This window comes from Myotis myotis, unplaced genomic scaffold (assembly GCF_014108235.1).
Source record: "Myotis myotis isolate mMyoMyo1 unplaced genomic scaffold, mMyoMyo1.p scaffold_m19_p_14, whole genome shotgun sequence".
NCBI lineage: Eukaryota > Metazoa > Chordata > Mammalia > Chiroptera > Vespertilionidae > Myotis > Myotis myotis.
Window position 1 is genome coordinate 14,698,715 of NW_023416318.1, and position 126,328 is coordinate 14,825,042.

The window sequence follows — 126,328 nt, forward strand, 5'->3', positions numbered from 1 at the left end:
CATTCAGTGTCTATGGCTGAGGGTGAACATCAGAGAATGCCAAGGGGCCCCAGGAGAAGGTGAGAAGATTCATTCCTGGTAAAGGGTGAAGATGCGGTACCAGCTGGTTCATCCTGTCTTTCCTTATAATGTTCTCCACCTCCCACTCCCAAACTCACCACCCAACAGGCCTCACAGGGTTATCTTGGAAAGATTTAAAACACAAAGAAAACCATTACAAATCTGTGTTGCTCTTTTAATATATACATTTTTAGGTTCTTATAGAATAGAAAATATTAGTTTAACAAGGACACTTGGTTTAGTGATTTATTATTTCCAATACATATACCCAACTATTATTAAAGATGCTACACTGTATTTCAAAAATTCTAAGTCACTAGAGATGAGATTATTACTGGGCTTAAAGCAGTTTGGGAACAGAGATACAGAGACATAGTTCATGACACTGGAGAACAAATAAAAGGCCAGATAGCTTGCCACCTTCATCTGAGGATGAAAGAACTAAGGTCCTTTGAGAAAATTATGGTCAAAAATCATTTCTATATTCTTAATGTAAAAACAGTACATTGAAAGTTAAAATAATCAGGCAGGATTTTCATTTGAAAAAGAAAGAAACTCAAATTCTTTGAGTTTTTCCACCTTTAAACTCAGACACACAGTAAATTACAGATGTGGGGCACTAAGTAACATTCCCTGCATGGTGAACATTTCTATAGTCTTATGGAGTCTATTTTCAGTATCCATTTGGTACTAATGTCCCCAAGTTTCAAAGAATAAAATAGTTGATGAAATGCAAAACTTGCATCTAGGATACTAGAAAAATGCTAGCTATTATATGATGGCTGTCAAATGTTAAAGCCTGGTTCTGCTTGAAGAGTTACTTCAATAGCAATGAAAAGAGGCATGCTTTTCCAATCATGATGTAATTTGCCGGGTTATACCTGCACAGTATTCTATAAAGACAGAATCTTTGGAAAATAGGAAAAAAGACCAAAGTTTTGTGCAACCTATGGTTTTTTACTTTTTATAACCAGCAGACAAAGCACGTGAAAAATATCAATTACTTGTCTTTAATTCTGTCTACTTTCCACTTCTAGATGCTTTAAATAGAATAAAAAAAGCAAAGCAAAAAAAAAAAAAATTCCATAGACTACACTGAAGGTTGACATTTCAATGTTTCATTGGCAGAGTCAGTAGTCAATAGTAAAGTCATAACTATAGAAAGGAAAACAATTATTGCTTAAGTGCCTCCTTAGTTTCTGAATATTTTTCCATAAAGAAATAGGAAATGTGAGCCATGTATTATTGCATAACCAAGTTACTTTTTTCTTTTCATAAATGTTTTTGCTTCTTTCAAAAGCTCTTCCATATCTTCCTTCTCTTCGTCCTCCTTTCCAGGTTCCCAGTCAGAATCTTCATCCGTGGGCTCATACTCTTCTTCTTCGTCATCTAGAAAGCTGTCATTCAGGTCGTACTCATTGGGTTGCCCTTCGTCGTCATCCACAGTGTTTCGGACTGAAAAACAGAAGTTTGGTACATGAATTGCCACTCAACCTGGGATTAGAGATAGCTAACTGTTAAATGCCCTTCTCCGTCAAGAAAAATTCATTTTACCTAATACATAGCTAATCACTACACACTTCTAGAAAGAGGACTAAAATGACTACTTGCTATTTATTATTTCTAGCTTTTCCTACCATGAGGCTCCTGAGACTAAAATATCCTATGAGATTCATAATAATGGCTCCTTCATAATATCGTAATCATATCCAGGCCACCCTGCCTTCTGGGATGGTACAGTGTATTTCTGTCCCAGTTATTCACTGCCCCTCCCTGTGATATGATTATACTTCTCCATCCCCAATGACACCAGTCTTGGCCAAAACAAGTGGGTGGAAGTGGTGTGTGGCCTTCCAAGGAGAAGCTTGCAGAGCCTTTCTGCGGTTCTGCTATTATGATGTCCCCTGGGCTGTGAGAACAGCGGGTCCCAGGCAGGGGCTGATCCTCCAGCCTGAACGCCGAGCTGGGACAAGGCCATAGCCAACACGCAGCTGGAAGTGAAGAAGAAATACATCTCGTGTTTGTGTAAGGCACTGAAATTTGGGGATTATCACAGCAAACCTAGCATAATCTGACTGATGCATGAGGGCTGTAATCAAATGAGAAGATACAAAGTTTACATACTAAACTTTTGGAAAGTTTAGTTTATAAGTCTATGATATTCTAGAGTTCATTATACAAATAAGATTACTATGGTAACAGCATTTAGAATTTATAGATTTCTAATTAATATTATAATACTAGAATTCTTATCTCCAAATTAATTTCTTCCCTCATCCCACTCTGTTTTATATTCCTTCCATAGTGAGCATCAGAGTTGGTCTAAAGTAAGGCAGTGAAAGACTCTGGGAAGATATGGAGCATTTAAGAAACAAGTAGGCTCAGCCAGTGTGGCTCAATGGTTGAGCATCAACTTATGAACCAATAGTTCACGGTTCAATTCCCGGTCAAGGCATATGCCTGGGTTGCAGACTTAATCCCCAGTTTGGAGCGTGAAGGAGGCCGATCAATAATCATTGATGTTTCTATGTCTCTCTCCTTCACCCTTCCTCTCTGAAATCTATATGTATATAGTAGGACAATTCTATCTGGAAATCTTCTGAATAGCAGAGGACAATCACTGTGGTGAAAAGCAAATGTATGGGTAAGAAATATTAATGTCCATGTTTTTCCATATGCTTTAGTTAATCTCTTCTTATCTTAAAGTTCACACGAAATAGATATTTATATTTTTCTTAATATCACTACTCATTCCAGAGAGGATTTGAGACAGCTTATAATAATAATAGAGGTGATTTAAAAAATACAAATAGAATTTAAAAACATAAAAAGTAAAATATATGTCAATCTCAATTTTAACATAATTATTATAACTTGAGTATCAAGTTTCTTGGTAGCTAACAAGGAGCTACGTTGTAAGCTGCACAATTCTCATTAGCGTAAGAATCACCTCGGTTTCCTAAGGGAAATCTTGCTAACTCAAACACAACTTACCATTTTCTACCTTGATGTCCTTGATTGATCTATTATTCACTGTGTCTGGGATGTCCTAAACCTACTCACCACAAGCCAAGAAACAAAGATGACTGAAATCCTCCCACCTTAAAGACCACATTAACTTAAAATTCGCACCTCTAGTGTACCCTGATAACCCCAGGTTTTGGAGCATCTCACCACAAACAAGTCAACTCAGTGCTGGTTTTCCTGTCTCTCTGTAACTTTGCCCACTTGTTAGACATATAATAAATAAATGAATGAACGTGTGAGTAAATGAACATTACATAAATGAGATTAAGATCTTGGGTAATGTTAAACTTTAAAGATTGGGAAATAAGAAAACAAGTATGTTATAATTCTGTCAGATAGCACTAAATTAAAAAATATGAGACCTTAATACTTAAATTAATATTTGAAATACTCCAGATACCTTAATTTGTAGGTTTTGGAGTAGGAAGAGATATTCTAATTATGTTGCCACAGAGCCTTTGAAAGTACATTAAAAACATAAGACTGAATGTTGCTTAATAATATCTGTACTTTTTTAAAAAAAAGTCTTTCTAATGAAATAAAAATATTTTTACTTCAAAGAGATTTTGCAAAGAAAATTCAAATATTTTTAATGATGCCATATGATACATATTGATTGTATTTATGAAAATGGTTCCTATTTCTGTGAAGATACACAGATGTGTCAAATACTTTTTTCATAGGAAAATGCTAAACTTTGTCAATAAAATATAATTTTAATCAAGATTATTACATTATTGCTGGAAGGAAAGTTAACAACCATAAATGCTACATCGTTAGATACAGCCTCAGTAAAAACGGTATAACATATAATCTCCACACATATTGCCTCAGATAAAGTGAGTATACTGGTTCTGGAGTAGTAAAACACTAAAGTACGTTTCAGCCAGAAACATCAAATGGAATCCCCAATGGTGAAATTAATCATTTTTATCACTTGGTTACAAGTTGGTTGTGTTTATACACATACAAATACACGTAGGCATAGTCTGGAAGTATGCATTTTATTCTCTCGCTCTGTGGGCAGAAATATTGTGCGTTTAACTGGCCTCTGCCAATGATACAAATAAGCCAGAATTTGTTATATTACAGTTCAGAAGGAGGGGAAACAGAAGGTCAAACAGACTGATGTAAATAGGACTGACGGACATTAATAGTTGTCTAGTGTCTATTCCTCTTTCTTCTCCTTCTCCCCAAATTTTAGTTTATATTGGGGATCCCTGTGGTTCTGAAGGAGGTGACTCTACCCTGGTTCCAGGGCTGGTACACATTAATCAGTGGCACAGTGAATGGTTCAAGAGAATGAATGTGATCTAAGCTAGTAAAAAACAAGTGAATTTTATGATTTTTTTCTTAGAATGGTGAGAGTCAAAGTTGTTCTCTCTCTCTCTCTCTCTCTCCCTCTCTCTCTCTCTCTCTCTCTCTCTCTTTCTCTCTCTCTCTCTCTCTCTCTCTCTCTCTCTCTCTCTCTCTCTCAGGATAATACTGACCTCTCTAAAGACAGAATGTTGGAAGGAAATTGGGCCACTGGTGACATTATTAACAATATTAATGAGCCAAAGCATAAACTATGTCTATCTAGTCCTATACTTGAACTTTTCTATTATAGAAGTGAGCAAGTTCTCTGTACTGTTTAGACCAAAATGAAATTTTGTTTTCAGGTACTTACAAAGAAAAAAATCCTAACAGATGCAAGGACAAATATATATTGTTATACAATAATTGTAGGAAATATTTGCTGTATCCTTACATTTTTATTTAATAAAAATCATTAAAATTAGCAATTTGACAAATTCACAGGAGAGATTTTGGGGAAAATTCATAATCACTGGAAACTGTATATAGGTTTAATAAGAGATTCATTTAAAGGTTTCATTTTGAGTTTCCTGAAGAAAAATTACTTACTTGGAAGTGTACTATGTCTATATTCTATCTTGTGCTGAGGATTCTTCCTGAAGAAAAAGAAAGAAAAGAAATCAGAATAAGATCTAGTTTTCCAGTCACTAAAAATTAATGACTATTTTAATTAAACTAGAACAGTCACTAACTCACACAGACAATTAGACCCCAATAAGCCTCTCTTAGAAAAGCATTTGCTTTTCCTTGTTAACTACACTCGCCATACTGTACACAGCAGTTGCTTTTTGATTTCAACATTTACTGATGCCAGGCATATTTCTAGATGAAAAGATAGAGTGGTGAACCAAAGTTCTTTCCTCATGACTTATACTCTAGAGAAGGACAGCATGAGACAAACAAAATATATCATATTCCTAAAATAAATATATTTTATTTTTAAAATGTCAATGTCATACGTTACATATATAAAAATATAATGTAAAATAGTATATAAAATATATAACACAATATAAAGTGTGTGTGTGTGTGTGTGTGTGTGTGTGTGTTATGTAATGTCTAAAAGATACTTTTAAGGTTCTTCTGAATCCAAAGAAAAATCTGACAGTCATAGTAAGCAGACTCCACTGCAATCAGGTTCCTGGCTACTGACTGCTGAGCATCATAAGACACTTAGCTCTAGTCCATCCATCACTCAGGTCAAGAAGGAACACAGAGTTCTTCCCAGATGCTTCAGAGAGAGATGCCACTGTGTCTCGGACCTATTCTCATCTGGCTTGTTCAACCTGAGCATTATGTTGTGCAAGGGGCTCTGGTTTCGGGATCAGAAGACCTAAGTCTGAATTCACCAACACTGTTTACAGGTTATGCGATTCAGGGTAGTTCCTATGAACCAAGTCTCCACTTCCTCCTCTGTAGGCAGGGATGATAGTGCCTACTTCACACAAGGTTGTTCCAAGGGTTAAATGAAGTAATGTGTATAAACATTTGTAGGCTATTAAGCATTTTACAACCATCAGCTATTTTTATAGAACAGAAATCAATTTTACTTTAAGATGGGCAACAATATCTGAAAACTGTGCCAGCAAAAGGAACTGCTAAGTAATACTAAATGGTTAAATTTTGTCTTCAGTAATACATACACTTATTATGGTTGAATATGTCTTCAATCACACTTCACACACTTATAGAATATCTTCTAACATTTGCCTATGTATATTCAATTCTCAAAAACCAGTTATTTCATAATAAGGCGGAATGTCTTTTTCATATAATCCTGAGTTAATGCTAAGTGGCAATTCTGTAATGTTCTTTGGAGGCATTTGTAATAACTTTCCAGGACAATGTTAAATTCCATCCAGGACTTTTTCCTAATAATGAATGGAAATAGCGTTCATTCATAAAATATTTATATCAACCTTTTTCACAGATGGCATTTTCTATAACTCAGCAGGCCTCAAAATCCTTTCTGTTTTTTGTTTTGTTTTTTGTTTTGTTTTTTGGGGTGTGTGTGTTTATGTGTGTGTTTGCATTGTTATTAATTATTAATAGTAATCTTTAGGTTCTAAACACAGATCCATACACTCATAACCACACCAGGTTTTTGTGAGCTGTTACATTTTAAAATATACATTTTCTAAAACATTTCTGATTTTAATGATTGAGGTATATAAATAACAATATACATCTGAAGGAAGAACACTTCAGGAAAAGGTAATTTTTAAAATGTCTTTAAATTTGCTTTAAGGCCAAGGTAGAAACAAGCTAGAGCAGGTGGCAAAACACAGAAAGGTCTGTATAGCTCAAGGGGAATGAGTGAGAAGGAAAATAGCAGGAAATCAAGTCAGAGAACTTGTGAGACATGGTAAAGAGTTTTGTAGGAAGCTACCGGAAGGTGTTGAGTAAGAAAACAACATTATACGACTTGTTTTTAGAGAATTCCTCTGGTTGCTATGTGGAAAACAAGCTACAGAAAGGCAAGGGAAGGAAGAGGATATACTCCAGGAAAGAGGTTTTGACTAAGATGATAGAGACAGAGGAAGTATGAAGTGGTTAGGGTTTTAAAGGTTGAAATGGCAAGAACTGCCGATGGACTGGAAGATTGGTGTGAAGAACAGAAAAGAAGCAAGGGTGCTTCTTGGTTTGGGGCCTAAATACTCTGTGAAGGTGAAGTCATTGACAAAGGTGGAGAACACTTGAGAACGCACTGCTTTCCTGATGGAAATCAAGAGTTCTGTTTCAGATGTGGTAAGTGTGAACTACTATTTACAACCAAGTGGGGGCATTCAAACATGAGCCTGGCGCCATTAAGTTAAATTAGCTCACCCAGGGAATAAGGATAGAATAGAGAATGGATGAGATCAGAGAACTGAGTCCTCTGGCTCTGCAATAATCACAGGGAGGAAAAAGGAAGAGGAGACAGCAAAGAAAGCTGGGAATATAACTGATCTGACTGTATGAATATGAATAAATTGCTCTCTGCTCTCCATTTCTACACCATTGAGTGGAGAACCCTAAGCATAAATGATCCAACCTCTGTTTTCCATGTTTTCATGAGGAACTGAGGCTCAGAAAGATCCAAGTTATGCTATAGAATTGGCATAACCATAACTAGAATTTTGTCTGCTGATTTTAAAACTCGTATCTCTCCATCATAAAAAGCTACCTAAAGATTAAGTAGTCAACAATAATGAGAACAGAATAGTAATTTTTATTTTTGCTTACTTCCAAACACTTGGTAATTTAATATCAAAACTTAACACTCAAAAATTTAAATGAACCTTAAGTACTGTTTTACATCAGTGTCTAAAATGGTGACTAGCACATTAGGTGTTCAATATTTGCTCAATGAATAAATGATCATACTATCTTTTTGTTTTCATCCCAAAATAATTTACCTTAAATTTTTGAAATTCAACATTTATTTTAAAACCTAATGCAAAAACATGAATTCTACGTTATCAAATATCTAAGTCTCAAAATTTAGGAGAAAAAATAATTAATAAATATGGTCTTTGTTAAATAATGAAAGAATAAACCAGCATAAAATAATAGAAAGTAGTCAATTTGGTAACTGAAAGTAATTATAATTTACTACCTATGCCAAAAGAAATCTGCAAATTCTTATATATTTGCAATTAATACTAAATATAAAAAGAAAAACAAATTTATTATTAAAATGAACACATAGTCAAAAAAGAGAAGAAAAAAACCACAGAAGCCATATTTTGTCAAGGCTATATAAAGATAATTGATGGTGTTACTGCTATAAAAGAATTTTTAAAAATTACAGTCAAGTATTATGTAAAACTGGATAGCAAGTGAGCAACATTTAGTATAAAATACCTTCTTCTAAGACCATACTCTTATACATGATTAAAGAACTATAAGCGTGGCAAATGATGATAGGTTACTTTCTCTAACTGCAGATCCTATAAAAATTCATTAAAAGATACTATCAACTTTGATTCTGCTCAACTACAAATAAAATGATTGATAGTCTCACAACTACCAGGCAACTATAACTAGTGTTTCTGTAATAAAACCTATTCATTTTGCCTTAAATTATATAATATAGATTTATACTAAATACAGGTTCCTATTTTTTAGTAAGTGGCTTCTAAAAGTCAGCATCTTATAGTTTGAAATGTACACCTGCATACATTATCAGTTAAGATAATATTGCAATAACTTAAAACATTTTGGGAAAATAAAACATTTTATGTCATAGTTATAAATCTGAATCAGCAAAAACAAGAATAAATTTACTTATTATTAAATATACATTTAAATGATTTATTGCTTATGGCAAAACACTGTTCTTTCACACTGTACAGATCAAGTTGCAGATTCATTACAATGAGACCACTTATAGTTGATGACTGATACACTTCCTTACCTCATCCCTTTTAAAAGGTATAATGAAATAAAAAATAAAAAAGCAGGGTGCTGGCTTCTGAGAAACATGAAGGCACCAACATCTTCATATGTATTACACCTGCCTAAGGTTTTGTAAATTAAAGGCAATGTATATGAGTTTGGCTTTACATTTTTACATTAAACTGGTTGAAAATTTATTACAATTATTTTAGTGTATGTGCATTCTAAGTTTAGTGCTTAATTTAACAGCAAGAACAGGAGTAATAAAGCACTGCATAAAACCTATTGCACACCAGAGGAAGTGAATGACTCAGAGGCAGGTGCAGCGATCAGTAGGATATGCTGGGCATTAAGTATCTAATATTCTAATTCAGACAAATACCTCAAGAAAATCAAATGCATTAAACTGAGCTAGTCTTCTGACAAACTGCAGTGTACAATGCAAAATAACAAATTAGTTAAATGGGCAAGATATTTAAAATGACAACATCAACTGGTTCATTTTAATTATCTTTTTTTCAAGTTGATTTTTTATTTGATTTGAAAAATAATAACATCAGAGAAATTGGAACAATGCCTGTAGTCCAGAAAAAAATAAATTTAATAATATCCTTTTCTATACTTCCTATAGTATATGGCCAGAGAAAAAGCACATCTATATATATAAAAGCCTAAGTGACCATTACGACCAAACAATCAGAACAACCAGAACGACCGACTACCAGCCAGTAGCTATGAAGTGCACTGAGCCAGACCTTGCTGCTAGGGCCCTGACAGCCCTGAATCTGGTTCACCCACACCCGCAGCCCTGAATCTGGTTCACCCACACCCCGCACCTCACGGAATTGGCCATGCCTTAGCTTACTGCTGGGGCCAACCTCCTGTGGTCCCTCCCCTTGACCACCCCCCCCCCCCATCGTTCCCTATCACCAGCCAGGCCAAGGGATCCCACTTGTGCACAAATTCGTGCACCGGGTCTCTAGTTAATTATAAAAGAGCAACAATATATACTTTTGACATAAACTATGAATGCAAGAGTCAGTAGATTGACATCTTTTAAGAGATGAAAGGAAACAAAATTTGCCAAGCTAAAATTCTACATTGAGTAAAAACATCCTTAAAAACAAAAAAACCCAAAAAACTAAATAAGGCCATTTTCATACACACAAAAACTTAAAGAATTCTTTTCCAGCATATTTTTCACAACCTGAAATACTAAAAGAAGTTAAGACTAAAAGAAAATGATACCAAATAAAAAGATAAAACTTCAGGAAAAAATGAAGGGCACACAAAGTAATAAATATGCCAGTAAATATAAAAGAGTAATGATGCTTAACATTCAAGAAATTAATAACAATACCTTAGAAGTTAACATGAATAGTGGTAAAAATGTATGATGACATATAAAAAAAAGGTGAAAGAGGAAAAGGAATTAAACTGATGTAAGATTATTGCATTGTTTGGGAAATGGTAAAATTAGCAACTCTAAGGTAGGAAGTCAATGATGACTACTACATAGAATGTTACATGAAAAAATATATGTAACTAAAGAGTAAGTGGAGGGGGAAATGAAATGAAAAGCACTTGGCTAAATCCAAAATAAATCAGGAAAAGAAGGCTAAAGGAACAAAGAATTTGTGGGAGAAATAGAAGACAAATAGTAAAAGACAAAATTAAACTCAAATATATCAGTAATTGTATTAAATATAACTGGACTAAGCATTACATTTAAAAGGTAGAGACTATCAGACTGGATAAAAAATAAGACCATGAAACCAATTATACACTATTTGTAAGAGACATGCTTTAAATATAAGGACAGAGGTTGAAAGTAAAAGGATAAAAAATATCTCACAAACACTAACATAAGCTTGAGCAGCTCTATCATATCATGCAAAGTAAGAGTTCTACTTCTGGTAATGACAGAAGAAACCTATTAAAAATAATAATCTTAAGGCAATAGATAATACCAAAAGCAGGCAGAAACCAGAGGGGTGTCACATGGAAAAAGGGAACATCTGAGTGAGTTTCCCATTTCTATGGCTTTTCTATTAAAGACAGACCACAGTTCATGAAGAAAAACTGACAGAATTAAGGGAATAAATATTACTATCTCATTTCTAATATCCGAAAGAAAAAATTTAATATATCACTTATAAGTATGTATGATATTTGCTATAAGCTTTTTGTAGATATTCTTTATAATATTAAAAATGTTTCCTTCTATTCCTACTTTGAAATATTATCATAAGTAAATTTTGTCAGCTTTTATAATTATTAAAATTATATAATTTTCTACTTATTCTGATATGTGGAAAATTAACATTATTTTTTAATATTAAAACATGCATTCCTTGACCAAACCCAATTTGGTCATGTTATAGTTTCCTTTTTTTTTTTTTAATTACTTGATTCACTTAACCAACCTTTTTTTGTTCTTTCAGGAATATTTGCATCTAAATTCTAAAGTCATTTTTCCTGTAATTTTTCATTTTGTATTTTTCTTGCTAGGTTTTAGTATTAAGATTATTTTGGTCTTGCCCGGCTGGCATGGCTCAGTGGTTGAGCATCAATCTATGAACTAGGAGGTCACAGTTCGATTCCCAGTCAGAGTACATGCCTGGGTTGTGGGCTCGATCCCCAGTGTGGGGCATGCAGGAGGCAGCCAATTAATGATTCTCTCTCATCACTGATGTTTCTATCTCTCTGTTCCTCTCCCTTCCTCTCCGAAATCAATAAAAATATTTTTTAAAGATTATATTGGCCTCATAAAATGAGTTGGAGAATATAACCTTTTTTACTTTTTTTTGAATACTCTGTATAAACATTGAGTGTTTCTTCTTTAAATGTTTGGTAGAATTAACACCAAACAGCCTTTCCTTCGTGGAAGGCTTTTAATTATGTATTCAATTTCTCTAATATTATGGATTATTCCATTTTTTCTTGAATATGTTTCTAAAAGACATATTTTCTAGGAATTCGTTCACTTCTCCTAAATTTTCAAGTTTATTGACACAGCTGATGAAAATATCTAATGACATTCTGTTGGAATGGAACACTTATTTTTCAAATGATAAGGCTTTTTCCTTTCTAGCTTCAGAAGCTTATTCTGCCTTCTTAATAAAAACCACAATTACAAAACTGGCAACAACTTCAAAAAGTCCACTAGGTTTAGTAACCTGTATTCCAAAATTATCAGAAAAATGGGTGTCTGGAATTAACACCCATTCTGGAATTCTCTAAGACTAAGAATGAATTTTGAGGGAATTTCTTCCTATAAGGGAATCGTTACTTCTCTCTTTGGTAGTGTGATCTATTTACACTTCATTCATTAAGCAAGGCTGCAGGTACAAGGATAAAAGAGTCCTTGCTGTCAAGAAAGCGCCTGTCTGGAGGAGGAGGCATTCTGGTAAAGAAACAAATGATCTCTTGAAATAAATTCTACTCTGCATGGTACACACGGGCACACGATGCTACAGGAGAGAGAGGTAGCTTTCCTTTCCTTACAGGATCCAGTTTCATGTGTTGGCAGGAATGGTGGAGCTGAGGGAGGCAGAGATAACATCCTGAATTGATTTGTGTCACACTAAGGAGCCTGGATAAGAGTGTACGATGGGATAGCATCGATCCCTTTTAAATTATATGATTTGCATTTTAGAAAGTTATGAGAAAAATTTCAGATATTTATAAGGTTAACAACTTCAACACTTTAGAATTATCTAAAGGAAATATTGTAATCCTACTTATTAGCAGAATGAAAACCTTTTCTATGGGAGTTTAAAAACTAAATGTTAAAGGCTTGAGATGAGAAACTGCAGGCATAAATGAATAAATAACAGAAATTAAGGAGAAAAGGAAGCACAACCAAACCTTGTAGGTTTCCATACCTATAACAAGATTCTCCATAAGGACATTCAGGCCGGTCATCAGTTAGATCTTGACACATGACTTTTACACCTCCATAATCATTATCACCAGGGTGACTGAAATGTTGGAAATGGACAGGATTCTTCCTATAAGGGTTGCAAATATACAGTGAGAAAAAATAACTAATAGAATATGTGAAATTTCTAGATATACTAAAAAATAATTAATAGGATATGGCAGGAAGCGAAGCAACACACATCTGATTATTCCAGAATGTGAACTAATATGCTACATTGTTAAAAACAAAACTCATCATGTATTCAACACAGAACTCTCCATGGTAACAAAATTAATTTCTAGTGAAATATGGTAAGCCATGTATGTCAATGGACATTACTTTACAGATAAAAGTATAAGTGTTTGAGGACTTTTAATGAGCACACTTAGGCACTCTTTGCTAAGGTAAAAGACAGACCATTACCAACATTCTAGAAGTCTCCACAGGTCTCCTTCCAATCATTAAACCTATTTTCCTACCCAAAAGTAGACACTATCCAATCATAGAAAATAGTGTATCTCAAATTTTTTGGTTGCAAGAAAAATTTACTAAAACTCCAGAGAGCTTTTGTTCATGTGGTTATTTAACCTGTTAGAAATAAGAAAATAAGAAACGTAAAAGGTATATTTAAAAATAATTAACCTTTTATATATTACTAGAGGCCCGATACACAAAATTCATGCAAGAGTAGGCCTTCCTTCCCCCAGCTGCTGGCACTGGCGTCCCTCTGGCACCTAGGACCTGGGCTTCCCTCATAGCTCTGGCTTCGTCTGGAAGGTCGTCCAGTCTAATTATCATATCATGCTTTTATTATTATAGATAATAAATAACATGTAAATAACTATATCTTCCCCCCAAAATTCATGGAAACACTGTGTCAAACTTTGAAAATGCATTTAATGTCTGGCTGAATCTTAATAGAGGGCATCTAGATTCTCAGATCTGCTTCTGCATTCAATCATTAACAGTAATGCCGATCATGTAGCCTCTGGAAAACTGCTGTATGTATACCTGTGAGTGAGAGAATTAGAGTGAAAAAGGCAAACCCACAAAATCTTGGTTTCATTATGAAAATGGTTTTATCCTTACAGATTTTCTAAAAGCTTCCTGGGTACCAGAACTTCTCAGGAGAATCTTAACCATACTTTGGGAAGTGATGTTATAAAACAACACATTAGTTTTCTCTGTTCTTGACTTTAAATTGAAGTATATAGCATATACTTTTTTGAGAATGACTTTATGTTTACATGATTACTCTATATTATTGCATGTAGCAGTAGTATATTTTCATTACTGTGTAACATTCCATTGTATGAAGTTGCTACAGTTTATTTGTCCATTCTACTATTCATAGACCCTTGGGTTCATTCAAGTTATTGGCTTTTATACATAATACTGCCATTAACATTATATTTTTGGTGTACATGTTTATGCATTTTCTACATATGCAGAAAAATAAAGATTCTACAAAAACCATTTAGAAGTAATACACTAATTCAGCAAAGCTACAGGATAAAAAATAAAAATAAGTTCTGTTTCTATCTATACTAATAAAAGGGAAATATGCTAGTTAGACTGGACATCTTCCGGACAAAGCCACAGTAGCAGGGGACGAGGCAGAGGTGGTTGAAATTAGAAAATATAGTGCAATGTAATCAAATGAGGTAAGTATAGAAGTAACCAAATAATCCAGGAAATATACATTCAGTTGTTTCAGAAGACATCATGGTGATTCAAAAGCACCATTAAAAAATATAGAGGAAAATGCACAAGTATAATAAGATGCCTAAACACAACCTAAAATTATCTCAATAGTTATAATGTATATAACTATTTATGAAGCTATCTTTCTAATATCTCAATAAGACACTAAATATCTGGGTCTGAGTGATTCAATTTTCAAGTCTGGAATCCCCAGTTCAAATCCTTGCATTAACCAGCATGACTACATATGAAATATCTAATTATTAAAACCTTCTAGCAGGATTTGCAAGAATATACACTGAGACAGTACAAACCAAGTAGATACATAAAAAAGCTCCTAATCTTTAGGCCCATGTGTTTTATTAGGCTTTTAATACATGATAACATATATTTACATGGCTACATGCCATTGAAATAATGGCATTATATGCTACCTATACTTTCATTTTACCTGTAGCAGTTTGCCCCATACATGCAGGATGTTCTCTTGACCTTGTTTTCTTCAGAACCTTGTAGAACTGGATCGGCTGCTTTTGCATGCAGAGTTGCAGGGTTGGAGGGATCAGAGCTAGGCCCAGGACAAGATCCTTGAGACTCCCCATGGGAAGACTTGCCTTGGGCACTCGAACAACTCTCAGAACAGCTCACTGTCTCTTCTTTATTTCGTGTTCCTTTAGTGATGATTTCATCTTCAGAAACCTTACCAAGTCCCTCTGTTGGGATTTCATTTCTCAGTGCATTAGTCTTCTTATTACTCACATCCATGTTACTTAATGTGACTGCAGAAACTGTTTGTGGCATTTCCTATCAAACAAATCAGAAAAAATGTAAAAGGGATATGTAAACTAAGCATAAAAGCATGGCACTACAAGATTCATGCAATAGGTATATTTTTACATTTTCAATATTTACTTCATTCAGAATTATTAAAAATACCACTTTCTATGTCTCTAGTTAATAACTTTAAAACACATAGTTATTAGAAAAGAATTCAGTTGGATCAAACCATTCCAATCATGTCAAACATTCCATAAAAGATAACCAGAAAAATAGAAATGAAACATAAGCAAAAACATTTGCTTTCATTTGAATATAATCTTTCTCAAAAAGCCTACTAATCTCTTAAATTTTCTATTTAACAATGTGTTTCACTCTTAACATGCATAGTCCTTATAATTAATTTCTTATAAGTTACTGCAATACTTCATTTCACCCATCTAAATATCATGATTTTTTCCCTATAACTGAATGATAAAATTGCTCCTCCCTCACAGATAAATTTACATGAAGCTAAGTTATGGCCAACTCAGAAAATAAACATGATTCCTCTGACATGATCTGAATAAAGGTTTCAGTTTAACCAATTAGAGGGGCTGTGAACCAGGTAAGTATTCTCATTAGCATATAGGACCTTTTTCATTTGTACTTACCGCCAGCACAAAGAGTAAACCAGGCCCTATGCTATTAAAGATGACCACTTACTAATACTTCCTTTGGAGTGAAAACACTGCTCAGATACACCCCAGTCCTCCTGGGAACCATTTCTAGGAAGTGATGACAACATACTAGATACATATAAATGTTCACCCCCATGTATAACTGAGGACTCATGTATACTGGCTGCATCTGGGAAAAGCTGATTTTGATATTACTTAATGCCTAACAGTTCCAATTTCTTGAGAAGATATTATTAACATGGCTTCTTTTGGACTAATTACTTGTATTTAAATACTTTCCTTTTTTAAAAAAAACACAGTATGTAATTTTAAAATATTATCCAAACTGACTTAACAATTTATAAATGGAACCTAAGTCTTATAATGTTTCTTGTAATAAATAACTATTGGAAAAGCAATCATTGGCTACCTCTTGGAGCTAACCTTCCGCAGGTGACGTTTATACCATTCTTCTAAAACATAAACTCTTTTCTCCTAAGCTGCTCAACCACACCCCATTCTCATCGCCCTCTGCTGCAGGACCAACCAACACATGTCAGAGACTAGAACGCTGGGGTGGGACTGGGACAACCCTGGCCCACCTCCCCACTGGGCAGTCTCCCACCAGGTTAACTCTCACAGGTTGTTTTTCTGCCTGTGCAGGTACTAAAGGGGTAGGGAGGCCAGCAAATCCACTGGCTGAGTCAATGTCCACATAAATGCCATTCTCTTCTTTCTGTTGGTATCTCTAAACTCCACAAGTAATTCTCTCAGAGCCCCCTCTTCTCTTGATTTTAGAAAGGCAGAAAAAGCTTCTCTCCACAAGCATAGCAATCCCCAAACCTTAAAAAACCTTCTTGTCTCTCAGTTCTCTTTGTATACAGCCGGAAGGTAGGTCACTGGACGCCTTTCAACAATCCCCACGGGGAAAGGTCTGGCTTTCACTGTTGGAGGCTCCTTTCAAACATGAAATACTCAGTACTGTTGTCCCATCTTTGGGCCTCAGCAACAGTTATAGGACAATGGGCGGAGGGGGAGTCCCACTGAACATCCTTTACACTTAAGTAGGAGAAAAAAAAGGGCACAGCTTGGGAAGAAGTTAACTAAATTAGAAGGTATTCTTACTATGAAACACCATGCAGAGGTTGAAATATATATTTTTTAAATTTATATAGAGAGAGAGAGAAAAAAAGAGAGGGGGGATGGAGGGAAAGAAAGAGAGAGAAAGAGAGAGAGAGAGAGAGAGACAGCAATTTGTTGTTCCACTTATTTATGCCCTCATTGGTTGATTCTTTTATGTGCCCTGATGGGATCAAACCTGAAATCTTGGCATATGGGGATGATACTCTAACCAACTAAGCTACCAGGCCACGGCTATTTTTTTTTTTTTAATTAAACAATAACAATATACATAGTACCATGATCCCATTTAGCTTTTTTTAAAAAAAAAAAAAATCCCTATATAGCTATGTGTGGACTTACTTGTATAAATCCAAATGAAATGGTTTAGGATACAAATCAAAATACTTGTAAGACAATGGGACTGAAGGATAGGCAATTCAAGATATATATGTGTTATTCTATATGCTTCTGAATACTCTGTGTTGGTATTGTTTTTTCACAACAAGCATGTATTATTTTGCCATTTAAATATGAAAAACAGCCCTAACTGGTTTGGTTCAGTGGATAGAGCATCAGCCTGCGGACTGAAAGGTCCCAGGTTCGATTCCGGTCAAGGGCATGTACCTTGGTTGTGGGCACATCCCCAATAGGAGGTGTGCAGGAGGCAGCTGATCGATGTTTCTCTCTCATCGATGTTTCTAACTCTCTATCTCTCTCCCTTCCTCTCTGTAAAACATCAATAAAATATATTTAAATATGAAAAACAAATAAAAGAAAATTAAATTTAAAAAAAGGCATGAAATGTTTAGCATCATATTTCAACTCCCTCTGCTTCCATGAAATATAAGGAAGGATTTGTTTTTTTAAAAAATATCTTCACAAGAAATATGTTTAACACATTAATTTATTCTAAAAGAGAGAGAAATTATAAAGTCACAGATATCAATTCTATGGGTCAGGGGTTCTCAAATATACCATTTTAAGAGTCACAGAAGCTAGAATTCATAATGTTCTTTATGGAACTCCATGAAATATTAATATTCAGTAGACCCTTGGCATTCAAGAATTTAACAATCATGGTTTCAATTATTTATAAATGATCCCCAAAATCCATTACATGCAGTAATTTGTAAGTTTGCTGAGACATAAATTTGCACTGCGCCAATTACAAAGCTCATGAGCCAGAGCAAGTGAACTGGCAACTGAGGAAAGAGGAAAAATGGAAGGTGCTCTGTACTTGGAAGAAATAGGGGAAAGGCAGAGAGTTCCATATTTTATAAATACCCACATTGCTTCTTTCTTAGATTAGATGAGAACATGAAGAATGAAGTATGGGAGGCTAGAGATTCATTATAGAGAGGATGGATCCCGTATACCATAAAAATACATGCTAGAAACCTCAGAGATGGAGGAGCATGGAGCTCATGGAAGGTGACCTTGGTGCTTGGAGGCAGCTGGACTGCATTATTAAGGCTATTAAAATAGTCCATTAACTTGCCCTTCCCAGCCCTCAAACATCTGAAGTTTTCATGTACTATAAGGGACAGAATAAAAACTTCCTCCTAATACTAGTTCAATGAGGTAATTCATCGTGTTTCCAAGCTGCTCTTGGAAAGAATGTCTGTGCTCATAAGTTACTTTAAAAGTCCTTCATCCATCCCATTAACACCCGCATGCTAGAGACTAAAAAATCCTAAACTCTAGCCCCACGTTCGCTCTTGAGCTTCAAACTCATATATTTATTCAATCACTAGCTAGACATTTCTTCTCCAATATCCAAAGCACCTCAAACTCAAAATGTCAAAATTGAAATCCTCCCTCTGTATTCTGTACCATAGCTATGCCAATATAACTTATCCACTCATTCCAGCCAGAACCTTGGAAGTATATCTTTCCCTCCTTTCCTCCACTTTCCCCAGATCCAAGCAACAAGTCCTACAGTTCTGCTTCCTATACATTACTCTAATCCAATGCCTTTGCTTCATCCTTAAAGTTACTGCCCTGGGTCCCATTCTCTTTATTTCTTGATTGTGTTAATTCCCTAATCTCCTCCCTCTTCCCCTATCTTCCAATCTCTCCTCTGCAGAGCTGCCAGGATTATCTCTGTGGCTGAAAACATCTCAAGGTCTTCCCTCTATGAACTAGTCCCCACTTCTGACTTTACCCTCATCTCACACTGCCACCTACTTTGCACTAAGAACTCCCAACATATCATTTGTATCCCCCCTGCTCATATACCTGCTGCCCCATCTACCTGGGATGGACTCCTACCTCTACCTCTTCTACACCTGGGCTGTACCTACTGCTCTTTTGTTAAGATTCATCTCCATCGTTTCTTTTAGGAACCCTTCCCTAGGAATCCTCCAGCTGGCTTGGGTAGTCCTCCTCAAAGCTCCCATAAAAATCAATGTGTGGTCACATTATTTTATGATTCGAATCATGTCCCTAGGATTCCTTATTAACTCCATATTATTCATCTTTCAATCCCAAATTCTAGTACACTGCCTTGCATATAACTGCTTAGTATAATGATTATTAGAATAATCTTTGAAGTAAAAAAATTGAATTTTGAATATCAGCTTTACCATTTCTTAACCTTTGACTTTAAACAAGTTGATTTAAACTCTCAGAACCTCAGGTCTCATAATCTATAAACCAGATATATAATCAACCTACTTTCCAGGATTTTCTAAAAATTAAATGAAATAATATCTTAGTGCTGGGTCTAGCCCAGAATAAGAGCTCACTAAATGGTTGTAGTTTTTTGTTTTCATTTGTTATTGTTAATAGCATAATTAATGCCACTACATTACTACTATTAATGAATGCGTATTGAGTGCATGAGTGAATGAATGATAAATGAAAAGACGTTTCTATGGGACTGATCAGAAGTATGCTATAAATGGTACTAACCCAAATGACCAATCAGGAGCAAAGGGTATAAGATTCCTTGATTTAATAAACCAATACTTAGGAGCTCTGGGGAATTCAGCCTTTCCTAAGAAATAGCTGTGTAAGTAAGCATTATAGGCTTTATCTCCCCTGCCATTTCCCTAAAGAAAAATGAGTTAAGACTCCACAGCAGACATCTATCTATAGAGAAATGAGGTACTTAACAGCCAGCTTATTTGTTTCAGCAATTATTATCACAGAGGGAAGCTGCATACAGAGGACAGAGCAGGGAGTATATCTAGAAATGGTTCTTATCACCAAAGCACCCTCCTCCACATATACTCCATTTGCTCTGAACGAAATACAGGTGCATTTGCAAGTTGCTCCCAAATAATATGGCATAACAGAACTCTTTAGCTCTGATTTTTTTTTCTCTCTTATGAGACAGACTTTCATTTCTATTAGATGGCTTTCATAGATTCATCACCACTGCCTCAAACCAAGAAAGTCCTCCCATCTCTTCCCCAACTGCCATGTCTACTGCTCTGTTAAGAACATTTTCAATCTCTTCCTCGATATTCTGTTAGTCATCAGGTTTGTTCACATTCTATCTCCAAAATGTCTCTCACATTTCTCTACTTCTCTCTGGTCCCAATGGCACCATTCCAGTCCAGGCTTTCATTCCCTGTGGCCGCCTGTGGCAGGTTCTTAGGCTGGTCCCGCCTCCATCTTACATATTGCTGCTACACACTCCTAACCACATAACTCTCACTCAAAACACTTCAAAAAGTATCTGAAGCCATAAAATACAGTCCTGATTTCTTACTTAATCTGGCTTTCACTCTGATTTGTTCTGTAGCTTCCTCCTCAGCTCTTGCCCATGCATATCCACACACACATCCATGCACACACACACAAGACACTGCAGTGTGATAGACATCAATGGACCACACACTTCCTTGCGTCTGCACCTCTCTCTGCTCAGCAACGATGCCCTTCACTGACATTACTCCTCCTCACCGAACGAACTTGCTAACAGGCCAGCCATCTTTCAACACCTAACTCAAATACCTCCTTCAAAAGAGGTTAACTTAGTCTTTCCTGCCCCTGCCTAGGGTGTACCCCAATGTTCCCAACCATTTCCAGTCTCCTCATTTGTTAGGTTGATCTCAACCATCCTAAGCAAACTACCAGTTGTTTTCCTGCTCGCTGAATTTATCCAAATCTAACTATAGTGTTTTTAAAAAGTATAATGTATATCGTTCATTTCTTCATAGACCTCTTTCCTCCATTCATTATCAAATGACTGAGAAACGGGTAATACTGCCTCATCTTTCTGACCACTATGAATGGTCAAAATGGAGATTCCATTATCCAAGTTCCTAGAATTTAACACTAAAGCAACCACAGAAACAAGACACTCTTGTGGATATTTTTTCTCTTAACTTAAAAAATGGGATGGCATGAGCCTAAAGCTACCCATGACCATGTTGTAGACCATGTGAATAAAGCCTGTCAATAGCAGTGAAGAATAATTCAAGAAGCAAAAATAAGAAAACCATAGACCAACCTGATTTGAACAAGTCTCTGGCTGGTCCTTATGATCTATATAGTTCCTGCTATTTTTCATTCTGGAAATTGAATTATTCCTATATCTTTGTGTGAGATTCAGTCATCAAAGATGGCTGCCAATAATCCCACCTATACCTTCTATATAAATCATTCCACTGGACAAGTGGAGTCTAATCCCCTTCCCCTGAATCTAAGAAGTAGTTTTGGTCTAACTTCTTCTGACCAAAAGAATGCTGCAGAATGATCATGTACCAGTTCTAGGCCTTCAGAGACCTGAAAGCTTCTTCTTTCACTCTGTCAGGCACAGATTCTCAGTTTAGACTACTTAATAGTTAAGTGGAAGGAGGGAGGCCCAGCCAGCCCCCAGTCATCCCATCAATCCTTGCTGGGGCACCACTCCTGAGAGTGAAGCCACCATGGATGCTTTAGCCTCAGCTGAGCTCCCAGCTGGATACAGTCAAGCTGACACCAAAATTGTGTCATAAAAGAATTGCCTAGCTGAGCTGAACCAATCCACAGAATTATAAGAGATAATAAATCATTGTTCTGCTAAGCAACTAAGTGCTGGGGTAGCTTGTTTCCCAGCAATAGACAGCTGATACACTTCATTTTGCTTACGTTGAATCAGTTAGGCTTCCTTCTGTCATTTACAACCCAGTCCTAATTAGACTGTGTACAGGACATACCATTATTTCTGTTAAAGTTCATAAATTCAAGCACCCTCCTTTCAATCCCCAATTAGATAATTACATAACTGGTAAGGGGTGACATAAGGAAACTGATGAAAAATGAACTATTTCAGAGCAATTCGCTGCCTTATCAGAAGTTATAGAGCCACAAAACTCTTGCAGACAGTCTCATATGTATGGTAGAGAAATCCATTGTACCCAAAATGAAAAGACCTATGTTTGAGCCCAAGGTCTCTAGCAATGTGCTCTTGGGCCCAGTTACCTCCAAGGTGTTGAATGATGGTACATCAGTAGCTCTCAACCTTGTGTACACATTACAACTGAAAATGTTTATTTAAAATAATACAGATGTGCACAGAACAACTGAATCAGAATCTCAGGAGTAGGGCCCAGTGAGGGAAGGTGATTTCTGCCCCTTCTCTCCACCTCCTTTCTTTCTCTTTCCCAGGAAAATGTGACTGATTCTTCCCAAGTGAACTGACCCAAGTCTACTCTGCAGGCCTGGCCAAACTGTTCTTAGTCCCATATAATTGGCAACCTCATGCCATTACAGTATAAATAGGCAGCCCCAACCTCCTGTTTTCACTCTTGTAACTTTCCCTCTCACCTGCTCCTGCACTGCAGATATCCATTCAGGACCAGCTGCAAGCCAGTTAAGAGTGAAACTGGGTGGGGATGGAGGGTGGGGCTTAGAAAGGTCTTCTTGGGTCTCAGTCTAAGTCCTCACCTCCAGCCCAGCTTTATCAGAAAGCCCTGCATAAAAGGTTATGAAAAGGTACTGAAACCTTGAGCCCTGTTTCTCCTGTGCTATGAGAGCTGAATCTCCCTCAAAAACCCTAAGATAAGGAAACAAAATTGGCCAAGTAGAGCTCAGGCATTCCTGGGACCTAGCTGAATACTACCTTGATGTCATCAAAATCTCACAAATACCTCAAATATTTTGGCCCTGTTTACTGCTCCTCTCTAAAAATCTATCAGTTAAGAAGGTGTTTGTGAAAGTAGTACTTGCGATTATCAAACTGATGGGTTGAAATAAACATAGTAAAACATGTATACTATAGATTTTACTCTGAAAAAATAAACTTCTCTTCTTGGAAAATAAAGGCAGTCATAATAATATGTTCAGATAGTAGAGCATGTTAGGTCTCAAAGTAAGTAAGTTTTACCTTATAAGCTTTTGTGGGCAAAACACTGAGTCAGAAAACACTTTGTTTTCACTTCTTAAACTTGACCCCAAAAGCAAGCAAGGGGTTCTGGCTATAGTTATTAGACCCCACCTCTCTAGCTGAAAGAAGGATCCAATGAAAATCTGGATCTGCTCTGGTGGAGAGGAGGCAGGAGTGAGGGGAATATTACAAAAGACCTGACCCTCGGGAAGGCTACTGGCCTTTCAATCACTCCAGTGCACACTATCCTAAAACCAATCCCACTCCTTCGGCTCTTGTGGAGACTAAAAAGACGAGGACCACAGAGCTCAGCCATAGGTCTACAGGATCATGAAAACTGCATCTGAAGCCACCCCTCTACCAAGAGGAAGAATATCTGACCTTTCTGCCCCAGGGATATCTTTTTTTCCTCTCCTGTTATATGCATCAATATAGGCCTAATTTTCTTTAAGTACTCAGTGCTAAAGAATGCATAAGTCATCCAAACTATTTTAGTAAGTTAGCAGAAACTGAAAGAGAAGGTTTATATATACTAAAAGTTAGCCCAGAAGTAATCCTGCAACAGGCTAGTAAGAATTAGCCCACTAGTTGTTCTCTGAATACTCATCAAGAAAAAGGTGGTTTGCCCGTTTGGCTCAGTGAACAGAGTGTGGGCCCTCAGACTGAATGGTCCTGGGTTAGATTCCGGTCAAGGGCATGTACCTCAGTTGCAGGCTGGATCCTGGGCCCGGGTCGGGGCATGTGTGGGAGGCAACCAATTGGTGCGTCTCTCTCACACCAACATTTCTCTCTCTGTTTCTCCCTTTCCCTTCCACTCTCTCTAAAAATCAATGGAAAAATATCCTCGGGTGAGGATTAACAAACAAAAAACAAAAAAAGAAAAGGAAAAAGTGGTTACATGCCATTTGAGAATAACCAATATAATATGAAAAGGCCAGTTTTTAATAATGGAGGTTCCAATGATAACCACAGTCAGGTGGTCTTTACCTTTTCCCCAGTCTGAAAATTTCTAAGTAACTTTGTTTTCTACAATGCAAATACTATATTAAAGGATATTGTCAGCAAGTCAGCAAAATATGAGCTAATTTTTCTTTTTGTAAACTTCATAAACTCATTAATAAAAAGCAATTTTGGTTTTTCCTTGCTGCATACCACATATAATTAATTGCTATCTAGAATATCTGATTAAGAAAACAATCAGATAATTATTTTTTTTAAATCACCTTGGATGAAATGACAGACTCTTCCTGATCAGCATTTCTGCACTTTTTTCCTGTGTCTTGCTCTGCAGATGTACTTTGTGAGCTTCCCGGTGAAATCAATCGCTTTCTTCCTTGCTGTGTTATGTATTCTTGGGTTTTATTTTTGCAGAATCCTTCTCTTCCACTTTTCTGGTTTACATTATCTTAAACACACATAAGTACACATACACAAAGAAAAAGGAGGAGAAAATTATCTCCTATATCTTCCAATGTCAATAATCATGCCCCCCAAAAACACAAAAAAACAAAACAATAACAAGAGAGAGAGAGAGAGAGAGAGAGAGGAGGAGGAAGAGGAGGAGGAGGAGGAGGAGGAGGAGGAGGAGGAGGAGGAGGAGGAGGAGGAGGAGGAGGAGGAGGGGGGGAGGAGGAGGAGGAGGAGGAGGAGGAGGAGGAGGAGGGGGAGGAGGAGGGGGAGGAGGAGGAGGAGGAGGAGGGGGAGGAGGAGGAGGAGGAGGGAGGGAATGGAGGGAGGGAGGGAATGGAGGGAGGGAGGGAAGAAGATGAAGCAGCTAGTAAAATTAAAGGTCCATTATGGTAATGTCAACTTGAAAACATTTATTTGCAAATCTCAAAAAGTATTAAGCAAACAATAATAGCCAAGAACTCCAGTCCTGGAGTCAGCAAGGTTAAGATGCTAATGAGGGCAGACTCCATCCTTAACTATTTCACCTCACCTCTCTCAACAAAGCTTTCATCCTCTGGAAAAAGGAAATTATAATAAATAGCTCATGGCATTATTAAGAGGAGTAAATGAGGTAAGATATGTAAACTATCTAGGAGAGTACCTGAAATATGTTAGCTATCATTTTTTTTTATTTTAGCATTGAATTTCTCTAACAAAAAAATCTGACATGAATTTTATATATATTTATTGAGCCCCAATAGCCACAGTGAGGAGTTCAACTTAGGTTACCTTATAGATTAAGAACCCAAATAACCCAAAAGGGAGAGTGACCTCTGCAAATTTCACCGAAGAAGAAAATAAGTCTCAGTAACAATGGACACTAAATCCCATGTTATACTTCCCAAGATTCACTATAACTAGGAAACTTATGTCAATATAATATTTTGTTAATAAATTCGTGAATTATCTCATCAGAAAGGAAGAAAGATTTACATATTTTAAGAGGGAAGTCTTCATAGTTAGTTGTCTATTTCCTCTACACTTGAATGATAGCTTCACGAGGACAGAGACTATATGTGCCTTGTCCACTGTTTCCCCCTTGTGCCTCCAGTACCTAGAACTGTGCCTCAATATGCTGACTACATGACTTGTGAACATAAACAGAATTTGTCCAAAGATTCCCTTAAGAGCCTGGATATAGGCATGTAAGGCAATCCGTAATCACTATTCTAATGTTGTAATGTAAGGGTTAGCAAACTTTTTCTGTAAAAAGTCAGAAATTGAATATTTTAAGCTCCGTGACCCATATAGCATCTGTCACAGCTACTTACCTCTGCCTTTGTAGTGTGAAAGCAACCATAGAGAATACATACATAGATGGGCCTGGCTGTATTCCAATAAAACTTTATTTACAAAAAAAAGCAGTGGATTGGATTTGGCTCAGGAGCTATAATTTGCTCAGAGCTATTCTAAAGAATAGTCAAGTAATCTGAAAAAACAACTCCATTAAATTCAGAGGAAAAATACTAATAGAATATCTATTATTCATATTACTAAACAGGAAAATCACCCGAACCAACATAAAAATAATGCATCTATTAAAGGAAACTTATGGATAAACTATTAACTTTAAACTTCACATAATTATTTAAATATTGTTTTGAATCTAAATTAGGAGACATTCCACATCATTTTAGAAACTGTCAGAAATAAGACTAAATAGAACCGTTGCCCTGACCGGTTTGGCTCAGCGGATAGAGCATCGGCCTGCGGACTCAAGGGTCCCAGGTTCGATTCCGGTCAAGGGCATGTACCTTGGTTGCGGGCACATCCCCAGTAGGGGGTGTGCAGGAGGCAGCTGATTGATGTTTCTCTCTCATCGATGTTTCTAACTCTCTATCCCTCTCCCCTCCTCTCTGTAAAAGATCAATAAAATATATTTTAAAAAAAAATAGAACCATACAGCTTGGTGAAACAAATGATCAAGTGCTATAACAGTTATGAATTAGTCAAACCAAGGAAAATAGCCAACTATGGTATTGTTTACTATGCTAAAAACTAAAAAATGCAAATTAAATAAGACACAGCTTCTGCCCAAATGGCAGTGTATCACATTGTAAGTGGCAATCTTATATAATAAAAGCCTAATATGCTAAGTATCTGGTTGGCCGTTCAACCAATCAAAGCATAATATGCTAATGATATGTTAAGGCTGCTCAACCACTCGTTATGATGTGCAATGATCACCAGGAGACAGACACTCTGACCGGTAGGTTAGCTTGCTGCTGGAGTCCGGCCAATCGGGACTGAGAAAGATGGGCTGAACACGCCCTAGAGCCCTCCAGTGGTCCCAGCTGGCCAACTTCCCACGTCCCTCTCTGGCCCCAGTAGTGCACTGATGGGGCCCCTCAGCCTGGCCTGTGCTCTCTCGCAATCCGGGACCCCTCAGGGAATGTTGGAAAGCTGGTTTCAGCCCAATCCCACAGGCCAGGCCAAGAGACCCCACTGGTGCATGAATTCATGCAACGGGCCTCTAGAATGTACATAAAATTCTAAATTTAAAAATATCTATATTTAGCCCTGGCCAGGTGGCTCAGTTGCTAGACCATCATTTCTATATGTCAATATTGTAGATTCGATCCCTAGTCAGGGCACATACAAGAGTCAACCAATGAATGCATAGATGGGTGGAGCAACAGGTCAATTTTTTTTTTCTCTTTCTCTCTCCCTTCCTCTCTCTCATCATTGATGCTTCTATCTCTCTCTCCCTTTCCCTTCCTCTTTCTAAAATCAAATTTCAAAAAAAAGAAACATATATTTCTGTTACTCAAACTGTCCTTGAGCATATATGGAAAACTTTCTAATTCATTTTATACAACACCGATAAAGCTCTACCACCAAAATCTAACATAGTTGGCACATGTTGAAAAAAAATACAAACCATACTTGTGAGTATAGATACAAATGTTCTAAACTAAATATTAGCAAATCTAATCTAACAGAGTATAAAATAATAAGCCATTATGATAAACTGAACTTATTCCAGGAACACAGCCTGATACAACAGTAGGAAATCTAGCAATATCATTAATTACATTAACATATGAAAATGCAAGACTGTCTATACTAAAAAAATGTCCAGAGATTTCAACAATTATTCCTGGGGGAAAAAACCCCCACACATCCTAAACATAAGAGTACCAGAATCAATCCCAACCCTATTAAATGCTAAAAAACTAACAGAATTCCTAGTAAAATCAGAATAAGAAACAGGTACCAATTTTACCCGTTTTTATTTAAAATTCACAGTTCTAGCATATGAAATAAGGTCAGAAGAATTTAAGAAGCAGTAGATAGATCAAAAGAGCCAGAAGTGTCATAGAAGCATGGAACAGACTGATGAATCTCAGAGGGAAGGTGAGTGGAGTGGGAAGAGATTAACCAAAAACTTATATGCATAACCCATGCACACAGAAAATTGCAATGGAGGCCTAGGTTGGGGTGGTTGTGGAATTGAGGAGTCAATGGAGGGAAAAGAGGGATATCTGTAATACTTACAATAATAAACATAAATTTTTTTTTAAAAAAAGAGCCAAAATGTCATAATTCTGTAAATATGATTACACAGCTAGAAAATCCAAGAGGCTAAAAAAACTATTATAATTAATTAGATCATTTAGCAATATTGCTGGAAATAAAATAAATACAGGATGGGGCAAAAGTAGGTTTACAGTTGTGAATACAAAAACACAGTTTATTATTGTACTAGAAGCCCGATGCACGAAATTCGTGCAAGGGGCTCGGCCGTTGCAGCCCTGGCTTCATCCAGAAGATCATCCAGACGGTCATCTGGCAGTCATCCAGACAGTCATTCTGCTGTTTGGTCTAATGAGCATATTAGCTCTTTATTATGTAGGATTATTATTTATTAATTATTGCATTATCATTCTTCTGATCCTACTACAATCCAAACTAGCATTATGCTGTCCACAACATACTTGATCAAAAACTTTAGAAGACTTCTGTGACCACTATGCTGAATATTAAAAATAGTAAGAGTACTAATATCAACTAAAATAAATATACAATTGTGCTATCTAATCTAATAAAAGACAAAAAGGGTAATTAACCGTACCTCCGCTACACTTCCCATTGGCTAATCAGGGTGATATGCAAATTTACTGCCAACAAAGATGGCAGCCGGCAGCCACGCAGCTGAAGCGAACATGAGGCTTGCTTGCTCCAGTGATGGAGGAAGCCAATGTTCCCCACCTGCTGCGGCCCGGCTCTGAGCTCCAAAAGCAACAATGTTCCAATTATAGAAGCTAAACAAACCACAGATACCTGCTTTCAGCCAGCAGGGGCCTCAGAGCTTAGAGCGCCAGTGATGGCAACAGAGTTTCAATTATAGAAGCTAAACAAACCCAGATACCTGCTTTCAGCCTGCCGTGGCCTCAGAGCTGGGAGCGCCAGTGACGGCAACAATGTTTCAGTTACAGAAGGTAAATAAATCTCAGAATAAAAAAAGAAAAAAGATAAAAAGGAGAGGCTGGGAGCTTCAGTCGCTGGCCAGCCTGAAAACGGCCCTCAGCCCCTCACCCAGACTGGCCAGGGACCCCAGTGGGGACCCCCACCCTGAAGGGGGTGTGTCCAGCTGCAAACAGCCATCAGCCCCTCACCCAGGATGGCCAGGCACCCCAGCGGGACCCCCACCCTGATCCGGGACACCCTTCAGGGCAAACCAGCTGGCCCCCACCCGTGCACCAGGCCTCTATCCTACATAGTAAAAGGGTAATATGCAAACTGACCCTAACAGCAGAAAGACTGGGAATGACTGTCACTATGACACACACTGACCACCACAGGGCAGACACTCAATGCAAGAGCTGCCCTCTGGTGGTCAGAGTGCTCCCACATGGGGGAGCTCTGCTCAGCCACAAGCCAGGTTGATGGCTGCCAGTACAGCGGTGGTGGTGGGAACCTCTCCTGCCTCCTCAGCACTGCTAAGGATGTCTGACTGCAGCTTAGGTCTGCTCCCCGCTGGCAAGTGGACATCCCCCGAGGGCTCCCGGGCTGCCAGAGGGATGTCTGATTGCCATCTTAGGCCCAATCCCCCGGGGAGCAGGCCTAAGCCAGCAGGTGGTCATCCCCCGAGGGGTCCCAGACTGCAAGAGGGCACAGGCCGGGCTTAGGAACCCCCGACCCCCAAGTGCACAAATTTTTGTGCACTGGGCCTCTAGTTATTTTATTAAAGATAATGTTCACGGTAAGATGTAAGAGTACCTTGCATGAACTAATCATCCCAAACAAAACCATTATACATTTTGGACAAAACATATAAAAGCCACTATCTGAAGACACTGGAGAGTGACTGAAAGGCAAAAGTAGAGAAGAATCTCAGCTTGGAAAACTCACTACAACCTGTGAGGTTTGTAAACTTCGGCTCTTTCCTGAGAGCATCTCCCAATTCACAGGTAGCAGAAAGCTGCAGCCTTACTGGCTTACCTGTTCATAGGACAGAGTTAGAGGCTTGTGGAGCAGGTAGAAAGCTAGGGATAAAATCCTAAAAGGAAGAAACTCACAGAGAACCAAGAACCAAAATCAATGCATAGAATCAACCCATAGCTCACTACATGGCCTGGGGGAAGCAGCAGCTGGAAGCTGAGAGAACTAAGCAGAGATGTAACTGCTGTCCACACAGGGGAAAACAGGATTTAGGGCTTGAATTAACTGCCTATTCAAAGAAAATAGCCTATCAGACCAAATTAATTGTCTATTAGAACAAAAATATGTATTCGGAGGAACATAAAACTCAAAAGCTCTACATCATTTATAATTTCCAATTTCCAACAGAAAGTCACTAGATGAGAATAAAAGGAAAATGAAGAAAACAAGCAGTCAAAAGAAACTGAACCTGAGATGACTGAAAAGTTGCAAATAAAATGTTGACTAAATAAGACAATGCAGAAACGTTTTTAATAATCTTAAATCAATGGGAATACCCAGCAGATGACATAAATCATTGTAATATCTGCCAGGACAGTAAGCTATACTAGGACAGAGGTCACCTCTTCTTTAAATCCTCCAGCACATAACATCGTGTGCCTAGCACTTTTTAAAAATTATATCCTATCTAATAAAAGAGAAACATGGTAATTGGCATACGACCGCTACCCTTCCCATTGGCTAATCAGGGCAATATGCAAATTAACTGCCAGCCAAGATGGCGGCCGGCAGCCAGGCAGCTTGAAACTAACATGAGGCTTGATTGCTTCAGTGACGGAGGAAACCAACGTTCCCCGTCTGCCTTGCCAGCCTCTGAGCTTGCAGTTTAAAAAACATTGTAACAAATATAGAAGCTAAACAAAACCCCAGAAACCTGCTTTCAGCGAGCTGGGATCTCAGAGCTGGAAGTGATACAGAGTTTCAATTATAGAACTGAAACAAACCAGATACCTTTTTTCAGCAGCAGAGGCCTCAGAGCTGGAGCCTCAGAGCTAAAGCTGGCCCAGAATTTTAAAAAAGAAAGAAAAAAAGGAGCAGTTGGGAGCTTCAGTCCCAGCCTGAAAACAGCCCTCAGCCCCTCACCCAGACTGGCCAGGCACCCCAGTGGGGACCCCACCCTGAAGGGTGTGTGACCAGCTGCAAACAGCCATCATCCCCTCTCCCAGGCTAGCCAGGCACCCCAGTGGGGACCCCCACCCTGATCCAGGACACCCTTCAGGGCAAACCAGCTGGCCCCCACACGTGCACCAGGCCTCTATCCTATATAGTAAAAGGGTAATATGCCTCCCAGCACCGGGATCAGCGGAGCCGCGAGGCCTCCCGGCACCGGGATCAGCATGACGGGGCAGCGCCCAAACCCCCTGATCGCCCTGCAGCTCTGTGTGTGACAGGGGGCGAGGCCACAACCTCCCTATCTGCCCTGCTCTGTTCCTGACAGGGGAAGGCGCCCCAACCCCCTGATCGGCCCTGCTCTGTGCCTGATGGGGGGAGCTCCCCAACCCCCTGATCGCCCTGCGGCTCTGTGTGTGACAGGGTGTGGCGCCCCAACCCCCCCACCCCACGGGCCCTGCTCTGTGTGTGACGGGGTAGAGCCATAACCTCCCCATAGGCCCTGCCCTGAGTGTGACAGTGGCGGCGCCCCAACCCCCTGATCGCCCTGCGGCTCTGTGTGTGACAGGGTGTGGCGCCCCAACCCCCCCACCCCACGGGCCCTGCTCTGTGTGTGACGGGGTAGAGCCATAACCTCCCCATAGGCCCTGCCCTGAGTGTGAGAGTGGCGGCGCCCCAACCCCCTGATCGACCCTGCTCTGTAGGTGATAGAGGGCGGTGCCCCAACCCCCTTTCCCCCCCCCACGGGCCCTGCTCTGTGTGTGATGGGGTAGAGCCATAACCTCCCCATCGGCCCTGCCCTGAGTGTGACAGTGGCGGCGCCCCAACCCTCTGATCGGCCCTGCTCTGTGGGTGATAGAGGGCGGCGCCCCAACCCCCTGATCCGCCCTGCTCTGTGTGTGACAGGGGGCGGTGCCCCAACCCCCCAATCAGCCCTACCCTGAGCGTGACTGAGGGTGGCATCGCAACCTCCCGATCCGCCCTGCTCTGTGCATGACAGGGGGCGGCGCCCCAACTCCCCAATCGGCCCTGCTCTGAGCCCGACCAGGGGCTGCACCTAGGGATTAGGCCTGCCCTCTGCCACCCGGGAGCAGGCCTAAGCCAGCAGGTTGTTATCTCCCGAGGGGTCCCAGACTGCGAGAGGGCACAGGCCGGGCTGAGGGACCCCCCTCCCCCCCGAGTGCACAAATTTTTGTGCACCGGGTCTCTAGTTAATTTATAAAGCCCGTACTGTGCTGGCCTTTTATCTTAGACATGACAGCACAGGTTTGTTTAAAAATCTGTCAATATGGTAAGTCTAGCACATGTTAAATCAAAAAATAATTAACAGGATGTTTGATAAATAGCATAATAGCTAGTGTTTTAAATTAGATTTCATGTACACATCTAAAAAAAATGTTAAGCTATGTTATTCACCTCTTCATTTGTTCATAAAAACTTTCCAATTCTGCTTAATGTTTGCTTGAAACAAAACCTACTTTCACTGGTCACTGGTGCTGGGAGGTTTTGATCACCCAGATCTGTTAACATCCATGCTGGAAGGATTCTCTTCCTCTGGGCGGGGTTGGACTGCTGCTTACTGATGCCTGAGCATTCACCTGCGAAAGACTAAAAAAATCACCTATCTTATTAATTACCAAAAATAAGCATGCTCCCTTAATGAAGTTGTAATTGTTTTTACTTTGTAAAAAGCTACCATAAAAAAAAACATCTGCAATTATGGACTGAATTAGTCAAATTTTCTCAAAGACATTCATGATCTCTACTAGGTGAAGTGTTGTGCCTAATTTCAGTTGTCTTTTCTCTCCTCAAAATAATTTAAGGGACAGGTTATAAATGGATGAGATCTTAAATTTCTCACCACACTATTTGTGGTAGAAGTCTGGGTCGTCGCTATTCCTGTGCTTCCTTCCAGCTGTGGAGCACCAGTTGTCTTATCAGGCAAATTAACCAAGGATGATTCTGGTATTTCATTCAATATATCATCTTCATCAAGCATTTGACTATTTCTAGAAAATAAAATCAAAATCATTTATTTACCATTTGAATTAAAACTGCTATTATTTGTTATTATAAATGTAAGTCTCCCAAGAACATTTAAATAATGGGTTATGCTACTTTTCTCAGACTTAGAAGAACATAAAAGCAGGTTATAGTATAATAGAATAAAATATCTAAACTAGAACATGTTCTTTGTCTTCTGACCATAGGATCACCATAAAATACATTAATCTTTCCAAATCCTGGGCCTAAAAACCACAACTATTTATCAGATGGGGATCAGTCATCTCTCTCAAGGCTTAAGAGCTACTTACTTATTTAGTATTTGTCCAGATAGTCCATAAAAGTTAAGATCACCACGCAGAATCCAAAGAGAAAATGCAAATTGCAAATATATCAGCTAAGTTAGTTAGGCCCTTGGAGAAAAAATAAATAAAATCCTATAACTGTTACTGGGGTTCTGGCCAGTACAGCCACTTGTGAAATCCCCCCAAACATGCAGCCTGACTGAAAGCTAAATGTTCCGACACATGGTCACCTGTGGAACATACTAGTAGAACCAATTACTTCCTACTTGCTGCAATGTGATAAGATCATCCAAAGTCGTTGCATCATTATCATTTATGTATGCATAGAGATGATCCAACAAATTTATCTTTTTGAAAATGGAAATAGAAATGCTACTCAGAAATAAAAAGGGATGAAATGCTGGTATGTACAAAACATGAATGCATCTCAAAGAATTTTGCTAAGTCAAATGAGCTATTTATATGACATTCTGAAGAGGTAAAGCTATAGGGACAGAAATCAGGTCAGTGGCTTCCAGGGGCTAGGGGTGCAGGAGTGGGACTAATACAGACAGTTGAATGCTATCCCAAAGAGGCATGCTAAAATGGATTTCTTACATAAGACTAGAGAATCCACCAGCTGGCTATGTTCCCTGGAAGGACCCAGAACACTAAGCAATAAGGTATACACTAGTGCGGCAGTGCTGAGTAGCTCAATGGTAGCTGCCTCTACAGGTCAGTTTTGGTGGTAGGGGAGGCTGCCAAAAAACAGGGCTCCGTAGTATCAATGGAGATGACAGGATTCTAGAATTGCGCAGGCCCTGTGGTTAGCATTAAACATCAGAGGCTAAGTGGATGTTACTAGCATAACAGGCAGCAAAGTTGGAATGGCACTGGTCAGTAAGCATCTGTAACAATGTCTGTCCACCTCGCTGGAGACCACATTTTTCAGCTTTCCTTGTAACTCTTTTTAGCCATGTGCCTAATTTGGGGAAGGAGGGGTGTAAATGGAAATGATATGTGCAAGACACTGCCCTGGATTCTCTTCCTCATTTCCTTCTTACCTTACCAACTGGCAACACCAACAACGAAACTAATTTAAAAGATATATATTGAGGATGACAGAGTTTCTCCCTTAGCTGGAGAACATGAATTACATTATGAAGGAGAGCACGCCTAAAACTCTGGACCATTGTGTGACAGAAAAAATGTTCTATCTTGTTTAAGCACTGCATTTGGAGGTCATTTTTTAAGCAACTTAGCTTTTACTCTAATACAGGAATCAGCAAACTGCAACACTTAGTCCAAATCCAACCTGCTACCTGTTTTTGTAAACAAAGTGCTACTGAAACATAGCCATGGATGTCTGTTTACATACTGTCTATGGTTGCTTCTGGACATAGCCCCTTTTGAGAAAGTATTCAGTATTTTAGGTTCACCTTTATTCTGCCTGTTCAAATGTTAAATGTTTAACCAATGAAATCAAAAACATTCTGAAATGAATCAAATATTGCCAAAAGGCTCAAAAGGGAGGGCTATATGCTTTGAATCATATACTGAATGATGCATATATGATAAATACTTTTAATTAAAAATAGAAATTATAATTAACTTTAAGCAAATGGTCTTCAACTATTGTTACTACATAATGGGGATCAAAGTGAAAAAATGAAAATCATTACTGCACATCAGAAATCATTATATCATTACTAGAGGCCCAGTGCACGAAATTCCTGCACAGGTAGGGTCCCTAGGTCTGGCCTGCGATCAGGGCCAAATGGGGCCTCTGGCTGCCGGCCCGGGCCTTCCTTCCCCGGCTGCCAGCCAGGCCCTTACTTCATTTCGTGCCGCCCCCTGGTAGTCCGTGCACATCACAGCGAGCAATTGGACTACCGGTCTCCTGGGCAAACTCCCAAGGGGACACTTTGCATATTACCCTTTTATATATATAGATGGGAATATTTGAAAACTCCAAATCACAAATGGAAAAACAGCTAAGAGTGAAATCAACACCCTGAAGGAAATTTTACAAGAGCAGACTAACACCAGAACATTTAATTTTTAATATAAAAACACAATTAATTTGGTTACCCTAAATTAAGCACATAATTACCAAAACATATAAAAAATATTTACTACCTCTTTCCACACATTTGGCTTGATAGCAATAACATACAAGATAATACTCTTCATAATAGCCTGAAAAAATAGAGTGTTCTTAAAGTGGGTTCTATTTTCAGTTTTATCAATACCAAAAAAATTTAAAATTCACAATCTGACTGAAGGCACAACACTGATCTTTCACACCAAGGGGACAAGCTAATTTGAATAGACATAAAAATTAAAATTGACATATAATAATGTATATGAGTTATCAAGCAATGGCCATACTTTGCTTAAAATAGAAATGTACAGCATTTTTCTGATTTTTGAAGTGAGTATATAATTCTACTTTTATAGAGCCAGTTTATGTATTCTATAATTTAATTTTACACCAGATGTTTATTATAATACCTCATTTCCTCAGTTTCCCTATTCTATATTTTCTGTTATTTTTATAAGAAATAAAAGTTATGCAACTTTAGTCTAAGTCAAAGATTAATATCTTAATAAAGAAAAAGGGGGACATCTGTAATACTTTCAACAACAAACATAATAAAATAAAAACTTTAAATTGAACAAAAAGATTAAGAAAATATAGTGAGTTTCAAATTAACTATCCTGGTTACTGTTAGATGGAAAATACATTCTGAACACAATGGTAAAAGACAGCACATATGAGAACAATCACTATTGAGGCATCAGTTTCCAAATGTTTTCTGGAAACACACACACACACACACACACACACACACACACACCATGTAACCCCTATATTGCCAATACAGTTTAATACTAGAATAGTTTCTCCTGAGGCATTTGCGGATGGCTGAGGAATTAGGTTACAAATACCATTACCTGATGTCATTTCATCAGGCAATCTTACCTGAAAGTACAGTCCAGTTCTGTTTCAGAATACGTAGAGAAAACACGGAAAATGTATTTGTCAACAAACAAAGAAAAACTATCTCCAGGGTTCAACCAGTGCCATAGATTTGTCTTCAATGGTAAAAGCTGGCTCTTCTCAGAAGACTGATAAAAACATGGACTTGTGTGTATCTAACAAAGAAAGAAAGAATACAGTGATTTTGTAACTCCAAATTATGAAAAAATACAACTGAATATTAACTGATACAAAATTTTAATATCATAATAAGTTAGGTGTTTAAGAAACTTAAAATTCTAATAAATCTGGAACTTATAAATACCATAATTTTTATCCATTCATACAAAAAAGCTGTAATATACCTCCCATTTCTCTAAGAATAATAAAAAAAAACAAAGTTATCAATTGACTGGTTAAAAGATACTCTGTTTTGCTTGACGTAATTTGAAATTGAAAAGAGAAACTAGAAAAAAATTTCTCCAGTATGGAAACTGACTCCCTTTACTTTGAAATCCAAAATTCACCAATCCCCTGGAAATGGCTTGCTTCTTTTCCACTTATTTTCCTTTAATAATTTATTACTATGATTAAAAGATTAGAAACTATGAGAAGGGAAATTTTGACCCTATCTCTCAAGCAAAGAGCATAATTTTTTTTGTGGGTTTTTTAAGCTTCTCATGGAGGAATCTTATTTTGTTTGAATAAAATCCCACCATGAGATTATCATCCATATTCAAATTGTAAGAAGTAAATATATCTCAATGTCAAAATTATTACAATATCCACTACTTTGGATTATGTTTGCCACCAAAAGCTTCCATGTTAAAGATAATGAAGTTCCCTTCATAACTAAGACCTATTGGCTATTTCCAAAGGGCAAATAGCCTTTTTGTCATCAATATGATGAAGCTTTTAAAATAAATAAGTTTTAGTGTATAACAAAGCAATCTACATTAATGCAGATCTTTGGGGTTTTTTTAATTAAATCTTTATTGTTCAGATTATTACAGTTGTTCCTCTATTTTCCCTCCATAGCTCCCCTCCACCCAGTTCCCACCCTACCCTCTGCCCTTACCCACCCCCCCACTGTCCTCATCCATAGGTGTACAATTTTTGTCCAGTCTCTTCACGCACCCCCCACATCCCTTCCCCCCTGAGAATTGTCAGTCCACTCCCTTTCTATGTCCCTGATTCTATTATAATCACCAGTTCATTCTGTTCATCAGATTATTTATTCACTTGATTCTTAGATTCACTTGTTGATAGATGCATATTTGTTGTTCATAATTTGTATCTTTACCTTTTTTTCTTCTTCCTCTTCTTCAAGAATACCTTTCAGCATTTCATATAATACTGGTTTGGTGGTGATGAACTCCTTTAGCTTTTTCTTATCAGTGAAGCTCTTTATCTGACCTTCAATTCTGAATGATAGCTTTGCTGAATAAAGTAATCTTGGTTGTAGGTTCTTGCTATTCATCACTTTGAATATTTCTTGCCAATCCCTTCTGGCCTGCATAGTTTCTAATGAGAAATCAGCTGACTCCCTTGTAGGTAACTGACTGTTTTTCTCTTGCTGCTTTTAAGATTCTCTCTTTGTCTTTTGCCCTTGGCATTTTAATTATGATATGTCTTGGTGTGGTCCTCTTTGGGTTCCTTTTGTTTGGGGTTCTCTGCACTTCCTGGACTTGTAAGTCTATTTCTTTCACCCGGTAGGGGAAGTTTTCTGTCATTATTTCTTCAAATAGGTTTTCAATATCTTGCTCTCTCTCTTCTTCTGGAACCCCCATAATTCAGATGTTGGTACGCTTGAAGTTGTCCCAAAGGCTCCTTACACTATCTTCATATTTTTGGATTCTTTTTTCTTTTTGTTTTTCCGGTTGGGTGTTATTTGCTTCTTCATATTTCAAATCTTTGACTTGATTCTTGGGATCCTCTAGTCTTGCTGTTGGATCTCTGTATATTATTCTTTTTATTTCAGGCAGTGTATGCTTAATTTCTAGTTGGTCCTTTTTCATATTTTCAAGGGTCTCACTAGACTTATTGAGGGTCTTACTAAATTTATCGGCAGTCTCACTAGATTTATGGAAGATCTCACTAAATTTATCAGCGGTTTCTGGAAAATCCTTGAAAAACCTTATAACCGTGGTTTTGAACTCTATCTCCAGTAGTTTGCTTCCCTCCATTTCTGTCATTTGTGATCTGTTTCTTTGTCTCTGCATTTTGGCTGCTTCCCTGTGTTGGTAGAGTGACTTTGTGTGCTAGGTGTCCTATAGGGCCCAGTGGCTCAGCCTCCCCAATTACCTGAGGTGGACACTCTTGGTACACCCCTTTGTGAGCTTTGTGCACAGTCTTGTTGTAGTTAAGCCTTGGTTGCTGTAGGTATCACTGGGAGGAATTGAGCTCCAGGCCAATTGGCTGTGAGAATCAGCTGTGTCTATGGTGGGAGAACTTCTTTGCTGGAGACACCCTTATGGGGCAAAACTTGCTTCAGTGGGGCTTTGGTGCTCACTGAATCTGCCCCCTGAGTGTGTCCCTTATGAATCTGAGGAGTTGTAATCTGGATGGTCCACTCTGACCACTGGATACACTGGCTCTTGGATCTCTAAGGAGGTGCTAATTTAGCCTCTGCCTGAGGCTACCCAACAGAAGCTATGGAGAGATCTGCAGATTCATCTTCTTTGTTTGGAGTTTGAAGGTGCCCGGATGAGGCCCAGCTGTGAAGCAATGAAAGCTGCTGTGGGGCCTTAGGGCTTCTTTTGGATGTTCTGGGTCTCTCTGACCCACCTGCAGTTAGTTAGGCAATTTTAGATTGCAAAGAGCCAGGGCATTCATATGCAAAAGCCTCTGTGCACAGCTTGGGTGGGGCGGGGTCTCAGGGAATCAACAGGGCAGAGCAAACAGCTATGGCTGATCGCCAGCCCTGCCCTAAGAGATCCCGGTTCTCAGTGTCCTGGTAATCGCTGCAAGCACCTCTGAGAGAAAGCCGCCCTCAAGTTCTGCCTGATGCCAGACAATCCAGTTTCTCCCCGTATGAGTCTGGGTCCCCAGAGACTTGCCAGGAAGTGGCATTCAGAGCAGTTAGGAGCTTGTGTCTCCCTCCCAATTGAAAAAGATAGCCACATCCTTAGTTGCCAGCCCTCTCCGCATGTGCCTCCATGCCTCTGCTCTTTACTTCCACACTGCACCTCCTCTGAGTCTCAGTGTGCTTTTCTCTTTCCTTCTAGTTGTAGAATTTCCACTCAGCCAGCTCTCCTGTGGTTCTGGATGATGTCCATTTTGTCTTTTAGTTGTATTTTTGAAGTGGTTGTGCGGGACAGCAATTTCAGGTGTTTACCTATGCTGCCAACTTGGTTTCTCTCCTGTTATTTTTTTTAATAGAATCTTAGATAAAGCAACTCCCCTTACCATCTATCCACCCATCCATCCATCCATCTGCTTCATCGATTTAAGTGAGACTTTCTAGAGACATCAACAACCTCTCCAGTATAACAAGGTAATTACCACCCCAGGATTGGGCTGAACATTTCCAGTTTTTCTATTTATACTTCATTCAAGTATCTTGAGATAAAATTATATTTTCATACATTAAAACCTTTTCTGATCCCAAACATTTAAAACATCTGAAGGTGTTAAGGTATCTTTTATTCATACTGAATTTGAACAGATTAGAATTCAGTATAAATACAGTAGGTAAAAACTTCTGTTCCTATTATAAAATATATTCATTATGGGAATATTAAGAAAGTTCATAATAGGCCTATTTTTAATGTATTTTGAAATTCTAGGAATTTATCTTTTCCTTTTCTTTTTACTCCACAACAAATTTTTCCCCCCCACTGGTAAACTTGGTTAAAATATTTATTAAATACTAGAGGCCCAGTTCACAAAAATGTGTGCACTTGGGTTGGGGAGGGGGGCCCTCAGCTTGGCCTGTGCCCTCTCGCAGTCTGGGACCCCTCGGGGGATGACCACCTGCTGGCTTAGGCCTGCTCCCTGGGGTATTGGGCCTAAGCTGGCAGTCAGACATCCCTCTGGCAGCCCTGCAGCCCTCGGGAGACATCCACTTGCCAGCAGGGAGCAGGCCTAAGCTGCAGTTGGACATCCTTAGTGCTGCTGAGGAGGCGGGAGAGGCTCTCACCACCACCACTGTACTGGCAGCAGTCAGCCTGGCTTGTGGCTGAGCAGAGCTCCCCCTGTGGGAGCTCACTGACCACCAGGGGGCAGCTCCTGCATTGAGCATCTGTCCCCTGGTGGTCAGTGTGTGTCAGTGATCAGTCATTCCCAGTCGTTGTGCTGTTAGGGTCAATTTGCATATTACCCTTTTATTATATAGGAGTGCCTGGCCAGCCTGGGTGAGGGGCTGATGGCTGTTTGCAGGCTGGACACAGCCCCTTCAGTGTGGGAGTCCCCACTGGGGTGCCTGGCCATCCTGGGTGAGAGGCTGAGGGCCGTTTTCAGGCTGGCTAAGCCCCCCAGTGGGGACCCTCACCCCATGAGGGTGTGGCCAGCCTGGGTGAGGGGCTGAGGGCTGTTTGCAGGCTTGCCAAGCCCCCCAGTGGGGACCCTCACCCCATGAGGGTGAGGCCATCCTGAGTGAGGGGCTCATGGCTGTTTGCAGGCTGGCCACGGCCCCCACACCCAAGCTCCCAGTGGAGGCTGGATGGAAGCAGGTATCTGGAGGTTGTTTATCTTCTATAATTGAAACTTTGTTGCCATGAGCGGAGGCCACAGTCGGCTCAGGGCATGCGGGAAGCTTGGCTTCCTCCATCGCCCAGGCAACCAAGCCTCCTGCTTGCTCCAGTTCCATGGCTGCTGGCCGCCATCTTGGTTGGGTTAATTTGCATATAGTCGCTCTGATTGGCTGGTGGGCATGGCTTGAGGGATAGCAAAGGTACGGTCAATTAGCATCTTTGTTTTTTATTAGTGTAGATACTCACTTTCATTTTTTAAAAATGTTAAGCCTGTATAAAATATAAACTAAGAAAAATATAAACAAGTCTAGAATGCTGTGATAAAACATGAAGCAAATAATAACATTAACTTTGGTAAGCCACTTGCATTATAACTTATTTTTCAGTGTCTTCTATTTTTTTAAAAACCTATTTCTCCAGAATATGAATAGGGTCTTTCAGAGGTAAATGTGATATATTCTGATTTTAATTTCTGTTATATATTAAAACACACCAAAATATCCACAAACACTTACTGAACATCTTACAATGTTTTCCCACTCTATCCAAATGTCAAATCCTAGATCATTTACCTCTGAACTATCTCTTGAATCCATTTCTTGTTGCCATTTACACAGTCACTCCCTAGTGCAAGTTCACACCCACTGCTCACATTTCTTGCTTGGGCTAACATCACATCAAGTCTCCTGTCTTCATTCACCTCATTGCATTCCAAGTTATTCTTTTACATTTCTCTGTGAAAGCCTCTGATGACTCCCCAATATCAACAAAGCACAGAAGTGAAGGCTCTTCATAAACTTCAGTGGTTTCCAAACTCATCTCCCACCTTCATATGCCCAAATATTCACCCACAGAATCTTTGACCCAATCATGGATATCTACTCAAAATGCTCTTTGATTTACTACACCCTGAGATGTCTTATCCCATCATACCTCTCTGGATGAATTGTTTGAATTAGTCCCTATAAGTTCAAAGGTTACCTATAATCATCTGATAAATCACCACTAGACTGTCAGGTCCATGGCTGCATATAACTGTACCTACCACAGAAGTTTCTAATAGCAGGAAGAATCAATATTTCAACTATCAGTCATTAGTGAATAATATCAGGAATGGTTCCAAAGAGTTTACTATAAGAAGTGATGCTTAAAATCTAATGTATTTACCAAAAATGCTACCTGTTGAGTCACTTAAATAGATTCACCACTAAAATCATTTCAATTCCATTCTCCATAGATAAATTTTTAAACAATAATCACTTTCATCTTCTAAAATGCCCCCAATAGCAAGCAGCTAGGCACATAAGCTTCCTGGCTTTCAAAACCCCCCAAGTAACTTTCTCACTCTACGTAACTTCATCAAATATCATGACATTATACTTTTAAACTAACCACAGAACCATGAAATTTGGGGAAAGAAACCTAGAAACTATTTAGCTCAACTTGTAAAGAAAAAAAGCTGAACTGTCCAAACAGTATGTTTAACCAAGCTGGGGGCGGGGGGAGAAACTAATATAGAACAGGAAGCAATGCAACAAAAGCTGTTATTGGAAAATACTAAGCATTGTTACCTATATGCCCAAATTTTATTTAAGAAAAAAAAAGACAATGTTGAAATTTAGAATGAATGTAATCTACCTAGTCCTGGCAATTTACTTTAATGAGGATTTGGCCATCAGACCTCCTAGGTCAGTGATGGTGAACCTATGACACGCGAACTCATTTTTTTGGTTGATTTTTCTTTGTTAAATGGCATTTAAGTATATAAAATAAATATCAAAAATATAAATCTTTGTTTTACTATGGTTGCAAATATCAAAAAATTTCTATATGTGACAAGGCACCAGAGTTAAGTTAGGGTTTTTCAAAATGCTGACACGCCGAGCTCAAAAGGTTCGCCATCACTGTCCTAGGTGAACCTGCAACTGAAAACATTTGTTTTCTTTAAATCTGTGTTAAAAGCAAGTAGTAAAGCTAAATTTAGAGATTAGGGATAGAGGTAAAAATTTAAAACAGAGGCTATATAAATTAGGTAGGCAATTATTATTATTATTTTTTAACATATATATTTTATTGATTTTTTTTACAGAGAGGAAGGGAGAGAGATAGAGAGTTAGAAACATCGATGAGAGAGAAACATCGATCAGCTGCCTCCTGCACACCTCCTACTGGGGATGTGCCCACAACCAAGGTACATGCCCTTGACCGGAATCGAACCTGGGACCTTTCAGTCCACAGGCTGATGCTCTATCCACTGAGCCAAACCAGTTAGGGCGGTAGGCAATTATTTTATTGATCAGGATCATTTTGCAAACCATGCACAAGACTACATAGGAATGGAGATGCAGTGATGAGCCATATTCCTTAAAAAAAGTTGTGAATGTTTCATTTTTTAAATCAAGTTCTAATTTAAACTTAATGTTTAGAAGCCTTTCATTATGCTAGCAGTCACCCCTAATTTACCTCCCAAAGTGGCTCTCTGGCCAGAGATTTTGAGTGCAACAAGGCATGACAAGCCACCAGGTTCTGAGCTTGTGCACACTGCTGGGCTTGGAATCACTCCCTATTACTCCTTGAAAATCACTCCTTATAAGGGAAGACGCCCCTTCCTTGAGTATGCCATGGTCACCAGAGTCAGGAATATTGGGTAACAGGAGGGACAATAGTCAAAGCAGGAATGTATTTTGGCTTCTTCTAGAACACTGAACATTCGTTCAGTGAGGTTTGCCTCTTATAAGATATGATCATGTTGTTATTCATGAGTATTTTAGAAACTGAGATGAATCTCTAAACATTAAATAATGGTATAGTCCTAAATTTACAAAGGCTAAGACATTAAATACAAGGTATAAAATTCTAAGAGTAGAAAACATAAAATACTTTTAAAAGGAAATTAATTACATTTGGCTGGGGTTTGGGTGGGGGGATAGATAGGTCAAAAGGGGGAAATGGGGAGACATCTGTAATACTTTCAACAATAAAAATAAATTTTTTAAAAAATGCATCACAAACCCAAAGTTAAGAAAACATTCGAGTATTTTTTTTTTCCTTACGTGAAAGTGCTTATTTAAATTTTAGGAGGTTAAATATCAAGCATTTAGCAAATTCAGCCACAAAGAAAGCAGATCAATGAGTGTGGTCCATGATCATCCTTTTTCTTTTTCTAAAACTATGCATACGAGGAATCCCAGAACTAAGAGCAAAAAATAATATTCCAAGAACTCTAATGTTTGATCCTATAACTTAAACCTAAATCAATATAATTCACTGAATATGTTTTTAAAATCAATGTTAAACTATATACACTCCAACTAAAAAGCCACACATGAAGTTCAACAGATAGTTTTTTTAAAAATCTAAAAATATTAATAAACTCAAAGAGAGAAGACATACATATGTACATACAAAAAATTTGGAGAAAAACAATGACATAACTACATATAAAGGAAAATGTGTACAATAATAAAATACTATTAAATACTTCATGCCAATAGATCTGCGCCAAAATTGACAATTATCTTTAAGAATATAAACAACACTTTTAAAAATGGATGTTTATGTGTGTATGGGGGTGGCTTGTTTAAAAAGACAATTGAATTTGACCTATAACATTTTAAAAATACAATTAATAATTAAAAATCTTTCGAATCCCTCCAAAAACCAGACCCAAGTTTTAAGGAATTTTTTGAATATTCAAATTCTTCCAAGACTAAAAAAGATGGAAATCTCTCAAATTCCTTCAATGAGGTTAGTTTAACTTTGATTCCTCAGGCAGACAAGGGCAAGCAAACCCAACCCCACAGTGAATGAAAGATATGAACTGCCATATCAGAATCATATCATTGTTGTGTGCCTTTTAACATATCCCTGGGATTATAAAGGTGAACCTAAAGAGATGCTATTATTGTAGAATTGGTGCAAAGGATACATTATCCCTGAATAAATGGAACTAAAATATAGTCAATCTTCTATAGCTTACTCTTGGAGTTATCATCAAATATTAATGAAAGATTGCTTTGTACCCAAAAAAATAGGTTCCTCTCATTTTCAGTGCTGTTATTTTTTTTAATTTAGAAAGAATTATCTCTCTTTTGCAAAAGTTGTGGAAAAGCTACTGCAGTATTGTATAGCTATTTTATAAGTATACTAAAAATTTTATGGGAAGAAAAACAATCACAATTCAAGAATTTTATTGCATAATAGAAAAAACACACACTCAAGTATGTATACTTCGAGGATCGATACCAAATGAAGACAAAAATATATCCTACAAATTTTATATATCTATGTAACCTCTCTTGATCACCAAGAACCAAAAAGAGTAAGATTCTATTAAAATGAAATAAAAGCATTGACAGCCATGAGTTCACCCTTAGGACATAACAAACCATTGGTGATAAAGTCATTTATAGAGAATATTATCATTTGACCTTTATAATGTATTTTCTCCCTGCTGATATCAGACTAGCTTAAATTTGAAAAAAAAATCATTATCTTCTCATGAGCTAACATTGTCTCCTCATGCACTACTTCCAAGAACTACTAACAGTAGAGACTTTTAGAGGAAAATATTAAAGAAAAAAAGACAAATTTAAAAGTACAAATTAGTAATTGCTTAATTGCATTCATCTATCATAGTCAAAGCTACTTTTTATTAGATTAGCTTTCTAAATTGAAGGAGAGCAGAAAATATATTTAATCACTTAAACATAATTTGAAGCATACAGCATACAGAAGGGATCTTCATAATAAAACATTTGCTATATTCATTTACATAATTTTATAATGTTTTAAGCTAAAATTTATCTCTCAACTCTTTATTACACTCATATATTTAAATTGCTTTAGCATATCAAATTAAAAAAATGTAGTATACATTAAAATAAATGAACTAGAAATCACTTGTTCACCTCATTCTCATTACTTTCAAGATCTCTAAAACTTCTATTAACCAAATCAATTTTTAAAAAGACAAAAAAAAAGTCAGTTTTAGAATTTCTCTGTACTAGTATTCCTCTAAATTGCACCTTGTAGGTGCAGCTACAATAAGTAGATGAATAAATAAATAAATTTATTTCAACGGAATAGGAATTTTATTGAAACTATCCTATATAATAAAAGGCTAATATGCAAATCGACCGAACAGCAGAACAACCAGTCACTATGACGCACAGTGACCACCAGGGGGCAGGCGCTCAATGCAGGAGCTGCCCCCAGCCCGCAGGCCTGGAGGCCTGCCAGCCAACCTCTTGGTCCCTTCCCCCGGCCGGCAGGCTCCGATCACCCAATGGGGAACGGGAAACCAGGGGTGGGTGGAGGCAGATGCGGGCGGTGCCAGGGCCCTGATCGCCCGCCCCACCAATCACCCCACACACAGAGGGCGACTGGTAGCAGCAGCGGGGGTGTAGGGCCGGCTGCTGGCAGCCAGGGAAGATCAGCCCTGACCGCAGGCCAGGCCTAGGGACCCTACCCAGGCATGAATTTTGTGCGCCAGGACTCTAGTCCTCCTATATAATAAAAGGCTAATATGCAAATCGACTGAACAGTGAAACAACCGGTCACTATGATGCACATTGACCACCAGGGGGCAGATGCTTAACACAGGAGCTTCCCTGGTGGTCAGTACACTCCCACAGGAGGAGCACCACTAAGCCAGAAGCCAGGCTCACAGATGGCGAGTGTAGCGGCAGTGGCAGGAACTTCTCCTGGCTCTGCGGCAGCTCTATGGACCCCTCCGGGGATGTCCCTTGAGGGGTCCTGGACTGTGAGAGGGTGCAGGCTGGGCTGAGGGTCCCTCCTCCCTCCCCCGAGTGCATGAAACTCATACACCGGTCCTCTGGTACTTTTATAAAAATCCATGATATCCCCACTCCTAGAAATGCCACACATAGTTCTCACTGCAGCTATGCTAGATTCTAGAGATATGAAGATTTAGTCAGTGTTCCTATATTCAACAAGCTTATGGTCTAGTAAGTCTCACTATGAAGAATAAGATAGTTGGACTCAAAGACAAATAACTGATGATGGTAAACAAAGGGGTCCCCCCAAGAATGCTGACTACAGATATTAGCACTTTTCAAGACACTAAGACAATGTAGAATGAGATACAAACTTTCTTTAAAAGTATTTATTTAAGGTTGAGGTGGTGTGAATTCATTGGTATTCAAAAATTTTCCCAATATTAGAATTAAAAAGATATTTCTCAAATTTGCAGATAGTTCAACATAGGATAATAAAAGTACTATCTGTATAAAAAGAAGAACTAATAAAACAACAGGAAGTTATACATACTAAGATGAACATACATGTAGGTTTTTAAATGTTATAAATTAATGAAATTCATTCCATATTAATAATTTTAACACACCAGCATCGAGTCTAAAATAAATGGACCCTCATAAACATATTTCATTCTCCTCTGCAATAGATTCTGCAAATGAAAAGGAATGATCACATAGTATATTCTCAGAACCTGCTTTCCTTGCAACATATCAGTGCTTAAACTAAAAGCAAGTAAGTAAAATTCTAGCCCTTAACAGGAACTTTCAAATTACAATTATTTTTAAAATCCTAAAGTTGAATAAGGTCTAAATTTTAGAAATAGTCAACTCTACACATAGAGGTATAGAAATCTATTAAAATATAACTCTATAACACTTAAAGTGACTTTGGTCACTACCTCACCCCCTTAGTTATGAGCTTTTTTATAGGATCTTATTTGTAATACCCCGTCATGAACAAAACAATCATGTACATGTGAACTGGTAGTTATCTTCCATTAAATTCTGTGTAAATGTAACACTGCCCTATAGGAAAGAAGGTAAATAGTTTGATCTTTATCTCCCAATTATCTCCTGGCAATAAGAAGGATATGTTTTGACACTAATGTCCTATTTCCATAACTTAAAAAAACAAGCCTCTCTGATCCGAAGCTGGGAAAAAGTGAGAGACAACACGTTAAAATGTATCATTAACATATTTACCGGTTTGATTCGAAGCTGACCACCCACCACCTCAAGAATCGCATGTCTTCTGGACACTCTCTTGTCTGTTATCTACAGTGGGAAAAAATAAAAATTTCAAATACAGCCACCTCCCCAAAAAACAACAATAACAACCACAACAAACCATGACTGTCCTCATTGAACAAAAAAAAAACAACAACTCAGAGATTAAGAGACCTGCCCCAAATTCAGAGAAGAATAAATGGCTAAGCAGAGACTCAAGCTTGCAATCTAACAAATCCCAAAACCTACATGATGGTTTCCATTCAAGGCAGACATTTAGTGGTGATTCATAAAATGAGAAAAAATCTATATAATATGTACTTATTAGAAAATATTTCAAATACAGGAAATGTAGTGTAGGTTATGATGACCAAGAGCTTTTAAAGGCAGCAGTCTAGTAAGTGTAAATGGTAAGGCTACAGGCTTTAGGGTCAGGCAGACCTGCGTTTGAGCTCTGGAGCCATCAGCACTACTTAAGACAACAGGAAGGTAGGAGAGGGAGTGGTGACAATCAAATGTTTACAGTGAAGACGAAACTATCATCTAATATATATATTTGCTCTCTGTGTTTGAGCCAATAGTGCTCTACTTATGCTCACAATCATTTCTGCATACAAAAGTTTAAAAACTGTTTGCACTTTAAATGCTAAAATTGCCAGTCAAGCCCTGTCTGCATGGCTATAAACACAATAGTTCAGATTACCTTTGTAATTTGTGGCTGATTCATATGACAACATTTCAAGCACCAATTTAGGATAATTATTTGGTCCATCTTATAGTTATCTTGGTATCTATCATTTACCCACATCAAAACCAAAATTATAGGTAAAAGCAGACTACAGCAATGACTAAATTCAATTAAATCCATTAGATTTGCAAAACCTGGCAAAATGTGAAACTACCAGGAATCAATACCCATTTTTTTAAGCCAGAGAGCAGTTCCACACTTAAGACTGTAACTAGAAAGTAGTAACATCAAGCATCACAGCAGAATGAATTACACATCCATAAATTTTCCACACAGCTGCAAGTTAATATTTAGAATATTTTCTAAAATAATGTATCTTTTTTATTGTTGAAAATATTACAGATGCCCTCTCTTTCCCCCATTGTCTCCCCTCCTCCTCACTCCTGCCCCCTCCCCAGGCCTTCATTGAACTAAGTATCTTAAAGGAAGTCCTATTAAAATTAGCCACTATTAGCCGCCATGGTTATTTCAGAAAAGTAAATATAAACTATAATGTATCCTATCAGAAAAGGATAGAAATTCAGAAGTTCCTATAATCTTCCCAATAATGTACTTTAGTGGGCCAAAATCAACAGCAGTTATCTGGTAACCCACTTTGCCATTTGCATACAGCTTTCACTTAAGTGTTGAGATTCATTACAAACAGTACTCAATACTGTTATAGCTATTACTCACATTTTACATATTTGGAAATTGAAAGCTTAGAGAATTTAAGTAACTTCTGTAGGTCATTTTTGAGTAGGTAGTCCTCCAAATTCATACTGTTATTAATAAAAATATGTGAGGAAAATATTCATGTGATCCTACATCTACATGTAATCATCAGACATAGTTTCAATAAATGCAAATTATTCTGTAGCTGAGAGTAAGAAGTTTATATTTCTAACTCGAATACTAAGATCTCATTGTTAAGTTCAATAATACAAGTCAATTTGCTAACCAATACTACCCTATATTATAAAAGCCCAGCGACTGAAATGGCAGGATGACCAGAACGACCACGGCCCCTGATCAGGCAGGCAGGCAAGTGGTTAGGGGTGATCAGGCAGGCAGGCAGAAGCAGTTAGGGGCAATGAGGCAGGCAGGCAGAGGCAGTTAGTGGCAATCAGATAGGCAGGCAAGTGGTTAGGGGCAATGAGGCAGGCAGGCAAGTAGTTAGGGGAGATCAGACAGGCAGGCAGAGGCGGTTAGGGGTGATGAGGCAGGAAAGCAGAGGTGGTTAGGAACGATCTGGCAGGCAGGCGAGTGGTTAGGGGCAATCAGGCAGGCAGGCAGAATGGATGAGGTGATCAGGCAGGCAGGCGAGTGGTTAGGGGTAATTAGGCAGACAGGCAGAGTGGATAGGGGCAATCAGGCAGGCAGGCGAGTGGTTAGGGGTGATTAGGCAGGCAGGCAGAGTGGATAGGGGCAATGAGGCAGGCAGGCGAGTAGTTAGGGGAGCTCAGACAGGCAGGCAGAGGTGGTTAGAGGCGATCAGGCAGGCGAATGAGCAGTTAGGAGCCAGCGGTCCCGGATTGTAAGAGGGATATTCAACTGCCAGTTTAGGCCCAATCCACAGGGATTCCTGCGGGATCGGGCCTAAACCAGCAGATGGACATCCCCCAAAAGGTCCCTGATTGCGAGAGGGTGCAGGCTGGGCTGAGGGAGCCCCCCTCCCATGCACAAATTTCATACACCAGGCCTCTAGTAGAGTAATAAACTGTCAAACATAAAACCATGACACATAATGATGGTTCTTTTTTTTTTTTTTTAATATATTTTATTGATTTTTTACAGAAAGGAAGGGAGAGAGATAGAGAGTCAGAAACATCGATGAGAGAGAAACATCGATCAGCTGCCTCCTGCACATCTCCCACTGGGGATATGCCCGCAACCCAGGTACATGCCCTTGACCGGAATCGAACCTGGGACCTTTCAGTCCGCAGGCCGACGCTCTATCCACTGAGCCAAACCGGTTTCGGCACTTTTTTTTTTTTTAAATGATGGTTCTTGTAATTGTCCAGCTTGGGTTTCTTTTTTTCCAATCTATATTTTTGCAGGAAGCAATAATAGACTCTTCCTAGCTGTATGAAGTAGGCTTCACTGACAGACACACCAGCAAGAAAGATTTTTAAATAATATAAAAGTATAATATGACCTCTAGTGGTCATATGACTCCACACAACGTAATTTCATTGCTAGATGTGCATCTCTATAAAGAACCAAAAAAGTCCTTTAAAGTCTTTGAAATTAACATCCCTCAGGCATTTAGCTATAATCGTCCCTTTTAAACCATACCTCTAACAAATGAGTAAGTTTTAAAAATATTATGTTTTCTCAACAGAAAGCTTAAAGGTTTAATAAATTATCATTAAAGCTTATTTTAATTTCAGGATGGGGTGAGAAGGGTGGGTGGTAGGTGGAAGGTAGGTCACAAATAAATTATCCTAAATATCTTAGGACCTACTTACTTTAACAGTTGATCACTGCTCCTTGTGCAGAATGAATACCCACACATTGTTATTAATATATTAACTGTAACAGCAATCATGTATCAAGAACACTATACATATCATGTATTATCCTTTGTAATCTTCACAAAATCTGTGAAGAAGATACTATTATCTTCCTCTTTATAGATGAGAAATGGCGGTACAGAGAGATTAAGCAACTACGTGAAGTTACGTAGCCAATGAGCAGTGGAACCACGATTTGAACTCACAGAATATGATTCTAGAGATACCTTTGCTCTTAACACTGTACTGCCCTCATCATCATTAGGTTAAACATTATTTTTTAGATTATTTAATACAATATACGAACAAAACTGGAAATAAAGCAGAATGGCTATTTAAACAGCAAGTAGACATTCTGAGAAAATTTAAGCTCTAAATAAAGCTCCAAGAGGCCTCATTTCTCACTTGGTCCTGTTTATTCTAACGGTCATACCCAAGTCTAACAACATGTGTTATCTAAATTCCCAATTCTCTATTCACAGTACAGAATAGAGTAGACATGGTTTAGTAAGCAAAGCATTGACAATGGGGTGGGGATGGGAGAAATGACTAATGTTGGTCTGCAAGTGGAAAGAGAAAGACTATAGAAAAGCAAAGAAACCCCAGGATTCAAAAAGAATATGCTGGCTAGAAGCTATTGAGAGTAGGGACAAATGACATAACATCCTTCAAAAGGTACTAAAGTCTTACCCCAAGTTTGCTTATTGATTATAGGAGTCATCAATAAGTGAAAACTTCATTTGAAAGTCAGACATTTTGGTATCTTAGCCATAAAAATAGTTAAAATCACGGAATTCCAGTTTCATATAGAATAACTGTAGCCACATAAAAATCCTAATCATACCACATACCTCCCACCAAATCTAAGATCAATAAATAAAGCAAATAGCCCTAACTGGTTTGGCTTAGTGGATAGAGCGTCAGCCTGCGGACCAAAGGGTCCCAGATTCGATTCCGGTCAAGGGCATGTACCTTGGTTGCAGGCACAACCCCAGTAGGGGGGTGTGCAGGAGGCAGCTGATCGATGTTTCTCTCTCATCGATGTTTCTAACTCTCTATCTCTCTCTTCCTCTCTGTAAAAAATCAATAAAATATATTTAAAAAATAAAAAATAAATAAAGCAAATAAAACCAACTATATCACACATCTAAAGTACTAGGAGACAGACATCACCACAAACTTTAATTTACATGTAAGAGGGGAAAGAGACATCAAATGCAGAAGATCAAGCTTCAAGACCTATGCTGCAACCCACAGGTGGCAACTGGGAGGAAAAGAAAGAGAGAAGAGAGGACAGTGAGTCACAGATAGTATCACTCCCAGAAGAGAAGTCACACCTTGAGTGGGAAATGCTGAAAACACATCTCACATCCAGCAGTTCAGATGGCCAGCAAAACTGGGAATAACTTGGGCATCAATATGAATAATGATTATAAGGGAATATAACACAAACAATACAAAAATAATCCATGAATTCATACTGAACTAAAGAAAGGGGCTGGGGCTAGGGCTGGGAGTAAAAGCCTTCCTTTATAAAACAATGCCTGCTAAGGTAGAAGAAAAAAAAGTATCCAAAAAAAATCAGTATTTTGTAACCACCAAAGTATGAGCTGACTCAGTAAAGGATCAATGGATGTTAATTTTCAGGTGAAAGCTTGATGGGAAACAATATTTATGAAGTCTCAAGGCATCACTCCACAGACTACTCACAAAGGGAATGTTCTCTTCACTGGAAGAAATCTGGCACCACCTTCCCCCACTCATCACACTAATAACATCACGGCGAACAGAACAACCAAGAGCTGGGCCTCCTGACATGCTGCGTCCAGTTCACATCACCTATGGAATACTCTTACCCAGAATGCTTAACCTGGGTCTAACTATGTGAAAATAAGCATTCAAATCAAACTTGTGGGCATTCTATGAAATGAATGGCCTGGACTCCTAAAGCATTAGTGCTATGAAAGACAGAACAGGTCTAGATTACAGAATATATACATGTTGTTGTTAATCCTCACCCAAGGATATTTTTTCATTGATTTTTACAGAGTGTTAGGGAGGTGAAGAGACACAGAGAGAGAAACATCTACGTGAGAGAGACACATCAATTGGCGGTCTCCTGCATGTGTCCTGACCAGGACTAGGGATCAAGCCTGCAACTGAGGTACCTGCCCTTGACCAGAATAAAATCCGGAACCCTTCAGTCTGCCGGCCGACACTCTATCCACTGAACCAAACCAGCTAGGACCAGATAATATTTGATTGGATCCAAAATTGTTTTAAATGCTAAAAAAGACATTACTGGAGAAGTTGGATAAAACTGAATGTGGAATATTAAAATTTATTATAGTTACAAATTTCTCGAATGTGTGTATTTATTTTCTAGTTACGTAGAAACATCTTTGTTTTTCGGTAAAACGTGTTGACATACTTAGGGGTAAAGTGCCATAATACATGTAGTATACTATCAAATGGGTTCAAATGAAAGAAAAAGACAAAGTAAATACGGCAATATGTTAACTATTAGTTAACCTAAGTTAAGGATATATGTGTGTTCATTGTACTATTCTTTACAACTTTTCTGTAGGTCTGAAGTCTTTCAAAATGAAAAGTTCAGGAAAAAATAACTACTATTTCAAAAATGTTGGTACTTAAGAGTTACCATCAAGTTAACTAGAAAATGTAGTGTACATGATTGCTAAATAACATGATAAATAAAGTATATTTCTATTTATAGTCTCTACAGTAAAATTAATAAGCATCTTTCTATTACATCTAATTTAACTAGGCACCACAACTGATAGCTAATAGGCCACAAATCACACTGCTTTTCATTTCTACTTTGAAGAGAATACGCACCCTCCATCTCACCAGCACTCCCTGTAATCTTCCACTAAGCCCACTTACTCTTCATGGCATACCTGGCCTCTGGTGGCATTGGAATTTGCAACTCACAATTTAAACTACACCTATTTTCAGATGCTAATTCTTCCCATGTGACACTGTGTACCAAATGCTACCAGTTGCTTAATCAATATCTACTCATTTCTTTTTTTGTTTTTAATATATTTTATTGATTTTTTACAGAGAGGAAGGGAGAGAGATAGAGAGTCAGAAACATCGATGAGAGAGAAACATCGATCAGCTGCCTCCTGCACATCTCCCACTGGGGATGTGCCCGCAACCCAGGTACATGCCCTTGACCGGAATCGAACCTGGGACCTTTCAGTCCGCAGGCCGACGCTCTATCCACTGAGCCAAACCGGTTTCGGCTACTCATTTCTTCTTCAGTACTAATAGAACTCCAGTTTATTCAGGTAACAATGTGCCCAGTTAAACATGCCCAAATTTTTAGAATTCTTTGTAGTGATGGATGGCCAAGAAACACACTTCCAGCAAAAGATATAAGAGGGACTGTGTTTTAACCACATTTTCTAGCTTCTGTATCTTCTGCTTTGATACCTAGGACATTACTGACAAGGAAAGAACTACCCCTCCCAGGGTTATGGGATTCTTAGAGATAATAAACAAATGACTCGCCTGTAAGTACACATTTCATATGCAAACTAACCAATCCAAAACCTTCCCCCCAACCCCATGGCTTTACTTGGCTCTTACACTGCCCTAATCAGCACAGGGCTAGGCATCAGACAACTAAGGGCAGCCCCAAGGCACCTCAGCTCAATAAAATTATTCAAACCAGTCCATCCTAAACCTGCTTCTTTGCCTTGCCCATTCATTCAGGAGAAAGCCACAATAAAGGTTTTCCCCTCCAGTTTCCCTAGCTCTCTCCACCTTCTGCCTTCCACTGACCTAGGGTTCTCTGGTGTGGCCCTGCATGGTGTGCCCTTCTTTGCCTTGGGAACTGTGAGTAATAAATTGTCTTCTCAATGGCAATCATCTCCTGATCAGTTGGCCTCACCATACCTGATTAAAACCATAAAATCTATATTTTAAAACAGAGTAGAGCTTCTAGAAAGATTGTCTTCCTGATTAAAAGGACCTGGCTCAACTGGCATTCACCTTTTGCCCTCTGCCTTTCTTTCTTCCTGCTTAAATGTGACTCCTCAAAGTACAGCAGCCATCCACGACTACAGACATGAAAACCATATGCAAAGGCTGAGCAAGGAGCACAGAAGAGCCCATTCCTGGAGTAGCTACACCAGCCCTGACGGACTGCCCCTGTGATTCTCTATTACAGAAGGAAAACCTATTTGATTAAGCTGCCATCTACACTTTCGTGTTACTTACCGCCAAGAGCAATTATGACTAATATCCATTACTTTAGCAACTGTTGTGTTGATACTAGACATCTAATAACGAATTCATTTATGCTCAGCCATTTAGAGAAAGAATATTAAGAAACAGAAAAGCTAACTAAACTGAGTACTCCAGAACAAGAACTTTATTATTAAAAGAATTGGGTATCATGTGGCAGGAACTCAGAAAAGAAACCCTGATAGATACCCAGGCTGAAGGCTAATGCTGAAGTCACTCCTCTCCACCATGAGCAGCACTAAAGTGACAGCAGTTTTCTTCAGGTACTATAAAAATACCTCTTACTAAAATTCTTCACGTTGTTTCTTAACTGGGGGCATGGCTCTCTCTCTTTATATGACTTTTGTATTGATACAAAGTGGTTCCCTTATGTTTGATTTTCTGGTTTTGAATTAAATGTTTCGTGCATTATGATCAAAAGTTTGTGCCATAAAGACATAAAGGAACTGTGTGTGACTTGTTTGCCACACATTCATTTTTGGCATTTATTGAAGACAAACAAAATGAAGATTTTCTTATGCTACCAGGAGAAATGCTTAGATGTTTTGAATCAAGGTCTCTAGCCTACTCGTTTATTATTTCCAAAAACCTAAAAATAAACCCAAATAAAGTAAAAGCAGAATAGCTACTGGGCCTTGAAATAGATAGAATAGAATGGTACCACTCATTCCATTTTTGCCTATATGTATTTACAGAAAAACCAACACCAGTTAATTTTTCTTAAGATATTTTCCCAGAGAAATTTCTGAATATCATAGACAAATATAACTCAATAATTCAATGTTCCCATTTAGCCTGTTTCCTATAAATGTAAGAACAGAAAAGAGGTAAAATTTGTTTGTTTGTGTGTTGTTGTTTTTTCAGTATAAATTAAATAGCCCACTAAGGCCTAAAAGAATAAAAATTTCCTTGTACAGTACTTTATTATTTTCAGTGCTTTCACATAAGATTATCTAGTTTGCTCTATCAACAACTAATAAAAAATAGACCAATTCAAACTTTCATTGTAGAGAAAAACAGAAACCCACCTGAGATTTGAGTTTGTGTTATGGGAAAATACACAAACCAAAGAAGCACAAGATCTACTTTAGGCATGATTTGCACAAAATTCCTCAAACAGTGTGTGTGTGTGTTTGCATGTGTAAAGTCAATAAAATCTAAAATTAAGACCTGAATTGAACAGGCTGGCTACTATAAAGCAGTCTTCAAGCCATAAAGTTTTCTTATCTAGAGAGCGTCCCAGTATCGGGTCCAGCATGCACCCCAAAGCTCAATCACCAACACTGAGACTCAACCATAACTTTACATTAGTTTATCTTACTCCTCATAAGAGCAAAAGTTAATTGACATAAGATGTTTATGATTTCAATTGGAATTTACCCGAGTCCAATTTCTGATATTAAGAAAAGACAACTTTAGCCGAAACCGGTTTGGCTCAGTGGATAGAGCGTCGGCCTGTGGACTGAAAGGTCCTAGGTTCGATTCCGGTCAAGGGCATGTACCTGGGTTGCGGACACATCCCCAGTAGGAGATGTGCAGGAGGCGGCTGATCGATGTTTCTCTCTCATCGATGTTTCTGGCTCTCTGTCTCTCTCCCTTCCTCTCTGTAAAAAATCAATAAAATATATTTTAAAAAAAAGAAAAGAAAAGAAAAGACAACTTTGGCCTGATCGGTGTGGCTCAGTGGTTGAGTATCCACCTATGAACTAGGAGGTCCTGGTTCAATTCCCAGTCAGGGAACATGCAGGTTGCAGGCACAATCCCCAATTGGTGCAGGAGGCGCCAATAACTGATGCTTCTATCTCTTTCTCCCTCTCCCTTCCTCTCTGAAATCAATAGAAATATATATTTTAAAAAAAAAGGAAAAGAAAGGACAACTTTGAGAAAATATACTTGATTTTGGCCATAAGCTCTCTAGACAGACTCCAATTTACAAATAAGCTTATAAAGGTTATTAGTATACTGGAGGTGAAGTAGTTTTTTTGAAATTTGTGAATATACTTTTCCATAAGTATAACAGGGTAAATGGTAAGGTTATCAGGTTATCTCACAAATACCTATTTAATCCATAATACTGATGAAATGTGGATCATGTAGATTTTTTAAAGTAAAATCCAATACTTTCTGATCTCCTAATTCAAGGTTGCTGAATTGTTAGCCAATATGATGGAACTGTGCTGACTTGCTCCTGTTGAAATTTCAACTCACCTAACCAGTTTGGCTTGCAATGCAGCTTGCAGAGTGAATGCTATACAAGTGTGAGAACATCATCTTCATCATCAATATATTATGACAGAGACAACATAGTGAGTAAATGCATAAGAAAAGCTTAGGAGGACAAACTGCATTTAAATCCTCATTTGAGACTTTGGTGAATTAAAGTTTCTTAATTGTTACTTATTTAGTTCAGTTCAGCAGACCTTTCTTAAAGACCTATTCTGTGCCAAGCATCCTTCATAGTGTGTCTAGAAGTGGTGTTGAACTCCGGTTTCATAATAGAATCATCTTCAAAGCTTTTTAAAAATACAGATATCCAGAAACCACCTACAAAATCAAGTTACCAGAGAAAGGAGCTCATACAGAAATATGAAGGCATATGAAAAAATAGGCAGATGATAATTTTTATATACATAAGAAAAGTAATTCACTACACACCTACCAGAAGGCCCAAAGCCAAAACACTGATAATACCAAACTCTGATGAAGATTTGGGTTGGAACTCTCATTCATTGCTGGTAGAAATGCAAATAGTATAGCCACTTTGGAAGACAGTTGTCAGTTTCTTACAAAACTAAATACATTCTTACCATACAATCCTGTGCATAGATGTTTAAAACAGCCTTTGTCATAACTGTCAAACTTGGAAGTAACCAAGATGTCCTTCAGTAGGTAAATGGATAAACTATAGAACATCCAGACAATGGAATATTACTCATCATTAAAAAGCCATGAAAAGCTATGGAACCTTAAGTACATATTACTAAGTAAAAGAAGCCAATATGATAAGTCCACATATACATACTGCATGATTCCAATGATAGGATATTCTGCAAAAGGTATAACTATAGAGACAGTGAAAAGTTCAGTAGTTGCCAGGGGCTGGGAGGGAAAGGAAGGATGAATAGACAGAGCACAGAGGATTCTCCAAGCAGTAAAGCTATTCTGTGTGGTACTACAATGATGGATACATGTTATTACACATTTGTCAAAACTCATAGAATGTACACAAAGACTGAACCCCGCTGTAAACTATGGACTTTGGGCGATAATGACATGTCAATATAAGTTTATAGAACATACCACTGTCGTACAGGATGTTGATAGTGGGGGAGGCTGCAGATGGGGGTGGGGGGCAGAGGTAGATGGGACTCTGTACTTTCAACTCAATTCTGCCTAAAACTGCTGTACAAAATAAAGCCTTTACAAAAAGATAAAGAAAACTAATGCTATAAAAATAATGTCTGTAAAAAGTTAAATGGGATCATTGTTGTAATAATTATCCCACAAATCTAGTCAGCACTTATCCTATTATCCAATACTAGAGGCCCAGTGCATGAAATTTGTGTGTGGAGGGGGACAGGGGGGTGTGAGGGGGGTTCCTCAGCCAGGCCTGTACCCTCTTGCAATCCAGGACCCCTTGGGGGATGTTTGACTACAGGTTTAGGCCCGATCCTTAGAGGCAGTCAGACATCCCTCTCGCAATCTGGGACCACTGGCTCCTAGTCCCTGGCCTGGCTCCTCACTGCCCACCTGTCTGCCTGATCGCCCCTAATCCCTCTGCCTGCCTGCCTGATCGCCCCTAACTGCTTGCCTGCCTGCCTGATCGCGTCTCACTGCCTCTGTCTAGCCCCCACTGCAGTGGCTTCATCCAGAAGGACCTCTGGAATGACATCTGGAAGGTCGTTCTGCTGTCTGGTCTAATTAATATATTACACTCTTATTATTATAGATCATTTCAGATAGACTCGAATTTACAATTAACTTCCTGAGTTTTTCACTTAAAACTAAGTCTTTGCTCTCTCATACTACCAAAAAAAAAAAAAAAAAGAAAAGATAAACCCCACCTTACTGGAATTGCTATTGTTTGAAAAAGCAACCCTCAAGTTGAGTGTTAACCACTACAGAGAAGAAATACATGTGTCTGTCAGCTCCCAAATCTTAAAAACCACAGATGATTTGTTAGTTCTTCAAATTTTCCGTTCAATGCATTTAGGATATTGTTCATAGGCACTTCTAATGCCTGCCAAATTTGGCAATAAAATCCCATCACTTGATTATGCTTTGAAAGGAAAAGCAAAATCCAAACCAGATAATTGACTTTCTACTCCTTACCATTTTCAAAAACAGAAGCCAAATAAGCTCATATCACAATAAGAAACCTAGAACACAAAAGATCAAGTTACAAATGGTGAAAGGGTCTGCAACTTACATGTTTATAAAACATAGGCCTAAAATTCACCCATCTTTTAACTAGATCCATAGAACTCTGCATTGGTGATATAATTTGTAAAGCATCAAAACTCATTAGTCACCAGTCAAAAGATCTAGATGAAACACATACTCTGCTAAGTTCCTAACTTAGATATAGATAAAGAGATAGAGATAGAGATAGAAATAGAGATAGAGATAGGAGAGAGAGAGAGAGAGAGAGAGAGAGAGAGAGAGAGAGAGAGAGAGAATAGGATAGAGGGAAAGATAGAAATAGGGAAGAAGGAAGAGGAGAGAAAAGGGTAGGTAGACGACAAACCTCCCAGGCAGTTCCTTCAAATGTTTGTACAGCTTAATAAATTGTGGCAAAAAGTATCAATGTTATTTAAACATTTAAGTAATGACTTGCAAGGTAAAAAAATAAAAATAAACAACAGGTGAATTTCAACTTTCTTACTTAACCTTACTAAACACACACACACACCTTTAGGACTGACTTCCTTCTCACTTTTCCTGCTTGGAGAAGGGTTCTAGGACTAACACCAATGGTTCCATTTAGACACTGGAGGTTAACCAGGATAACAGTCCATACCCATTACTCCCTGGCATTACCCCACGGGCACAGGTTTGTCTCCACCGTCCAAGAAAAACTAGAGGGCATCAACCCATGTCTCATATTTGGATGCCCCACAGTGCTAGAGTCTACAGAATGTGTTGCACAAAGTGGGCACTAAAAAAGAAGTGTTAACGATTAAGAAAACATGCAAGTACTAGCATTTAGAAGGAGAGCTACAAACTTTCAGAATGCAACAGACCACTTTTCTAATTCTTAAACATTCCAGAGAGGGTGGAGATTAAACAGCTTAGTGCCACTTTGTGTCCAAAACCTTACGTCTGGCCTTTAAATAACCGATCTACAACTCAATTTTCTCATCTGAACAATAAGGATAAAAAGAGCACCTAACTCCCATGGTTTTGAACGGATTAAAGAACTTGGAATGCCTGCAACACTACACACCCCATAAGGGTTAGCTACTGAAAGACTATTCCGATAAAAGTGAGGCCATCAGTCACACAAAAGAGGCCAAAAACGTAAAAGAAATTATTCTAGAAAAGATAAATTCAGGGGTTGGCAAACTTTTTTTCTATAAAGAGCCAGAAACTAGTGTAAATATTGTGGTTTGTCAAGTCAAGAGGCAATAGCCACAGCCCTTGGAGCAATTATTCCCCTGAAAGGCTAACAGGTTCTTTGTTTGTTTACATTTTCCACTTTAAAACTTAAAGTTCTTAGGACGCAGGCCCATCCAAAACAGGCTGGATTTGGACCCAGGGCCACAGTTTGCCGACCACCGGATGAGACGATAATGATGATAACACAAGTCCGTGCTTTTTAAAGGCAACATAAGGGAAACGTGTGTGAGTGGACTGAGTGAAAAACGTGCTGCCCCAATCTTTTAAAATCCAGACATGGCCGGCGTGGTGGGGAATAGGTTCAGGAGGGGAAAGGGCCGCAGAAGCGAGCGAGATCGTTCGCTGCACGGCTCTCGGGTCCGGCCGAGCCCTCGCACACTTACTCCCAGCAGCGGCCCGCGGCCGATCACCGTCTCCCCGGGCGCCAGGGCCACCCGGGGGCCGCCGTCCCGCGGCTGCAGCTCAAAGCCCCCGGACATGGCGGCGAGGATCAGGCCCCTCCGCCAGGAGAGGGTCCCCGCAGCCGTTTCCGCCTTCCAGGGACACGCACGGAGCCTGGACAGGCCCCCTTGTCCCCCGGGAAAACGCAGGGGGGGAGCTGAAATTGGCCGGGGTGTGTCAAGTTCTCCCGCAGCTGGGGCCCGAGTGACCCTTCCGGAGTCCCGCCTCCCTACTTGTACCAGTGACGCAAGCGAGGATTCCCACTTTGCCAGTAAGCCAACTACTGTTTAAAACACCCGGGAAAGCCCGTCCCCTTCCCCCCTCCCACCGCCCACCTGGCTAGGAGGACGCCGGATCGTGTAGTCCGTAGCGCCGTCTTTCTCCTGCTTAACACAGCGGACACGCCCTAGTAAAACTACCAATCCCAAAAGGCAATGCGGGCTCCTCTCTACGCCAACCGGAAATCAGAGTCAGCGCGCGCTCCTTTCTACGCCCCACGCGAAATCAGAGTCTGCGCGCTCCTTTCTACGCCCGAGGCGAAATCAGAGTCGGCGGCGCTCCTCTCTACGCCGGACGCAAAATCAGAGTCGGCGCGCGCTCCTCTCTACGCCCGACGCGAAATCAGAGTCGGCGGCGCTCCTCTCTATGCCTGACGCGAAATCAGAGTCCGCGCGAGCTCCTCTCTACGCCCGACGCGAAATCAGAGTCGGCCCGCGCTCCTCTTCGCGCCAAAACCAAATCAGAGCGCGCGCGCCTCTTCCCGCCAAAACCAAATCAGCCAGCAAGGCGGGGCTAGAGTGGGCGGGGCCAGGGGACTCGGGGACGGGATTCAGTGGCCAGAGGATTCAAATTGCCAGAGAAGCCGGCACCTTCCAGCAGGTAAGGTCATTCCTGCCGGCGTCCAGCAGTCCAGCCGGCTGTATCAATGTCGGGTCCCTGCGCCAACGCAGCCTCCGCTCAGCGCCGCAGAGCTGAAGTGACAGCCGGTGCTCAGAGCTGTTATTGTCAGCTCTGTTCTTGAGCTGTCAGCTGCAGCCTGCGTGGGGCACGCAAAAAGGGGGGCTCAGAGCGGACGCGGGGTCACTTCTTCCGACTTGCGGGGTCTGGACAGGGTGGGGCTCCCCGAGAGCCGGGAGGCGCCCGCGGCCAGGTCTGTCCTGCCTCCGGATCCATCTCCGTCCGAGTGACACCTGAAAGGGGGCGAGCCCTTCCCTAACTCGAGAGGTAATTCGGCAGTTTGGTTCGTAAGGAACAGGCAGAAAGGGGATAGTTTTCTAGGCATCCAGGCAAAACTGGACTCATAAGAAAGATGTCTAGTGGGATTTTAGGAACCTCACAAATTCAAAAGCCTTCTTCTGCCTCCTGTGGAGTAACTAATGAGAAGGCGCATTTTATTCCCCAGTGAGATCCTGGAAGTAGTAACAAATAGCAGTGTTCTCCTAATATGAGATTCTTTTCAAGAATATGGTAATATGGCTTTGGTTTGTTTTGATGATGAGACGGGAGGGGTGGTGCATGGCAAAAACTTGGGGATGACTCATAAATCTTGTTTTTACCTCTTTGGTTTTTTTACTTCCCCAAAGCCTCAAGAGGAAGTCCTCTGTTGCATGAATACAGGCCCTAAAATTCTGACCACCAGTTACTTTGGATCATAAACAATCAACTGAATGGGAGCAGCTGTGGCCTTGGTAAGTCCAGGAACTTGTACATGAGTAGCTCATCTAGAAAGGGAAATTGTCATGAGCTAAGTTAAAAGAAGTATTTAGCTGTATTTCAAACCCCTCCTTAACACCATCACTCTCTAGTATAGAAGGAAGTGCAAAATGAAATAAACCAATTGTAAGTAAGTATAAGCTGTCTTTATATGCAAAAAATAGCTGCATGCTTTCAACTGATTTTGGAAGCCTACACCATACACCTCAGGGAAATTAGCTAAAACCGGACTTTTTTTCAGTTAGGGAAAAAAAAACACCTTTATTCATTATTTTAACTTATAATTACTTTTATACAAAACACTTTCAAATACAGTAATTGGTGATAGAAGTAAAGGTACAAGATTAGTTTTCTGTTTACTTGTTTTTAACATTTTTTTGAATTTATTGTGGTGACATTGGTCAATAAAATTATATAGGTTTGGGGGGTACAATTCTACAGTTCTGTAATATATCATCTGTATATTGTATTGTGTGTTCACCACCCCAATTGTTAGTTAAGTGCTGTACCTAGCTGAATTATAAACATTGTTTATAGTGGTTGGTCACTGTTGCTTGATAGCCTCAGTGACTATTATCCTTGGTTCACAATTAATTGTGCAAGTAGGATACCTTCAAGAGACCATTTCTAAAATACTCATCTTGAAATGAATATTTGAGTCTTTGTGTCATTGTAACTCTCTTATTCATTTTAGATAGTATTTGTGTCAAATGTGAGTACCTGCCCATTCGGCACAAGTTGATAAACAATTATTATATAAACTATAAATGTCCATCAGGTTTATGATTAGGTTGCAAATTTAGGTGAAGACCTTAATGACAAGGCATCAGTTCTCACAGACAGTGAGTGTTCAGGAGCTTAACAGAATTGAATCCCACATATTTTTAAAGGTATTTTCAATAAATAGTTGGAATGTGTTCTCACAATAGGCATTTCTACTGAACTCAATAAATCATAATCTGTGAAGAATCGCTTCTTTTTTTTTTAAGACCATGTGTTTTGGGAGCAAGCAGAAAGACAGATGTTTACTAACAAACCCATTTACTAACAATATTAAAAAGAAGAAAAGTAACATTTGCCGAGTGTCTCCAACATGCAATTCAGAAGTGAGGCTATCAGCCGTGGGCAAACTACGGCCCTCGGGCCAGATCCTGCCCGTTCGGCTGTTCTATCCGGCCTGCGGAGCCGAAAGAGCGGAGGGTTCTCTTGCTCTCCCCTCCACTCCTTCACCAGCAGCCATGTTAACATGTATTAGTTCACACAAACACTCCATCCATGCTTTTGTTCCAGCCCTCCGGTCCAGTTTAAGAACCCATTGTGGCCCTCGAGTCAAAAAGTTTGCCCACCCCTGGGTTAGATGATTCACATGTTATCCCTGTTAATCCTAGCAAGAACATACACGTGAGGAGCATTATTGGCCCCATTTTACAGATTGAAAAGCTCAAGTCAAGATATCTGGCTCAAAGTGGGACCCATAGTCTGATCTGAAGAGACTAACTTTAAACTCTGCCTTTTAGGTTACCTGTGAAGATTACCTAAAACATCAAGCTAAGCAGAATAACTCCAAAAGGACCATAATTCAAGAGTTTCTGATATACAATTGAACTCCGTGAATACTGAGGGGGAAAAATGAATCAAAATAACTTTTTTATGTGGCTGCCTGAAGAAGTTACTTTACAGATTTTCAGTCAGCTGGACATTCAGAGTTTGTGCAGGGCTTCAATGACATGCAGGAGCTGGAATGACACAATAAGAAACAATGACTTCTTATGGAAACCTCATTGCTTGGCTCTACGAGCTGTGTGCGAAAGAGAAGTAGATGATGATCGGAAAAGCGGTTATTCCTGGAGGGTAAGTGTCATTTTTGTGGTCTGCAGTGTTATTAACAACTAGAGGCCTAGTGCATGAAAACTCATGCACTGGAGGCGGGGGAGGGGGGAGGGCCCTCAGCCCAGCCTACCCCCTCTCACAGTCCAGGAGCCCTCAGGGACAGGAGGCGACACCGGGATCAGGGGAAGGCAACACCCATCACATCTCTACTGCTGCCATTGGCAACAGCGCAAGCCTCAGCCCGCCCTGGTTACTGAAACCTCGGGCAGCCCTGGGCAGCCACCATCTGAGACTTGCCTATGCCTTGGGACGACCCTCGGGACTAGGCGCCACCATCTTGTGGCTGTGGGCACCGCCATCTTTGAGGGCAGGGCAGTCAATTAGCATATTGCCTCCTTATTGGCTGTGGGCATGCCATCTTTGAGGGTGGAAAGTCAATTAGCATATTCCCTCCTTATTGGCTGTGGGCGCCGCCATCTTTGCAACAGTGTGAGGGTCAATTAGCATATTCCCTCTTTATTAAATGGTAGAATATGGTAGTAGGTGTGAACCAAACTCTACTTTCTGCTTGGAGGAGGTAAAATTTCATATAGAGAATGACATACAGAGTGTGTTGACTTTTGAACTTAAAGTTGAATTATTATTCTTTTCCTGCAAACCACACTATCTCCTATCCATCCTTCAACATTTTTTCAATCTTAAATTTGGGCATTTTCCTCTGTTAACCAGAAGGAAAGTGACTACTGCTTTTAACTTTACATTATCCAAAACCCCAGCAAACTCCATGGTTCACATTGTATATGTATACAATTACATGTATATCTATACATACACACACACACACAAATTTAGTAGTATATGTGTATATCAATGTAAAAATTTAATCTTCTTTTCAGCCCTGTCAATCAGCTTCTCTGGTTTCAAAGAAACTCAACTCACCAGGTAGCAACCTACTACCTTCTGTGATGATGCTGGTTTACCTCTTTCAGGACACACTACTGAGGAATTACCAGAAGAGTCAAGTAAAACATGGATGGCTAAGTGGCAAATTCAGCAACATAAATTTGCCTACTCTCCTGTCAGAAACAACCATGTGCCCAATGGATGCAGAAACGTGGGGGGAAATTTTAGATTCAGAACTGAGTAGATCAGAGATTAAAAATGACGGCACAGTAAGTGGATGCTACACTCCCAGGACCAAACTGGAATGATCCTATCCTATCTAATAATAGACAAACATGGTAATTAACCATACCTTCACTACCCTTCCCATTGGCTAATCAGGGTGATATGCAAATTAACTGCCAACAAAGGCGCAATGCTGGGAGGTGAAAAGGGAAGGACGGAAGAAGCCGCCTGCCACTGACATTGATTGGAAACCCAGGCAGCAGGCAAGAGCCTGGTGGCAGGGCCACCTTTGCCCTGCCCCCCAGCCGTGATCGGAGAACCGGGGCCGCCTTTGCCCGCTCCCCAGCCCGTGATCAGAGAAGCCAGAGCCACCTTTGCCCGCCCCCCGGCTGGTGATCGGAGAAGCCGGGGTCGCCTTTGCCTGCCCTCCGGCCGTGATTGGAGAAGCCAGGGCCACCTTTGCCCACCCCCTGGCCAGTGATCGAAGAAGCCAGGGCCGCCTTTGCCCACCCCCTGGCCGGTGATCCGAGAAGCCGAGGCTGCCTTTGCCCTGCCCCCCGGCTGTGATCGGAGAAGCCGGGGCCGCCTTTGCCCGCTCCCCGGCCCGTGATCAGAGAAGGCGCCTCTTCCCTGCCCCCCCACCCCCCCCAGCCGGTGTTCCAAGAAGTACCAGTATTTTTTTTTCAAAGTACCTGTATTTTTAATAATTTCTTGACATGGTAAAAGAATTTTACATTACGATCCAAGGGTGGTGGGGTGAGGAGAAGGAGTAGCAGAACAATCCAACAAACAAAGGGAAACAGAAATGCATGGTGGAAGGGATTTGAAGGGTGGGTAGGGGCATTGCCCAACTAAAATGCAATTGGTTTGTTACTGAGTACTATTCATGGGAAGACAGCATCCTGACTCCTTCTCTATACAGCATATTGGGAGTAAAAATGATGCATCCAGGTGGAAATATGATTAGGGGTTGGAAGACAGACAGGGAAAGAAGAAGTCAGAAGTAAACACTGAGAGAGTCACTGGCTGGCTGGCTGGCTGTAAATACTGACTCTCCAGTAGTGATAGAATAAAAAAGTGGGGGATATCTCTGGAAGATTCAAGATAGGAGGCAACTCTTCTATGGTTTTGACTTGCCCAGCAGATTTCCACATACACACGTGTACATGCCTATGTTTGCAAGCACACACATATACACATAACTGACTGCCCTCCCTGGAAGCACAGAAGAAGAAGAAGCCGCCCACCTTTGGTCCAGGCGCCAGCGCCTGTGGCTGGCTGCAGCCCAGGAGACGGACAAGCCACCCGCCCGAGGTCCCAGGCTGCAGCCACCCGGAGAAGCTGCCAGCCCTGTGGTCCAGGGCACCAGCGCCTGTGGCCAAGGAAATAGGTTCCCTCTTCTCCTACTGCAGTCATTACTTCAATATTCCCCTTCTGAATTTCTCTCCTGTGCTGCAACCCAACTCCACTTTTCATCAGAAGGATACGGAACAGAGAGCAGTGTTAAAAGCTTACATTTTTAAGCCGGTAAGGTTGGTACTTAAACATACAAATGGAAAACTAGAGTCCTTAAGGTAACAAAGACTACAAAGGACAGGGACAGCGCATGACCTATTATATCCAGCAATCCATATGGGGACTGAAAACTTTGCAATGATGACAATTACTGAAGATATGAATCAACTAAAATAGTTGACACGGACAATTCTTCCATCTTTGAAAATATCTACATCAAATCTGTTTAAATAGATTTTCATCTGCATAATATAACATTCTGACAAGATGACCACCACCACCAGTGTGGTCAGTGTTGTGCCGATAAATGTTTAATAACTGAAGGACCCCCATGAGTGTACAAATTTTTGTGCACCAGGCTACTGGTATAAAAGAGAAACATGTAAATTGACCATCCCTCCGCTGTGCTCACCAGCCAATCAGGAGTGGGTATGCAAATTAAGCTGATAAAAACTGGCGGGTTAATTTGCATATGCAGGTGTCAAGCGCCCCAGGAGGCAAGGCCAGCCAAGCCACGCTCCTGGACTCCTGGGGCCTTCACTGACCTGGGAGACAGAAGTAACAATGGCAATTAAATACGATCGTAACAGTGACCCACGTAGATATAATTCCCATGTAACCAAGGTTGCTGTCATATTTAGAAACGAAGATGGAGAACCTCCTTTTGAAAGGGACTCGCTCATTCATTGCAAACCAGATCCCAATAATACAAATGCCACTAAAATGAAACAAATCAATATCATTTCCTACATTAGATGCAATGACATATTCTTTTTCCACATGGTGAAAAAGGCTGGGGAACAGATACTGCATGAGACTCAGAGACAACAGTGTAATTGACAGTAATACTAGACAAAATGTAAGGACATGATTCACACAAATGCAGTATTATGGATTTCATCTCTCTGTGCAGGACACATTCAATCCTATTTTAAATGCGGGAAAATTAACAGTTTATCGTGGATTCATATTCAAAAATGGAGGCTAATCGGGTAAATTTCATCAAAGCAAACCAATCTAAGTTGAGAGTTGAAAAATATAGTGGTTTGATGGATTATCTCAAATCTAGATCTGAAAATGACAATGTGCTGATTGGTAAAATGATAATACTTTCATCATCTTTTGAGGGTAGTCCCAGAAAATGCAGCAGTGATATCAGAATGCTATGGCAATTGTAACGAAGTATGGCAAGCCCGATTTATTCATAACCATGACATGCAACCCCAAATGGGCAGATATTGCAAACAATTTACAACACTGGCAAAAAGTTGAAAACAGACCTGACTTGGTAGCCAGAGTTTTTAAAATTAAGCTGAATGCTCTTTTAAATGATGTCTGTAAATTCCATTTATTTGGCAAAGTAATAGCTAAAATTGTCATTGAATTTCAGAAACGTGGACTGCCTCACGCTCAGATATTATTGATATTAGATAGTCCAAATTACGTTCCTCTAATTAATTCCCTTTCAATGTGCACAAATTTCGTGCACCGGACCACTAATAACTAAAAGAACATCTTGAATAATCAACTGAAGACTAGCTGGAGAGAACCCTGATAACCAAGGACGGAAAATGAAGACTGCATAGAGAGTGACAGGAAGGGCAGAGGTGCAAAAGGGCTAGACAGGCTCCCACAGACACCAGCTGAAGAGATACTTCATCTGTGGGGTTGCCACTGAGAACTCTGGGGTCTAATCCCCAAGCTGGGCCCCTCAGCAGAGAGCACCAGAGCAGAGAAAGGTGTTCACGTAACATCTGGCTGTGAAAAGCAGCAGGGTTGCTGTCTGCACCCTCTTAAAGGGCCAACTCACAAAATTCCATGTGTAGCCACTTACCTTGTGCTCCAGCAGAGGGAAGGCAGAGTGTACTGGAGCTGTGTGAGCAGAAATCAGGGTTGGGGGCTCTAGGGTTAGAGCTCAGAAGGCAGACACCTCAGTTTCCTGTGCTGAGTCATTCCCTCATGCAGCAGAGGACTTCTTTCTCATGCAGACAATTAAAATCCAGGGATCTTGCCTGGGGGGTAGGGGGGAGAAAGACAGTAGATCCACCATATTGGAAAACACCTTGCCCCAAGGTGTGGAGTTTCTGAGGCCCATTAAGAGACTGAGAATAACAGTTAGCCTCCAGGCAGAAGCAATTGCCCCCAGCCTAGTACACTGGTGGAAATGCAGAGTGGTGCAGCCATTATGGAAAACACTATGGAGTTTCCTCAAAAAATTAAATATGGAATTGCCATTTGACCCAGTGATCCCACTTCTATGAATATATCCTAAGAACACCAAAATACCAATCAGAAAGAAAGTATGCACCCCTTGGGTCTTGGGTTTGAGTCCAGGCAAAGGCACATGCCTGGGTTGCAGGCTCAATCCCCAGTGGGGGGTGTGCAGGTGGTAGCTGATCAATGATTCTCTCTCATCATTGATGTTTCTATCTTTCTCTCTCTCTCCCCTCTGAAATCAATAAAAATATATTTAAAATTGTGTTCATAGCAGCACAATTTACAATAGCTAAGATCTGGAAACAGCCCAAGTGCCCATCAGTAGATGAGTGGCTAAAAGGCCATGGTACATTTACACCATGGAATACTATACAGCAGTAAAAAAGAATCTCTTACCCTTTGAGACAGCAAGGAGGGTCCTGGAGAATATCATGCTAAGTGAAATAAGTCAGAGAAATACATGTATCACATGATCTCATATGTGGAATCTAAGTAACAAAATAAACTGATGCCCTAGCTGGTTTGGCTCAGTGGATAGAGCATTGGCCTGTGGACAAGGGTTTTGTGTGGGGAGCAGCTACAGTGTTTTGGACAGGTTCAAGCCTTGGACTAATGAGAGGGCACAGTCCTTTCATTGCCACATGCAAGTCCCACATGTAATTGGCAGGGCCCTCCCAGCACAATTATAACCAACAGCTATAGTTGTAAGCTTGAACCTATGGTGTGAACACGTGGCCCCACGTGCCTGAGTAATATGGGCTTGATAGAGTTCAGGTGCATGTAGTTGAGTAGGATTAAAGCCCATAAGAATGTTGTAAACATCTTGAGCAGTCCCTTACTTTGATGAAGACACAGCTTGTGGGCATTGGCACTGTCTCTCCATCAGGGGAGCAGTGTCCCACCCAGACCCAGCTCATTCTCTTGTCTGTCTTTTCTCAATCCTTCACCGCCCCCTCTCAAGGTCACTGAACCATGCTGAGCTGGCATGGCACATAGGCACCCTGGGTCTGAGTATGCCATGACCGTGCCGGCTCACCACATATGGTGCCCGAGCAGGGACTGAGTTCTGGGAACAGGGTCTGAGTTATGACGAACAGGGCCTGAGTTTGGGGGAACTACAGTGGTGAGATGAAAGGGGACTCCCTTGAAGCACGTGCAGAAAGAAAAAGTAGAAAACTAAAAGTAAAAGCTGAAAGCAAAAGTAGGGTAGGGAGCCCAGGTTCGGTAATTACTGGGTGTAAAATATGGGACAGTGCTTAGTAGAAGCATTTTTAAATTTCTTAAGGAGAAAATAAGCAAAAGAAAAGTAAAATAAAAATAAGTGGTAAGAAATAAACAGTAGGAAGTAAGCGGTAAACATTAGAAAATAAGCGTTTGAAAATAAGCAGTAGAAATAGAGAAATAAGCAGTAGAAATAAGTGGTAGGAAATAAACGGTAGAAATAAGCAGTAGAAATAGAGAAGCAGTAGAAATAAGTGGTAGAAATAAATAAGTGATAGAAATAAGAAATAAGCAGTAGAAATAGAAGGTAGAAATAGGTAGAAAGTAGAAAATAGGAGATACAAAATGAGGTAGAAATTTCCTAGGTTTTGTTTAAGCCACTGTAAAGCAAAAAATGGCTGTGGTTGATGTTGTTTAAGGAAGTAACTTTTATTTCTGACCTAGATTGTAAGCTCTTGCAGCAGTCGCATTGTTTCTGGGCTTTGGTCATTTTGCTTGTGTGACCTAATAACTCCCTGGGACTTTGGGTCTGGTGAGCTGCCAGTTTTCGGTACTGCAGGACCGAGGGGTGCTCATTTCCATGCAGCAGCGACTGAAGAAAGAAGCTGAGGAAGGGACCAGACTTCCACCGTGCGGACGGGGCAATTTGACTGGGACTAGTGCCGGCTCAGTCCCAAGGCCAACCGTCTGAGCAGCCTGATCCAGGGGACCAGTCTTACATCGGCAACATCTTTGCATTGGCGGCATTTTACTAGGCAAGGGGCTGAGGTATCAACATGGAGTCAGCTGAAGAAGATGGCGACTGAGGCCAAACAGATGGTAAAAAAGCAGAGTGGAAGTTACTCTTTTAAAGTCTTTCGCAGCCAAATCTGAGGAATCTGAGTAGCTATAAACCAGCAGCAAAAGAAACTTTTATTTTGAGGAAAATGTTAACATGTTTGTAGTTCGGTTTTGAAGCATGGTGGCAACCATGTTTGGTGGGAACTGCTGTTTAATATTTTAACCCTGCTGACTTGGCTTCTGTCATTATTTGCTTGCTAAAATAATAGAAAAGTTATTTTGATTTTCTGAATTATATAAATCATCCCATTCGATTGAATACCCTATTGATTGTAATGTGAATACCCCATTGGTTATGGTCATACTGGTTTTAGAAAACACATTCCTCTGTACCTGGAGGCCAGGACTGCACAATTACTCTAAATTGCCTCAGTAGCTCCAGATAATGTGTTTCCGTTGACTCAGTGGTCCCAAGACCCGAAACTGTAATTAATCTTTGTAGATAACTAATTGGCTCAATCTAGCTTCTGTAACGAACTGCTTTTTTTGCAAACCAGGTTCCTCAATCCAAACCCCGAGATGTAATCAATACCTTTGTGATTTTTGCGTATATAAATCTGGTGTTGGGGCTATATAAGCACGAGATTTGGAAAGCAAAATGCCCCCTTGCAGTCCCAGATTTGAAAAAAATGTGACTCCTTAATTCAACTTCTTGAGGCGTGCTTGTGTGATTCACGGGGTACATTCCAACAGTTTTGCATTAGCATTGTTTTGTTATTGTTTTATTAATAGCCAGAGTTTTGTTCTCTCTTGTTGCTGTATTAACATTGCTGTGTTTATGGTTTTGTTAATAGCCAGAAGTTTGTTTTGATGTTTTGATTATGCTGAATAATTTGTTTAGAGTTTTTTGATAATGTAAATAGACATGTTTAAAAACAAAAGTAAAGGGGGATATGTGGGGAGCAGCTACAGTGTTTGGACAGGTTCAAGCCTTGGACTGATGAGAGGGCACAGTCCTCTCATTGCCACATGCAAGTCCCACATGCAATTGGCAGGGCCCTCCCAGCACAGTTATAGCCAACAGCTAGAGTTGTAAGCTTGAACCTAAGGTCCGAACATGTGGCCCCATGTGCCTGAGTAATATGGGCTTGATAGAGTTCAGGTGCATGTAGTTGAATAGGATTGAAACCCATGAGAATGTTGTAAACATCTTGATCAGGCCCTTACTTTGCCTCGTGGCATCTGCTATAAAATGAAGACACGGCTTGTGGGTGTTGGCACTGTCTCTCCATCAGTAGAGCAGCATCCCACCCAGACCCAGCTCATTCTCTTGTCTGTCTTTTCCCCATCCTTCACCACCCCCTCTCAGGGTCACTGAACCAGGCTGAGCTGGCATGGCACATAAGGCACCCTGGGGCTGAGTATGCCATGGCCGTGCCGGCTCGCCACAGTCTTGGGTTTGATTCTAGTCAAGGGCACATGCCTGGGTTGCAGGCTCAGTAGGGCGGGGGGGCAGAGGTGGAGGGGAGCTGGGTGTGTGTGCAGGTGGCAGTTGATCAATAATTCTCTCTCATCATTGATGTTTCTATCTTTTTCTCTCCCTTCCCTCTGAAATCAATAAAAATATTATTTAAAACTGTGTTCATAGTAGCACAATTTACAATAGCTAAGATCTGGAAACAGCCCAAGTGTCCATCAGCAGATGAGTGGATAAAAGTTATGGTACATTTATACCATGGAATACTATACAGCAGTAAAAAAGAAGAATCTCTTACTCTTTGAGACAGCAAGGAGGGTCCTGGAGAATATCATGCTAAGTGAAATAAGTCAGAGAAAGACAAGTATCACATGATCTCACTCATATGTGGAGTCTAAAATGAACTAATGAACAGAGTGGATCCAGTGACATGGAAGCATGGAACAGAGTGCAGAATCTCAGAGGGAAGGCAAGGGAGGGTGGATGAGTGGGAAGTAATCAACCAAAGACCTTGTATGCATATATGCATAACCCATGGACACAGACAATAGGGTGGTGAAGGTCTGGAGTGGGGTGCAGGGGTGAGCTGGAGGGGATCAATGGGGATAAATATAAAATAAATTTATATTTTAATAACTTTACATTTTTTTCATTTCAGTGAAATCAGATTGAATTGTCAAACACTGAAACCATTTTTCTAAAATATATTTTTATTGATTTCAGAGAGGAAGGAAGAGGGAGAGAGAGATAGAAACATCCATGATGAGAGAGAATCATGGATCGGTTGCCTCCTACAAGTCCCCCACTAGGGATTGAGCCACAACCCGGGCATGTGCCCTTGACTGGAATTGAACCTGGGACCCTTCAGTTCACAGGCCGACGCTCTATCCACTGAGTCATCCGGCCAGGGCTGAAACCATTTTTAAAATGTGCTAAACTTGTGGCTTAGTTTCAAATTAATCTTATCATGGGGCTAACACTTGTGAGATTAAGGTTCCCATTAGTTTGCCTGCAGACCTGGAATTGTCCTCAGGGACTGAAAAGTTATGGAAAGTTTTCAGAACACTTAACTACCACCAAAACTGCCATACTATTTTTCCTAGCAAACCTCTCTTTCTGACAGCCTTATGTCACCGTCTAGTGTTTTACTCACAGATAACCAAAACAAAGGCCAGCTTTTTGTTTTCTCCACATTTAAAAGAAAAATATTGTTTCAGAGAACCCTAAATACCAGACTTTGTTAAAGTTTACAGCTTTCCAGTAACATTTAATTTCACTTTTTTTTTTTCTTAAAAGTACATGATATAGTATGCACTATACCAGATTGTTCATTCTGAATCCGTCCGTGGTCAGCACCATAGTAGAAGGTGTTTACAATAGATTTTAGTTAGAATGGGGTTTTCTTCTTACACTGTGCTCTGTAGCATGAAAAATAAGAATCCAGAAAACCAATGTTTAACAAATAGGCAAATATGAGAAAGATCCCTCATTCTCTACAAATTCTCTTTGTTGAATCAAGCAGGGAATGAGTGCTTGTCTCTTATGATCTTCTTAGAGTTTGAAGGGGCCTTAAAGATCAGGCAGTCAAATCCCTAAGACTACCCCCTCTTTAGGAACGTTCATCCTATCACCCATCATTCATTCTTTTCTTGGCAACCTCTTTTGTAAAACTTATCATCTTGATCTGAAAGCCATCCCTAACTTCTACCATTCTGGATTAAGTGGCCCTCTGGAGGTTCCCCATAGTTCTTTGTGCATGCCATCTCAAAGCTGCCACACTACATTAAATTTGTCTGTTTATCTGTCTATCTCCCTCTTTAAACTGTGATATTTTTGATGGCAGGGACCATTTATTTATTTTTGTGTCCCCTAAGCCTGGAACATAGTAGGTATTCCATAAAAAATACTAAATTATTTTAGTATTATTTATTTTAATTCTACCCAGAATATATAATAAAAATAATTTACTAGGTAAGTAGACAAGTATTGAAATGCAATGTAAAACTCACAAGATATATGGTATGCTTCATATTAATGCGAATCTATATAATAAAAGCCCAGAAACCATTATGGCAGAATGACCAGAACGACTGATTGACCAGTTGCTATGATGCTCACTGACCACCAGGGGTCAGACGCTCAATGCAGGAGGAGGGGGAGGAGGGCGCAGTGAGACCTGGAGGTGCACACTATGGCCCAGGGACCCCAGGAACTGCAAGCCCAGAGCTTGCTTTCCAATAAAAAAGTAAACTGAGAAAAAAAAAAAGGGGGTGGGGGCTATGCCACCACCTTGAGAAGAATGGCTCCAGGCCTGGCTGGTGTGCTGAGGGATAAGGGGGACTCGCAGGTGACATGCAGGAAGCGCAGCCCCTCCAACTCCAAAGCCAGCTGCACCAAGAGCTGCTCCCCGTCCAGCTCCATGGTGAACACAGTGCTGCCAGCCCGCCTCAGCTCCTACTTCCAGCTTGTGACTTCCTGCCGGCCCCTTGGTATACTACATGCGCTTGGGGGCGTGGCTTCGGCCTCCCCAGCCAATAGCGCCCCAGCACAGCCAGAGACTGGCAGGCCATAGCCATCAGGGCTGGCTGGGCATTGATTTGGCGGCTGAGGTCCATGCGCAATGACACTGTGTGCTTACATTTGTAGGGAAGCCGGGCAGCCCACTCCTGCCACCCGCCACACCTTCTAGGCTAAGAAAGGCCCACTGATCTCCGTGTTTCTCCTCCCATCCAATATCAAAACCTCTTCGGGATGAATGATCCCAGTGATGGCCCCAACACATGCTCGGTGTCACTGTCACAGACATTCCTAGTCATTACAGCCCTTTCCTCAGCCCACAGTGCCCTGCTCCCCCCACTGCCACGCCTCACCTGTCACCCCCTGAGGACCACCTAATGTTATCCTATTTGAAATGTGAGCAAGATCTCAGTGTTCCTGTCAATAGCTCCTTTGCCTGACCTTTCTTCCTCTAAAAACCTTGCATTTTAAAAATATATATTTGATTGATTTCAGAGAGGGAAATAGAGATAGAAATATCAATGATGATAGAGAATCATTGATTGGCTGCCTTCTGCACATTCCAAACGGGATTGAAACCGCCCAGGCCCTTCCCCCTTCACCCCCTACCCTGTCCCCCCACCAACAGGTCCCCAGTGGTGGCGCAGCACCAAGGGAAGGATGGTTGAAGGAGGCAGGGAACCGCAGGGTGGTGGGGCGCCAAGGGCAGCATTGGCATCTGGTGTCTATTCCTTCTGCGCCCAGCCCAGTGACAGTCACCTCCTTCTCCCAACCCCACTAGGTCCTTTGGGCCCCTATTGGCGTGGCCATGATCAGCCCTGATCGCCCGTCAGGCCTAAGAACCTCACCCATGCATGTATTTCATGCACTGGGCCTCTAGTACAGCGGTTCTCAACCTGTGGGTCGCGACCCCTTTGGGTGTTGAACGGCCCTTTCACAGGGGTCGCCTAAGACCATCGGAAAACACATATATAATTACATGTTGTTTTTGTTATTAATCACTACACTTTAATTATGTTCAATTTGTAACAATGAAAATACATCCTGCATATCAGATATTTACATTACGATTCATAACAGTAGCAAAATTACAGTTATGAAGTAGCAACAAAAATAATTTTATGGTTGGGGGTCACCACAACATGAGGATCTGTATTAAAGGGTCGGGGCATTAGGAAGGTTGAGAACCACTGCTCTAGTATATGAATAATTGCTTTAGTCTTCTCAAAAGCTGTATGAGAAAAATCAAAAAGTAGAAATATTTTGCTTTATTTTTTAAATAAACACTTGAAAATACACTTTACCCAAATGTATCACTTATTACTTTTTTTTTCTTTTTTTTAAAATATATTTTATTGATCCTTTTACAGAGAGGAAGAGAGAGGGATAGAGAGCTAGAAACATCGATGAGAGAGAAACATCGATCAGCTGCCTCCTGCACACACCCCACTGATGATGTGCCCGCAATCAAGGCACACGCCCTTGGCCGGAACCGAACTCGGGACCCTTCAGTCTGCAGGCCGGCGCTCCATCCACTGAGCCAAACCGGTCAGGGCCACTTATTACTTTTAATTATTGGGTCACCCCAATTGATTTTAAATTTTTGGGTTTTGTAGTATTATTGCATTTAAGTAATTCTTTGTATAATAGTTATGAGCTATGATCACAGTCTACACTGAAAGGGAAGTTTTGGACCTCAAAGATAATTTTTATGGGCTTAGAATGAAGTGTACATTTATCAGAAGAAGCCCTTGGCATTTGAAAACATGAGTGGGTAAAGTAATGTGAGAGGAGTGCTCTTAGAGAAAAAATAACATGTTAAGCATACACAGTTTGTAAAAGAGGCAAGGCTACTGGAATTTCCAGTGTTTTTAAATATTTAATCAATTCAATATCTACTATTTTAAAAAATAAATTTAGAAACCTTTCTTTAATTGCTTCTAGTTTATAACCCAATCTTAGACCAGGACATACTCATCAATAAAATCTATATGAGCCCTAGCTGGTTTGGCTCAGTGAATAGAGCACTGGCCTGTGGACTAAAGGGTTCTGGGTTCGATTCTGGTTAAAGGCACATGCCTGGGTTACAGGCTCAATCCCCAGTAGGGGGCATGCCAGAGGCAGCCAATCAATGATTCTCTCTCATCATTGATGTTACTATCTCTCTCTCCCTCTCCCTTCCTCTCTTAAATCAATAGAAATATGTTTAAAAAACTGATGAAATATGTCCTCTTCACTGGGAGAAGTCTGACACCACCTTCCCCAACTCATCACACTAATAACAACAGGGTGAACAGAACAACCAAGAGCTGGGCCTCCTGACATGCTGCGCCCAGTTCACATCACCTATGGAATACTCTTACCCAGAATGCTTAACCTGAGTCTAACTATGTGGAAACAATCATTCAAATCAAACTTGTGGGCATTCTATGAAATGAATGGCCTGGACTCCTAAAGCATTAGTGCTATGAAAGACAGAACAGGTCTAGATTACAGAATATATATATATATGTTGTTGTGAATCCTCACCCAAGGATATTTTTTCATTATTTTTAGAGAGTGTTAGGGAGGTGAAGAGACACAGAGAGAGAAACATTGATATGAGAGAGACACATCAATTGGCTGCCTCCTGCATGTGACCCGACCAGGACCAGGGATCAAGCCTGCAACTGAGGTACCTGCCCTTGACCAGAATAAAATCCGGAACCCTTCAGTCTGCCGGCCGACACTCAATCCACTGAACCAAACCAGCTAGGACCAGATAATATTTGATTGGATCCTAAATTCTTTTAAATGATAAAAAAAGACATTATTGGAAAAGTTGGATAAAACTGATTGTGGAATATTAAAATTTATTACAGTTACAAATTTCTCGAATGTGTGTATTTATTTTCTATTTATGTAGAAACATCCTTGTTCTTAGGTAAAACGTGTTGACATACTTAGGGGTAAAGTGCCATAATACATGTAGTATACTTTCAACGGGTTCAAGAAAAAGAAAGACAACGACAAAGTAAATAAGGCAATATGTTAACTATTAGTTAACCTAAGTTAAGGATATATGTGTGTTCATTGTACTATTCTTTACAACTTTTCTGTAGGTCTGAAGTCTTTCAAAATGAAAAGTTCAGGAAAAAATAACTACTATTTCAAAAATGTTGGTACTTAAGAGTTACCATCAAGTTAACTAGAAAATGTAGTGTACATGATTGCTAAATAACATGATAAAGTATATTTCTATTTATAGTCTCTACAGTAAAATTAATAAGCATCTTTCTATTACATCTAATTTAAGTAGGCACCACAACTGATACCTAATAGGCCACAAATCACACTGTTTTTTCATTTCTACTTTGAAGAGTATATGCACCCTCCATCTCACCAGCACTCCCTGTAATCTTCCACTAAGCCCACTTACTCTTTATGGCATACCTGGCCTCTGGTGGCATTTGAATTTGCAACTCACAATTTAAACTACACCTATACTTTTTAGATGCTAATTCTTCCCCTGTGACACTGTGTACCAAATGCTACTAGTTGCTTAATCAATATCTACTCATTTCTTCTTCAGTACTAATAGTACGCCAATTTATTCAGGTAACAATGTGCCCAGTTAAACATGTCCAAATGTCCATAATTCTTTGTAGTGATGGATGGCAAAGAAACACAGTTCTAGCAAAAGATATAAGAGGAACTGTGTTTTAACCACATTTTCTAGCTTCCGAATCTTCTGCTTTGATACCTAGGACATTACTGACAAGGAAAGAACTACCCCTCCCAGGGTTATGGGATTCTTAGAGATAATAAACAAATGACTCGCCTGTAAGTGCACATTTCATATGCAAACTAACCAATTGAAAACCTTACCCCCAATCCCCTGGCTTTACCTGGCTCTTACACTGCCCTAATCAGCACAGGGCTAGGCATCAGACAACTAAGGGCAGCCCCAAGGGACCTCAGCTCAATAAAATTATTCAAACCAGTCCATCCTAAACCTGCTTCCTTGCCTTGCCCATTCATTCAGCAGAAAGCCACAATAAAGGCTTTCCCTTCTAGTTTCCCAAGCTCTTTCCACCTTCTGCCTTCCACTGACCTAGGGTTCTCTGGTGTGACCCTGCATGGTGTACCCTTCTTTGCCTTGGGAACTGTGAGTAATAAATTGTCTTCTCAATGAATCATCTCCTGATCAGTTGGCCTCACCATACCTGATTAAAACCATAAAATCTATATTTTAAAACAGAGTAGAGCTTCTAGAAAGATTGTCTTCCTGATTAAAAGGACCTGGCTCAACTGGCATGCACCTTTTGCCCTCTGCCTTTCTTTCTTCCTGCTTAAATGTGACTCCTCAAAGTACAGCAGCCATCCACGACTACAGACATGAAAACCATATGCAAAGGCTGAGCAAGGAGCACAGAAGAGCCCATTCCTGGAGTAGCTGCACCAGCCCTGACTGACTGCCCCTGTGATTCTCTATTATGGAAGGAAAACCTATTTGATTAAGCTGCCATCTACACTTTTGTATTACTTACCGCCAAGAGCAATTATGATTAATACCCATTACTTTAGCAACTGTTATGTTGATACTAGACATCTAATAACGAATTCATTTATGCTCAGCCATTTAGAGAAAGAATATTAAGAAACTGAAAAGCTAACTAAACTGAGTACTCCAGAACAAGAACTTTATTATTAAAAGAATTGGGTATCATGTGGCAGGAACTCAGAAAAGAAACCCTGATAGATACCCAGGCTGAAGGCTAATGCTGAAGTCACTCCTCTCCTCCATGAGCAGCACTAAAGTGACAGCAGTTTTCTTCAGGTACTATAAAAATACCTCTTACTGGAAGCCTCGAAACCAAGATGGTAGCATAGGTAAACACCTGAAATTGCTGTCTCACACAACCACTTCAAAAATACAATTAAAAGACAAAACGAACAGCATTGGGAACCACAGGAAGGCTGGCTGAGTGGAAATTCTACAACTAGAAGGAAAGAGAAAAGCACACTGAGACTCAGAGTAGGTGCGGAAGTAAAGTGCAGAGGTATGGATGCGCGCGGAAAGGGCTCACAGCTGAGGATGCTGCACATGTGGAAAGGGCTGGCAACTGAATACGCAGTAGTCTTTTTCAATTGGGAGGGAGTCTCAAGCTCCTGACTGCTCTGAACTCCAGTTCCAGGCAAGTCTCTGGGGACCCAGACTCATACGGGGAGAAACTGGACTGTCTGGCATTGGTCGGAACTCCAGAATGGCTTTCTCTCAGAGGTGCTTGCAGCGATTACTGGGACACTGAGACGTGGGGCCTCTTAGGGTAGGACTGAGGATCAGCCATAGCTGCGTGCTCCACCCTGTTGATCCCCTGAGACCCCACCCCACCCAAGCTGTGCGCAGAGGCTTTTGCATATGAAAGGCTTTTCCATACCCTTTGCAATCTAAAATTACTTAAAAAACTGCAGCTGGGTCAGAGAAAGCCAGAACATCCAAAAGAAGGCCCAAGGTCCCACAGCAGCTTGCATTGCTTCACAGCTGGGCTCCTGCTGGGTAGCTTCAGGCAAAAGCTAAATTAGCACCTCCTTAGAGATCCAAGAGCCAGTGTACCCAGTGGTCAGAGTGGGACCATCCAGATTACAACTCCTCAGATCCATAAGGGACACACTCAGGGGGCAGACTCAGTGAGCACTAAAGCCCCACTGAAGCAAGTCTTGACCCAGAAAGGTGTCTCCAGCACAGAAGTTCTCCCACTGCAGATACAGCTGATTCTCACAGCCAACTGGCCTGGAGGTCAATTCCTCCCAGTGATACCTACTACAATCAAGGCTTAACTACAAAAAGACTGTGCACAAAGCCCACAAAGGGTGCACCTAGAGTGTCTACCTCAGGTAATTGGGGAGGCTGAGCCACTGGGCCCTACAGGACAGCTAGCACAGAAAGCCACTCTATGAACACAGGGAAGCATAAAAAATGCAGAGACAAAGAAATAGGTCACAAATGACAGAAATGGAGGAAAGGAAACTATTGGATATAGAGTTCAAAACCACACTTATAAGGTTTTTCAGGAATTTTCTAGAAATTGCTGATAAATTTAGTAAGACCCTCAATAAGTCTAGTGAGACTGCCGATAAACTTAGTGAGACCCTCAAGAAATCTAGTGAGGCCCTCAAGGTTATGAAAAAGGACCAACTAGAAATTAAGCATACACTGACTGAAGTAAAGAGTATTATACAAACTCCCAACAGCAGACTAGAGGATCGCAAGAAGCAAGTCAAAGATTTGAAATATGAAGAAGCAAAAAACACCCAACTGGAAAAGCAAAAAGAAAAAAGAATCCAAAAATATGATGATAGTGTAAGGAGCCTCTGGGACAGCTTCAAACGTACCAACATACGAATTATAGGGGTGCCAGAAGAAGAGAGAGAGCAAGATATTGAAAACCTATTTGAAGAAATAATGAAAGAAAACTTCCCCTACCTGCTGAAAGAAATGGACTTACAAGAACAGGAAGTGCAGAGAACCCCAAACAAAAGGAATCCAAAGAGGACCACACCAAGACACATCATACTTAAAATGCCAAGAGCAAAAGACAAGGAGAGAATCTTAAAAGCAGCAAGTTACCTACAAGGGAATACCCATACGACTGTCAGCTGATTTCTCAACAGAAACTTTGCAGGCCAGAAGGGAGTGGCAAGAAATATTCAAAGTGATGAATAGCAAGAACCTACAACCAAGATTACTTTACCCAGCAAAGCTATCATTCAGAACTGAAGGTCAAATAAAGATCTTCATAGATAAGAAAAAGCTAAAGGAGTTCATCACCACCAAACCAGTACTACATGAAATGCTGAAAGGTATCCTTTAAGAAGAGGAAGAAGAAGAAAAAGGTAAAGATACAAATTATGAACAACAATTACATGTCTATCAACAAGTGAATCTAAAAATCAAGTGAATAAATAATTTGATGAACAGAGTAAACTGGTGAATAGAATCAGGGGCATAGAAAGGGAGTGGACTGACTATTCTCAGGGTGGGGGGGAAAGGGATGGGGGCGATGCAGGAAGAGATTGGACAAAAATCGTACACCTATGGATGAGGACAGTGGGGGGGGGAGGGTAAGGGCAGAGGGTAGGGTGGAAACTGGGTGGAGGGGAGTTATGGGGGGAAAAAAGAGGAACAACTGTAATAATCTGAACAATAAAGATTTAATTAAAAAAAATACCTATTACTAAAATTCTTCATGTTGTTTCTTGACTGGGGGCACGGATATCTTTTTATATGACTTTTGTATTGATACAAATGTGGTTCCCTTATCTCTTATTTTCTGGTTTTGAATTAAATGTTTCATGCATTATGATCAAAAGTTTGTGCCAGAAGAAAAGACAGAGACATAAATACATAAAGGAACTGTTTGTGACTTGTTTGCCACACATTCATTTTTGGCATTTATTGGAGTAAAACAAAATGAAGATTTTCTTATGCTACCAGGGGAAATGCTTAGATGTTTTGAATCAAGGTCTCTAACCTATTTGTTTATTATTTCCAAAATCCTAAAAATAAACCCAAATAAAGTAAAAGCAGAATAGCTACTGGACCCTGAAACAGATAGAATAGAATGGTACCACTCATTTCATTTTTGCCTATATGTATTTACAGAAAAACCAACACCAGTTAATTTTTCTTAAGATATTTTCCCAGAGGAATTTCTGAATATCATAGACAAATATAACTCAATAATTCAATGTTCCCGTATAGCATGCTTCCTATATATGTAAGAACAGAAAAGAGGTAAAATTTGTGTGTTGTTTTTTGAGTATGAATTACATAGCCCACTAAGGTCTAAGACAGCTGTGGGCAAACTACGGCCGCGGCCGGATCCGGCCCGTTTGAAATGACTAAAACTAAAAAAAAAAAAAAGACCGTACCCTTTTATGTAATGATGTTTACTTTGAATTTATATTAGTTCACACAAACACTCCATCCATGCTTTTGTTCCGGCCCTCCGGTCCAGTTTAAGAACCCATTGTGGCCCTGGAGTCAAAAAGTTTGCCCACCCCTGGATAGAATAAAAATTTCCTTGTACAGTACTCTATAGTTTTCAGTGCTTTCACACAAGATTACCTAGTTTGCTCAATCGACAACTAATAAAAAATAGAACAATTCAAACTTTCATGGTAGAGAAAAATAGAAAACCACCTGAGATCTGAGTTTGTGTTATGGGAAAATACACAAACCCAAAGAAACACAAGATCTATTTTAGTCATGATTTGCATAAAATTCCTCAGTGTGTGTGTATGTGTGTGTGTGTGTGCGTGTTTGCATGTGTAAAGTCAATAAAATCTAAAATTAAGACCTGAATTGAACAGGCTGGCTACAATAAAGCAGTCTCCAAGCCATAAAGTTTTCTTATCTAGAGAGCTTCCCAGTATCGGGTCCAGCATACACCCCAAAGCTCAATCACCAACACTGAAACTCAATCATAACTTTACATTAGTTTATCTTATTCCTCATAAGAGCAAAAGTTAATTGACATAAGATGTTTATGATTTCACTTGGAATTTACCCGAGTCCAATTTCTGATATTAAGAAAAGACAACTTTGGCCTGCTCGGTGTGGCTCAGCGGTTGAGTATCCACCTATGAACCAGGAGGTCCTGGTTCAATTCCCAGTCAGGGAACATGCAGGTTGCAGGCACAATCCCCAAGAGGGGGCGTGCAGGAGGCGCCAATAACTGATGTTTCCATCTCTTTCTCCCTCTCCCTTCCTCTCTGAAATCAATAGAAATATATATATTTTAAAAAAATGAAAGGACAACTTTGAGAAAATATACTTGATTTTGGCCATAAGCTCTCTAGGCAGACTCCAATTTACAAATAAGCTTACAAAGGTTATTAGTATACTGGAGGTGAAGTAGTTTTTTGAAATTTGTGAATATACTTTTCCATAAGAATAACAGGGTAAATGGTCAGGTTATCAGGCTATCTCACAAATACCTATTTAATCTACAACACTGATGAAATGTGGATCATGTAGATTTTAAAAGTAAAATCCAATACTTTCTGATCTCCTAAGTCAAGGCTGCTGAACTGTTAGCCAATATGATGGAAATGTGCTGACTTGCTCCTGTTGAAATTTCAACTCACCTAACCTGTTCGGCTTGCAATGCAGCTTGCAGAGTGAATGCTATACAAGTGTGAGAACATCATCTTCATCATCAATATATTATGACAGAGACAACATAGTGAGTAAATGCATAAGAAAAGCTTAGGAGGACAAACTGCATTTAAATCTTCATTTGAGACTTTGGTGAATTAAAGTTTCTTAATTGTTACTTATTTAGTTCAGTTCAGCAGACCTTTCTTAAAGACCTATTCTGTGCCAAGCATCCTTCATAGTGTGTCTAGAAGTGGTGTTGAACTCCGGTTTCATAATAGAATCATCTTCAAAGCTTTTTAAAAATACAGATATTCAGAAACCACTATGGAATCAAGTTACCAGAGAAAGGAGTTTGAACAGAGGTATGAAGGCATATGAAAAAAAAGGCAGATGATAATTTTTATATACATAAGAAAAGTAATTCACTACACACCTACCAGAAGGCCCAAAGCCAAAACACTGACAATACCAAACTCTGATGAAGATTTCGGACGGGAACTCTCATTCATTGCTGGTAGAAATGCAAAATGGTACAGCCACTTTGGAAGACAGTTGTCAGTTTCTTACAAAACTAAATACATTCTTACCATACAATCCTGTGCATAGATGTTTAAAACAGCCTTTGTCATAACTGTCAAACTTGGAAGTAACCAAGATGTCTTTCAGTAGGTAAATGGATAAACTATAGAACATCCAGACAATGGAATATTACTCATCATTAAAAAGCCATGAAAAGCTATGGAACCTTAAGTACATATTACTAAGTAAAAGAAGCCACATATGCATACTGCATGATTCCAATGATAGGATATTCTGCAAAAGGTATAACTATAGAGACAGTGAAAAGTTCAGTAGTTGCCAGGGGTTGGGAGGGAAAGGAAGGATGAATAGACAGAGCACAGAGGATTCTCCAGACAGTAAAACTATTCTGTGTGGTACTACAATGGTGGATACATGTAATTACACATTTGTCAAAACCCATAGAATGTACACAAAGACTGAACCCTACTGTAAACTATTTGGGCGATAATGACATGTCAATATAAGTTTATAGAACATACCACTGTCGTACAGGATGTTGATAGTGGGGGAGGCTGCAGATGGGGGTGGGGGGCAGAGGTAGATGGGACTCTGTACTTTCAATTCAATTCTGCCTAAAACTGCTTTACAAAATAAAGCCTTTACAAAAAGAGAAAGAAAACTAATAAATGCTATAAAAGTAATGTCTGTAAAAAGTTAAATGGGATCATCGTTGTAATGATTATCCCATAAGTATAGTCAACACTTATCCAATTATCCAATACTAGAGGCCCAGTGCAGGAAATTCGTGTGGGGGGTGACGAAGGGTCCCTCAGCCAGGCCTGTACCCACTTGCAATCTGGGACCCCTTGAAGAATGTCCAACTACAGGTTTAGGCCCGATCCTTAGAGGCAGTCAGACATCCCTCTCACAATCTGGGACTGCTGGCTCCTAACCTCTTGCCTGGCTCCTAACTGCTCACCAGCCTGCTGATCGCCCCTAACCACTTGCCTGCCTGCCTGACTCCCCCTAACCACCTCTGCCTGCCTGCCTGATTGCCCCTAAACCCTCTGCCTGACTGCCTGATCATCCCTATCTACTTGTCCACCTGCCTGACTGCCACTAACCACCTCTGCCTGCCTTCCTGATTGTCCCTAACTGCTCACCTGTCTGCCTGATTGCCCCTAACCACTCTGCCTGCCTAATCACCTCTAATTTCTCACCTTCCTGCCTGATCACCCCTAACCACTCACCCGCCTGCCTGATCACCCCTAACCACCTCTTCCTGCCTGCCTGATCGCCCCTAACCACTCGCCTGCCTGCGTGATCACCCCTAAACCCTCTGCGTGCCTGCCTGATCACCCCTCACCGCCTCTGCCATGGCTTCGTCCAGAAGGACCTCTGGAATGACATCTGGAAGGTCGTTTGGCTGCCTGGTCTAATTAATATATTACACTCTTATTATTATAGATCATTTCAGGTAGATGCGAATTTACAATTAACTTCCTGAGTTATTCCACTTAAAACTAAGTTTTTGCTCTCTCATACTACCAAAAGAAAAAAGGAAAAAATAAACCTCACCTTACTGGAATTGCTATTGTTTGAAAAAGCAACCCTCAAGTTGAGTGTTAACCACTACAGAGAAGAAATACATGTGTCTATCAGCTCCCAAATCTTAAAAACCACAGATGATTTGTTAGTTCTTCAAATTTTCCCTTCAATGCATTTAGGATATTGTTCATAGGCACTTCTAATGCCTGCCAAATTTGGCAATAGAATCCCATAAGTGGATTTTGCTTTCAAAAGGAAAAGCAAAATCCAGGCCAGATAATTGACTTTCTACTCCTTACCATTTTCTTTTTGAACACATATTTATTTTTATTTTTTAATAAATCTTTATTGTTCAGATTATTACAGTTGTTCCTCTTCCCCCCCCCATAACTCCCCTGCACCCAGTTCCCACCCCACCCTCTGCCCTTACCCGCCCCCACTGTCCTCATCCATAGGTGTACAATTTTTGTCCAGTCTCTTCCCCCACCCCCACACCCCTTACCCCCCCGAGAATTGTCAGTCCACTCCCTTTCTATGCCCCTGATTCTATTATATTCACCAGTTTACTCTGTTCATCAGATTTTTTATTCACTTGATTTTTAGATTCACTTGTTGATAGACATGTAATTGTTGTTCATAATTTTTATCTTTGCCTTTTTCTTCTTCTTCCCCTTCTTAAAGAATACCTTTCAGCATTTCATATAGTACTGGTTTGGTGGTGATGAACTCCTTTAGCTTTTTCTTATCAGTGAAGCTCTTTATCTGACCTTCAATTCTGAATGATAGCTTTGCTGGATAAAGTAATCTTGGTTGTAGGTTCTTGCTATTCATCACTTTGAATATTTCTTGCCACTCCCTTCTGGCCTGCATAGTATCTGTTGAGAAATCAGCTGACAGTCATATGGGTGCTCCCTTGTCAGTAACTGTCTTATTTTCTCTTGCTGCTTTTAAGATTCTCTCTTTGTTTTTTGTTCTTGGCATTTTAATTATGATGTGTCTTGGTGTGGTCCTCTTTGGATTCCTTTTGTTTGGGGTTCTCTGCACTTCCTGGACTTGCAAGTCTATTTCTTTCAGCAGGTAGGGGAAGTTTTCTCTCATTATTTCTTCAAATAGGTTTTTAATATCTTGCTCTCTCTCTTCTTCTGGCACCCCTATAATTCGTATGTTGGTACGTTTGAAGTTGTCCCAGAGGCTCCTTACACTATCTTCATATCTTTGGATTCTTTTTTCTTTTTGCTTTTTCGGTTGGGTGTTTTTTGCTTCTTCATATTTCAAATCTTTTACTTGATTCTTGGGATCCTCTAGTCTGCTTTTGGAACTCTGTATATTATTCTTTATTTCAGTCAGTGTATGCTTAATTTCTAGTTGGTCCTTTTTCATATCCTCGAAGGTCTCACTAAATTTATCAGCAGTTTCTAGAAAATTCTTGAAAAACCTTATAACCGTGGTTTTGAACTCTATATCCAGTAGTTTGCTTTCCTCCATTTCTGTCATTTGTGATCTCTTTCTTTGCGCATTTTTTATGCTTCCCTGTGTTGGTAGAGTGGCTTTGTGTGCTAGGTGTCCTATAGGGGCCAGTGGCTCAGCCTCCCCAATTATCTGAGGTGGACACTCTTGGTGCACCCCTTTGTGGGCTTTGTGCTCAGTCTTGTTGTAGTTAAGCTTTGGTTGTTGTTGGTATCACTGGGAGGAATTGACATCCAGGCCAATGGTCTGTGATAATCAGCTGTGTCTGCAGTGGGAGAACTTCTGTGCTGAAGACACCCTTATGGGGCAAGACTTGCTTCAGTGGGGCATTGGTGCTCACTGAATCTGCCCCCTGAGTGTGTCCCTTATGGATCTGAGGAGCTGTAATCTGGATGATCCCACTCTGACCACTAGGTACACGGGCTCTTGGATCTCTAAGCAGGTGCTAATTTAGCCTCTGCCTGAGGCTACCCAGCAGGAGCTATGGAGAGATCTGCAGATTCCTCTTCCTTGTTTGGGGTTTGGAGGTGCTCAGATGAGGCCCAGCTGTGAAGCAATGCAAGCTGCTGTGGGGCCTTAAGCCTTTTTTTGGATGTTCTGGGTCTCTCTGACCCAGCTGCAGTTTGTTAGGTAATTTTAGAACTCAAAGGGCCAGCCCATTCATATGCAAAAGCCTCTGCTCGCAGCTTAGGTGTGGGGGGGGTTTCAGGGAATCAACAGGGCGGAGCAAACAGCTATGGCTGCTCCTCAGTCCTGCCCTAAGAGGCCCCCAGGTCTCAGTGTCCCGGTAATTGCTGCAAGCACCTCTGAGAGAAAGCCGCCCTTGAGTTCCGCCCACTGCCAGACAGTCCAGTTTCTCCCCATATGAGTCTGGGTCCCCAGAGACTCACCAGGATCTGGAGTCAGGGCCGTCAGGAGCTTGGACTCCCTCCCGATTGAAAAAGACACTGGCGTTCTCAGCTGCAATTTGGTTTCTCCCCTACTCCTTATAATTTTCAAAAACAGAAGTCAAATAGGCTCATCTTACCTAATAATAGACAAACATGCAAATTGACTGTACCTTCCCTATGCCTTAAGCACCCACCAGCCAATCAGAGCTACTATATGCAAATTAGCCCAACCAAGATGGTGGCCACCAGCCACAGAGCTGGAGCGAGCAGGAGGCTTGCTTGCTCCAGTGATGGAGGAAGCCAGCCTGCCGCAGCCAGCTCTGAGCTCCACTCAAAAGCAACAAAGTTTCAATTATAGAAGGTAAATAAACCCCAGATACCTGCTTCCAGTCGCCATGGCCACGGAGCTGGAGTGAATAAAAAAACAAAAAAAAAGGAAAGGCTGGGAGCTTCAGTCGCCAGGGGGCTTGGTCAGTCTGAAAACAGCCATCAGCTCTCATCCAGGCTGGCCAGGCACGCAGTGGGGACCCCCACCCTGAAGGGGGTTTGGGCAGCCTGAAAACGGCCCTCAGCCCCTCACCCAGGCTGGCCAGGCACCCCAGAGGGGACCCCCACCCTGAAGAGGGTTTGGGCAGCCTGCAAACACCCATCAGTCCCTCACCCAGGCTGGCGAGGCCCCCAGCGGGAACCCCACCCTGATCCAGGACACCCTTCAGGGCAAACCAGTCGGCCTCCACCCATGCACCTGGCCTCTATCCTATATAATAAAAGGGTAATATGCAAATTGACCCTAATAGCAGAAGGACTGGGAATGACTAGTCACTATAACACACACTGACCACCAGGGGGCAGACACTCAATGCAAGAGCTGCCCCCTGGTGGTCAGTGCGCTCCCACAGGGGGAGCTCTGCTCAGCCACAAGCCAGGCTGATGGCTGCCAGTACAGCAGTGGTGGTGAGAGCCTCTCCCACCTCCTCAGCAGCGCTAAGGAGGTTCGACTGCAGCTTAGGCCTGCTCCTCGCTGGCAAGTGGACATCCACCGAGGGATGTCTGACTGTCAGCTTGGGCCCAATCCCCAAGGGAGCGGGCCTAAGCCAGCAGGTGGACATCCTCTGAGGGGTCCCAGACCGCAAGAGAGCATAGGCCAGGCTGAGGGACTCCCCCCCACCTCCACCCCCACCCCCACCCCAGGTGCACAAATTTTTGTGCACCGGGCCTCTAGTATCACAATAACAAACCTAGAACACAAAAGATCAAACTACAAATGGTGAAAGGGTCTGCAACTTACATGTTTATGAAACATAGGCCTAAAACTCACCCATCTTTTAACTAGATCCATAGGACTCTGCATTGGTGATATAATTTGTTAAGCAAAAAAAAAACTAATTAGTCACCAGTCAAAAGATCTAGATGAAGCACATACTCTGCTAAGTTCCTAACTTAGATTAGATAGATAGATAGATAGATAGATGATAGATAGATAAAATGGATAGAGGGAGAGATAGAAATAGGGAAGAAGGAAGAGGAGAGAAAAGGGTGGGTAGACGACAAACCTCCCAGGCAGTTCCTTCAAATGTTTGTACAGCTTAATAAATTGTGGCAAAAAGTATCAATGTTATTTAAACATTTAAGTAATGACTTGCAAGGTAAAAAAATAAAAATAAACAACAGGTGAATTTCAACTTTCTTACTTAACCTTACTAAACACACACACACACACACCTTTAGGACTGACTTCCTTCTCACTTTTCCTGCTTGGAGAAGGGTTCTAGGGCTAATACCAATGGTTCCATTTAGACACTGGAGGTTAACCAGGATAACAGTCCATACCCATTACTCCCTGGCATTACCCCACGGGCACAGGTTTGTCTCCACCGTCCAAGAAAAACTAGAGGGCATCAACCCATGTCTCATATTTGGATGCCCCACAGTGCTAGAGTCTACAGAATGTGTTGCACAAAGTGGGCACTAAAAAAGAAATGTTAACGATTAAGAAAACATGCAAGTACTAGTATTTAGAAGGAGAGCTACAAAATTTCAGAATGCAACAGACCACTTTTCTAATTCTTAAACATCCCAGAGAGGGTGGAGATTAAACAGCTTAGTGCCACTTTGTGTCCAAAACCTTACATGTGGCCTTTAAATAACCGATCTACAACTCATTTTTCTCATCTGAACAATAAGGATAAAAAGAGCACCTAACTCCCATGGTTTTGAAAAGATTACAGAACTTGGTATGCCTGCAACACTACACACCCCATAAGGGTTAGCTACTGAAAGACTATTCCGATAAAAGTGAGGCCATCAGTCACACAAAAGAGGCCAAAAACGTAAAAGAAATTATTCTAGAAAAGATAAATTCAGGGGTTGGCAAACTTTTTTTCTATAAAGAGCCAGAAACTAGTGTAAATATTGTGGTTTGTCAAGTCAAGAGGCAATAGCCACAGCCCTTGGAGCAATTATTCCCCTGAAAGGCTAACAGGTTCTTTGTTTGTTTACATTTTCCACTTTAAAACTTAAAGTTCTTAGGACGCAGGCCCATCCAAACAGGCTGGATTTGGACCCAGGGCCACAGTTTGCCGACCACCGGATGAGATGATAATGATGATAACTCAAGTCCGTGCTTTTTAAAGGCAACATAAGGGAAACGTGTGTGAGTGGACTGAGTGAAAAACGTGCTGCCCCCAAACTTTTAAAATCCAGACATGGCCGGCGTGGTGGGGAACAGGTTCAGGAGAGAAAGGGCCGCAGAAGCGAGCGAGATCGTTCGCTGCACGGCTCTCGGGTCCGGCCGAGCCCTCGCACACTTACTCCCAGCAGCGGCCCGCGGCCGATCACCGTCTCCCCGGGCGCCAGCGCCACCCGGGGGCCGCCGTCCCGCGGCTGCAGCTCAAAGCCCCCGGACATGGCGGCGAGGATCAGGCCCCTCCGCCAGGAGAGGGTCCCCGCAGCCGTTTCCGCCTTCCAGGGACACGCGCGGAGCCTGGACAGGCCCCCCGGAAAAACACGGGGCGGGGAGGGGAGCTGGAATTGGCCGGGGTGTGTCAAGTTCTCCCGCAGCTGGGGCCCGAGCGACGTGTCCAGCGACGTGTCCCAGGTGGGGCTGGAGAGACTTGTCCTGATTCTTGCCTCTCCAATCGGACCAATGACGCAACCGAGGATTCCCCCTCCGCCTGTACTCCAACTACTGTTTAAAACCCTGGTTGAACCCGTCCCCTTCCCCCTCCCACCGTCCATCGCTCACCTGGCTGGGAGGACGCCGGATCTTGTAGTCCGTCGCGCTGTCCTTCTCCTGCCTGGCTCAGCGGAGACGCCCTAGTAAAACTACCGATCCCAAAAGGCAATGCGCGCTCCTCTTCATGCCTACGCGAAATCAGAGTCAGCAAGGACGGGCTAGAGTGGGCGGGGCCAGGGGGACTCAGGGATGGGATTCTGTGGCCAGAGGATTTAAACCGCTGGAGGAGAAGCCGGCACCTTCCAGCAGGTAAGGTCATTCCTTCCCGTCCAGCCAGCATCCGGCCGGCTGTCTAGGGGACGTGGCCCCTGCGCCAGCGCCGCCTCCGCTCAGCGCCGCAGAGCTGAAGTGACAGCCGGTGCTCAGAGCTGTTATTGTCAGCTGTGTTCTTTGAGCTGTCAGCTGCAGCCTGCGTGGGGCACGCAAAAAGAGGGGCTCAGAGGGAACGCGAGGTCACTTCTTCCGACTTACAGGGTCTGGACAGGGTGGGGGGCTTCCCGAGAGCCGGGAGGCGCCCGCGGCCAGGTCTGTCCTGCCTCCGGATCCATCTCCGTCCGAGTGACACCTGAACGGGGGCGAGCCCTTCCCTAACTCGAGAGGTAATTCGGCAGTTTGGTTCGTAAGGAACAGGCAGAAAGGGGATAGTTTTCTAGGCATCCAGGCAAAACTGGACTCATAAGAAAGATGTCTAGTGGGATTTTAGGAACCTCACAAATTCAAAAGCCTTTTTCTGCCTCCTGTGGAGTAACTAATGAGAAGGCGCATTTTATTCCCCAGTGAGATCCTGGAAGTAGTAACAAATAGCAGTGTTCTCCTAATATGAGATTCTTTTCAAGAATATGGTAATTTGGCTTTGGTTTGTATTGATGATGAGACGGGAGGGGTGGTGCATGGCAAAAACTTGGGGATGACTCATAAATCTTGTTTTTACCTCTTTGGTTTTTTTACTTCCCCAAAGCCTCAAGAGGAAGTCCTCTGTTGAAACAGGCATTAAAACTCTCGCCAGCATAGTTACTTTGGATTATAAACAACCAACTGAACGGGAGCAACTGTGACCTTGGTACGTCCAGAACATGTAGGTGAATAGTTCATTTGGAAATGGGGAATTGTCATGAGCTAAGTTAAAGAAATATTTAGCTGTATCTCAAACTCCTCCAACACCATCAATCCCTATTATACAAGTAAGTGCTAAATGAAATAAACTAATTTTAAGTAAGTATAAGCTGTCTTCATATGCAAAAATAGCTCCATGCTATTTCAACTGATTTTGGAAGCCTGCACCGTGCGCCTCAGGTAAATTAGCCAAAACTGGACTTTTTTTTCAGTTAGGAAAAAAAAAAATACTTTATGCATTAGCTTAACTTATAATTACATTTATACAGGACACTTTCAATATAGTAATTGGTAGAAATAAAGGTACAAGATTAGTTTTTGTGTATTTATTTATTTTCAATATTTTATTGAATTTATTGGGGTGACATTGGTCAATAAAATTATATAGGTTCCAGGGGTACAATTCTATAATATATTATCTGTATATGGTATTGTGAGTTCACCACCCAATCAGTAGTTACATGCTGTACCTAACTGAATAATAAACATTATAGTGGTTGGTCACTGGTGCTTGATTGCCTCAGTGATTATTATCCTTGGTTTATAATTAATTGTGCAAGTAGGATAGCTTCACGAGGCCATTTCTAAAACACTCATCTTATCATGGAATTGAATATTTGAGACTTTGTGTCGTTGTAACCCTGACCTCAACCTCTTATCCATTTCAGATAGTATCTGTGTCTAATGTGAGCACCTACCCATTAGGTACAAGTTGATAAACAATCCTATCTAATAATAGAGAAACATGATAATTAACCGTAACTTCACTACTCTTCCCATTGGCTAATTAGGGTGATATGCAAATTAACTGCCAACCAAGATGGCAGCGGCAGCCAGGCAGCTGAAGCGAACAGGAGGCTTGCTTGCTCCAGTGATGGAGGAAGCCAAGGTTCCCCACCGGCCTCTGAGCTGCACTCTAAGAAACAATGTTGCAATTATAGAAGCTAAACAAACCCCAGAAACCTGCTTTCAGCCAGCCGGCCTCAGAGCTGGAGCTGCAACAGTGTTTCAATTATAGAAGGTAAATAAATCCAGATACCTGCTTTCAGCAGCCAAGGTCTCAGAGCTGGAGCCAAGCCTCAGAGCTAAAGCCGGCTCTCAGTTCCAGTGAAAGCCATAGAAGGTAAATAAATCCCAGAATAAAAAAGAAAAAGAAAAAGAAAAAAAGGAGAGGTTGGGAGCTTCAGTCACCCGCCAGCCTGAAAACAGCCCTCACCCAGACTGGCCAGGAACCCCAGTGGGGACCCCCACCCTGATCCGGGACACCCTTCAGGGCAAACCAGCCGGCCCCCACCCATGCACCAGGCCTCTATCCTATATAGTAAAAGGGTAATATGCAAACTGACCCTAACAGCAGAAGGACTGGGAATGTGTGGTCACACTGACCACAACGGGGCAGACGCTCAATGCAGGAGCTGCCCTCTGGTGGTCAGGGCGCTCTCACATGGGAGGAGCTCTGTTCAGCCACAAGCCAGGCTGATGGCTGCCAGTACAGCGGTGGTGGTGGGAGCCTTTGCTGCCTCCTCAGCAGCACTAAGGATGTCCGACTGCAGTTTAGGCCTCCTCCCTGCTGGCAAGTGGACATCCCCCAAGGGCTGCCGGGCTGCCAGAGGGATGTCTGATTGCCATCTTAGGCCCAATCCCCCAGGGAGTGGGCCTAAGCCAGCAGGTGGTCATCCCCTGAGGGGTCCCAGACTGCGAGAGGGCACAGGCCAGGCTGAGGGACCCCCTTTCCCCTTCCCGAGTGCACAAATTTTTGTGCACCGGGCCTCTAGTTCTTATATAAACTGCTAAATATCCATCAGGTTTATGATGAGGTTGCAAATTGTAGGTGAAGACCTTAATGACAAGGCATCAGTTCCCACAGACAGTGAGTATTCAGGAGCTTAATAGAATTGAATCCTACACATTTTGAAGCTATTTTCAATAAGTAGTTGGAATGTGTTCTCACAATAGGCATTTCTACTAAACTCAATAAATCATAGTCTTTTTTAAGATAATGTTCTTTGGGAGCAAGCAGAAAGACACATGTTTACTAGAAAACCCATTTACTAACAATGTTAAAAAGAAGACGAGAAGTAACATTTGTCCAGTATCCCCAGTGTGCAATTCAGATGTGAAACTAGATGATTCACACGTTTTCCTTGTTAATCCTAGCAAGGACATACACGTGAAGACCATTTTTGACCTCATTTTACAGATTGAAAAGCTCAAGTCAAGAAAGTTAAGGTTTTTAAAATCATGCCCAAACAGTTACCTGGCTCAGAGTGGGACCCATAGTCTGAACTGAAGAGACTGAATAAGTTTAAACTCTGCCTTTTAGATTACCTATGCAGATAATTAACTAAAACATCAAGCTATGCAGAATAACTTCAAGAGGAACCATAATTCAAGAGTTTCTGATATAGACTTGAACTCTGTGGATACTGAGAAGGAAAAAAATGAATCAAAATAACTTTTTTATGTGGCTGCCTCAAGAAGTTACTTTATACATATTCAGTCAGCTGGACATTCAGAGTTTGTGCAGGGCTTCAATGACATGCATGAGCTGGTTTGCCACAATAAGAAACAATGACCGCTTATGGAAACCTCATTGCTTGGCTGTACGAGCTGTGTGCAGAAGAGAAGTAGATGATGATCGGAAAAGCGGTTATTCCTGGAGGGTAAGTATAATTTTTGTGGTCTGCAGTATTCTTAAGTACACGGTGGTAGGTGTGAACCAAACTCTGCTTTCTGCTTGGATGAGGTAGGATTCCATATACAGAATGACATTCAAGTGTGTTTGTTGACTTTTGAACTTAAAGTTGAATTATTATTCTTTTCCTGCAACCCATACTATCTCCCATCCATCCTTTAACATTTTTTCAATCTTAAATTAAGGCATTTTCCTCTGTTAGCCAGAAGGAAAGTGGCTACTTCTTTTCACTTCTTATTATCCAAAACTCCCAGCAAACTCTATGGTTCACACTGTATACACACACACACACACACACACACACACACACAAATTTAGTAGTATATGTGTATATCAGTGTAAAAATTTAATCTTCTTTTCAGCCCTGTCAATCAGCTTCTCTGGTTTCAAACAAACTCATCTCATCAGGCAGCAACCTACTACCTTCTGTGATGCTGCTTTGCCTCTTTCAGGACATACTACTGAGGAATTACCAGAAGAGTCAAGTGAAACTTGGATGGCTAAGTGGCAGATACAGCAACATATGTTCTCCTATTAGCCTACCAGAAACAATCATGTGCCCAATGGATGCAGAAACGTGGGGGGAAATTCTAGAAGCAGAACTGAAAAGACCAAATCACAAACAGATTTCATAACTGTGAGAATTTAAACCTAAAATGACTCTTAGGTTGCAAAAGGTATCTCTTTACCCATTCTTTTTTGTTGTTGTTGTTGTTATGTGCCTTTTAAAATATTTAACATTTAAAAATAGAAAATATTGTAAAAGTAAAGCTTTGTTTTTACTTGCCACTTCAGTAAAAAATATTTTTCTGGTTTTAATGTAACGTGACAAATCATGAAATGTTTTTTATATAAGAAATGATGTGCCAGTAGAGTAATTCCAAAATGTATTGTTTCATGTATTTGTGTCAGTATATTGTGGTACTTGAATGATAAGAGAGTTTGGCATTTTCTGATTAATAATAATTCAAAAATTCAGGAAACCATTTGAAGAAGCTGTCTTAGAGATCATTGAATAGTAGTCATAACTAGGCTCATGGGAAGATAACCTAAATTAAATTAATAGCAATATGTTTAAATGTATAGTAAATTTATATTTCAATAACTTTAAGTTTTCCATTTCAGTGAAATCGGATTGAACTGATAAACATTGAAACCATTATAAAATGTGCTAGATTTGTGGTTTAGTTTCAAATTAATCTGACCATGGGGCTAAAACTTGTTCTGAGACTGAAGAGTTATGGAAAATATTCAGAATGCTTAACTACCATCAGAACTGCCATTCTATTTTTCTTAGCAAAGCTCTCTTTCTGCCCATCTTATAGCACCATCTAGTGTTTTACTCATAGATAACTAAGACAAAGGTCAGCTCCTTTTTGTTTTCTCCACATGTAGAAGAAAAATATTGTTTCAGAGAACCCTAAATACCTGACTTTGTTAAAGTTTATAGCTTTCCAGTAACCTTTAATTTAATGTTTGTTCTCTTTTTCTTAAAAGTAGGTGCCATGGTATACACTCTACCAGATTGTTCATTCTGAATCTGTGGCCAGCACCATAGTAGAAGGTGTCTGTCTACAAAAGATTTTAGTTAGGATGGGGTTTTCTTCTTACACTGTGCTCTATAGCATGAAAAATAAGGATCCAGGAAACCAGTGTTTAACAAATAGGCAAATATCAGAAAGATGCCCCATTCTCTACAAATTCTCTTTGTTGAATCAAGCAGGGGATGAGTGCTTGTCTCTTATCGTCTTCTTAGAGTTGGAAGGGGCCTTAAAGATCAGGCAGTCCAGTCTCTAAGACTATTTGGCAACCCCCTCTTTAGGAATGTGCTTCCTATCACCCCCTCCCCCATTCATTCTTTTCTTGGCAACCTCTTTTGTAAAACTTATCATCTTGATCTGGACACCATCCCTAACTTCTACCATTCTGGATTAAGTGGCCCTCTGAAGGTTCCCCATAGTTCTTTGTGCATGCCATTCTCAAGGCTGCCACGCTACATTAAATTTGTCTGTTTATCTGTCTGTCTCCCCCTTTAAACTGTGAGATTTTTGATGGCAGGGACCATTTATTTATTTTTGTGTTCCCAAAGCCTGGAACATAGTAGGTATTCCATAAAAAATATTAAATTATTTGTGTGTTATTTATTTTAATTCTACCCAGAATATATAATAAAAACAACTTACTATATTGTTAGTAGACAAGTATTGAAATACAATGTAAAACTCAGAAGATATAGGGTATGCTTGATATTAATGCTAATATATGAATAATTGTTTTGATATGCTCTAAAGTTGTAAGAGAAAAATCAGAAAGTAGAAATATTCTGTTTTGGTTTTTTTTAATAAACACTTGAAAATACACTTCACCCAAATGTATCACGTACTACTTTTAATTATTGGGTCACCCCTATCAATTTTAAGTTTTTGTCTTTGTAGTATTATTGCATTTCCGTAATTCTTGGTGTGATAAGTTATGAGCTATGATCTCAGTCTACACTGAAAGGGAAGTTTTGGACCTCAGAGATAAATTTTATGGGATGGGCTTGCAATGAAGTGTGCATTTATCAGACCGCGCCATTAGCGTTTGAAAACATGAGTGGGTGGAGTAATGTGGGAGGAGTGCTCTTAATCCTTACATAGAAAAAATAACGTGTTAAATATACACAGTTTGTAACAGAGACAAGATTATTAGAATTTCCAATGTTTTTAAGTATTTAATCAGTTCAATATCTACTTTTTTTTAAAATTTAGAAACCTTTTTTTAATTGCTTCTACCTTGTAACCCAATCTTAGACCAGGACATAATCATCAATAAAATCTATATGAATATAAACTTTAAACCTTAAAATAGTCACATATATACAAGCCTAATTAGAAAAATATAACCCCTAACCACCTTATCTTTGTTTTGACTTTCTATATCTTCTCTCCAAAACTTCAAATGCATAATAATATTAACAAAAATAAGAATAATAAGATGGAGGATTATGCCTTTTTATTTAGAGTACAGTTGAAAGACCAAAGGTCAAATGGATAGAAGTAGGTCAACAATAGACAAAGTTGAATTATAGTAGTTAATATTTATTGAGTGTCTACTCCACAACAAGCATTAGCTTATGTGGAGGTGCTATTACTGTATCTCTGCTTATGATTAAGGAAACAAGTTAGCAAACAATCTATTTAATTCATTACCATTCCCCAGTAACCTATAAGAGTATGTAACAGTAGGTGCTAAATAAATTTGTATTGAATGAATTAAAAACTTATCTGAGAATGAGTAACTCAAATGGAAGAGCTAAGAATGTTTCTCCAACTTTTTATTTTGAAAAATTTCAAACCTGCAGAAAAGTAAAATTATATGACAAAAACTTTTATGTATACCTTTTACCTAGATATACCAGTTATTAACATTTCCACATTGGTTTTATTAATTTTGCTGAAGTGTTTGAAAATAAGATGAAGATGTGACAATACTTTATCCCTAAATATTTCAGCATCTTCTAAGAATAAGTGTACTCTCCTGATATAATATCATTATCACATCAAAAATTTTATATTAGTTCAATAATATCTCATTTACAATCCATACCTAAATTTCCTCAATGGCCCCCCAAAATAGATTTTATGGATTTTTTTTTCCAATTCAGGATCCAAACAAGGTTTACATGTGCATATTGTTTTTATGTCTCTTTAATCTCTTTTTTAAAAAATATATATATTTTATTGATTTTTTACAGAGAGGAAGGAAAAAGGACAGAGAGCTAGAAACATTGATGAGAGTGAAACATCAATCAGCTGCCTCCCGCACACCCCCCACCGGGGATGCACCTGCAAGCAAGGTACATGCCCCTGACTGGAATCGAACCTGGGACCCTTGAGTCCGCAGACAGATGCTCTATCCACTGAGCCAAACCGGTCAGGGTTGGTCTCTTTATCTCTTGACCAGAAGTATCCCCCTGCCTTTGATTTTGTTTTTCAGGATACTGACTTTTTAAAAAGAATTCAGCCTGGTTATCTTATAGAATTTTCTATAATTGATTTGACTGGTTGTCTCTTCATGGTTTGACTCAGGTATAACATATTTAGCAAGTATACCACCTAGGTGATGTAATATACTTCTTATTGCATCACATTAAGAATTAGCACATAATGTCTGATCCATGTTAGAAGGTAAGTCTGATCATTTGATTGAGATAGTAACACCAAATCTCTCCATTGAGAAAGAAGTGAAAATGGAGCCCACTATATGGGAATAGTTGGCACTGTTGGCAATGCAACATCAGATAAAGGTTTAATATCCAAAATATATAAGGAACTCATACAACTTAACAAAAGGAAGATAACCAATCCAATTAAAAAATGGACAAAGGATCTAAATAGATACTTCTCCAAAGCGGACATACAGATGGCCAAGAGACATATGAAAAAATGCTCAAAGTCACTGATCATCAAAGAGATGCAAATTAAAACAATATCACTTCACACCTGTGAACCCTAGTACACTGCTATTGGGAAAAGGGAACCCTAGTACACTGCTGTTGGGAATGCAGACTGGTGTGGCCATTATGGAAAACACTATTGGGGTTTCCTCAAAAAATTAAATATGGAACCACCATTTGACCCAGTGATCCCACTTCTAGGAATATAGCCTAAGAAATCCAAAACACCAATCAGAAATAATGTACACACCCCTATGTTCATATGTGGTGAAGGCCTGGAGCAGGAGATGGAGATGGGTTAAAAGGGATCAATTGAGGGAGTGGGGAAGGGGATATATGTAATACTTTCAACAATAAAAATTTTATTTTTTTACAATAAAGATTAAAAAATAAAAAACTGACACCACAAGTAGAAGGGGCACCATGGCACTTCCAGAATGGAGCATATTAGGAACCAGATCCAGTGCACAATTCACACGTGAGTTTGCCCGCATCCACTGAGACATGTACTTCTGCAATGGCACCCGGTCAGACTTGCAACCAGAAGACCGGCTTCCTGTCCTCTCTCTCCCTATATAAAACTTTCCCTAAATAAAACTTGCTTTGGATCTCACTCTACTCGTTCTTAAATTCTTTCCTGCGCTAGTCAAGAGCCAGGGCAGGGCCAGCCCCCAGGATGGAACCCATTTGGTGACACCTCTATGAAGGTTTAATATATTTATCATTGAACTTCCAGAAGGAATGGGGAGAGAGAGAGGTCACCCTCAAGTTTCCCTCAGTTCAGTGGGACCTGAGGGAGATCTGACAAAGTTCCAATGCCCCATGAGAGAGCTAGAGAAGCAGCTGAGAAATAAGGTCACAGGACCCCAAAGCAGAAGCCATGGGATTGACAGCCAAAACCATGAGAGAAACAAAGGATGCTGCAGAGTCCTTAGAGCACCCCAGAACCCTGATCCTACCAAGAGAACAGACTGTAGATCATAGGGGCAAAGGACGCACTGAGAGGAGAGGCTGCTGCCCAAAATGGCAAGAGGCCCCTCAGGAAGGGCTGTGTGCAGGCCGCAGGCTGTGCCTCTGACGCAATGCTGTTACCCAAGCTTCCTGCCCTGCCTGGATGCCAGGAAAGGGGAAGAAGGGAAAAGGGAGAACTCCAGATGGGATTGCCAGAGTTAGCAAATAAAAATACAGGATGCCCAGTTAAATTTGAATTTTAGATAAACAATAAACCATGATTTTTGTATAAGTGTGTGCCAAATGTCTCATTTTTAAAACAAATTTTTAAAAGTGTTTCAGTTTTATCTGAAATTCAATTTAAGTGGGCATCTGTATTTTACCTGGCATCCCTAATCCCAAAAGACTGAGTAATATGTTGAGCCTGAGTTAGCATGCAAATGACTGGAGTACTTTTCATAGGTGAGAGTCTTATAGTGTGTCCCATCCCCCTCCCAACTCCAGTCTTCATGAACCAGAATATGGTTGCCGACTACGTGGTAGCATCGTAAGGTAACTCAGTCTCCCCTCAGGCCCACTCTGCCTAAACACCCTACAGCACCCATTTCTACTCTACAGCAGTTGCTTCATGCTGTTATAGGACGTCCTTCTCCCAGGTTCCAGGAGAAACGAAGAATGTTCTGCCATTGAAATGTATTGGAATACTATTAAATTAGGGATAGTTCACATCTTGATGATGTCTAGTTATCGTATCCCTGACCAAGGAATATTTCCATTGGTCTTTGAGCAGTGTTTTAAATTATACCCTGCAGCAAACAGCTTCTTAGGTTGACATAATATATGTATGTTTTCTCAGGCCCAGAAAAACAACAATATTTTACAACCTTGAAAAACTTGAGGAACAGGCTGGCCGTCTTCCCTAAAATGGTCTAATCATAATATCTTCCATTGATTAGGTGCCTTTTATGTGGCCATTTAACTCTTCAAACTATCTTGAAAGGTCATTTTTTAACATTAATATTTTAATGGTGCAAAAATTGAGGCTTACGGAAGCAACGTAAGGTGAGTAAGGTCAAACAGTTTGTACTTGGAAGGGAGGGACAGGAGCTGTTTCTGCCACCGGCTCCTTGAGACCTGAATGGTCAATGCGAACAGCTTCCAGCAGAGGGAGGAATAGTTCTACTGAAACCAGACCAAGAGTTTGGGTGTGAGAAAGTTCCTCATCCCAGCTGGGTTTGCTAATCTCACAAGCCAGAAGTCAGAACCCTTTTAAGTCACAAATGACAGAACTGAAACTAATCAGTTTCACCTCCAGGTAGGAGGGTGGGGCTAAGAGTGAAGTGTGACTTTAAGAACATAGGGAGGGTGCAACCCCAAAATGACAAGCAGCCTCTACAGCTAGAAGTTTAAGATGTCAAGGAATATAATACTCCAATTAATAAAAAGTCTAACCCTCTCTGCCCCTCAGTCCTAACCTGGCCACCCAATAGGTTTCTACTTTAATCTCCAAAGGCACAATGTAAAATATATGAATTTAATTTTGCACTTTTTTATCCAATTATTCTGTGCAGGTGTTTTTCTATAGGGTATTCTTTCTTTTCCACAGATTCATTCTTTAACTCTTCATCCCAGGGTGTCCACTGATTCTGCAGTTCTATGATGCTGGGCTGTGAGTGTGAGTATATTTACTGAAGTAACGGATGTGAGTTCTGAGTTTGTTGGTTCCAAGAACTTAGAAATAGACATTTATGGTTTGACAGTCTTGAGGTGTAAAGAAATTTTTCACCCTTTTACTAACATTGTGAATACAGTCTTCTTCCCTGTATGAAAAAACTATGAAAGGAATTCACCCAGGGGTGAAAAAAACTTCTAGAATTATGTTTTTATTCTTTCCCTTAAAAACTCATTTAGGCAAGAAAGTTGAACAAGGGGCCTTGGGGAGCTGAGCAAGGTAATCAAAATTCACATGCAAGACGCCATTTCATTTAAAAATAAGCTGCTCACATTTAAGTTTTGAAATCTGTCTCTTGGATTATATGCACTTTATTATGTATATAATATCCACATCTCAAAATGGAAAGTAAAATATGCCTAAGTATGATATATAGTTTTATCTCAATATGACTTAGTTTTTTATTCTACTGCCATGACCCTGCCTAAGCACAGTATATTTGTGATGCAAGTCACCACTCAAGATCAAAGTTTACAGATAACTAGAGGGCTGGTGCACAAAATGCATGCACAGGTAGGGTCCCTAGGCCTGGCCAGTGATCAGGGCCGATTGGGGCCTTCCAGCTGCTGGCCGGGCCCTTCCTTCCCCGGCTGCCAGCTGCCGGCCAGGGCCTTCCTTTGTTCCACGCCGCCCCCTGGTAGTCAGCAAACGTCATAGCGAGCGATCGAACTCCCGGTCTTCTGGTTGAACTCCCAAGGGGACACTTTGCATATTAGCCTATTATATATATAGACTAGAGGCCCAGTGCACAAAAATTTGTGCACTCGGGGGGGAGGGGGGTCCCTCAGCCCAGCCTGTGCCCTCTCGCAGTCTGGAACCCCTTGGGAGATAACGACCTGCTGGCTTAGGCCTGCTCCCGGGTGGCAGAGGGCAGGCCCAATCCCTAGGTGCAGCACCTGGTCGGGCTCAGAGCAGGGCTGATTGGGGAGTTGGGGCACCGTCCCCTGTCATGCACAGAGCAGGGCGGATTGGGAGGTTGCGATGCCACCCTCAGTCATGCTCAGGGTAGGGCCGATTGGGAGGTTGCGGGAGGTTGTGATGTCACCCTCAGTCACGCTCAGGGTAGGGCCGATTGGGGGGTTGGGGCACCGCCCCCTGTCACACTCAAGGCAGGGTCGATGGGAGGTTGCGGAGCCACGCCCTGCCACGCACAGAGCAGGGCCAATCAGGGGGTTGGGGCGCTGCCCCGTCATGCACAGAGCAGGGCCAATCAGGGGGTTGGGGCGCTGCCCCGTCATGCACAGAGCAGGGCCGATCAGGGGGTTGAGGAGCTCCCCACTGTCACTCACAGAGTAGGGCCGATAGGGGAGTTGGGGCACCGCCCCCTGTCACACACAGAGCAGGGCCCATCATGGGGATGGGGCACCACCCTCTATCACCCACAGAGCAGGGCCGATCAGGGGGTTGGGGCACCGTCACTGTCACACTCAGGGCAGGGCCAATGGGGAGGTTATGGCTCTACCCCGTCACACACAGAGCAGGGCTGATCAGGGGGTTGAGGCGCCGCACCATCACACACAGAGCCGCAGGACGATCAGGGGGTTGGGGAGCTCCCCCCTATCAGGCACAGAGCAGGGCTGATCAGGCAGGGTTGGGGCACCTTCCCCTGTCACAAACAGCAGGGCGAATAGGGAGGTTGTGGCCCCGCCCACTGTCACACACAGAGCCGCAGGGCGATCAGGGGGTTTGGGCGCTGCCCCCTGTCACACTGATCCCGGTGCTGGGAGGCATATTACCCTTTTACTGTATAGGATAGAGGCCTGGTGCACAGGTGGGGCCGGCTGGTTTGCCCTGAAGGGTGTCCTGGATCAGGGTAGGGATCCCACTGGCCAGGGTGCCTGGCCAGTCTGGGTGAGGGGCTGAGGCCTGTTTTCAGACTGGCGAGTGACTAAAGCTCTCAACCGCTCCTTTTTTTCTTTTTTTTTTATTCTGGGCCAGCTTTAGCTTTAAGGCTTGACTCCACCTCTTAGGCCTCCGCTGCTGAAAGCAGGTTTCTGGCCTTTGTTTACCTTCTGTATTTGAAACAATGTTGCGATCCTGCTGGCTGAAGCCCGGCGACTAAAGCAGGTTTCTGGGGTTTTGTTTAGCTTCTATATTTGTAACATAGTTGCTTAGAGTTGCAGCTCAGAGGCCGGCAGCGGCAGGTGGGGAACGTTGGAGTCCTCCGTCACTGAAGCAAGCAAGCCTCATGTTCGCTTTAAGCTGCCTGGCTGCCGGCCATCATCTTGGCTGGCAGTTAATTTGCATATTGCCCTGATTAGCCAATGGGAAGGGTAGCGGTCGTATGCTAATTACCATGTTTCTCTTTTATTAGATAGGATAATAGCTATCCTAATGTGAATGTTTATTAGATGGTATCCTTCCATTCCTGCAACTGCTCCTTATTAACTATGTGGGCAATTTATCTGTGCCTCAGATTTGCAACTGTAAAATGAAGATTGCAGAAGTATGTACTTCATGGAACTGTTATGAGAATTAACATTTATGCCCCATATTCCCATCCCTTTCCCCTTGGACTGAGACCTGAGACACTCCATCATTCAGAGATAAAGAGGATGAAGAAGAGCCAGCCAAAGAGACTGAGAAATGAAGTAGAGGGGAGACTAGAAAGTAAGTGAGATGCCTAAGGAGGCAGGAGGGACCTACCAATGGCACCTGACTTCTGGGACCATTGGTTTTAACAATGTGGATGGAAGTTATTTATGTGTTTAATAAATTGACAGGTACAATGTATTGCATTTCTAAATCTAATTGAAAATATTGCTGCTCAGGAGTTGAGAAAAGGCCCGAGAACTTTTAGGATGCACTGCATGGAAATTTTTACTTATTTGTGGCACTTCCTGAAATGATCCTACATGACCTGGACTCCACTGCTGCTTTGGTCTTACCGGCAGGCCCCTTCCTCCCCCACCTCCCACTCACACTTTGCTTTTACTACACTGGCATCCTTCCTGCTCCTCAAGCCCACCCACCTCGGCCCTTTGCACTTGTGTTCTCTGTCTGGATGATTCTCCCCTCCCCATACCAGCATGGCTCACCTTCTTCCTTAGGTGTCTGCTCCAATGTCACCGTATTGGAGAGGACTGCCCTGACTTCCTTCGCTAATAGAGCATCACTAGCCTCGACTCTTTATTCCTGTTATCTGACTTTTCATATAATAATTATCACCACATTATAATTTATCTATTTAAAAAGAATATAAACTCAACAAGATCAGCAGCTAAAACAGTGCCTGCCTGACACATAGTGACTAATCAATAACTATTTTGAATAAATATTAAATAAATAAATGAAATGAAATGAAAAACAAATGGCTAAGACATTTCCATGTTAACTAGATACCTCATAATTATTAATCTCCCAATAAGGGTAAAAACTCCATCTTTGATTAAGGGGAATAGTTTTAGAATCTACAGGCAAATTCTGCAAACAGCCCCCCTCCACACACACACACACACACACACACACACACACTTTTATTTAACTAAACAAGAAAAGCTACCTGAGAGCATTCGCTTCAAAACTCTAGTGTAGATTTTATTTCTAAAAATCCTCTAGTGGCAACTGTTTCTGAAGTTTCTGACTTCATGTGAATAAATTAAAAAGTACAATTTCCACTTCATGTGGAATCTGTATAAGATTCCACAATAATATCAATGTCTATATATTACTTTAAATTTTCTTCTATTTAAAATAATGATTTGTCTAAGCTAACTCTTTTTTAAATTTTTATTAATTTATTGAGGAGACATTGGCTAATAAAATATCAAGTCTCCTTCCATCACCATTTATCCTCCCTTTACCCTCTTCTGCCTCCCCTTCCCTCTGGTAATCACCATATTGTTGTCTGTGTCTATGAGTTTGGTGTGTGTGGGGAGGGGCGGTGGGGAGGATTGCTTAATCCCTTTACCTTTTTCACCCAATCCCCAACTCCCTCCCCTCTGATAAATGTCAGTCTATTCTCTGTCTCTTTGCATCTGTTTCTATTTTGTTTGTTTTGCTTATTAGATTCCACGTGTAAGTTAAATCATATGGTATTTGTCTTTCTTTGACTGACTTAGTTCACTTCGAATAATACTCTCCGGGTCTATCCATACTGTCACAAAAGGTAAGATTTCCCTTTTTTTATAGCCAAGTAAGTGTTCCATATGTAACTACACCACAGCTCTCCTATTCACTTATCTACTGATGGACACTTGGGCTGCTTCCCAAGCTTGGCTATTGTAAACAATGGTATAATGAGTATAGGGTGCACATATTCTTTTGAATTAGTGTTTCGGATTTCTTCAGGCAAATTCCCGGAAGTGGAATAGCTGGATCATAAGACAGTTCCATTTTTAATTTTTTGAGGAAAGTCCATCCTGTTTTCCACAATGGCTGCACCAGTCTGCATTCCCACCAACAGTGTCTAAGTTAACTCTTTAATAAACTATATTTACTACATTTTTAACTCTAATAGCTATAATTACAGTGCTTGTTTGTCAAAATGAAAACGGAAAACAAGTATACAAAACAGTTGATTACTAACCGTGTATTGAAAGCAGTAAGAGGTTCCACGACACCAGATAACCCAGTTCTGAGGTTTTCCCCAAGATAAATTTTAACAGCTCTAGTTTCTTCAGTGTTTATCAAAATACAAAAGGAAAAAGTAGAGGTTGTTGTTTTTGATGTCCATCTGACCCTTGCAGGCTGAGGGAGTGAAAGCGCATGTGGACAGGGGCTCTGAGGAGCTAGGCTCTAAGATGACCGGTCACCTGCCTGCGTTCCTACTGGTGAGACCCAGACAACCTGGAGCAAGTGAGTGTGTGTAGGGACCATGGGGGTCTCCCGTTCTGGCCAGAGTGATCCCACCAAAGCACCTACGCTGACCCACACTGACCGAAGGGAAGGCTGGGGTCCCTCCAAGGGGCCTGAGTGGTGGGCGCAGCCCCCAGCCCACCCCCATAGGCAGTGGTGTAAGCACAGGTACAAGCACAAATGCTATGGGATGCAGATGACCCAGCGAGACAAAGCCAATCAGGGACCGTAAGTGACCATGCAGAATGTATTGTGGCTGGTTCTGCCCATTGCACGCTCCAGATGGGAGACAGACCACAGGCAGACTGGACTCAAGCCATTACTGCAGAACCTACACTAGGCACATTTCTCCCTTCTCTGTGCTAAAGTGTCTCCTTACCTTGTATTTATATTATAAAAAATGTACTGAGTTTGGGTTAAAAACCAACCACCAAAATGGATCTCAACACAGACTTAAAGCCCAGAGGAGGAGCGTTGAGGTGACCTCAGAGCAACTCCTAAAGGCCCCGCCCTGGGTGCCCAAAATTCCTTCTCAGTACTAAACAGTGGGTTGATTCTTTTTTTTTTTTTTTTTTTTTTTTTTTACAATAAAAATAGCTGAGTAATATTGCACAGGAGTACCAGAAACTGCCTCATGGGAAACAAGAACTATTTACATTAAATAAAAACCCGGTTGCAGGCTGCGTCTGCACATGTGCAGCATGATGAAGCACACTGGGACCAACCATGGAGACAGCTTCTGGCACTCACACCACAGGGGCACATCTGCCACATGAGAGGAAAGCAAGGGTGGAGGAGGGAGTGCGGGGGAAGAGAGGAGTTCGGTTCACTTCTGGTTCCGGAGCTGATTGGACAGCCAGTCCAGTCCCTCATAGAGCCCGTCCCCACGGGTGGCACAGGTAACCTGAATGGACCAGTTCCTGTGGCGCAGAGAGTGGAGGCCCAGCTTGGCCGTGATCTCAGCTGCGTTCATGGCGTTGGGGAGGTCCTGCTTGTTTGCGAACACGAGCAGGACAGCATCCCTGAGCTCATCCTCCGCCAGCATCCGCATAAGCTCCTCTCGAGCCTCCTTCACACGCTCTCGGTCATGGCTGTCACCACAAAGATGAGACCTTGTGTGTTCTGGAAGTAGTTCCACAGGGGCCGTATCTTGTCCTGGCCACCCACGTCCCACACAGTGAAGCTGATGTTCTTATACTCCACAGTCTCCACGTTGAAACCTATGGTGGGGGTGGTGGCCACGATCTCACCCAGCTTCAGTTTGTACAGGATGGTGGTCTTCCCCGCAGCCTCTAGGCCAGTGATGGCGAACCTTTTGAGCTCAGCGTGTCAGCATTTTGAAAAACCCTAACTTAACTCTGGTGCCGTGTCACATATAGAAAATTTTTTATATTTGCAACCATAGTAAAGCAGAGACTTATATTTTTGATATTTATTTTACATATTTAAATGCCATTTAACAAAGAAAAAACCCAAAAAATGAGTTCGCGTGTCACCTCTGACACGCGTGTCATAGGTTCGCCATCACTGGCTAGGCCCACCATGAGAACGCGCATTTCTTTTTTGCCAAAAAGGCCCTTGAAGAGGTTCGCAAAGATATTCCCCACGCTGTAGACTGGAGGGAGAGACACTGGCCAGAGACACCCTCGGCAGCCGCGGTGCTGCTGCTACTCCGAGCCAGGCGTTGGTTTCGCTCCCACAACTTTGAGTCCTCATTTTTTAACTAACCCTTTCATTGATTTTAGAAATTTCAGCTTTAAAAAAAACCTTCAGGCTTTGAAAGAGAAAGTATGCAAAGCATTCAACCAATTAGCATTTGTAGCTAACACTCGGGTGTCCAGATGGAGCAGAAAAGATAACTAGACGCCTTTACGTGTGTGCGCGCCAGATGCGCAGACACATGGACTGTGCAACAGAGACCCTGGTACCTCTGCTGCAGTGTGACATTGAAGCACATGGAACAAGCCAAATAAGGGAACAGTTACATCTTTGCTGACTCATTTGACAAAGACAAGAAATTCGTAGACAAATGCAAATAAAGAGTCAATGCAGGGGGAATCAACTGGGGAAGATTTCCGTTTCTGATGCCCTGAATAAGCATCCGCATAGGGAGAGAACACTGAGAACAGATGCATGAATGCAATATGGTGGCCACGTGAATGTGTATCACATGTACAGGTAACAGGATAGTGTTAATTACTTGCATGTGCCTGTTCTTTTGCCTTCCTGAGAATAAGAACTTGACCTTGCCGTTGATCTGCACAGGACGAATAGGGTAGAATTAGAATTGCCAATGCATTGTAATAGAGGCCATAGGGGCTTGCTTTTGTTTTATTTTCTCAGCCTGGCTGAACCGAGGCAATCAATAAGTAGCCATTGAAAGACTGAATGAGAAAAACAAGGAGAAAACCTTTCCATTGTTAGGAAGCAGGGAAAGGCCTTTCTATACCTAATTGCAGATTACCCCAAAACAACAAGAAAAAAGAGAAACAGCAATACAAATTGCATTCTCAATGTGACTAAGGAGATGTGTAATTGAAACACAGTCTGAAAACAGAAAGTCGATGGAAGAATGAAAAATGATTTAGCAGAGGAAGAGGAAGGTCAATTATAGCACATGCAGGGAGAGATAGCAAAGAGAATCTAAGTGAAGTGCATTGTGGAAACCCAGAATGGTCAGGAATTGAAGGAGCAATGACTCAAAAAAGACACATACAGACTTCCAGGTCAAAAATAACTTTTACTCAGAGTTTTGAAGGCATTGATCTATTCAAGTTTCAATGTTGCTATTGAGGAGTCCAATAACATTCTCACTTCCAGTTTCTTGTGTGTGCCCTATTTTTGTTTCTCTTTTCTCTCTGATGTTCTTACTTTCACAATGATATGCCCGGAAAAATCAATATTACATTTTCCATTTAAAAGCTTCCATTTTCATCCTAGCTGGTTTGGTTCAGTGGAGAGCGTTGGGGCCTGCAGACTGAAGGGTCCCGGTTCAATTACGGTCAAGGGCACATGGCCAGTAGGGGGCGTGCAGGAGGCAGCCAATCAATGCTTCTCTCTCATCATTGATGTTTCTATCTTTCTCTCCCTCTCCATTCCTCTCTGAAATCAATAAAAACAAAAAGCTTCCACTTTTTTCTGTCATAGCTCTTTTCCTTCTTAAAGAAAAGTCTATGTCAAATCCAAGCTTGGCATTTTTTCAGCCTTCACTCCACTGCTTTATTTGTGATAAAACTTCATGCTGGTGTTCTACCTATATGTTGCACAGGATTACAAAACTACCAGGTAGTTGGATTCTCCATCAACTCCAGTGTCATGACTACAGTGCTTCACCAATGGAACATAAGAGAGCCTAAGTAGAAGTTAAGAGAATGAGGACTTACCAATCAACCTTTAAAATTAAAAGCACTATGAACTGTATGAACCTCCTTAATCATGTGCCTTGTCCTACCCAGAAAGTGGCTTTTATAAGAATTGTCTAGAAGTTTAGGATATGCCCCATGTACACTGGATCATTAACAGTTTATAGAATTTGCTGGACTATCTCACCAGGAGAACAGCATTAACAGGCAAAGTGAAGAACTTCCAGGAGTCAACAAACAGAGCCAGCCTTCTGGGTAGATGAAGCAGGCTGTTGCAGAGGTAGCATATATTTGTTGCTTCTGGAAAGGTCTTTCCCCATCAAAGGGAAAATTATTTTTTATAGTGAGAGGTGAGTTGACCTCCGTGTTTCTTGAGATGAAAGTCACAACTGATCTTTTTTTTCCCTCTTGATATGCATTTTGCCATCTTCTCCCTAGAAACCCATGTTTCATATTCTTGATAGCTGAATCTTCTATAATATTTCAGAGAATGGCCAGGACAGGAGATTGAAACATCATGGGGCATGTTATAAACTTGTGAGCACTAGAGTAAGAGGATCCAGGAATAATTGGTACTACGAAAAGCCCATTTGGGGAGGTGCCACTTGAAAATGGGATGATGAGTTTATTGCTAATGGTTTTTAAACTTTTTTTTGGTTAGGACATTATCTTGAAAACTTTAATTATAAATTAAAAAACTATAACAGAATAATAATTGTGGTGAGCAGCCCTCTCCCAACCAAAAGACATTCATATCCTAATTCCTGGAGCCTGTGAATATGTTAAATTGCATGGTAAGAGGGAATAAAGGTTGCTAATCAACTAACCTTAAAACAGGGAGATGCTACTGGATTATTCAGGTGGGACAAATGCAATCACCAGGGTACTAAAATGGGTAAGAGTGAGAACCAAGATGGCGGCATAGGTTAATGCCGGAGTTTGCTGCTTTGAACAACTACTTCAAAAGTGAAACTAAAAGACGGAAGGGACATCAGCCAGAACCACAGGAACGCTGGCTGAGTGGAAGTCCTACAACTAGGAGGAAAGAGAAACGCATACGGACACTCAGAGGAGGCGCAGTGCTGAAGTCAAATTCTGAGGTGTGGAGTGCGCGGAGCGGGCTGGCGGCGGAGGGCGCGGTTGGCGTTTTCAATCGGGAGGGAGTCGCAGACTCTGAGCTCCAGATCCGGGCGAGTCTTTAGGGACCCAGACTCAAACGGGAGAAGCAGGACTGTCTGGCTTCGGTCAGAGCGAGTGTAGCTTTCTCTCTGAGCTTTGCAGCGGGTGCTGGGACTCAGAGAGGCAGAGCCCCTGGGGACAGGACTGAGAGCCACCATAACTGCTCTCTCCAGCCCACCCTGTTGATCCTGTTCGACCCGCCCCGCCCAAGCCCTGCACACAGGCATTTGCCGGATAGCCTCAGGCAAAGGCTAGATTAGCACCTCCCTAGAGGACAGAAGTTCTCTCACTGCTGACACAGCTGATTCTCATAGCCACTTGGCCTGGAGGTCAAACCCTCCCTGGAATTAGCTACAACAATCAAGATTTAACTATAAGACTGCGAACAAAGACCACTAGGGGGTGCACCAAGGAAGCATAACAAAATGCGGAGACAAAGAAACAGGACAAAATTGTCAGTGGAAGATATAGAGTTCAGAACCACACTTTTAAGGTCTCTCAAGAACTGTTTAGAAGCCGCCGATAAACTTAATGAGATCTACAAGAAAACTAATGAGACCCTCGATGTTATATTGGGGAACCAACTAGAAATTAAGCATACACGGACTGAAATAACGAATATTATACAGACTCCCGACAGCAGACCAGAGGAGCGCAAGAATCAAGTCAATGATTTGAAATGCGAGGAAGCAAAAAACACCCAACCGGAAAAGCAAAATGAAAAAGAATCCAAAAATGCGAGGATAGTGTAAGGAGCCTCTGGGACAGCTTCAAGCGTACCAACATCAGAATTATAGGGGTGCCAGAAGATGAGAGAGAGCAAGATATTGAAAACCTATTTGAAGAAATAATGACAGAAAACTTCCCCCACCTGGTGAAAGAAATGGACTTACAGGTCCAAGAAGCGCGGAGAACCCCAAACAAAAGGAATCCAAAGAGGACCACACCAAGACACATCATAATTAAAATGCCAAGAGCAAAAGACAAAGAGAGAATCTTAAAAGCAGCAAGAGAAAGAAACTCAGTTACCTACAAGGGAATACCCATACGACTGTCAGCTGATTTCTCAACAGAAACTTTGCAGGCCAGAAGGGAGTGGCAAGAAATATTCAAAGTGATGAATACCAAGAACCTACAACCAAGATTACTTTATCCAGCAAAGCTATCATTCAGAATTGAAGGTCAGATAAAGAGCTTCACAGATAAGGAAAGCTAAAGGAGTTCATCACCACCAAACCAGGATTATATGAAATGCTGAAAGGTATCCTTTAAGAAGAGGAAGAGGAAGAAAAAGATAAAGATACAAATTATGAACAACAAATATGCATCTATCAACAAGTGAATCTAAGAATCAAGTGAATAAATAATCTGATGAACAGAATGAACTGTTGATTATAATAGAATCAGGGACATAGAAAGGGAATGGACTGACTATTCCTGGGGGGAAAGGGGTGTGGGAGATGCGGGAAGAGACTGGACAAAAATCGTGCACCTATGGATGAGGACAGTGGGTGGGAAGTGAGGGCGGAGGGTGGGGCGGGGAACTGGGAGGAGGGGAGTTATGGGGGGGGGAAAAAAAAGAGGAACAAATGTAATAATCTGAACAATAAAGATTTAATTAAAAAAAAATAAAATAAAATGGGTAAGAGTGAGGCAGAAGAGTCAGAGCCAGAGAGATGTCATCACTTGGCCAATGTTGGCTTTGAAAGTGGAAGGAGAGTCCAAGCCAAAGTAGCTCAAAAAGGCAGACAAAGCACAACCTGGATTCTCCCCTACAGCCCCTAGAATGGAACACAGCTCTGCCAACACCTGGATTTTAGCCCAGGGAGACCCATTTTTGAATGTTTATTATCTATAATAATAAAAGCATAATATGCTAAGTAGACCAGACAGCCGAACAACCTTCTGGTCAAACCCGGGACTGCCAAGGCCGAGGCAAGCCACCACGGCTGCGAGGGCCAAGCCCCGTGCATGAATTTCATGCATTGGGCCTCTAGTAAGATAATAAGCATGTGCTGTTTTAAGCCACTAAATTTGTGATAATTTATTACAACAGCAATAGGAAACTAACAATACATTTTTCTTGAAAGACAATATATAATTATATTCAAAAGCACACTAATCTTAAGTGTACAGATCAACAATTTATCTTCCATATTAATACACAATTCCCAGATCAAGTTATAGAACATTCCAGCATCTTATGAGATTTCCTCCTGCAGTTTCCCAGATGATATAGCATACCCCCAAAACTATTAAATGTTCTGACTTTTATAACCTTTAGTTTTGCCTCATCTTAAACCTCCTGTAAAAGAAATCATACATTACATTCTTTGGAGACTGGTTTCTTTTATGCAACATGATATCTATGAGATAAATCAATGCAGGGTAATAATTTGGAATATTATTACAAGTACTTTTTATTCCCAGCAATTTTTATTACTCCCTTAGCCTCTTCAGAGGAGTGAGCAGAGCTAAGCTACAAAAAAAGGGAAACAATATTCAGCTTTTAGTTCCAACCTAGGCTTTTGATATCCATTTTAGAAATAATAGTTATGCAAGCCAATGTTTTCATTAGTAAATACCAAGTTTTATTGGGAGAATAAAGGACTGTAATGTTGAATTGAGCCAAAGCTGCAGGACTAGAGTTTGTATGAAAGCTAACTAGACACTAGGGAGATATAGGGTGGGATTTTTAAAAAATATATTTTATTGATTTTTTTACAGAGAGGAGGGAGAAGGATAGAGAGTTAGAAACATCGATGAGAGAGAAACATCGATCAGCTGCCTCCTGCACACCCCCTACTGGGGATGTGCCTGCAACCAAGGTACATGCCTTTGGCCAGAATCGAACCTGGGACCCTTCAGTCTGCAGGCCGACACTCTATCCACTGAGCCAAACCAGTTAGGGCTAGGGTGGGATCTTTAAGAAACTTTTCTGAAATACAGGAAAGGCTCTTTTCAAAATCCATATGGACCAAATACCTCTGTTCTTAAGTAGCAAATCATGGTGGAATAGGAGGGCCTGGCCATTTCTCCTCAACGTGGGAACAGGCAATCTTTGCTCTGGAGCTTTCCATGATGTGGACTGAGCCATTGTCCTACGTGCACCACAATGTGAGGTGCTCCCTGGCTAATCCTTCCACTTTTATCTTTCATATGTATTGCCTCCAATACATCCCTTGCATTCCTAATTCTGTTTCAAGTTACTGACTCGACCTCTTGTGGGCTGGTCTCAAGACACAAGGAATTCAAATGCCCAGGTGGCAGCTGTAACTTAGAGTTCAGTGGGGACTTTGCTGTGTCTTTTAGCAAGAATGTGCTACCTGCGGATAAAGACCTCTAACTTAACTGAGTCCAGAATTGCAAAGACCAGTAGCCCCAAATCACCGGATGGGTCACTGGGCATGGCGGTAAGTAAGGCTACACCTGCTTTCACCCCTTGGGTCTCAAACACAGTGTCATATAGAAGTCTCTGATTCAGTTGACATACTGCGTCCCAGATGCCGGTTCCCCTCTTTGCAGAGTATTGCCTCTGAACTGTCACTTCTGCTGCGCTTTCAGCAGGACATTCCAACGTCCCACCACTCCAGCAGCTTCTGGCTGTGACGGTGTGTCATATGACTAATGGATCGCATGGTCGTGGGCCCATTCCCTACAGCCCTCATTGTGAAGTGGGTCCACTGGTTGAGTGCTATGTTGTATAGGGCCCTGTACCTCAAGTCAGGCGCTCTGTAAACTTTCAGATAGTGATGCTGGCTGTGGGCTTCATGGACAGAAAAGGGAAATCCAGGCCCATAATGGATGTCTATTCTTATAAGAATAAGTCATTGGTCCTTTCATGATGGAAGGTGTCCAGTGTAGTCAACTTGGCCAGTGGCTGGTTGGTCTCCTAAAAATAAATGTCAGCTCTGGCTGGTTTGGCTCAGGGGATAGAGTGTCAGCCTGCAGACCAAAGGGTCCCAGGTTCCATTCCAGTCAAGGGCATGTACCTTGGTTGCAGGCTTCTCCCTGGCCTGGGCCCTGGTTGGAGCATGTGCAGGAGGCAACCGACAAATGTGTTTCTCTCACATCGATGTTTCTGTCTGTCTTTCCTTCTCTATTCTACTCTCCTTAGAAATCAATCAAAAAATATCCTCGGATGAGGATTAACATTAAAATAAAATAAAATAAAATAAAATAAAATAAAATAAAATAAAATAAAATAAGCCATACAGGAGGCTCAACATTTATCTCTGTTGCTCACAGGTTGGCCATTCAGAGGTGGCAGTAGCTAGATCAGCCTTGGAAAGTGGAAGTCAATACTGCTGACACTATGCATAGCCTCCATCTCTGCCACTGTGACCACCCTATTGAGGTGCCCATGGTTCTGTAGTGACTGTAGACAAGGACTGGCTAACACCAACTGGCTAACTAATTTGCAGGTGGGTGCTTTGGGGGAGTATTAGTATATAATACAGACATCTTTATACCTCAGGTCCCTTTCTATACGTCCATATGCTACTATCTCAGACCTTGTCTCTGATTTTTCAGTCTTTTTCCCTATAGAACCCTGACTAGTTCTACAGGCCATTTGCCACTGTCCATGAGTCCAAAAATATTATCACCTTGGGCACTTAGTCTTCCACACAAATCTCAAAGCTCTGTCCATTGAGAAGACTACCGTTTGCTCTGTCTCTCAAGGCCACCTCTGTCAGGTTTGCATTGTAGTCTGAAAGCTTTCTGTACCCAACTTGGCTTCTTCTTCTATCTTTCATGGACTTAATCTCTCTCTTTCCCAATAAAACCCTTCCATTTCTAATTCTGTCTCAGTATCTGCTTTCCAGATGACCCAGCAGACATGTTATGCCTTCAGAGGAGTGGTATGCACTCTTTCTACCCTACATGGCAAATTGAACATTACATATAGCCTTACGCGTCATTATGCTGAACACTTTCCATGGCGTTTCATCAGTGCTTATTTATATTTGTGGACAAGCCACAGTGAGAAAGTGGGGGATTTCCACACTGGTCAGGGGCAGTTAAAGGCAGTGCATACATTTATTTCCTGATTTTCATGGTTTCAGTTTGAGCTATGTTACTACAAAAGCAGTTGCACTGCTGCTGTGGACTTATGTAACAAAGAGAAAAGGTACAATACCAAAAGTGGGAGAGGAGAATCTTCTACTCCATCCCAGGCCTAGGCTTTTGCTCTGTTGCTTTTAACTCCCTACATCAAAGTCTCCACATCTTGTTCCCTTTTCCTAGACCTTGGCATCCATCCTCCGACCAGCTCCTTCAGATCAAGGGTGTATCTTGCCTCCTCAGTCCTCCAGGGCTCTCCCTCTGAAGTGTCATGGCTGGTGAGGACCTTCAAGACAGTAGTCTATACCCGAAGTTGTCCAAAGACCTCCCTCCACGCAGGAGCAGCTATGACATTGTGTTAAAAGTTTGTTTTGTGTAGAGACTTCTCTCCCTGATATAGTCCTAATATTATGTGTCAGGAATTGTCTTAAGGTATTTACATGTAATATAATCCTTACATTAACCCTGTGCACTATTATTTGCATACATCAGCTTATACAGAAATAGAGGCTAGGTTAAATAACTAGCTTAGCAGGTCATCTAACCAGGAAGTACCAGCCTCCCTCGATTATTCCCTGTGAGAAACTAAACTTCCGGGAGACCCTCACAGTCAGGATTCTGTTCCCTCTAACATTGTAAGTAGTCCTAACAATGTGCTTGAACATTGGTTTCTTCTTCAGACATGTCTGTATTTTCCACTTCCAAGACAAATGTATGTTCTTTTTTAAAATCAGAAAAATCAGCCTAGCAGGTTTGGCTCGGAGGATAGAGCATCAGCCTGTGGACTGAAGGGTCCCAGATTTGATTCTGGTCAAAGGCACATGCCCGGGTTGCGGGCTTGATCCCCAGTGTGCATGCAGGAGGCAGCCAATCAATGAGTCTCTCTCATCATTGATGTTTCTATCTCTCACTCCCTCTTCCTTCCTCTCTGAAATCAGTAAAAAATATATATTAAAAAAATGAAATCAGAAAAATCATACAGATTACAAAGTAAAATATATCAAACCAATCTATAAGAAAGATCCTCACATCTTCAGCAGAAATATACAGTTGGTTTTTTAAAAAATTTTAACCTTTGAAAGCCTCATTCCCCAAAGCAACTCATTCCAAATTTTAATATGCATAGAACATCACACGGGAGTCTAATTAAAATGCACACTCCTACTCAGAGATTTGGGCTGGAACCCAGCCTTGGTATTTCTAACAGACTCCTGGGGACACTGCAGCTGCTGGGCTGTGAACCACACTTTAACAGCACAACTCTCTTCTGCGGCAAACACACCCAGCATTTTACCTACACCAGGACCCTAACCCATCAGCCCCACTCAGAGCACTAAGGCCCCTCTGAATCCCACACGTGCCCATAACCTAGTCTAACAATACTCCCCTCACCTACTGTTAGAGTCGCCACCCAACCTGTGTGCCCAATTCATTCCCACTGCATTCCTCATCCTTGCCTGAGGGTCACTAAGGACTTCTGAGGTCAAGGGCTTTTCTCACTCCTGCATTACAGGGAGTGATGCTCTCTTCTCTCAACTGAGCCCCTAAGATGTCTACTCCTCACCTCTCTCCTCCAGCTCCTAACAATTCCTCTCCCTGGAATCCCCCTCAGCAGGCGACTTCCTCTCTTATTTAGAGAGATGGCAGAGGTCATTCCACATAAGCTCTACCCTCTTCCTTCCTCTCAACCGCTAAAGAATTCTATTTCTACATCTGTCTTTATTTCCGTTTTCGCATCAGTAGAGTCCCTTCTGCTTTCCATGGCAAACCTCTGTCTGGGCCAGTGATCCAATCCTTCTTTCCCTCCTTCAAAACCTTCCTTCCTCGTTTTCTGCCTTTCACCCCCCTCTCCAGCATATTCCTACCCTCAATCTATAATTTACAAATATTCAGTTCTCCACTAAGAGAAAAATCTTCCACTGGGCTCTGACCACTGCTCTGAACCCCATCTCGACTTCGATGACTCAAAACATGTCACACATGAGCCACCCCGTCTACCCTACTACCCTTCCACACCCCACATCTTCACCTCCCCCAGTCTTTCCAGAGCAGCAAAAGGTTCCACTGTTGATCCACTCAGTCAGATGAAAAACCCGAATCATCCTTCACTTGTCTTTTTCCCTTATCCCGACATTTAGCAGGTCCTAACTGGTGATTCCGCCACCAAAACATATTCCAATCTGGCTCTTTCTCTCTGTTTTCAGGGCTACCAGCCTGGTGTAAGCCACCCTTCTCCCTTGCCTGAATTCTTCAGCAGCTTCCTCAGCCCATTCTTCACAAGGCAGCCAAAGAGAATTCAAAAGTTATAAATCAGATCATGTCATTTCTCTAAAATCTACAATGGTGTCCCCTTGGGTTTAGAAGAAAACCCAAACTCCTCCCCTGTCTCTCTGATGTCTTCCCCTACTTCCCCGTTAGTTTATCAAGCTCCAAGCACAATGGCCTTTTTGTTCTAGAATAGTTGGCACTTGGTCCTGCCTCAGGTTCTGTGTGCTTTCCCTTTCCATCCATAGTCTGAAATGTGCCTGTTTTGTGCCTTGTTTTATTTTCATCAATAGCACCTTCAGTGTCTGAGGTTGTCCTCGTTGTTTACAGATGAAGACACCTCCACACTGGAATGCAAGCTGCATAACAGCGGGGGTCTGGCCTGCCTTATTCACCTAGCAGTGGACAAGCACCCAGTGGGCTGTGGTACATAGGGATTGAACAAGTAAGTGAATGGCTTACACTATTACTCCTGAAAGCTGCAACCCAATTCTCTCAAATTCACTGTAACAAACTTCTAGAATGAATAGTCTACATCCACAGCTAACCCCCTTTCCCTACACCCACCATTTTTTTCTGTGCTGCGACTTTTTGCCTCACCATTCTTCGGAAACTGCTCCCTTGAAAGTCACCATGGTACTTTAGTGACCAAGCCCAACTGCTTTTTTGAGGCCTCAGCTTCATTTGACACTGCTGACCACTTCCCTTTTCTTGCAAAATAATTCTCCCCAGGCTTCTGGGTCTCCTCCTGTAGACCATGTCTTTACCAAGCCCTTGGCGGCTCCTCTCCCTGCTCCTGATCCATGGGTCTTCCCAGTTGTCTGACATACAGCTGTGTCAATTTCTTACTTCTTTCTTGATTAACACATCTCCAAAGATTTCAGCTTTTACTTATTTGCTCAAGCGTTTAAGCAGTCCCCTGATCCACGCGCTCTCACCTTATTTTCAAAATCATATTCCAAACCCATCCTCTTTTTATAACTTTCCTTTTTCTGTTAAGGAACCACTCTTCTCAGAGGAACAAGACACCAAAGTCCTCCCTAAGTACCTCTTAACTTTCACCATCGTATTCAATCAGTACATTCTTCCTTTGAAATAGTTGTGTTCAGCAGACTGAGGAACCTCCGGGGGGGGGGGGGGGGGGGGGGCAGGGGAGATGAAAGAGTAACCAAAGAACTTATATGATATATGCATGACCCATGGACATAGACAATAGTGCATAGTGCGGTGAAGGCCTGGGGAGGGGGCAGGAGGGGGGGGGACATCTGTAATACTTTCAACAATAAAAATAAATTTTAAAAAAAATAATAAATATTAATAAAATATTTTTTAAATAGGACATGAAACAAAAGAGGGTGTTGTACTAGGGCATTTATAAATGGGTAGAAGAAAATACCAGATTTGACAGACTAACTCCTAAAATATTGCAGTGAAAAACTTGCTTTCATGCTTAAAATTTTCAAGCATTAAGCAATGTTTAAAATAACTTGTTTATTCAAAAGTAACTTAATAAAATTAAAACTACTTTATGGACATAAAATACACTTAAAGTTTAAAAATTAGAAATGTGAAGAGCATTCTCACTGACTTTTTAAAAGCAAGAATGACTTTATTAACTTGGTTTCTAAGGTAAATGTACTATTTGAGTCACATTTTTATAAAATCAATTTTATTATTAAATATTTGAAATTAGTTTTTGAATACAAAGATAAGGACCTGGAAAGAAATCATGTGTTCATCTTTATTTCTGCTACCTATACTCCATTGCCTCTCATGCCGATAAACTATAATAATCCACGAATGGATTTCCCTGTCCCTTGAGTGACCTTCTTTCAAGCTACCTAAATGCCCATTGCCTCCAAGGAAAAAAGGGAAGTCCTAATTCTTTATTTATTTAACACAAACAGAGCTCAAGCCAGTTTTCTAGACTTTCCTCAATATTCCTACTTTCCTACTTTTTGCAGTATTTTCTAAAAATGGAGGTGTAATCTCACCACTGTGGTCATCTATGCAGTTCACTAGCATTAATCCTTATAAACAGACAGTAAGGCCTGGAGGGCACAATTGGGTCTTGACTTCTCTGCACCCGCATAACACCTGGCTCTTGAGATGGCCAGTTAACATTTGTCCAATTAATTTCTTCTGAAGCATAAGTCTTCTAAGTCCATTATTTGCAGAGCAGAAGAATCAGATAATGGGTAGGAGTATTAATAGATATGATTTAAATCCCTGAACATTTTAACAATATTAACATCTATGCAAACAATCAACTGAGAATTTTAAGTTATATGTCTCTCATTGACAAAAAGGTGTGTGTGGTTTTTTTTAAGTGCAGGTGAAATTAAACTAAATTTTCAACTCCCGAAAGTCTCTCATCCTTTTAAAGTGTTCTCTTGGTTTCTTATCCCATCTAGTTATCAGCTATTTATCCCCTTCCTTGCACATTTAAGTCTCTTTTTAAAAAATATGTTTCTATTGATTTCAGAGAGGAAGGAAGAGGGAGAAAAAGAAACATCGATGATGAGGGAGAATCATTGATCGGCTGCCTCCTGCACGCCCTCCACTGGGGATTGAGCCCGAAACCTGGGCATGCGCCCCAATCAGGACTCAAACCAAGACCTCCTGGTGCATAGGTCAATGCTCAACCACCAAGCCACACTGCGGGGCCAGTCAAGTCTCTTGAAGGAAGAGTCTACATTTCAGCTTGTCTTGGAAGTCCACACTCCCCCAGGTTGATCTCACCTTTCTTCGCTTGCCACACAGTGAGCGCTCAGTAAACACTGAGTGCATGAGTGAATGGGCGCATGGACTTTCCTTCTCCCTGGGCAGTCTTCTCCGTTGTTACAGCTTCGAATGCTCACAGACAAGCACACGACTCCAACATGCAACACTCCCTTTGACCTTTCTCCTTTGCTTCATTCCTACATCCTTAACTGCTACTGGGCAGTCCCTTCTAGATTCCTAGCTAGGACTTCACATTTAGTATTTTTCTATGGAAATGCATCATCCTTCCCACTCACTTGTTCTTTCTGTATTTCTTACACGGGTCAGTGAAATGACCATTTTCCAGGTCACTAAGTGCCACACTGAAAATCAACTCAGATTCTTTTCTCTCTTGTTCATTTTCCCTCCTGAGTAGCTTTCAGGTCTGTCCCCTGCCCTCTTTGCTGGATAATATCCATCCTGCAAGGCTTCCCTCAGCTCTCACCATCTCTAGGAAGCCATCTCAAACAGCCCAGTTCCCCCTCTTTATCGGCCCATCACGTCCTCAGCGGTCACAAGGTGCCGAAACATCAGCACCACAGTTCTTTGAGGCAGAGGAAGGCTCAGCTACTTCTCATCCCTGCACAATTCCTGATGTGTGATGGACTTTCTGCAAATAGTTATTCAGCTGGTGACTGAAATGGACTCTCACCTGCCTCACCTTCACTGCCGTGTTCCTATCGTCTCTTACCGGGGTGTGACAACAGGCTTGACTACCACTGTCCTCTCACTCCACCTGCTCTCCACACTATGGTTAGAATTTGCTTGTAAAACACTGATGTGAACAGTTCATAGAGAGGCCCAGAGAGCAAGAGAGACAGGAAGGCAGGCATAACAGAAAGAGTGCGCTGCTCTTCCATCTGGGTCACTCACTGTGACAGAAAACAAATGACCAAACTGGGGCAGTGAGTCTTCCAGCCTCATGTTGACATTAGTTACTAATCCAAAGGCAAGACAACGAGAAACTTATCTTCCTTGTCTGTCAAGACACTGACGTAAAAGAAAAATCCACACAGTGATATTGGATATGCCGTTCTTCTTCTGAATTATTACTAGCCGAGAGTTCATTTAGAAAGACAAGGAAAATCGTAAAGGATTCTGACCTGTCTGGTTGTGACTCCTGGAGATGAGAAACCTAAAGAAGAAAAATTATTGATGGAGACTTCAGAGGGTAGGATAGTCTGGAAGTTCCTCTTCCACGTTGACCCAACAGGTTAGCTAGGGTGTTAACGCCGCAGTAACCCCAAACCCCAATGGCTTAAAACAGCAAACACTTATTTCTTGCTCACATTGCACATTGTGGGTTGGGTGTAGGATCTGTTCCATATTTTGGACATCCTTGTTTTAGGAACCATCCAGATAGAGGAACTACTATCTAGAACCAGGTTATCCAATAAAAACTCGATGCAGGCCACAAAGGCAAGCCACATGCACAATGTTAAATTCTCTAATAGCCATATTTTAAATAGTAAAAAGGAACAGATAAAATTACTTTTAATAATATCTTTTATTTGACTCACTGTATTCAAAATAGTGTCTTTGGCAATAAAGATTTCTCTAAAAACTAATGATGTTGACTGGCCATCTATATATCTTTTTCAGTAAAGTATCGCCCCCCCCCCTTTTTATGATGTTGTTTGCTTTCTCATTATTGACAAAATATGACCTTTGATCACACAGCAATTTCTTTCCTGTGCCTGGATGCAGTGATATCAGTAGAGTTAGGTAAAAAGGTTATACAGTGGGGCCTTGACTTACAGTGTCCCGACTAACGAGTTTTTTGAGATACGAGCCATCTCTCTCGGCCAATTTTTTGCTTTGAGTTGCAAGCTAAAATTCGGGTTATGAGCCAGCTTCAGATACCCCACTGCTAGTTGGTGCAGCGAACGTCACAGTGAACACCACAACATCAGCCTAGCATCACATGTCTCACTCGATCACAACTGATTTGACATATGAGTAATTTGAGTTAGGAGCTCCATCACGGAACAAATTAAACTCGCAAGTCAAGGCCCCACTGTAAGTACATATACAAGTGCACATGTGTATATATAGGCGCGCACACACACACACACACACACACACACACACTCATGAGCTCAGAAAAATGCTTTGGAACATATAGTGTTAGAGAATAAAATCGTCAGGAGCCTCCAAACCACTATCAGCAGGGCAGAGCTGTTTGCATAGCTGTATCTGACCATACAGGTTTCCCTTTAAACAAAGGAAAACCTAGAGCCCTGTGACCTAACAGGAAATGTTGCTGCCGCTGATAGTGCATGAATAGTGGGTGCAGTAAGCAGGGCGTTCCCACAGCAACGAGATACATAACCAAAAAGTGGTAAAACCCAAATGTATCCAGGGCAGAGCCGAGCACTTAAGCACGTGGCTTCAGACCTGGGTTTGCAGTTCCTTGGGCTACTGGCTCAGAGCTCTTGGGTAACCTTATTAACCTCATTTTTTTCATTTGCAAAATGGGGGTGAAGCTGCCTCACATGATTGTCATAAAAATTAAGTGAAAAATCTGGGTGGTATGTAACAAAGTTCTTGGCATCTATGATCAGCACATTAAATTCATCTCTTATTATGAAGGGAAAGTGGGGGTTATGAGCCTGAACTCTGGGACTCTAGGGCCAGCCAGACTGGGCTAGAACCCCAACTCTGACAATTCCTAGCTGTGTGACTTGGACAAGTTACTTCACTTCTCTGTGCCAAAATGTCCTCATCCATAAAATGAGAATAATATAATATAAATCTCCCAAGGTTGCTATAAACATTGACTGAGCTTATATCTGCCCAGTACTTAAGATGGCGATAGCAGATAGAAGTGTGCTCTTACGGCTGCAGGGATCTCCCTAAGCTCCCGTCAGTGTATAAA

General features: G+C 41.0%; 3 protein-coding genes and 1 pseudogene across 4 annotated transcripts; 2 read left to right on the forward strand and 2 right to left on the reverse strand.

Annotated features, from left to right (window-relative positions):
• Positions 1 to 292: 292 nt before the first annotated feature.
• On the reverse strand, positions 293 to 62,085 carry APLF (aprataxin and PNKP like factor). 2 transcript variants are annotated; one of them, XM_036334292.1, is made up of 11 exons: positions 61,829 to 62,085; positions 48,282 to 48,353; positions 36,608 to 36,780; positions 33,195 to 33,342; positions 32,812 to 32,941; positions 24,553 to 24,734; positions 14,904 to 15,256; positions 12,711 to 12,836; positions 4,993 to 5,039; positions 1,851 to 2,051; positions 293 to 1,515 (listed from the first exon to the last, which is right to left on the reverse strand). In XM_036334292.1, the coding sequence occupies exons 1-11, from the start codon at positions 61,922 to 61,924 to the stop codon at positions 1,319 to 1,321; spliced, it is 1,725 nt and encodes a 574-aa protein (XP_036190185.1). In that variant the 5' UTR covers positions 61,925 to 62,085; the 3' UTR covers positions 293 to 1,318. The 2 variants fall into 2 exon arrangements, with proteins under 2 accessions (XP_036190185.1, XP_036190186.1); XM_036334293.1 differs by lacking the exon at positions 1,851 to 2,051 and having other exon boundaries at positions 61,829 to 62,083.
• Positions 62,086 to 64,901: 2,816 nt separating this feature from the next.
• Positions 64,902 to 66,672, forward strand: LOC118668915 (F-box only protein 48-like). Its single transcript, XM_036334294.1, has 2 exons — positions 64,902 to 65,450; positions 66,326 to 66,672. Exons 1-2 carry the CDS (start codon positions 65,229 to 65,231, stop codon positions 66,638 to 66,640), a joined length of 537 nt encoding a protein of 178 aa, XP_036190187.1. The 5' UTR covers positions 64,902 to 65,228; the 3' UTR covers positions 66,641 to 66,672.
• A 26,566-nt stretch (positions 66,673 to 93,238) lies between these two features.
• On the forward strand, positions 93,239 to 99,264 carry FBXO48 (F-box protein 48). The gene is given in 5 exon segments (XM_036334295.1): positions 93,239 to 93,340; positions 94,050 to 94,272; positions 96,362 to 96,649; positions 96,651 to 96,867; positions 97,352 to 99,264. Coding segments are annotated over 3 exon segments (486 nt in total). The 5' UTR covers positions 93,239 to 93,340; positions 94,050 to 94,272; positions 96,362 to 96,563; the 3' UTR covers positions 97,535 to 99,264.
• Positions 99,265 to 109,454: 10,190 nt separating this feature from the next.
• LOC118669411 lies at positions 109,455 to 121,655 on the reverse strand (annotated as a pseudogene).
• Between the last annotated feature and the right edge of the window lie 4,673 nt (positions 121,656 to 126,328).

Excerpts from the sequence above, each read along its gene's own strand:
- APLF (XM_036334292.1), bottom strand. The coding sequence starts at position 61,924 with ATGTCCGGGGGCTTTGAGCTGCAGCCGCGGGACGGCGGCCCCCGGGTG. Across the intron at positions 48,354-61,828 it reads GCCGCGGGCCGCTGCTGGGA|ATAACAGACAAGAGAGTGTC; the intron begins GTAAGTGTGCGA and ends TTCCCACTGTAG. Across the intron at positions 32,942-33,194 it reads CTTCTACCACAAATAGTGTG|TCTTTCGCAGGTGAATGCTC; the intron begins GTGAGAAATTTA and ends TGATTTTTTTAG.
- LOC118668915 (XM_036334294.1), top strand. The coding sequence starts at position 65,229 with ATGAATCAAAATAACTTTTTTATGTGGCTGCCTGAAGAAGTTACTTTA. Across the intron at positions 65,451-66,325 it reads AAAGCGGTTATTCCTGGAGG|CCCTGTCAATCAGCTTCTCT; the intron begins GTAAGTGTCATT and ends TCTTCTTTTCAG.